Source organism: Stegastes partitus, unplaced genomic scaffold (assembly GCF_000690725.1).
Source record: "Stegastes partitus isolate 25-593 unplaced genomic scaffold, Stegastes_partitus-1.0.2 Scaffold108, whole genome shotgun sequence".
NCBI classification, from domain to species: domain Eukaryota; kingdom Metazoa; phylum Chordata; class Actinopteri; family Pomacentridae; genus Stegastes; species Stegastes partitus.
The window spans coordinates 151776-284749 of record NW_007577839.1 but is presented as its reverse complement, the minus strand read 5'-3'; the positions used below and the strand labels follow the sequence as shown (position 1 = coordinate 284749).

General features: G+C 41.2%; 4 protein-coding genes across 6 annotated transcripts in view; 1 reads left to right on the top strand and 3 right to left on the bottom strand.

Moving 5' to 3' along the window:
- The first annotated feature begins 11957 nt into the window (after positions 1 to 11957).
- On the top strand, positions 11958 to 55105 carry LOC103354447 (poly(rC)-binding protein 4-like). Of its 2 annotated transcripts, none has more exons than XM_008277819.1 (14): positions 11958 to 12326; positions 32012 to 32197; positions 32385 to 32408; positions 33760 to 33792; positions 36744 to 36860; positions 40291 to 40422; positions 41877 to 42005; positions 43244 to 43318; positions 46222 to 46293; positions 48642 to 48683; positions 48780 to 48855; positions 49345 to 49394; positions 52236 to 52405; positions 54093 to 55105. In XM_008277819.1, exons 2-14 carry the CDS (start codon positions 32090 to 32092, stop codon positions 54436 to 54438), a joined length of 1374 nt encoding a protein of 457 aa, XP_008276041.1. In that variant the 5' UTR covers positions 11958 to 12326; positions 32012 to 32089; the 3' UTR covers positions 54439 to 55105. The 2 variants fall into 2 exon arrangements, with proteins under 2 accessions (XP_008276041.1, XP_008276040.1); XM_008277818.1 differs by having other exon boundaries at positions 32007 to 32197.
- Positions 55106 to 59004: 3899 nt separating this feature from the next.
- On the bottom strand, positions 59005 to 109100 carry LOC103354465 (dedicator of cytokinesis protein 3-like). The gene is made up of 54 exons (XM_008277845.1): positions 109064 to 109100; positions 101746 to 101829; positions 101024 to 101064; positions 98952 to 99007; positions 95472 to 95568; positions 93790 to 93938; positions 91861 to 91945; positions 90469 to 90510; positions 89061 to 89215; positions 88806 to 88887; positions 88654 to 88714; positions 88414 to 88561; positions 87254 to 87342; positions 85926 to 86051; positions 84126 to 84250; positions 83865 to 84027; positions 83618 to 83724; positions 81590 to 81761; positions 81408 to 81505; positions 80821 to 80904; positions 80638 to 80738; positions 80450 to 80531; positions 79855 to 80025; positions 78924 to 79116; positions 78642 to 78769; positions 78324 to 78470; positions 78104 to 78202; positions 77914 to 78008; positions 77645 to 77720; positions 77394 to 77494; positions 77238 to 77296; positions 75959 to 76107; positions 75758 to 75843; positions 75625 to 75651; positions 75436 to 75531; positions 75288 to 75348; positions 75082 to 75175; positions 69429 to 69577; positions 67126 to 67212; positions 66755 to 66859; positions 65275 to 65416; positions 64726 to 64892; positions 63097 to 63183; positions 62771 to 62950; positions 62576 to 62659; positions 62359 to 62475; positions 61817 to 61959; positions 61232 to 61367; positions 60957 to 61038; positions 60674 to 60789; positions 60414 to 60498; positions 60209 to 60331; positions 60000 to 60082; positions 59005 to 59613 (listed from the first exon to the last, which is right to left on the bottom strand). Exons 1-54 carry the CDS (start codon positions 109098 to 109100, stop codon positions 59005 to 59007), a joined length of 6261 nt encoding a protein of 2086 aa, XP_008276067.1.
- Positions 109101 to 114051: 4951 nt separating this feature from the next.
- Positions 114052 to 128922, bottom strand: dcaf1 (ddb1 and cul4 associated factor 1). Its single transcript, XM_008277817.1, has 25 exons — positions 128764 to 128922; positions 127895 to 128015; positions 127731 to 127807; positions 127560 to 127633; positions 127330 to 127443; positions 126102 to 126239; positions 125334 to 125930; positions 124628 to 124729; positions 124378 to 124536; positions 123902 to 124081; positions 123513 to 123722; positions 123210 to 123379; positions 122945 to 123069; positions 122291 to 122526; positions 120128 to 121203; positions 119843 to 120041; positions 119243 to 119325; positions 118670 to 118754; positions 118335 to 118568; positions 117712 to 117805; positions 117161 to 117265; positions 116878 to 116951; positions 116694 to 116789; positions 116307 to 116595; positions 114052 to 115443 (listed from the first exon to the last, which is right to left on the bottom strand). The coding sequence occupies exons 2-25, from the start codon at positions 128005 to 128007 to the stop codon at positions 115388 to 115390; spliced, it is 4686 nt and encodes a 1561-aa protein (XP_008276039.1). The 5' UTR covers positions 128008 to 128015; positions 128764 to 128922; the 3' UTR covers positions 114052 to 115387.
- An 87-nt stretch (positions 128923 to 129009) lies between these two features.
- The window catches only part of ssuh2rs1 (ssu-2 homolog, related sequence 1), a 5853-nt gene continuing 1888 nt past the window's right edge, over positions 129010 to 132974 (bottom strand). For both annotated transcript variants that reach the window (XM_008277815.1, XM_008277816.1), the window contains 9 exons: positions 132569 to 132698; positions 132312 to 132372; positions 131292 to 131413; positions 131131 to 131193; positions 130964 to 131046; positions 130759 to 130851; positions 130475 to 130580; positions 129904 to 130011; positions 129010 to 129787 (listed from right to left, as the gene is read on the bottom strand). In XM_008277815.1, the coding sequence (XP_008276037.1) occupies positions 129647 to 129787; positions 129904 to 130011; positions 130475 to 130580; positions 130759 to 130851; positions 130964 to 131046; positions 131131 to 131193; positions 131292 to 131413; positions 132312 to 132372; positions 132569 to 132698 (907 nt within the window). In that variant the 3' untranslated portion in view covers positions 129010 to 129646. The remainder of the gene's footprint in view (positions 129788 to 129903; positions 130012 to 130474; positions 130581 to 130758; positions 130852 to 130963; positions 131047 to 131130; positions 131194 to 131291; positions 131414 to 132311; positions 132373 to 132568; positions 132699 to 132974) is intronic.

Genomic DNA, 132974 nt, shown 5'->3' with positions numbered 1-132974 from the left:
CCAACAAAAATGACTGTTTTAGGCCAAAAAATACAAGTTGACTTTTTTGCAGTGTATTGTAGTGATCTGGACACAGGTACGGTTTGCTTCTGATTATCATTCTAAGGATCCTATTCATCCAAGCCTTGCAGTCTACTGGAATAGTGCACCACTACTCCTTCATCAGTAAAACTTTAATGCAGGTGTTTTGCGGTCATATGGGGGTTTAAGTTTGCCTTTCTGCTCAGCAGATGTGCAGTTTTATTTGGATGTTTTCTGGTCTTGTCTCAACATGGCATTTTGGACAGTGGAAATTACAAGCTGCAAGCACCTTGATATCTGTTTTAGAACCTTCCTATACTTTGCAAGCATTCATTTTCAGACCCTTAGTCTGTTGCACCGAGGAGCCCGTGGTTGTTGACTGTTACCACAAACTTTAGATAGTCAGATTATTTTGAAGAGTTTATTAGTCTTTTCAGCTGCCATCAGCTCACAATTTGTAATCACAGTTTTTCTTTATGAGTCCTACTGAGTCAATTAAGGAGAAATGAGTTAAAGAGATCTGTGACTTTACAACCAGAAGGGTGCGTTTTCAATGTTCGGTGAATAATAAGTAGCAAGGAATGAACTTTTTTTTTTAAAGGCTCATCTTTATGTCTGCTTTTACTGTCTGCTGCAATGTTTATATTTCTACTTCTTTTCATTTAAGGAGCAACAAAAAATGCAATTTGCCCAGGGGTGGCCAAAATTTTGTGTGCAACTGTATCTGTGATAAGAGACAACTCGGAGAAAAAAACACAGCAGTGTTCAAGAAGAAGGAATGGCAGCATCTGAAGCTGCCTATTATGTGTCTCCCCATATCCACCCACTACGTGGTCCAAGGCTGTCTGTGCTGCTTAGCTCTTGCACAGGGACTCTCTGTGATACAGCAGAGCTCTCAGTGCAGGGAGCATGGTGCTGATGCCAAAGTCCTGTTATCCAAATCCGTCGGCACTGTCTCATTTAACAGATAAGAGGCTAATCTACAGGGTGGGCAGGAGATAGACCTGGAAATACAAGGCCCCTCTTGTCACTTGCTCACCATTCTCCACATTCCTGGAATGTGTGTAGGCATGTGCAGACAAACAAAACCTTGAGGATCTTTTTTCTTTTATCCCCCCTCGGTTCAGACGTTCTGTTATTGAAAGTAAATCACAATGTATTTGTTGTTATTCATCTGTCAGAATTGTTTTTTATTCTTTCAGATGCAAATAACAGCCGTCATTGCTCCTCTTTTTCTTTTAATACATTGCAAAGAATTGTAGTTTCAGGCACTACAGCAAAGATTACACTTAATATGACCTAAATATCTGTGAAGACTTCTGAACTCGCACAGTTGATAATTTATGCAGTGACTCAGTGGATTTTTGAATAGGCAGCTATCAGTCTCTCTTCAACACAATCAGTTTGCAGTTAAGATTTTTGAATCCTAACCAGGACTGCTTTTTTTTTTTTTCAAGAAAGATTTTTTTGCGACGACATATTTATTTTCACGATCAACAATATAACAATAGTTTTAAGCACCTCACTTTGAGAAAATCCTTTTACAAAGCTGAATAAAAGATGTTGGTAATATAGGAAAAATATGAGAAAATGTGCAAGAATGTTTCCTAAATAAAATTGATAAAAGAATCTGATAAAAGAATAAGTAACAGTAGTAAAATTCATTATTTGTTTATTTAGTACATTTCTTTAAAAAGCTACCAAGTAATTAACAAGATTTTTAAAAAAAAAGAAAAAGAAAAGAAAGAAGGAATAGAACATCATAAGACAAAGGGCAATAAATTGAAGTTCTACAGAAATATATGCTGCCAAACAGGAAATAACTCACATTGCATTTCCTGTCAAATATTTAACAAAAGCTTTCCAATAAGGATGCTTTAAGAAGATAATTAAAAGACACAAAAAATGGTTAGTCTCAAAAGACATTTTCACAGTCTGGAGGCTCTAACAATAAAATCCGAGGCACCTTTTGCTGCTGGCAGAGACCTGGAAACAGCCAGAAGAGCACCATCCTTAAGTGAAGTCCAGGCACTTAAGGAGTTAATAAGTTCTTGATGTCATCAACTCGACAAGTTTTTGATACTCAGCGCTAAGAAATTTCCTCTGTTTCCAAATAGTTTAAGGTTTAACACCAAGCCCGAATATCTGGCTAAGCCTTTCGGTTCCCGACTGCACAACACTGTTGCTACGCTAGTTAGCCTCTCCACTGTAAATGCATGCAAGTGGCCCAGCAAAACAGTGAATGGGCCAGCGAAGGGTTAAAACTCATGAATAAACAATGGTTTCAATAATTAAAGCCCAGGGGCACAGAAACAGGCACAAACTGGCACGCTAACCAGCTCTCTAACTGAGTGTTTCTTGCAGATTGTTTTTGTCCTTTTGTTGGCTGCATAGTTAAAAACATTTGGGCCTTTATCCTTTATGTCAGGCCTTTGTCACAGCAGATCATCTGCACTGCTGAAGGCCTGGCATGGGACAAAACTTGTGTTAATACATATGATACAAACAAGTAGGTGCTCGTTGTTCATGATCGTATGTTATTTGAAGTTACAAATATATTCACATTTATTAAATATTGTTATGCTTACTCAGGCTCTCTTATGGTCCAACGACTAACTTTCAGTACTTGCCAAAGTTACAAAACCAAAGAACTTTACAATAGTCGGTGTTGCCACACTGTTGTGGTATTGGATCCTTGTAAAGTATTGTGCTTCAGCACAGATTTCATTACCTATTTCCCCACCTCAGTGCACTTCCAAGATCAAAGGCTTTTTGAAGGTGATCTTCATACCTGACACTGAAAACTCAGCAGATAGCTCTCTCTCTCTCTCTCTCTCTCTCTCTCTCTCAGAGGTTATACTCAAGAGACTCAGTGGGGTCCAGGGAAAGGAAATAATCAGTACATTGTGGTAAAAGTTTAACAAAATGCAAAGTAAAAAAAATCAGATTTACTAGACACAATCTGCTCCATATTTGTTTTTAGTAATTAGATAATTTAGGGACTTTAAAAATGCAGAATTGATCAGTTTGTGATTCGTCTTCTACTTTTACAGTTTGAACTTTACACTCTCTCTTTTACACCTTTTTGAAATGAATACCAGAACTTCCCACACTTTTCACCATACTTATCAGATTGAGTTCCTGCCTACAGGCTGTTTCCAACCACAACACTAGAAACCATATCGTCATAATGTTGCCTAGATTGCACATTTGTGCACCTGCGGATGACACATTATCCTTTGGCCTGTTCGAGACATTGCCTGGAGGAACACTTCCTCTCACATCTGCCATGATGTCATTCTCAGTTGTTTTTTTGGTTTTTTTTAACAGACTGAATTAAGAGACCTGTGACCCAGGGCCTTGGCTGTGGTCTTGTTACTGAAACACTGAAAATGGAGGAGAGGACCTGCAGGAGATCTCCCTTTTTCAAGTGGTTTTATTAGAATTGGAACACGGTTCTGGACAAAGCTTCATTTATCTCAGTGCAGGAGGAGACTCATTATTATTAAATGAAAGAGAAATGTGGTAATGATCTGTCGCTTCTATAAAACTATGGAGGCTGTTACAGATAGTCTTGCCTCCACAAAGCACTAAAATAGTGCTTTAAAAGTCATGTCTTTGGATTTAAATGAAAGATGTCTTCGCACTAAGTGGTGTCATAGTGTTATGTTCATTTTTTAAATCTAAGGGCAGAGGATGTCTTTGCTGTTTCAGATACAGCCATACCATCTCAGATCTGTAAACTGTAATTAATCAGTCAGCAACTGTAGTTTCACTTGTATCTGATGGAGATGTATCGCGTTTAAAATGTCACATTTTCAAATGTGGAGGTGAACATCTAACTTTCCTTGGAAATGTGGCATTTGAAATGTTTATTTGGTTTGTCAGGTCACATCTCTCTGGTTGCCGGTTGCCTTATAATTTAATTGAATAATATGCTTGCTGTGGTTTCAAAGTGCCGAGTGTTGTAGATACACCTTTAAGCCGAGTTCATGCAGTGTTGAGGAGGCAGGCTTTGTTCAAGGACACATGGATGATGAGCTGAGAGGAGAGCGCATTCATAATTCACTCTCCAAACCCATATTTTACAGACGTTTCCTGAGATCTGACCTTTGACCTTGCGGCCTCTGCGCTATCAATGCTGCTTAGAAATCAGATAATGTAAGGACTTAAGTAGATTAAATTGAAACAGTGATATATTTAATCTTTCAATTTTGTCCATGTCCAGAACTGTTAAATGACTTTATTCTTTTTGACTCTCAGTGGTCTGTGGGCAGAGGAACACAAGAAGAAATATGGAGAGGAGGTCAATTATATTCAGGTGACAAAGCTATGATCATTCAGACAACATCGGTTCAATACTGCATCAGTCAAAAGATCTATGCACTGGTATTGGTAGCACTAGTGAAAATCATGTTTACTGGGCCTAAGTGGAGAAGCTAAACCTGCAATTACAACTTTTTTGCCAGCTGAGACAAGTTTTGTATACAAACAAGACAGAATGCCAAGAGCTGAATGATAAACATCATGTTGTGTACATATTTAAACCGTATCAAAAAAACAACAAATATGCCAAAATATGAAAACAGGTAAGGTTTAAACACCAATAAAATACATAATTGCATGATTGGATGCAAACGGAATGAACCACCCAGAAAGCCGTCGTTCCTTTGCAGGACTCAACATCCAGTACGAGCAACTGAAAAAACAAAGATATCAAGAAAAGTCTGTAATGATGAATCAACAAAGACGCATTTCAAACTGAAACCCCCCCTCTGGTCATTAATTTAACCCTTAAAAACTCATGTCTGTGTGTCAAAGTCAGATATAAACAGTGAGTTTAAGCTGTTCTCTGGATAGACACGTTGGCTTGTACGCTGTTTTATCATTTAAACTTAGCACATGCATTAAAAGGGGGGAAATGTATAGAAAAATGGATGGAAAAACAGATATACAGAAACATCACTGTGAGGCAAAATACGACTGCAAAACTACTGAAAGGACAAAACTCAATACATCAGTAAACAAATTAAAAGTTGTATAACCTTCTCAACCAATGCCATTACATAACTTTAATACTAATATACTGTAATCGCAGTAGATCATTAGAATGGATTGTGAACAACTTGTAGTTTTTCGTTTACACCTTTCGGGCTCTCAGTTTGTAACATATGAATCCAATATGCTTCCTGCTGCAATAGAAATCTATCTTTATCACCAGCCCTGTTAAGAAAAAATGTCGTTTCTACGCCTTGAAATATAGGGGAACATACATCATGCCTCGCTGTGATGAAATATGTAGTTACCAAGGATTAAAAAAAATATATATATCTTTATTCCTCATGTTACTTTTATATTAGGATGTTTGGATTTTTAACTTGTGTTTAGTTTTATCTATATATGTCATCCATCATTTAATCTTAGCACCACACTGGCCAAACATGGTAAACTCCCATCTAGTGGGTTAGATAGAAAATGCTGAGGAGGTCTATAGTATTCAGGCCTAACTAACGTATCCCTTTCTTGGCTCACTTGTTGGCAAAATTATCAAACCTTTAAAAGAATAGCCTACTAAAGGGTCACTGGACGAAAACTGCCAGGGTTTATGAACACAGCTTTTGAGAAGACCAATTAAAAGAAAAGTTTAGGGGCACACAAACTGTCCACCTTATTTTGTCACTCTGTCAAAACTGTTCCTATACAGTCAGGTGACAAATTAAAGGAAATAACTTCTGGTGGCTGTGGTATATTGTGGGAAACATTTTGCTGGATGGTTTGGATCTACTTACTCACTGCAAATCAATACAAAGTTGTCCCGAGTGATCACCTTTATCCTGTCATGAAACATCTCTATCCTGATGGGAGTGATTTGCTTCAGGATTACAGTGTCTCCACCCACTGGGCACACCAAGACAATGCTCTCCACCACCACCATCATTAAAACAGCAAATTAGAAAGTATTTTTAGGAGGAACGGCATTTCTTCCCTCCAGGAGACTTTGAGCATCGACGTCAAGGTACGTTTAAGCTGTTGTAGCAGCACATAATGGCCCAGCACCGAACAAAGACTTTTTTTTTTTTTCCTTTAATTTGTCACCCGACTGTATCTGATCATTAAAGCCTCCGTCGAGTGATAATTCTCTGTAGGTTCATTATTACCGGCAACCCCTTTCTTGTTATCACATCATCATTTGATAGAAACATTAATTACAGCCATAACTGGCCAAGCAGAGAATTCTATCACACAAATGACAGACTGAAAACACTGCGAAGCGCTGTGAGGAATATTATTAGATGTTTTTCTTCAATCTTAGCTTTGATACCAATATCAAAGTTACTTGTTAAAGTGCCTTTAATCAGCTCTCCTGTGGATCTGAGAGAAGCTCATCCAGTGGATTTCTTGAAAAGCTGTTTAAAAAATGTTCCTGCTTTGACCTTGTATTATTGTGGAGTTGCCATTTAACTTTCCTTGTTTCATTTTGTCTCGTTTTTTTAATCTCTCTTGGTCGTTGCAGGACATTAGTTACTTTTTGTGCATCTTTATGCTTTTTGCTTTTTGTATTTGTGTGAACTGCATAATTAAAGCTAATTGACTGATGAAATGGAATCAGTATATCAAACAGATTGTGCTACACCACATGGCAGTCATACAGAATAAATGGATACATGGGAACATATGGTGGCTTATCAGCCTCTGTCTCTTTGGTGCTTTTTCTTTTTCTTTTTTTTTTGTTACCCGTGAACGATACATACAAAACAGAAACCACAGAAATGGTAAACATAATTCTGTAAGTAATTTAATACTAAGTCTCCGATTAGTATTCCAGCTTCAGTCTGTTCTGTTTCTCCTTGTTCAAAGCAAAGTCATACATCTTCAAAGGAACATATATGGAAATGTGATTTCTCATATACATCATTATGCATTTGGATGCAAATCACTGGCACAGTCGTAAACACATACGAGATTTCACTGTGCATGCGTCTGCATTTTATTTGTGGCCCTTCATTCTTTAAAAGAGACAGTCGTGGTGGACTCGGAAGCACCTGTAGCCTCTCCTATCATGTGAATTACAAAGCAAGTTGTTTTTTAAAGTTTGTACAAGGAATCTCTTTCATGTTTCATAAGTAAACATCAAAAACGAAATGTCAAACCATTGCTTCTTGCTTGAGAGAGAATCAAAGATGATTTCGGCTTTCAAGAAGATCAAGCTACGAGCAGAAGTTACTCTAATGAAAGACGAGCCCACTGTGAGCTGTGGCATGTGGATGCAGACAAAAGCAGAATGTGTTCAGCCCTGCCTCTTCGCTCGCCATTAGTCAAGACAAAGTCAAGAAATGCCCTGAAAATTGAATGCAGAAAATATTAAATCATATTTGTTTGTGCCTGAGAGGAGTAGAAAGCAGAAGAGAGATGTTCAACAACTGAGTAATTGTAGCTGTTGCCCTGGTGTCATCTCTTGTTGTTTCAGTGGCATTTAGTCGGAGAGGTATTTGTCAAGCTTGAATGCTCCCAGACAAGCAGGGATGATATACATTGTGTTTACCAAAGCAAATGGGGGTCTGTATACCACGGCTGATTACAGCGCAAGCAGTGCTTTTGTGAATTTTGATCACCACCTAATTTCCAGCTCCATTTGATTATTGAAATTATGATGTAACAAAGAAAACACAAGCAAACAGGTCAGGCTTGAACGTATTAAATTAGAAATGATCCATATACATTCATGCATATCCCTAATGTGTAGGGCTGAAAAAATAATTCATAAAATTAAACAAGAATTAACCTCTAATTTCCTCTCTTTTTCCTTCCCTGTTGTTCACTCTGGCAGAAATACATCTACACACACAACGCATTTCAAAGCAACCCCACACCTATTGTGACTGCTCATTATTGTATGTGACACGTGTATTAATGAAATCACAGCTCCTTCGCCCAGTGGATGGCTGTGTCGTATCCAACAGTACGCCTCAGCTCCATCACCGTGACTGAAGGCTGGCGGTGCTCTGACCCACACACCCCTAGTGGCGGTTTGCATGTTTTAGAACAAAGCACCCTGTCGCTGCAAGATGGATTTAAAATCACACAGCACCTCCTACTGTTTGAGAAACAACATCTGGCTCTGTCACCGGTCCAGATGGTTATTCGGTAAAGCTTTTAAACGGTTAAGTGCTTGATTCATACGATGCCACAGTGTAGAAACTTCTATAGAGTTGCCTGATGGATCCGACAATAGGAGGCATGCAATAGTAATGCTCACTTCAAAGTAATGCGTCCCGGTGCACAGTTCTAAGAAATAGAGCAAAGTGTGTCTCTCTAAGGTTATACTCTAATATTATTCACTCAGTTGCACAGCACTGTGTTGGCTTTGTCTTAATCGTACCACTGTCATAATTCCTGTCCCAGCCCTTTTTATTGTTATCATCCTTTTCTCTCGAGCTGGTCGTGACCTCCCTGGGGCCCAAAAGGAAAACTCTACAAAGAGGCCCTCCTACCTGACCCCTGACCTCCCACAGTTCCACTACAAGCCTTCCTCCTTTAAAAATGTTTGCCCCATCTGTTGCTCTGACAGTATTTATTGACTGACTGCTTGATATTGAGTTTTATTTTGCACACATGCCCATATGAACACATGGATATCTTTTCCATGCTGCAGCTTATTAAGGTTTGCTGTTGAAAATCCCTCTCCAGTTATTATGTCAACCTGTGAAAACTCATCTCTGCATATCAAAATGACATATTTAGATTTATTTATTGTTTTATTAAAGCAATCTCTTCGTGCCTCGACATTTCTTAGGTGTAATTCTACACCATTGTTTTCTCTAGTTTGTGCAGATCTATAAAGTCTCTGCCTTCTTCTTATTCTGTGTCTGTCATTGGTATACTGCAGTTTCAAAATAGAAAAGCTCAGCTGTAGCCATGACAGCTTGTTACGAACACAATGTGCCTTCGTCACTGGAGGGGGTCTTTAAAAGCATTAAAGAATAGCTATATTCCACTCTCACTTTTTTTTTTTTTTTAAGGAAAAGTAGAAAGTAGAAGCAGAAACTTGTAAATACACTTGTGATCACTTACAAGTTAGAAATCTTGTGATCACTGAAACAAAATTGGGAAAACCTGTGATTTGCAATTAGCCTGACTGCATGGATATAAAATGAATGAAATAAAATGAAATACATGAATATAAAATGGTCCATGAACACTAGAGCTTTCTCAGTTTTGTAGACTCTGTGTATATCTGCACGTAACTGCCAGACCTAAAAAAAATAAAATAAATCTGATTGTGAGAATTTGCAAAGATGGCAAAGGGTACAGGAAGATCTGTGACCAACTAAAAATCAGTTGAAAGGTTGTTGCAACAGTAATCTGGAGGTTTAGAATGAGCCATAGGACCACAAATAAAAGCTACAGGGGCTGTCCTCCTAAAATGATGCTGCAGACATGTCACTACTTGTACTATCTAGTTCTGTAACACAGACGGGTAAGTGCTTCAGAATAGGCACAGGAGTTATCAAGATGTAATTTAAGTCTCTGTGTGAACTCAGACAGTCTTAAGGACAGTGCATAATGTCACCCTCTATGGACAGCCTTTGAGAAAAACAGCCTATCATGATATTTAGTACAAAACTGCATGATTAAACTTGAACAGACATGAAAAAAGACTGGTTAAAATTGTGAGCATGCTCTTTGTTAAAAGGAGAACAAGATCATTTCTTTCTGCTTAGTTGGAATCGGCCATGTTTGGCGTGAACATGTCTAAGGTTTATAAAGTGAAGGCATAGGCCTGACAGTGAAGCACAGAGGTGTAAGTGTGACGATATGGGGATGCATGCGTGCAAAAAGTGTCAAGGAAATTATGTTGACAGATGACACCATATATGCCTGTGGATATGCCAAAATAGTGGCTGACAAGATGACTCTTAATCGTCATAAATTTGGCACAAGAGGAGTATTCCAGCATGATCATGATTCAAGGCACACTGTCAAAATCACACAAGAGTGAAAACTAAGATCTCACCAAGTACGCTGCCTGACATGAAACTAACAGGATACCTTTGGGATATTTTAAAGAAAACGGTTGAACAACACAACCTCTACCAGTGAAAAACAGCTGAAAAAATGGTCTCTAAACAAATGTGGAAACATAAACTATTGAAAAATATATTTTAAAAAAAACTTAATCCCAGTATTGGAAGGTGTATTCATGTTTGCTGCATGAAGTTCCTACTGTGGTGCTTGTACTTTCAATAAAGCAACTGTTAGTTTTTTAATTTAACATCAGAACAAATGCCCTGCTGTTCAACTTGGAAGTGATGCAATTATTTTAGGGTGTTACAATTTTGAATCATTTTCAGTTTAAGTGACATTGCACAGGAGTGTTCCCACTTCTGTTGTACGCTGGTGAGGGTTTAAAATGTGCTGCAACTCAGCATCTCCCGAAATCACAATTGTCACAATACATTTGATAAATAATGAATAACCTTAACAATCTGCTGTAAATATTGATATCCTTTTCCACTCTCATCTTATTAAGCGACTTTTTTTATAGCCTCTCTATTCCTTTTTGACACCCAGCCAGGACAAAATGTCTTCATCAAACAAAGCTTTACAAAGACTCCACTAAAAAATGTCCTGCTGTGATAAAGAAAGGTTTGTTATTTAGAAGAATAAACATGCGTCCCCATCATCCTCCTCTCATTCTGTTGTGTGAATGAGCGGCACCTGAGATAATTTGTGAAATAGATGGAGATGTCATGCTCAAATTACCCAGACGGTTCCTCCTTCGCACAGGAGGAGTGGGAGCTGTTTAGATGTCTTGCTTCAGTGTCTTTAAATTAATGAGCTGTTTTATTAAGTCAAAATTCATTGTAGGTGCATTTTGCTTTGATTCATGTCATTTTGTCACTTTAATGTTGTTTGTTTCACGTGTATCAAAGGGGGGAAAGAATATGGACCACTAAAAATGTTTTATAATATTACTGACAAGTAGGTATCACTATAGAGACCTATTACAGTCGCGTCCCTGCACAGGATTTTAGGCTACAGAAACCCGATGAAGTGAGAATAAATAACAAGACATGACATAAATACAGGAGTACCCGCCTCTTTTCAGAAACGACAGGCACAATTTTAGGAGCTTCAGGTTCTTGAAGATGTCTCACCTCTCATCCAAGAAGCTTGTACAGAACTGAGAAGGTGTAAGATTACCTGGTTGACTGAGAATCTCCACAGATAAACTTAGTAGGCCTGTCATGGTGGAACAACTGCAACACCATCATAAATACACTAGATGGCGCCATGTGAGAGAAAGTTGTCAGAAACACCAAAAAAAAACTTCAAAAGAAAACGTCTAGAGCTTACATTTTGCATTTGCACGACCAATTTTTTTATTTATTTATTTGATTGAGCCAACGTGTTTTGGTTATCATTTTAAATTTGGATGAAGATTTACGCCACACCCACTTTTAATGTAGACAATAGCTTTACTACTGTTATGATTTCTCAAAGGTGTGGGGGGAAATTACAATTGCATTTTATGTGAGTTTATGTGCGTACATGAAAATCAGCTTTAATAAATAAAATAAAATAAAATAAAAGAATGTAAGTTGACGCACTGTTCGGGCATAGTTGGCCAAAACTTCTCCTGAACACTTTGCATTCATTTCACCTTTTAAAAAAACTGAGGCAATTTTAAAAGACATATTTTTTTAAAAAAATAAATAAAAATCTGAGCAGCGAGATTCTGCTAATGTAAATTTCCACGCTCATGTTACGATTTTAACACCGCGCACAGGCTCCTGAATGTGTCGATGCGCGCTGCGACGCACGGGGGAGAGAAGACGCGCTGCGCTCCCGGTAGAGGTCCTGTGGGGACAGGAAGGATCACACCGCGCCACACCGGGCCGAGGCGGGGATGCAACAAACACATTGGAGGCTTAAAGGCAAGCTGAGCCAGAGAGGATTTTTTTTTTCTCTCTCTTCACCCTGAGAGCGCTCGGCTCTCTCCCACGGGCTGCCACGGTTAATGGTGATTAGGGTGAGCGGGGTGGTCGCCGTCTGCATCTCTCTGTGTGTGTCTCTTCTCCCCTCCTCAGCGCACAGGCGCCCTGCAGTCCAGTCTGCTGACACACCGGGAGGACAGTCCGCACTGAAACCTCCGTGTCATTGGACTCTTATGTGGATACAAAGCCCCGCCAGCAGCGCAGATCCATGGGGATAGTTTAGTTGGAACTGCAGCCTGCGACCTTCTTCTTCTTTTTTTTTTTTCTTTTTTTTTTCCTCTTCTCTCCTTCCCCACATGAGAACAGGTAAGTGGCTTATTTGGAAAAGGCACATTTTTGGACAGCATGTTCCCAATTCTACAACTTGAAAGAGCCTCTTATTCTAAAGGGCGACATTCTTGATTGCTTTCCACTGATCAGATTTAAAGTACTCGATTCATTACTCGAGCCTTCAAACTCGTGTTAACGCGCAATCGCCGAATTTAAATCAGATTCCGACCTTCTTCTTCTTTTTTTTTTTTTTTAAACTGTGTTGCTGCTGTAAACGAGTCCACTCCCTGATGTTTTTACTTGGACGCACTCATTTGAGAACACAGCAGGGTGGAATCATCTGTTTGTGGAGCTGAATTAATGGAGCCGTAAACTGACTGGGGCTGTTAAATCCAGCATATGGCACAAAGTCGCCAGATGAGCAGGGGACAGCGGTGGGACCGAGGAGACAATCGGTCTCTTGTGTGTTTTATGATAATAAAAGTGGACCCCGTTGGCCAGGGCCAGCCCCGAACACAAAGATCATTCTCAACAAGTCCCGTACTGTGGGCGCCTGCTTGGTGCTGAGGCAGCGAGTGTGTGTGACAGCACCATTATTCACCAAGATGCCTAATTGCACTACACTGGATTGGGGGGGAGAATAACTGTATTGATAAGCTGAGCCAAATGCAAACCAAAATTCAGTTCAGATGCCAATTTGGGTTGCTTTGTTTTGCTGTTCAGTTCCTGAATCTCTGGTCACATTTGGTCCACCGGGAGAGCGGTTCAGTTGTTGAACTGTACTACAATAGAGCCTTTATTTCTGCTCCTGATCACACAGTTTGTTTGTTCTCTAGACACAGTTTACAGTCAATAGACACAAGTCATTATTAGAATGACTTTTATTCAGCACAAGCCATCTACTTCCCTATCTCCAGTTCCAGCTTTATTTACATTTTGCATGCTCTGACCTAAATCGGCTCATTTGGTCAGGCCTGCATGAAACAGAAGCGCCAGATCATCTTTCGACTCTTCAGTACAATCGAATCAATAAAAAAAACATCTGAGCGTGGACCTGCTGATTGATTCAGGAAATCATGGTTCTTGCTGCCTGGAGATGCTCATGAATCTTGCATGTGCACCTCCAGTGTGCATCTGTTCAAACAAACGTGGAGAGAAATAGGACACAATTACAGAATTGCTCATCACTTAGCATGCTGCTGTTTATGGGAGAATTCATTAGGATGTAATGCACTGTGTGCACGTTTTTACCGAAGAAGTAAGAGGACATGATTCAGATCTGTCTTCCCAAGCACATAACGGAGATCAATGAGGAATAGAATTTTCCTTTGTGTGTGTGTGTGGTGACGGGGGTGCCTGCGTGAGTGCAAATTCACTATTTATTCCTGGAAAGGGAGCAAGACTCACAATTTGGCTGATGCGAGATGCACACATATCTTTTTAGAAGGACTCCAGGGGGCACAGAGTCAGGCCATCATGTATTGCTGATTCTCTGTCCAGATGCAATTCCTTAATGCACTCTGAGAGTCGGAGATCTAATAAGAAGTGGAAGAACATCTTCAATAATGAAACCCCACCTGCATCTCTGCTGCAGAGTGAGGGCTGGGGCCGAGAGGCTTCATAAATAACAGAAGCCAGACCTGACACGTGCTGCTCCAACGTCTGGGAACTGCCAATAATCCCTCTCATCTAGAAAGATGCTGCTCTTGCAGAGTGAAAGGAGGGGGGGGGAAACAGACACAATGCTTGGTTTTAGTTCGCAGTCATCAAGTAAATGCAGCCCTGTGCAGCAGCTTTACTCTATTAAACTGTTCTGCAGAGAGAGATCATGGCCATTCAATCACCTTTCAGTGATGAGGCGGATACAGGAAGAGCTTTCCTGTATAATTTCTCCATTAGCAACGCAGGGGGCCACTGTTGTTTCCACTGCCGAAACACCTTGAATTAGATTATTTTTTTTATTCCTTTGATTTACTGTGTCTATATAAAATTAGCCAAATATTGCTTCTGTGCTTCACCCCAATCCTCTAGGAACTCATAGTGCTTTTGGTCTCTACATTTTACGAGACAAATCAGCATCTTGACTTTGGCTTTAATTTAGATGTTAGTGTTGTCACAGGAGCATTGTTGTGATAGAATTTCATTACCTCTCCAACATATGAGATAAACAATTAACCTGCATTTGAGTGATTAACTCCCAGCCTTCTCCAGCTTTGTTGGTTGATTTTATTTTATTTTTTTTACAATGTTGAACGAGGAAGGCATGAAACGAAATCATGTGAATACTTGTTGACTGCTACTACTGCAGCTTTCTTGTCGATAAACAGTGCAGATTCCTTTGTTTTGGACTTTTCTCATTTTGTTATGAAGAGGCCATTTCTTCTAAAGCACAATGTGACCCTCGCCGCCGTTCTTAAGACGGGGGCCCGGTGGCTGATAGAGCTTCGGGCTGTCCCTGCTATGAAAAGATAGCATTGTGTCGAGCTCTGAAGATTGACCAAGCAGGCCTCGTGACTCTCCGGGTTGTGTCTCGCAAAAGAGTCTCATGAGCATGATTTATTTAGTTCAGAAGTTCCCTCCTCAAAGAGCAGCTTTCATGCTGTCTGTTCTGCACAGAGAGGGACTCAAGAAACAACGCTAGGTGTATGTTAAGTATGCCACTTCAGTGAGTAAGTCCTGTATATCAAGCGAATGAGCTAAAAGACTGCCTTCGTGACAGTAATCCGCTTTGCTCTACAGTACATTAAATGGAGGTTTTTCTTTCAATTGGCCATCTGCATGTTGTGTGTGTGTGTGTGTGTGTTTTTGTATTGCGACCGAGAAGGAGAGAAGCTTTTTATCCCCCTTCAGCTGCCGAGTGCCTGAAATATTTAACAGGGACTGCACTATTTTTGGGTTTGTGCTCAGTTTGTTGTGGAGCTTATGTAATATGTAGTCTCAGCTCAGCGTGCACGGCGATGCTTTATGCCAAATAGCACACCGTCGTCTCGGCTAACTTAAGCGATGTTACAAACGGCACAATCTCTGCAGCCAAAACTGTAGAACCGCTTTAAAGGACGTCGTACAGTCGAGACTCGTGACGAAACTGGAGCAAGGACGCCATCTGTGCACTGATGAATCTAATTGCCATGTTTTAATGCAAGCGTCTCGTGCTTTAGGAAGCAGGGCCCCCGTCCACGTCGTCTCGGGTTTCTCCGAGATATTGATCAACTCATCTCTCTTGCCTCCATCTCTCCCCTTCTTTCCCTCTCAATTTGCCTCCCATCTCTCCCCACTGTTCTCCTCCCTTTCCTTCCCTCTCCTCTCTCCTCTGAGGTGTCAGATTCTCTGACTCATGCCCTGGTGTGGAGGATGGGAGGAAAAGCAGGGATGAAAGAGAAGAGAGAGAAAAGTCATTTTGCAGATAGAGAGAGTGACCTTCATCCAGTAAGAGGGATGGGATAAAAGCTGGAGTTAATACCCTGCCAAAGTGTATTCTCCACCATGCCAAAAAAACCATTCAGAATGATGTATGGTCCTAATAGAGGCTCTCTGATAATAAGAGGCATTCCACTGTAAGGCAAGGCAACGCAAATGATCAGAAAATTCCAGAGTTGTATCCAGAGGGATAAACACTCTGGAGAAGTCAAGAAATGCATAATCAAATGAAAACAGCACTGCAGCGTGGGACATTGAAAATCAATTGAAAGATTTTCATGTGAAACAGTTTTTCTATGCGCAGATTAGTTTGTAACTGAAAGCTAAATGGCATTTGTGCGGCGTATAGGCCTGGGCCACACTGTCCCCACGCTAACCAAAGCCAGCATAAATACAGGCTCAGACGGTGTCACTGTGTGTCTGGAACCAGCAGCCGCTTGGGAGATAACAATTGACAGGCCAGAAACGCCACTCTGTAAGGTTCATTATCTGTATGTTTGTGTTGTTTTATCCTTGCTGGCAATAATGAGACGAAAGAAGGGACTTGGGTTTACCTAATGAGGAGACAGGATCCTTTGTGAAAACAACCGCATCAAGACTCGATCAATGTGCGTTTCTTGCAGAGTGGCCATGTTCTGTCAAGGGTATCTTCTTGTATATAACCACTGAGCCACGACTAACTAAACACTCCCTCCCGTCCCGACAGTCACAGTTACTGATGTCTTAGTATAGACTTCCATAATGCCGTGTCAATTGCACCGCTATCAATTAGCCTGCCGAAATCGCTCATAAATATGCAGATTCCGCCACGCAAAGTGATCTGTGTCTAAGCTGTATAGACAAATCGACGTGATTGTAAGTTGCCGTGACAAGACGGAGCCTTGACAGTATTGATTAACGCCACTTTGAGATATGACAGACGTTTGCAAATGTAGCCGTTTGTAATGTCAATAATTCATCCAAACAGACGCTCCTGAGCTGCCTGAGTGAAATGAAGGGTGCTGTGATGGTGAAAAAAAAAAAAAAAAAATGCTTGTAGATAAAAGACGCTCAGTCCTGATAGAGTCAAAAATATGTTTGGGGGAATGAATCGGGGGAATTTTATACATCAGATGCTCATTTAACAACCAGTCTGACTGCTTCAGATTTGCCATGCCAGCCAGAAAACCCACATGCTTTTCTAAGGACTTTGAATTAGAAGCTTTTGCTGTGATGACAACTTTCCAGCTGATTTGTTTGTAGAAATCCGCAGGAAATCTTGTAGCTTTTTAAAACAACACATATCGTGTGTGCTGTAGGGTAATCTCATCAAGTTGGCCCACATTGTAGGCGCAGTGGCTGCAGCGAGCCCGACCGCCGGGCTCCTCTCTGCTGCAGGGAAGCCGAGCTGGCTCCAGGAGCAGCAGGCGGCTCGGGGGTCTGATAACCCTCTCTGGGGCCTTGCGGTTGACAGGCGACTCGCACTGCAGGCGGCAACGGTTATGCTTTAACACCAGATGAAGACTGGGGGCTGATAGGAGAAGACCGTCCCCTCTGTGCCGAGGGCTGACCCCTCCCATTATATGTGACAGAGCCGAGGCAGACGAGCTGAGAGATGAAACACTGCTCTTTAATTTCAAGCCTCTCCTGTTTCACAGCTGAAGCCCCCTTTTTTTTTTCCTGTCTCTTCTTTCTTCATGTCCCAGCGGGGAGATTGTGGAAGGGCAGCTATATTATAGAAACCTTTCTCATACTCAAATCAAGTGTTTGTAAGTCGTAAAGTTGTGATGCCTGTCAAAATGTCATATCTTTGAATCTGAGCCATGTATCGACGAAACATATTTTCCCAGTCAGGTTCTTATTTTTGGCAAAGAGCTCCTTCATGAATGTTCTAGCAAAGTTAGAAAAGTTTCGGTTATTTCCCGTGTGTGAGATTTGTACTTTTTTTTTTCTTTGCTCCTCTTGGTCGATGAAAGTGAGCGACGTCACACATTTCCTAACACGTTTCTTCACACCAAACAGGATTTAGCAACATTTGAATGGAAATCAGAGGAAAGTTGAAGGGGTTTTGCTTGAGGTGCCAGCTCTGTAAATCAAATCTGATCAAACCGCACCAACACCGTTCTGATGAAGAAGAGTTTTAAACACAGGAGATGTTTTCGCTGTGAGCTACAGCCAGTATATCAGAAGATATAGTCTTTTCCTTCTGAGTGGTTTAAAATATGCTCTTTTTTTTCTGGTAAAAACTTCTTTCCGCTGTGTTAATATCACTCTGCTGCTCAAGCTCATAAAGCGATATTAGTGACGAATCCCAGTATGACCCGTGGCTGTGATGTGGTGAAAGCTAATCCAGACGTACAGTGCCTTTGTGGAACATTTCATTCCCTCAGAAATGAGTTCATTTAATCAAGAAGTTTCTGCATGAAGTAGTAATTTTGCCAAAATGTAACGAGTCATGTTAACGTGTAGTGTGCGCTGGTTCACCACCTTTCACTCTTCAGAGCTTGTGCACACGCTCTCCTCTACGGTGTGTAGTCGGATTCAGACAGAAACTCTGAATGGCAGCACATTTTGTTTACACACGAGTTCCCTTGTGTGGATGTGTGCGCACATATTTATTCCCTGAGCATCTCATTTAAGTTTGGAAGAGACGGTGACTAACCGCGAGCGTAGAGGAGCCCGGAGGACTGTTTCTTTCCCTTCTTGTATTTTTTCATCACTGCACGAGGCGATGACGCTCTCATTGTGTCATCCCGTGTACTCCATCATGGCGGCGGTTCGAGTGCGTTCATGACAGATGGATGCGCAAAGTCGTGCTGTGGAACTTTTCAGCAGATCAAAGCCTGTCCGCTCATGTGTTTCAACTGAACACTTATTTCTGTGTGCGTGTGTGAATTGTTGGCTCCTTTCATCCCGGCAGCTGTATGTGGGTTTGTTTTAGTTTTGTTTTGGTGCACACAGACTTATGAATGTCACTGTGTGTGTGTGTGTGTGTGTGTGTGTGTGATGGTAGTGGGGCGCTTGTGTGTGAATGGTTCGTCACCTCTTGCCCTCACCGAGCACGTGTACGCACATTGACACCCTCTCACTTACTGCTCTATATGTGCCCACCCGGGGGACACCCTATCCTCTCCGCCTCTGTGTGTTTATCAAGCAGACACACAATACCTCCGATCCCCTGTATGTACTGTATGCACCCTGTTTCTGTCATTCACCATGGAGATCCAGGCGTGTCCTCATTCCATCTTCATTTCCTATAAGCCGGCCCAGAGCCCTCTGTGTGTCACTTGTGTGAGGGACACGGTTGTCTCAGAACAGGTGTCCAGTCCTCTAGACAAGTGGATACAACATCCTTTTCATCTTGACAGAGTCTCTGGAGAGGACGCTTCTGAAAATATGGCGAGAAAAAAGCTATTGCTGGTGGCTGTCAAGGGATGTATGCTGGTTGCTTTTATCCCAGACATCTTTGATGTATGCTTTATGGAAGTTAGATGGAAAAATAAAATAAAAAAACACCTCTTGATTCTTGCTATCTTTAACTTAAAAGATCATTTTGGAATATTATATCTTTTAGTAATACGTTTGGTGTTATTCTTGTAATGGTAGGTAAAATTATTTAATGTTTCCACTTTGTAATAATAAGGTTGTACAAGCATATTTTTCGATCAGGTAAATTGATGCAATCACGTGTAACATTCGTATCTCTGATATCAGGGATCTTCATACAGTCTTTGTATGTAAATCATAAATAGTGCACTGCTGGTGGACTGTGCTAAATCATTGGCATCATTAACATGCTCTTTAGAGGGCTTCAACAAACAAACAAAAAAACATTTTAAAACCAGTCTGCCCATTATTTTTTAAATTCATTGTTTATTCTATGTATGACAGAGAAAAAAAAAGAGAAAAAAAAAATCCAGTTTCATATCAATATTTCATTTACTGTCATATATAACAAAACAAGAAAACCAGAAAGAGCCAAGGTGTGGCATTTTTCTAAACAGGACAACTTCAGCCTAATTTTCTTTTGATTGATTGATTGATTGATTGATTGATTGATTGATTGATTGATTGATTGATTGCCTCAACTTTGATCTTTTCTCTGAGCGTTAGAATACAGTCAGGCTTTCTAACAGTGTCATTACACTTGCATTTTTTCAGTAGCTTTAATTGTTAGCACGGTTTAGTTTTTATTGTTTGAACATGTTTAAGTTTCATATTTAATATTTTCAGTGTTTGTTTTTAGTTTTCTTTAATCATAATTCGGGAGGATTTGTCAGGATGGATAATAGGTATTACACACACTTTGTGAAGGCAGCTGACTTTTTATTCATGAAAGCATTCCTCTAAATAAACACTCGCGCCGCCTCATCCTGTTTTTTTGCCAACTTTGACCAAATTGAAAAAGACATTTCCTGCATATTTTTTTAAACTGTATTTTAGTTAATGTAGTAAATATGCAATATCATTTCAGTGACTTATTGTTTTCTTCTATTTTGTTTTTAAATTTTTTTGTTTCGTTGATAAAAATGTTAAAACACCTTTTAGTTTCTAATTTAGTTTGACTTAACTATATTTACATTGCTGTATAGCTGTAAAGCATAGTTTTATTATTTACAATGGGGGATAGTGCTATAAGTATGCAGATGAAAGTTAAAGGGAGAAAACATTGTACTGTTTAGGATGATAGAGGTCTGAACATTTGGTTTACAACAAGTCTGACTATGTTAGCATGTGACTTCTTGTAATGTTGTATATCATTTGGTGGACACATCAGGCTGATGATGGAGCTTTTGCTTGGATTCACCTGCTCTGATGGAGTAATATTTACATTTATCAAATAAGCCTACATTTAACATTGTTTCTTGCCTCCTGGATGGACCATGGTTTAGTTCATTAGAAAGTTTGATTCAATTAAACACTAACATAAAGATAACTAGGTGGTCTTGGATTTAAATAAAGCTAAAGAGTCACTACAACCAACACACCTAAGTTCTGTGATCTGGGAAGAGGTTCAAGAAATATGTAGAAAACAGCACAACTTATTTAGAGGACAACAAAACCAAAAGTGGTGCCTTGAGCATCAAGCTTACATCAGCATATTAAATGCTATGTTAATATGCAGCCAGGAAGCAGATATAATGCCTACTGTGTTCACCAACTTAGTTCAGCGTGATAGCCTGGCAGCGTACGGAAAATACCACTAAAGTAATGTGAGATTGTGATTAGTTTTGCAGATATTTGGTGAGTAAACACAGTACATGAAACCATGAAGCCAGTAATGACTGCAAAACATTTCTCAGCATTGCAAAATTGACTCAAAAGTCAGGGGATCGTTGAAGCGAGTGGGATGCATCCTCTGGGGACAGCGGTTATTGTTGAAAACCTGAACATTGAAACTATCTAATGATTTCTGACATATTTTTGTAAAAGCTGTAAATGTTATCCTGAGGATGAAGTTGAAGCAAAAGTTGAAATCACCAGGGTTCATCCTCTGGGGATCACTTTGGACAGAACTCCATGTACATGTGATTGGATATACTATATGTTCACGCTGACAATCAATTTCAAATCACAATTTCAAATAATGCAATTAGCAAATCGCACAATTTTAGGATATTTGAGGTGTGGCTGTTAAATATGAGACTGATGCTCTATTTTATTTAAGTTGAGCAGATTAAAACTTTCTAGAGCTGTCCATGCTTGCTCATTGACTAATGTAAACTATGCAGTTTATTACCAGTTGTGGTTTGACTAACATAAGCCTAGTCTTGTTATTTAAAAGCCACACCTTATTTGTTGCACAGCTGACCCAGGGTGTAAACTGTTGTGTCAATGGTTTTACAAAGTCATGCTGTTCTCCTTGTGTGACACTCACATTTTCGATGGTGTCTCGTGTGCTAAGGCTTGTTCACATGTTTTAAATCTATCACACAGTAAATACTGAACTACGGATTGACAGAGAAAAATTCTATTGCAAATCAAATTGCAAAATCCGTCAAAAAAAAAAAAATCGCAGTTACAAATTGTAAAGTTGTTTCTCAAACTTAAAAGTAAAAACAAACTTTGTAGTTCAAGTTTAAACTCTCCTACTAGCACGATCATTGTTTGTCGGCAACATCTTATATGCAGTTGCTTGTGGTGTCATCCCCAATAGAAGTGCTTTGGATAGAACTATGTTCAAATAGTGTCCAAAATACAAATTTCAGCTTCAAGAAATCAGTATTCTTCTTTGATACTGTTAAAATCTTACTACATTATCATTTATTCATTTAATTTTAAGAGCAAACTGAAGGCTGCTCTCCCATGGCCATTTGTTTTTATGTCAGTCATTTTTTTCACCAAGTCATGCTTAATTCAGTGTTTATAAAGATGAATACAAGCAGTGACTCAGAACTGAAGCTCTCGCATGCTGTATTCAGTCAGGCAGAGAGGACCAAGGTTACAAAGTCAGTGACAGAGGAGGACATCGGCTCTCTCTCCTGGTCTGACTGCATTTTGGCAGCCTGGTGGTGCAGTCTGCACTTCGCTAATTCCCTGTTCTGAGTTACCAGGTCTAATTTAGAACAGAGGGGCTCTGTTCATCCTGGAACGCTGCTGCTTGGGATTCTGGAAATGAGGAGTTCAGAAGCTCACCGCCCTCACACAGACACAGAGCACATGCCTTGTTATCAACCCACAGAGATGCACATAATGATTCCTCCAACCATTAACTGCTAATGCAATAAAGAGCCAACATTTTAGCCATGCCCTTCAGTGCCTCAACATAATGAAGTTAGCCCACGGGTTGCACAAATGTGCTCTGTGATAACACATGTGTTCAGTATGGCTTGATTAAGCTTAAAGTCATGATTACTTTGCCTTAAATCTATAGCTAACGGCGAGTGAAATGTTTTTGTTTGTCTTCAGTTGGTTTCCAGGGGTTTGTTTGATATTTATGGAAATTGTATGCAAATGAGCTTCAAACTGATAGTTTTGGAAGTCAATCCAATGAGCATCACTTCCAAAAAAAAAAGAAGAAAAAAAACAGGCAGAGGAAGGTTGATTTGATGCAATCTTATCCAGCAAAATGACACTCTGCTCCACTTACTACCACGTTTTGACGGGCTGGCATGTCAAACTGAGCCATGACCATGGTGGGAATATATAACCCATAGAGACATTCAAGCACTGTGACATCTTAAGAAAGATGTGTGCGAGCATTTGAACGTGTCTTTGCAAGCATCCAGTGCATAAATAAATCAGCCAAGCAGCGATGGCCTTGCACACTAAGTAAAAGCAATAAACCTGCCTATAACAAGTCTCTTAGGAATTGGATCTCATCTAAAATAACACCCATTTATTAAACATGATCTCCTCTCATAGCTCACCAAATCTACAGGCAGCATGCAGATTTATAAAAAACACACATATGTCATGCGGTGTCTGTAGGATTGCAGCAGTAGGCTGGTATACAGCTGCACTGTGGGCTGCTTGGAATGCGTTTGGCAGACAAACAAGTGGCCTTGATGAGTCAAACTGGAGACGGTAATTTGTTACTGTGTTGTTACTGAATACAAATAGTTAGCATGATCCATGAGGATTCCACTGCCAGGTGTGTGTGGACTTTCTCTATCTGAGAAGCATCAATAAAATTAGATGCATTATATAATATTATTGCAAAACGAGGCGGCATTACAACTCTATTAATCAAATAGTCACTGAACTGAAAAAGTCATTTTCAGCTACGCTAGCGGCATAGCTGTAATGTCAGACACTCAGCCAGTCCAGACTAAAATATCTGCACGACTGTTGGAGGGATTGCCGTGAAATTTTGTTCGTTCTCCTCAGGATGGAGAACACTGACTTCAGTGATCCATTTTTTCCTGTGGTGTTGCCACTGGGTTAACATTTTTGCCTTTAATAAGCTATTTCAACAACAATTTGATAAGGCCATGGTGTGAAATTGGGTACATACTGTAGTCCCCAGAGGTTGAATCCTAATGACTTTGGTAATCATGTGACAGCAGCAGGTCAGAGTTGAAGTATCTAAATGACTTAAATGATCACCAAATACTATACTTAACATTACTAATACAAAGTTAAAACATTTCCATCAGTCTCAGCTGTAATTCACAATTAATGCTAATTAGCACTTGTTAGTATGCATTAGATTTCAGTGGTAAACATCATTAACATTACACTTGCTAATGTTTTGAATTTTGATTGTGGGCATGTTAGCACGGTGACATTTAACATTTGTAGTAGAGCTGATGATTCCACTTGCCATCACTTGTCATAACACTCAATTATTTGTCTTATTTATAGTGAATTAATTTCACACGGGGGACTGGATGTACCGTTGGTGCCCTCTGCAGGGACCCTGCAGACTTGAGGTGTTGTCAGTGCATCTCTATCCTGCCTTCGTGGTAGGCTGATCGATAATAAGCTCTGTGTAAAATGTTAAATACGTTTATTTTTAGTGGCAAACTTTTGGCTTTTGCAGGTGGGGTGCTTGGTAAAATCTAGGCCAAATGCTTCTGTGACAATACTGGCTTGACTTTGCTGGCTTGATTGTAACTACCAGTAATCCCTGTGATGTCAATGCTAACTAACAGTTAGTGGAATAGGTTCTTCTTCATTTTAGTCAATCCTGGAACTTATTATTGTGATGGTGGCTGTAAGACCTAACATCAATGTCTTTTACCAGAAACAAGTTTGAAAATTTTCTGTTAATATGCAAAGTTACATGGTCAGTCTGCTCAAGTATGAATAAACTGCTGGCTGGAGTCAAGGAGCGAGCAGTCTGGCTTTGGTTTATCACACAAAGCAGAAGACAGTACACAACTGCTACAATGGTGCCATGATCCGTTCTTCACTGGGGACTTATATCGTTTCGCCGGGAGTGTTGTGGCCTTCTGCGGGTTGAGGCCAGCTGCTCAATTGCAGTTCACAAGGAGATATGTTGAATGTTTTTTTATGTACGGTGGACTGGAAGAATTGACAGGACATTTTGAATGTAGAATGTGAAGGTAAAGGACACTGTAAAGTGAGTTTACAAGGTGGCAAATAGTACATGAAGCTGTTCATTCAGTACAGTCTATAGTTTATTAGGAATCATATTTCATCTTTGGGTCTTTTTGTTGCTATATATTGGTGTTACTGTATTTGTGGGTTGGACATTAGTCTATTTTTAAGTGTGATATATACAGGGGAAGATTTATTTTTCATGTGTGTGTGTATTGGGGGTGCTCCATTATTTCCCTTCATATATTTTTAAGGTTGTTAGTTTAATGCTTTTAAGTAACAATGGATGAATCTAGCTTATTTAGTATTGGCAGGGGTCAAAAAATGTGGTTAAGCCCATCATTACAGACAGTTGGCAGACTCGGTGAGGGAAAGCCAAGGACATCTACCCCCCATCATGCAAAGGTGAGCCAAACAATAAATGAGACTGCGTATAACATGACTGATGTTAGATTTGACAATCCAGGTTAACTTGTGAACCTGTCCCTGTGAACGTTCTCAGTGATCTGGTCATCAAGCGAAGGCTTGTACTGCCACCCCAATTCCTGATTCACCAGCTGTTTGATTCGGCGCTTCTACTCAGCAGGAAAACTAGGTGGCCCACACAAGGAGGAGACCAGTGAAGGGCCAGATAGCTCGTCCTCATATGATGATGTTGACCTTGAATCTGTTTATCCGCAATTTTGTGCTTCAGAGGGAAGGGATTCTATAGTAATATTACAGAACACACAGAGGTTGTCTGCGACTGATAACCTTTTCTACACTGATATATTAGTCCAGGATGCTGTGGAGCTGCATGCAATGTTAAACAGTGGTTCAATGGTCTGTTCTCTGAGTTCTCGCATGCTCCCTCTACTGGAAAAGCCCAATTTTATTTCTGCTCTATCTCTCCTACATCAGTCATTCTGATTGGTTGTGGGGGACTAAGAACGAGCCCTGTTGCTGTCTGTGAGATTCAGATGAAAGCGCTTTGCTGTCACATTTCAGTGCCTACATTCATCGTAGATGGCCAAAGTGATGACTTAATTCTTGGAAGCAATGTTATCAAACACCTTGTTCACGTGCTGAAGACTTCTGGGAATTTCTGGGAAGAGGTCTCCGTGTTAGATCAGCCATCCAGTGAAGAACGCACCCTGCTGCAGTTGATAGACGGTGTGGAAAAATGGAGGGGCAGTGAGATCCCTGACAAAATGGGAACGGTGAAACTAAAACATACTGTGACCTTGGAGCCAATGAAAGAAAACCTGGTGTGGGGTCATCTACCGGACCATAAGTGTCTCTCTGCTGGCAGAACTGTCATTATCAAGCCAAGTAAGTCTTGAACAGTACCGAGGACAGTTATGGTGTGATGGACAATGAAACCACTGTGGGGTGATGGCTGGGTCCCAGTAGGAGTTATTAACCCTTCCCATGAACCAGTGACTCTAAGACGCAATTGCAAAATTGCTGATGTGTCTCCCTGTGTGGCACTAGAGGACTTTGACATTGACTATCTCTTTGAGAATGACACAACTGACAATGTGAAATGCAGTGTGACTAGGACTGTTGACCAGACTGACACTGGCAGTGAGAAGAGTTTGACTGTTGACTCTGAGTACCATCTACATAGACCTCCCAGTTTAGCTCTCCATGACTTAGGACTGCAGGACATTGACATTGACTTGAGCCAGCTGTCTCCATTATGGAAGGCAAAGTTGTTTGAGTATGAGTCCATCTTCTCCCGCCACAGTCTGGATTGTGGAAGGGCCAAAGACTTTGTTCATAGCATCCGGCTGAGTGACAGCAGACCATTCAGACTGCCCTATTGACGACTGTCCCCTTTTCACTACGAGAAGCTGCGGTTGACTTTGAATGAGATGGAGGCGTGGGACATCATAAGGAAGTCTTCTAGTGAGTACGTGTCACTGTGGCACTGGTTTGGAAGAAAAATGGAGATCTGCAGTTTTGCACTGATTTTCATTGGCTGAATGCACGCACGATCAAGGATGCACATCCCCTGCCTCACTAGGCTGATGCTTTGGCTGCTCCTCGGAGGAAATGCATTCTTTTCATTCATGGACTTAACCTCCAGATACAACAATGGTGAGGTTCATGAAGAGGACAAGAAGTTCACTGCGTTCACCTCTCCTTTTGGGCTGTATGAATACAACAGGCTTCGACAGGGTCTCTGCAACAGCCCAGCAACATTCATGAGAATGATGATGACCATCTTTGGAGATTAGAACTTCCTGAGCATCCTTTGTTACCTTGATGACATCCTTGTCCTTGCTCCCAATGAACAAGTGGCTATGTAAAGCCTGGAGATGGTGTTTGATAGGCTAAAGGCGCACAACCTAAGGCTTGCTCCCAAAAAGTGTCACTTCATGCAGTCATCTGTGAAGTTCTTGGGGAACATTGTGACTAAGGATGGCATCTCCACTGAACCAGAGAAAGTCAAGGCCATTGTTGAGCTCAGTGAAAATGATTTGATGGCTTAGACCACTAGTGTCCCCTCTCCTTCCAAGGTAAGATCATTTTTTTTGGTATGGTTGGGTTTTACCAGCAGTTCTTCAAGGGGTACTCCACATCACTAAGCCGTCTTCACCCTGACATCTGGCATAAAGAAGCCTTGACATGCTAAAGGGAAAAGGTTCTCACCTGTGACCAGAAAGCTCATTCCTGCCGACTGGATACCAGAATGCAGTGAAGCTTTTATGAAGTAAAAACAGGCTTTGTTGGACGATGCTACTCCAGTTCATCCTGACTTCGGTAGGCCCTTCTTGCTATCTGCTGATTCCTTCTTCTGTGGCCTTGGTGCTGTGTTGTCTCAGCTAGCAGAGAGTGACGATGTTGCTCGACCGATAGCATTCGCCAGCAAATTTCTTAATTATGCCCAGTCTCTCTAGCCAGCCCACAGACTAGAGTTTTTAGCACTTAAAGGGGCTGTTTGTGATAAATTCAGTCACTGGTTGAGAATTCATTCTTTCACTGCATGGACTGATAACAATCCCTTGATCTACATTCTTAGTAGGCTACAACTCGATGCCTGTGAACAGAGATGGGTTGCGAAACTCGCACCTTTTGACTTCGACATCAAATACATTCCAGGCCCTAAGAATGTAGTCGCTGATGCTCTGATGCTCTTATGGTGCTTATTCAACACATGCACCCGAAAGTTCTTGCTGGTATGTGATGTTCTTGTGAAGACTTTGTGAAGTGTGTTTAATACATTCTGTGTATCAACTCTGTACTATAGGGATTTGTTCTATTGATGATATGAACACCTGTCTGTGAATTCTGATGTAGTAGAGTCCAAGTGGTTTGTGATTGTATTGTGTTTGTAATGAGATATCTGGCAACTTGACATGCATAGGTGCATGTTTTTCCTATGAGTGTTGAGAGGATTCACGACCCTTTCTCATTCCAATTCTTCAGGAATGGTCATTGACTGGAATGCGAGCAGTACTTGTCTTTTTTTTATGCGTTTTTGTGTGTAGTTGTTGATACCTGGTATGTTTCTGTTCCATGATGCACTCACAGCACTTATTTTATTTTGTTTTTAAGGACTTTTAGTTTGATTGGGATGGACATGTGGAGATCAGTGGGGGGGGAGTGTAGCGGAGTTGATGATTCCACTTGCCATTACTTGTCAAAATACACAATTATTTACCTGATTACCTCCACCAAGGAGGTTATGTTTTAGCTGCCGTTTATCTGTTTGTTTGTTTGTTAGCAAGATAACTCAAAAAGTTATGCACGGATTTCCATGAAATTTTCAGGAAATGTTGATAATGGCACAATGAACAGATGATTACATTTTGGTGATGTTCTGGCTTATCATCGGGTTATTTTCTCATAAAACAGTAAATGCTGCTAAGTGTCACGATCGCACAGAATGCTACCATTGCGCCATTTGTCCATTAGATGAAGCTCTGACTCCATTCAATCCTCAGTCCTCACCGCTGTCTTCTCAGTAGTACAGGAGTAAGCTACAGCCAGGCAGCATCACAGGAGTGGGCTGAGCAGAGGTATTGAGAGATAAGTTCATAACGACGTTGTGACATTAGCAATGACTCAACATGTCTCCTGTTTCACTTTAACTCCGTTGCCATGTGTCATGACGAGTGACGTGTGCTTTGTTGCGTCGGTCATGCTTTTCATTTACGTTGCATTGCTAAAGTTGTGCTAACCTAGCTTAAGCTACTCCCTGTCTGTTTATGTGTAACATTGCTGTAGTTATGTCAACCTAGCATGCCGTTAGCTAACAGCTTAAAAGTCAGTAACTGCAGAAATATCGTAAGTGTACAAAATATTTGAGAGAATGACCACTCATCACTCTGTCAGCTTATTGATAACATAAATGCTAATTCAAATGCTAAAGCTATGTTTTGATTATCCATGAATCTAACATTGTAGATAAAGTGAATGCAGGACTTTATCATTGAGTGGAAATCACAATATGGTGGAAATGAGGTGCTTGGCGGATGTCTGCGCTCTCCGACTGCTTTTCTAGTTAATAATGACTTATTAGTTTCACACTGGGGACTGAATGTACCGTTGGTGCCCTCTGCTGGGACCCTGCAGACTTGAGGTGTGTGCTCCCCGTTACGTTGTTAATCCTGCTCTATCCTGCTTCTGTGGTACGTCCATCGATAACAAGCTCCATGTGAAGTGCTGAATAAGTTTATTTTTAGTGACAAACTTATGGCTTTTGCAGGTGGCGTGCTTGGTAAAATATAGCCCAAATGCTTCTGTGACAATATTGGCTTGTTTATAGAAGAAAGTACACAACGTTACCGGCTACTTTGCTAGCTTGATTGTAACTACCAGTAATCCCTGTGATGTCAATGCTAACTAGCAGTTAGCGGAATAGCTTCTTCTTCGTTTCAGTCATTCCTGAAGCTTATTATTGTGATGGTGGCTGTAAGACCTAGCATCACTGTCTTTTACCAAGTACACGTTATGTTATTATGCAACGTTACATGGTCAGTCTGCTGTATCATGTCTCCATGTGAATAAACGACTGGAATTAAAGTAACGGCTTTGATGGAGCCAAAGTGCGAGCACTCCAACAGGGTGGAAGTGGCAGGAACGCACAGGCAGTATTTGGCTGCTAATGCCAGTTTAGGTTAGTGGGGGGGGTTGCGTGTGAATATATATCCGGATGTTCTGGTCCAGCGATCTGGGTTTGGTTCATCACACAACACAGAAGACAGTACACAACCACTACAAAGGCACCACTGTGCTGAGGAACAGCTATACTCTTTTCATCTGACTTCTGCACTTGCTGTTTTTGTTTGTTTTAAACTGAATCTTTCTGGGTTTGTACTGAGGAAAGTCTGCAATGTGCACGACCACTGTACAATGACAATATGACTCGTGATAAATTATCAAATATGAAGGTGTATTTACTATATAGCTCTTCCATGTCTTTCTGCTTGAAAGACTAGAATAGGCACCAAACATTAAATAGAGCACTGATTTAAAAAAAAAAAATCTTAAACATGCTTCTATTAAACAAATTGCACATGATTGCCTAACCAATTAAATGGGACATTAATTTAATACCTATAAGGAATTAGAATGTAGTCCCCCCTGCTCCCTTTAAAATATTTCTCATAATCTCAACACTATCTATTTTTCCTCACTCTTCTCTCCTTCAACCATCATACTCCTTACGCTCGCAGCCACCACCGAACTGACACAGTTAATCTGAGGGTAGCTGGCAGCTTGCTGAGGCTTCATCTGATTGGCCAAATGGTGTGAAAGCATGTAGCCACTGCTCAATCTGATCGGTTAAATCAGATGGACTGATCTGAGTTTGACTGCATGGTGCATGTAAATAAAAAGGTTTTTTTCTATTCATTGCAATGTCTTTTAGCAATGTGTCTGTTGCACACGGTCATATTGCAATGACAGTTGTATTACAATTTATCACTAGTTTGTACTGTTGTTTGGACAAAACAAGAAATTGGGAAACTGGGATTATGTGACGAGCATTTTGAACTATTTTATAACATTTTTATATTTATAGAACAAATGATCAATTGTTTAACTGGTAAAATAATCAGCAGGTGAATCCAGAATGACCTTAGTCGTTATGTGCAGCTTTAATTAGCAGCATAACAAGCATTTGCTGTTTAATTTTAGAAAGAGTTTGGAAACAGTCCTTGCCTTTAGGTACTGCTAATCATGCTGCTTTCTGCCAGCCGTCCACCACTCATTTATCCTGCTCCATGTACTTCCCTCTGTCCATGCTGACAAATGTAAGCAAATATAAATCAAGAGGAAGCATGAAGGATTCCATGAACTAATTATACACATCATGCTGAGCCTGCGAGCACCCAGGTGACTCACACATTAATCATCGTGCTGTTTGTCACATACCTGACATGCACGAAGCTGCTGCCACACTGTCTTTCTGGGATCAGTGCAGATGCTTCCCATTTGCCGTCTGCGTATAAATTGTGCTCAGTCTCCCCATTACGGTGTCTTTTTTAAAAAAATAAATAAATCCTCCCATTGACTGTGATGGAGAAGATAAAAACCAGATCCCCAGAGAACCTCCAAACATTTTCAATTTTATGAAAACTGTTACGAATTGAATTTGATTAACTTTGCATGAATCTCATGCCACACTCGTCTGAGAGGAAAAATCTTTTTTTTTTTCTTTGCAACCAATTTCAAAAATCACTCAGAGCTCTCAGTGAGAGAAACTGCTCGTCAGGTAATGAAGCCACAGAGAGCGCGTTAGTCATCGATGGCCACCCACAGTCTGTTAGGATCCCAAAGCTCTGATGAAATGCAACAACGCTGACACTGCTGGGGCTTCTGGTCAATATCCTGCACACACAATAGTCTTCATTATGACTTTGTTATTAATATCACCATCAAAATTACATTGACTTAAACTAATGAAGAAGTTCCTCCCAGAGATACAATTACGGCGCGCTGCCTGAAAGCCCCTCGATGTTATAAATGTGTTTGATTTCAGCTTTGATTTGTCCTCTGTTCATCTGAATGTCTTTGATCTCCCAGAATTATCATTCAGTCAACAATGCAGTTAGATACAGTACAAGCATGCAATTTCCGAGAAATGATCTAGAACACAGCCATTAGTTTTAATAGTGCCACATAATGTTCAGTGAGTGATGACACTGAATTAATGTTACTTGTCAAAAATTTATAATCTGTGTGTGTGTGTGTGTGTGTGTGCATCCGCGGGTGCAAACGTCGGTGCATGTGTGAGTGTATGAAACAAATTTGTGATAAGAAGTCTGGCATGTAAATGAATTATTTACCAATTTGACTATTTTGACTTGTGTTCTCTCTCAGAGCAGCACTGAAGGCCCTTCGGAGAGCCAGAGAACGAGTGCTGGCCTTCGCTTGACTGTGTGACCAGCGAATGAGCCTTGTTCATGCGTCTCCCTGAGTGCCACTCCCACATCACCATGAACTGTGAGCAGGACTTTGGCGACGGGGGCTTGGGAGTGACCCTCACACTACGACTGCTCATGCATGGAAAGGTTGTTTATGAGTGAATGCGTGCTGCGGCGCTCAGGGCGTTTCTAAGCACAAGATTTGTCACAGCCTCATAAATTCTATATCGGATTCACAGATCTGATGAATAATGAAAGGTTACTGTGAGGATTATCTGTTTTTGCTTTGTTCCTGCTTTTATTAATGTAATTATCTTCATCTCTTTGTATCCAGGAGGTTGGCAGCATCATAGGAAAGGTGAGAATTCTTTTTTTTTGTTTTTTTCTACTTTGGAAAATGCTGCATATATGGAGGCATTATCCAAACAAAAAAGAATGATATTCTTTTATCAGATTATGTTTTTAAAATGCTACGCCTGCCTCTAATGTAAATCTATCGCCCATTGTTCTAAGCCAAATACCTTTTTGATGACTTTTATGTGGATTCATAATAAGCCTTTGCAGAAGCACTTTCCCCTCCGTCTTGATTCCATTTTGAAATCATCAGAACACAAAGCTCTCTAACAAGCAGTTGTTGTTCTGAATATCCTCCATCCTAAATATAATTGCCTTAAACCAACCCTCTTAAGACCTCACAGCCACCCCCACCTCCCATAAAGCACCACAGTAATCCATCAAACAAAAACATTAGTGCACTGACTGCAAGCCTCCTGTTGAAACTGAGCTCCAAAGACATATTACTGTTGGGCCCCTTGTGGGCACTTTGGTTGTCTGCTAGGACGGACCTGTTGGGACTGTGCTGCTTCAGTACCCCCTGCTATTAAGCCCAGTGTACCTACTAATACCAAAAAAAAAAAAAGGAGAAAAATAAATGAAAGTAAGAAACGAAGATGTCACGATGGATGTGCAATGTGTTGTCAAAGTCTGTGTATCTCACAAAAATTGTGATTGTAAACACCATGCTGCTTGACAGACAGAGACACTTGATCTACAGTACTAATAACCTACCACTCCACCTTTTCCTCTTCCTACCTCTTTGGCAAACCTCTCATCACTTCCCAGAGACCAACGCGAGAAACACAATAGGCCTCAAATAATACGTTTGCCTAAAACGTAAATGACAGTATAGTCCAGGTGCGAGTCGATACCACTTTTGATGCACTTGTAAGGAAGTGGTCGGTGCATGGAGGTGCGAACAGAGGTATGACAGCTCGGATGGAATTTCTCTAAAATAAAATGGGGCAGAAAAGACAAAGCAATCAAAAAACAAAAAAAACAAAAACAAAACAAAACAGAAAGCGGAGGATGTGCTGCAGTGTAAAACAAGTCTGACAAAAGTGTTCTTGTCCCTGGCAGGAGTTTGTCACACACACTGCATATACAACCATTACAGCAGGTGCATGTCCCCTTCAGATGCTCCGATATATCCGATATGTTTTTGTTTTGTAGGGGTGTTAGTGCAGAGGACGCCACGGTGATACATTGCAGACTGAAACTCGAGCTGAAATTTTTCTGCTACTTTTCAAAATAGACGTGGTTTGAAATGACAGATTTCCCCCGAAAAGTCGAGGACGCCCTGATTGAACTATATTTTGAACTGAAGCACATTTGGTTCTGTTTAAACATGTCCTTCATCTTGTCTTTTTCAGAAAGGAGAGACTGTGAAACGAATACGAGAACAGGTACGGTGTCCGTGATTTGGAGCTTCAAAACGCTGCTTCTCATAATTTACTAGCGTGTGTTTACATCCTGCTTAGTAAATAATAGTATTTGACGTTTTTGTGTTGTGCAAGATTGCACTGTGTGTTTACGAGTGAGTAGATGCTACCGTGGGTCGGCGTCCCATAACAAAATATATCAAAACGTGAAGCGACTACATCTGAGTAGGTTCATCTCAGGAGAAAACATAATTTAATCTCAGGAGGTCCTCTAATACTGGGCCAGGCTCTCTGGCAGTTGTATGCATTAATAATAAAGCTCTGTTCTCTCTGCCTATTTGGGAGCTTTGAGTCTGAATAGCATACAGAGCAGGTACATTGTCCGAGTTGCCTTTTGGGCAATAACGGCACCTTTTCAGTTTAAATCCTCTCTCTCTCTTTCTCTCTCTACCACTCACTGCATCTCCTCGAGCAGCTCTCTCACCAAATCCCTTTTCTCTTCTTTTTCCTGCTTAAAACAACTTCCTTTTTTCTCCGTCTGCCTCCCCCCCCCCTTTTTTTTTTTTTTTTAATAAATATCTAGGGTGCAGCCGAACTAATGCCACTTGGTCCGCTCGTTGTATTAAAAAGTAATTAGACTGACACCATGGCGGCACATTTGATTTTGATTTGGCGGCTCCTATGGTTTTACGTTGTACTTTGTGAGGCAGAAGGATAAACAGAGGGAATAGTGAGGTCATGGGACAATGCAGCTTTTTGCAGAGCTGCTGGATAAACCACTCGCCCATGATAGTCATCCAGCCATCCATTCATCCATCCATCCAGCCGGGCAGTTATGGCCTTTGTTACTTCCCAACTGTAAGAGCCTCATCCTGTCAGTGTCTCATGAAGCCTTGCAGCCACAGTGGGAGAATGACTCACTGGACTGACTGGAGAAAATGCCCCCGAGGTCAGAGCGCTGTCCTGTTTACACTCATGTGACTGTAGCAAGAAATACAAGGACACAAACTGGAAGGGCAGGAGATTTGTTGTCTGAGGGCAATGCCTGGGGAGAAACTAGATTATGAGTCTTAGATACAGACGTGTGCTGTGTAGCCTTCAGTCTCACCTTCTTTACTTCGTGTCACTTGACTTTCTCACTCATGGATGTGTTGCACTATACAGCGCGTCTCTGGCCACTTTAAACCACCGATGCACGATATTGGATGTATTGTATTTTCCACCTCAATTTGCCTGATTGCTGACACATATTTCTTCCACTTAATTGCATCAAGTTTCTCCTGTAGGGGAGAAGCATACATAAAATACTTTTCAAATGTGCCCATTATCCGAGCCAAAATAAAAACACCACTTCAACTTATGTGTAATACATGCCACGCTTATTTTTCTATCACATTTCCAGATAAAACTGTAAACGTCCTCCTACACAGCGTCAAGTATTCCTCAGCATCATCTTATCTGCCTGTTGGTTTTAATTTTGGGCCAGTGCCAATATTTTATTTTCAAGCTTTTATCAGCTGATACCAGTGATGTGCTGACTTTATTGTGCATTTCCGCTCGAACACACAACAGCTTGTCATTTTGAGAATTTGCTTTCTTGCTAAGCGTGAGATAAGGGGATGGATACCTATTTCACACCTGTATGCTAGTTAAAAATGTACAGTCAGAAGATTATTAGCCTAGCTTAGCATAAACACACAAAACGGGGAAGTGGCTAATCTGGCTCTGCTGAAGGGATAAAGTTTACAGACCAGTCGATCCAGGAAGTCGCTGCTCCCAACCACGAGGAAGTACAGGACATGGCCTCCAGAAAACCACAAGTCGTCATTTTTATGGTTCTGTTTTTTTCTGGAATAACAATGAGATGCAATGTGCTAGAAGTTTTAGCCGGCCTAGCTTTTCCTTCATTGTTCCCAGTGAAGTAGGGTAAAGATGACGAAACTGTTTTCACAGTAATTTACTGTTATGTTCATTTGTTTAGTCATGTTATTATTATTCAAAAATTGGAAATGACATTGGACGCAGCAGACACTGTAAATAGAGTTTTTATAGTTTTGAAGTACACTAAATTTATTTTATTTTATTTTTTTACAAAAACTGATGTCTAATATAAAATAACATTTAAACCATATAACTTTTAAAAACAACTACTTAAAAAGATTGAGTGGATGAAACTGTTAAATTCAAGTTGAATACTGTAAGTATATATATATTTTTAGATAGATACAATTAGTGACAATTAACAGAAAGGGAAATGTTCGATTTATTTGTTAAATGAGGGCTACCTTCTATAATTACACAAGGTTTTACAACAAAATGTTGGATGAATGTGTTTTCAACAGCATTTACTACTCATTGGTATTCAGTCTAAATACAATTTTTATCTTTATATCATTTATGTATAATATATCATCTGTCCATCTCGGTACATATAAACTATTACACATTATTGGTCATTTCATTGTTTTTAAACATTAGCATTAAAAAGGCAGAACATATACACATGGCCTCATATCAAATTAACAATAGCAAATGTATTTTAATTTTGGAAAATCCCTCTATTAGATTAGATTACCGTCATTAAATGATTATTTTCCCATTAATTTACAATATTTTCAGCATCCCAGCTGACAGAATATTGCCATTTTTTAACCGTTCTTTCGGAGTTGTCTTGTAAAGCTTCTTTTCGGCTCAGTCACAACGTCTTGTTTGTTTCAGCTGTTCAACAAACAGGTTTGTGGTTATACAGGGGGTGCCGGAAGGTGAATTTTATTACGTCTCGACAGAGCAAGGCCAGCTTTTCCCGTCTGTCTCCAGACTTTTGTCTACGCTAAGCTAACCAGCCACTGGCTTGTGCTTCATATGTAACCCTTTGCATCACTTATGTAACTCTCAGCAAGAAAGCAAACATTGTGTTTCCCAATTTCCCTTTATTGTTGGCATTCAAATTACCTTATGACCTCTGTTCACCACAGAGCACTGCACGGGTCAACATCTCAGAGGGCTCCTGTCCAGAGAGGATCATCACCATCACTGGCTCCACAGACAGCGTCTTCAGAGCTTTCACCATGATCACGTACAAACTAGAGGAGGTAACAGTAAAGCATGTCGCTCACTGCCAAAGCATACATGTTAAATCAGCCCATTTTGTCATTTCACAGTAAGCCAAAATTGAGTACCAACCATAATTGTATGTCTGTGAAGAGCTTCTTGCAGAGGAAACCAACTGGGATGCAATCAAAAAATTTTATGTGGCGAGCTTTGGGAAGTTGCCTTAGTGGAGCCAAAACAATTTGTTTGTGAAATCTGGAAAAAGTGCAAGAAGCCATTTCACCACATCATTTCCTGAGATCCATCTCAGCCTCACCGCTAATGTGCTTTTATCGTTATCGATTATATTCTAAACTGGAGCAATGGAAGGAAACATCTCAGCTGTATTCCATAGCATGTGATGTGCCTTCATAGTAGACCACTCTGCAGATCAACATTTGGGATAATTAAATGTAGCTGCTCTTGCAAAATCATTTTGACTTTTGTAAGAATGAGATGATTTGTGCTGTGCATCGAACGTTTTTTGATTCTCTTTTTGCATTTCTGGGGCAACATGCGCAGTCCAGATAATAGAAGTGCAAAAGTTATTAATTTGTACCCGTTAATGAGAAGGATTTGTTCAGTTCTCATCATCTGCTAATGAGCTATAGATGACAGGTTCCTCATGATATTAATCCTCACGGTGACTGTCCACCAAGACACTAATTAATATGGTGGAATGACTCTGATTCACTCTGATTTAGCATCACAGCAGATACTGGCAAGGAAACAGGTGCTCCCCGCTCAGGTCGACAGCCTTCAGTAAACATACGCTGGCTGGGAGCACAGTGCAGTATTCATTAAAGATCTTTCACACTCACCTCTTTTCAACCCTGAAACTCCTGAGTTTCCATGGCAACGTGTTGGCTGACCCACTGTGCACGGCTTCCACCATAGTTGCGTTATTGTATGTCTGACACCTTTAATTAAAAACAAAGAGCAATAATCAGATTTTTGACTACTGAGTATTAGACTTAGCATTTCTGTCTGTCTGAGGAGCTTATGATTACACAGTGGCACCGGCTCACTTATTTCTGTCATTTGGCAGCTGATTAATTGTGCAAGTCGTGTGTTTTTAGCGTTATGTGGATGACGTTTTCACCAACTGCTGCCACATTTATGCAAATGTCTGATAATCTGAAACGACATTCCAGTAATTCATTGCACGCACTTCACTGTCATACATGCATTTTGCTCTCAGATGTCGAAGCACGCATGCACGAAACCCACAGTAATCTTTCTGTATTGGAGTCCGTAGCTCACCAGCAACACAATATGCTTTGGGGATTTAAGCTCAGGAACTCTTTGTGTGAACAGCGCTTGTGTAACCCGCTGTCTTATTTTCACCAATTCGCTTTGAGGGCCTCTTTTTTGCCACGGAACAGGAAAATATCAGAACGTTCAGGGTTGTTGAAATGTGGCTCATATTTTTAGATCAAATCAAGAAAATGACGCCCGGAGTCTTGTGATTGTACAGATGATCTGTGTGCTCCTCTTCTAATGAGACGAGACGTCAGAGAGCCTCACTAAATATAGACACGGAGCAGAGAGGCACAAGAGGCACATCAGAATATGCTTTTGAAATTTAAAGTTCACAGTTATTGGAAACATTATGCAGCTGCCTTCATAAGTTTAAAAAAAAATAAAAATAAATCCCCCGAGGCGACACATCCATGCTGTCCTCTCTTAAGTAGAACTCTACTAAATTTATTGCGAACTGGCCCCCCAACACAACCCATTCAAGAACAGGCAGCGTGCTCTGCATTCTGTCACAAATTTGTTGTGGATTGAACTCTAATGTGAAGAGAGACAGCGCGGCGTATTTACATTTCAAAGGTTCACAGAGAGACACTGTTCATTAATTAAAAACTCAGTCTCCACCCACAACAGAGCCGACGGATGTTTGCTACCTGCACTGTACAAACATGCCTCAAATGTGAAAGGTCCTGCTCCAAATACTTACAGTTACAAACACAACACATGCTGAGGCACATGCAGCCATTCTGCTTTTCGTGGGTTGTCATTATGCTCTAAAATTTTTAGTTGTGTATGTTGATGCACATTTTCACTTTTGGTAAGTCTTTCTTAAGGCTGTATGTTTTCAAAATAATTGAAACGCAGTGATCACTCACTTGAAGGATTTAAATTTTTCAAAGGATTTAAGAGTTTGCCTGAGTATGTCAAGAGGTTTTTGACAGTTTAAAGGAAAAGTTTGGTATTTTGCAAAATGTGTTTCTTCACTTCCATGTCAAAATGTAGATGGCAATAATGAAACCACTCTTGTATCTGTCCTTTTAATACATGTAAATATAACGCTGGTGCTCGTTGACAGTTAGTTTAGCTGAGCAAAAAGAATGAAAGCAAGTGGAAACAGCTTGTCGACATACAGCATGCTGATTAGTGAGATTTAAAGGTGCTGGGAGGTGGATTTCCCTCCTTCCCAGTCTTTAAGCTAAGCTAAGTTAACCAGCCTCTGGCAGTTCTTGGTATTGATGTTTTTGTCTGACTCTCAGCAAGAAAGGACGTTGAACTATTCTTTCAATTTCAATGTTCAATTACAATAAAATGACTTTACAAATAAAAGACATGCATATGTCTCCACATATTTATATAAAATCCACTCATTCAGCTCTTGTCAAAGGATCTCTAGAGACAAACTATGAGAACAGGTTCAAGGTGGTGAATGTAGGAAGGACACGTGAACATTGTGCTCTTACTCAGCTTAATGCTGCTGACTTAAAAGCTGAAAACACAGTTTTCTCACCCTTGCTGCTGCAATTAACATTTCCCCTTTTATAAAGAAGCCAGCAGTCTATATAAATAATTAAACAACCTTTATGACAACACACAGGCATAGAGAACATACCTTACCCACCAGCGTGCTGGAGATTCCTCTCTCCCAGCTCATACAGGAACATACTGAGCTCCACATGGCATCTCCCCCCCCTCAGGCTTTTTCTATTGTTGAATTTATGTTTATGAAGTGGAAATGTAGCTATGCTGCATGGTAACAGATTCAGCCTAAATCATGAGAGGAGAGCCTGCTTTGGTCTTTCAAGTTTGGGATTTTGGATTTGGTAATGCTAATAAGCAGTGAAATGTTGACTTGGATCATCATGATGTGGTATAACTGGGGGGATTATAATTTCACAGATATTCTTCTGTTGCAGACAAGTTACTTAGTGAGAAGGGACTTGATCAAATTGAAGTTAAAATTGTGTTTATATTCATGTAAATTCTAATCTGACCAGTAAAATGAGCTGTATTCAAACTGAGTGCCTGTTCAGTCCTAATTGTTTGAGTTAATACCCTCAAGTGACTTATTCCTTCCTCCTCTTCCACCTTGACCCCTTGCTGTCAGACCTTCGGGACTCCTCGCTCTCTCTCTCTTTCTCTCTCACCACGTTTTTCTTTTTCCGTGTCTCCCTCCAGGACTTGACTGCACTGGTGGCCAACGGCACCATCAGCTCCAAGCCACCGGTCACCCTGCGGCTGGTCATCCCTGCCAGCCAGTGTGGCTCGCTCATCGGGAAGGGAGGGGCCAAGATAAAGGAGATCAGAGAGGTGAGCAGTCTGAACACAAATCTTCTTCATCCTCTCTGCACAGGCAGGTCCAAAGCTGAAATATGAAAAGAGCAAATCTACTCCCTGGAAATGTGAATAGAAGCTGCAGCTGGGAGGGAGTGATATTCATTTTCTACAGTTCTGCTGGTTTTTGATGTGCTGCGTAATTGCACTAATACATTTGAGGTGCGAGACGCTCTAATCCAGAATCGCTGCAATTACAGTTCAAGTATATTACTGTAATAAGACTAGAAAAGTGGTGATTATATTTATCTACAGCAATGAAATGGTATAAAATGAATGCATGAATAATTTGTCATAGAATACAACAACTATGGGCTAGTAGCATATGAAGAAAAAGGAAAAAGTTGTTCTACCATTATAGTAGGTCTAGTAAAATAACTATCGGCTCTTGGATGCTGCACAAAGTATAGCAGTGCACTGAGGTAAGTCTTAACATCATCATGCTAATGTGTTCATAATGACAATGTTATCATGCTGAAGCAGGTTTAAGGCTTATTATGTTCACTATCTTATTTTACAGTGTTACCATGCTAACATCTGGCTGGCGCGAAGTCTAATTACACAAGCATTAACTAAAATATTATAAACACTAAATGAAATTGAACCTGTGCTAGAAAACATCAGAATCGCCAAAGTAAAGTTCATCCTCAGGGGACACTGAAAATATGCAAAAATAATAGATGTTATTTATTTGCAGTTCTCAAGGACTATTGAGGCAGGAAATAAAGAAGACAGTTTAACTCAGATCTGTCACTTAACACAACATACAGTACACAGTGACTCAGCAGTGTAAGGGAAAAACTCCTGACTACATTTAGGCCCAGTTGAAACATTAGGATTAAACCTATCAGATCTGTTGCCAGAGACATCTGACTGTGTAACTTTAGCTCTGCGCCAATCTACAAATAGAATCTCTCTCATTTTAGCCTTTACCTTCCCGAGTAATGGCATCCAGTTGATTTTCTGCGGTTAGACTGATTTTCCTGTCTCGTCCACATCCCCAAAGTCGTTCCAGTCATAGATTTGTTTTGTTTGTTCGGTTGCCACAGGACACATGTTCGGTTTGCAGACGCATTTGTGTGATTCAACCGTGGCTTCCAGAAAAAAAATGCCGATATCAGCGAGTGTAGATAAAGCTTGAAAAGTTTGAACTCAGCCGGCACTCTTTGCCTGCAGACACGCTATAATAGGGATACGTCCGCTGCAGAGAACGGCAACTTCTGACTGTAGATGATGTGTCATTTATTTCTAATCTGACTTGACGTTAAGCGCACTACAGAGGAGCTGGTCTCCTTCAGTATGGGTGGAAAAAATAAAAGGTCAGCAATGCCAGCAGTGAGGCGCAGAAAGAAGCCGCAGTAGTGTATTCACAACTTGCCTTATCTCCACAATCAAGCTAATCTTTTATTTTAAACCCCTATCATTTTCAGAGCACCGGAGCTCAGATACAGGTGGCAGGGGATTTGCTGCCCAACTCTACAGAGCGAGGGGTGACGATATCTGGGAATCAGGACTCTGTAATCCAGTGTGTCAAGCTCATCTGCGCAGTAATCCTGGAGGTAGGAAGCATACCGTTCCTCTCTTTTACGCCATGCACCCCCCACCTTGCTGACATTTTGCCAGAGCTCTGCTGCAGCAGCTTTGTGAAGGAAATAATTGCGGTTGACATGCATATTTTTATTTCACCGCCATACAGTTATTGTCGATTCTACTGCAGCAAAAGTTAATGCTTTCTTAGTAGGGCGCTTTAGTCTACCTTGTTATGTAATGATACTTACGACTGTGTTGCAAAGAAGTTGAATCTGTGAATCTAGTCACCGGGAATCGGAAAATACTCAGAGAGCACCCAGCCTCTTTATTGCTTGGACCTTCAGCGCTGTAATCTTCCACACAAGACATTGGATAGAGTGGAAAGGTGCCGCTCTCGGGTCAGAGCTCAGTATTCTTAGAGAGGACACTAAGCTGCTAACAGAAAACAAACTGGCCTGCAGCAAAATCTTTCCACCTTTAGACAACAGCTCTCTTGAGAAAATTGAGGAGATGAGAAAAAAATAAATAAAAAAACAACCCCAAGCACAGTTTCTCCCTGTGTGTTCATGGAAGTGCACAAGTCCTTTTTGTTTTAGCATTGCAGCTGGACCTGACTGACTAATTGCTAGTTTGATCCAGTTTTTCAGGGCTTTCTTCAAAGGCTTGCAAGTTTCATTAGGATTCTGTTCCAGCGGCGTCTTGCTTTTGGCTCCAAGATTTAAATTATGCAAAGTTATACAAAGAATTTGCTGTGACTGCTCTACATTTTCAACCCAAAAACAGTATCACCAACGCTGCAGTAACTTGATAAGATATACAGTGTCATGTTCACTGTATAATCTCCCCCTTTTTTTATTGGTGTTTGAAGAATTTTATCTTCCAATGTCTCCTTGTCAGTGGATGCTTGATTTATCCAGAGGGCGAACCTCTGCAGCGCCTTGAGGCCTGATACATGCTGAAGCTCAAAGCATTTATCCACAAAGAGCGCTCGCTACACTGCTTCAATTATTCAATGAATGACTAATATTATCAAAAGAAAAACAAGGCGGGAAATAATGTCAGTGTCATTAGCAGTTTAGTTCATCATTAATTGTTACTGTGTCTTAATATACCCATGCATTTAACTCCATTTGCAGGCTTTGACAGCATTGCGCTGACCTCATTTACAAAGTAGCTGTGTAGAGATTATTCATTTCTAAAAGATTCATTTATGGCTTAAGGCTTATCTCACAACCTCTGACCCTTTGGCCTGTTTTTGACTCCTTAGTCTCCACCAAAGGGTGCCACCATCCCCTATCGACCGAGTCCCTCACCGGCTGCTCTCCTCATCGCAGGGAACCAGGTGAGGAAGAAGAGATTTTACCACACATTACCTATGATAGATGGGTCTTCAATAAGCAAGAGTTAAATTAATCTGTTTCATGTGGGAACAGCAGAAGCACTTTCAAGCTTGCAGGGCTATCACAGTTCAGGGTGGTAAGATTTATTGTAGCGGCACTAAATGCAGAGTCTTGGATGAACAGATTAATAACGGGGTAGAATAGAAAAATAGGCGACGATCAGTAAGAAAAAATATGATAATCTTGCTTGGGTGTTCATTGCCGATATTGCAGGGGAATTATGTCTTTGTGGCAGTTTGAGCAAAGATAAGCTGACATATTTCATTTGCATAGCAGAAGCTCATATAGGGGTGAAAAGATACACGCGCTCCGTGTTCTTAATGTTTTCCCCAAAGAAGGACATGCAACTTTTGTTGCAAATTTCACCAACACAATTGAAGCTGCATTACGCAGACATATGAAAGAATATGTAAATATGAGTGTGCAAAGATATTAGAGCCAAACATTATTATTCATTTTTGCTTCCACATGGGACCCCTGTTTGCAGAGCAAGAGGCCTCGGTTTAGTCCATTCAGCCCCCACATCCAACTCCTAGTGGAGTCTTTGTTGCTCTTTATAGTACGTCATCTAATCTGTAATAGAGTAGACTGTCCAGTAATTTCAAGGTTGATTCCTGGCCCCTCCACATCCCAAAGTGTCCTTGGGCACTGAAACCCAAGTTGCTCCCGATGGCAGGCGAGAACTTTGCATGGCAGCTTGGCTTCCATTCATGTGTGTGTGAATAAGAAACACACTTTGTAGAGCCCAGTTAAGGTTTAAAAGGTGCTCTGTAAGTGCACACCGTTTTACCATTTACCATCTGTTTCTAAAAGACCTGTGATTGGCTAAAGTGTCAGGTAAGGACCCAAGTGCAGCCACACATGGCAGACAGGTTGTAACAAAAAGACAAACTTTAATCAAAAAAAAGAAAAAAAAAACTTACTGAAAGATTATTGGCGAAAAAACAAAAGACGGCTGGTGATCCAAAGGGAAATAAGCCCATATAAAAAGGAAATCCAAAGAAACAAAATCCAAAAATACGCAGGGGCTGAACTGATGCAGAAAGCATATTGGCTGGCAGGAAGGTGAACAGAGTAGTTAAATCGAATTTTGAAAAAGAAAAAAAAAAACTAAAATGCACGAACATGAATCCGAAGAGGAAAAACAGGCAAGTAACAAAGTAGGCAGGACGAACTGACAAAAGACAAGGGATGATGCAGGACTATATATACACAGAACTAATTAGGGAGACAAGACACGGGTGACTCACAAGACAGAGGTGGAACTAATGAGGTCCATCAAAAGAGGAGGGAAAGACAGACAAAGGGAGGAAGTAAAGCAACACACAAGAGAAGGCGATTTCAGAATAAAACAGAACGCACAAACCCGAAGGAGACACAGAGAATCACAGAACACACAAGGGAATCTAAGAAAACCTAAAGACAATGACACAAAGAGCTTTTACAGGCTAAAAACTAAGTGAAGAGGAGGTACAGTAGTCGAATTTCCTTTTGCACCACTTGAATTACAATATGCTGAAAAATTGTTGGAATTTTTTTTTTTTGCATAATGAAAAAAAATACTGCCTACTTCAGCTTTAATGATTAACCACATTGCACAGTAACAATAACATGCTGGTGTTTAGAAGGTATAATCATGCTAATCACCTCTCCTTTGTGTGGTAGTGTGCTAACATTTGCTCTTTAGCACAAGGCACGAGCCACACCTGAAGTAAAGGTGGAGGTTTTTGATTCGAATCCAAAGAATACAAGTAAAATGAAATGATACAAAAATGTTAAGGTTATTATAAATCAGTTACCTTCTGCTGCATTTCATGGCAATCCAGCCGATTGTTTTGTTAATTTGCGAGAAAATACAAAATGTCAACATCGTGGTGAACCTGGAAAGAAAGTCAGATAATCATCAAAGTCAGTAGGATTTATCCCCTGTGGAGGTGAACATCTGGTTGATCCTCCATGTTTCTGGAGCGATGTGGCAGGCTGGCAGACAGAAATTTTAAAAGTGTCAGAAGCACCGGGTTAGAATTCGGGGCTGACTTACATAAAAGTACAAATGGTTATTGGAGAATGTTTGGAGGAGGCGCTGCCAACGTTGGTGCCCTTCATTTGAGTCTCTTCTAACCTCTGCGTTGAAACGGGACTCATGCAGAAGGTCCTCAGTGGAGGATCGAGTGGTTTCTGTGTGTGCGCGAGGGTGGGGTTGAGTGGTGTAGATGCTGTTTGAGAAGGGACAGATATCCACCCTCCCATGGAGCGAGTCACAAGATTAGCAAGTGCGACTGGAGACCGGCCGTCTCCTCTGGCTACAGCAGCAGCCAGATATTCTGCATAGCTGTCAGCAGTTCTGACACTGTTTATGCTGCCTCAGACTCTGGTCAATTTATGGAATGGCTTTGTGTTTTTGATATTCCTCATAATAGGCTATCAAATTAAACCCGGGGCGTGATCCCGGTCACTGGGAGATGGCTTTAATGAAGGCTGCGCAGTGATAAGGAATGTTTGTGCAATTTGTCAGAGGAGGAAATGAAGTGGAATGGGAAAGGGTCTGTGGATGAGTCATAGCCTATAAGCCTGTTAGGTGTGTTAAGGTGTCAGAAATGCAGCCTGAAGAGCTCATCTCAGACCAATTTTTTTTTTTCTGTCGCAAAAGCCCAGGAAAAAAAATAATAAAATTGGAAGTTTTTAATTCAGTATTTTCACATCAATTGAAGGTTTTCAGCGGGTGAGCACATAGTTACTCCCACTAATCAGCACTTCCAATGCAAAAAAACAGGGAGATATTTCAGTAATGAGCTGCATATTTTTCATTTTGTGCTTCTCTCATGTGTTGCTGTGTGTTTTATAGGTGTTCGAGGCATCAGAATTTGCACCCCACCCTCTGTACTCAGTCACCCAGGGTGGCCTGGACCTCCAGCAGGTAAATGGACAATCATTCATGTGAAATGTCTGTTCTTGTGAATATAAAAATCTCTCTAGGAATCAGGGTTTTTTTTTTTCACACCCTGGCCTTAAATGCAGCACAGGAATGAGTTCCAGGGCTTGTGAGTGGTGAGTGATAGCAAATAGGGGGAGGGCGTTGTGTGGTGTGTCCAAAGTTACACAGTCCCATCATATGGCATGAGGCATTAAAAACAACAGCTGAGTGTAAGCTGCAGCTATTGTTCTGGCCTGTCATAAGAGCTATAACCCCTCCTGAAACACGATGCCATCACACACCACCAACACCACCACCCCGTCTCTTTTTTAGTCCTGCTCAGCTCTGCATCAGAAACATTTCGGCTTTAGGAATATTCCTCCCACGACAGCAATAGCAGGTACTGTCATAATGTCGGAATGAAAACAACAGCCTCCTACCAAACAGCCTCACACAGGGAAAAAAAAAAAATCTAATTGTGGGTAATGAAATATAAAGAGTTCACAATTGAGATCAGTCATGCTGTAAATGGTGGGATTATTACGATGAATTTGTAGTGCTGTGTGCTTCCCTATATAAACACAGCTGTAATGTATTCATTGTAAGGATGAGCTCGCCACTGTGCTTTATGACCATATAGGTTGGACTGGTATTAGTAGCCAGACTGCTGGCGTCAGGCAGAATTAAGGTAAGCTAAGTGCTGTCTGGTCAGGTCATAACTGTAACAAGGGAGCGCTGCACAGACACCACCCTGACTGAGTACAGTAGACAGAAGGATAGATAGACAGATAGACAGATGGACAGATAGATAGATAGATGTAAGGTTATTAGAAAACGACTGAGAGAGCTGAAGCAAGAAGTAAAATATCAAAGGCTCTATGTTATTATTTAGGACAGATAAATCCTACGCCATGTTCATTTGAAAAGAGAACTGCTTTCTAAGATCTGCATCTTCTACACTGACTCTTACATCATGTGGTGAGATTTTACAAAAACTCTGTTTACAAATAACACAAGATTTGAACAAGCCATTTAAAAGGTTACTTCATCCAAATTACAGAAAAAAAGACAATGTCTTTCCACTTACCTCTACCTGCTGCTTGTTTTGGCTTCATTTGCCCTGGATTTTGAGATGTTTGATCTTATAGGTATGTAACACCACCCCACTACAGATGAAGGGAGAGACTGTTTTCTTCATGGAGCTCACAGCATTAAAAAATGGCTTTTTAGTAACAGCTCAAGAACAGCCTTAACACTGTGTTTTCAGCTTGCTAATTCAATATCTTTCTTAATTTTATGAGAACTATCCATCCGACATGTTTCAGTAGTGCTGCTACAAAAAAACAATGATACGTTTCTCCTGTATGAGATCTCAGGCAGCCCTGCTATAAATGAATTTTGTTTTTCTCTGTATCTGTATTGGTGTTGACAGCGCCGTGTACAAATCGATCCCCCCCAAAATATCTACTTGAATTTCTTTTATATATTTATATATAATAGTTTATTCATGAGAATTCTCTGGAATCTGTCACCTTCTCGGATAACGTACTGTGTTTTTCTTTGTCTCTGAATATATTTTTGGCATGCAAAACATAAAATATTTCCCTATTTTGTGAAAAAAATATATACTTAATGCTAATTTCTGTATTTTTTCGCCTTCACAAAATATGCAAGTCTAGTTTGTGAGATTTTCCACTCCATATTTTTAATTCATTTTGGATTTGAATACAGCCACAAGGAAAGGAAAAAATGAGAAGCTGGTTCATTTTATTTATTTATTTTTTTTACACATAGAGCAGTGGAAACTGTGGAAACCAAAACAATAAAGATGTAGAGCCAAATCACAACAAAACACGAGGTTATGAAATCCAAGAGTCGGCTGCATTTCACAAGTCAGTGCCGATTTCTCTGAATTGTACTGCTGAAATAGTCCTTATAAAAACTCTCCACATGGAGTATCAGGGACACTGTGTCAGGACAGAGATCTTGCTGTTGAATATTTTATAAGTCATTTTTAATGCTGTGAGCACCACGAGCAAAATTCCATTGACCTTTTTTGTATTAGGGTGCAGATAGAAATGAGGGGAATGGATATTTCTAAACCTGAACAAACAAAGGCCAATATATTGGTTCAACCACGAGGAATAAGAGGGAGAAAATGCGTTTTATTCCTATTTGGGTGAAGATATAATGACTTGGGTCTCTTACTTTCATTTAATCTCATTTCTCTGATCAGAAAAGCCGGCATGTTATTGACAGTGAAGCACTTCCATTAAGAGGCTGCGGATTTATTGCCTTTGTGTGATGTTTTTATTGCTGTAATTTACCTAATGCAGGATACTCTCTTCCAGGCCTACACTTTGCAAAACCAATATGGCATTCCACACTCAGAGGTACGACCATCTGTGGAAGTATTATGATTTGATATAACATGAGTGGTTTATGGTTTCGGTGTACGCTGAATCAAGTTCTTCCTGTTTGCTTCACAGCTGGCCAAGCTGCATCAGCTGTCAATGCAGCAAGGCCTGAGTCCCATCGCCCAGCCTGCTTCGACTATCATACCTGGTATGTAAAGCAGCAGTACCGGTTGGTGTTTTCTTGATTGCACTGAACTCCCCCTGTCTATCAACCGTTGCGTTTTTCCTCCGTCTATAACTTGCCGTAGATGTTAAATCTGCCTCGAAGAAGTGAGAAGTAAATGCTCGCTTTCTCTAGCTGTACTGATTATGAGCTTGTGTCAGTGAGGAGGGAGGAGAAGAGGCTTTATAGCTCTCTTATATCTCCTAGTCTGAGCGAGAAACTATTATGTGAAATGATATGTTCTGCAGAGTCAGAGAACTGGGAGAAAGAAAAGAATGAGCACTGTGTTAAACATCAGCCCATTAAAATGGAAATTAACTGCTTTACTATATCTGGCAGTTTTCTGCTGAAAGGCTTTTTCGAGCATGTCAATGCTGGTTTGTACGGCTTCGCTAACTAAAGGAGCTGAATGAACGTTTAAAATGTCGGATATGTCAATTTTATTCAGTTGACGCTTGTATTTTTTCTCATCAGGGATGGACTCAAACTCTCAGACATCTCAGGAGCTGCTTATTCCCAATGATGTAAGGAAGAGCAACTTCTGGTTTCTTCTTCTTCTTTATGTTTTTTTTCCATCGAACAACAAGAAAACAAAACAAACAAAAAAAAACAGGAAATCAGCGTTCATCTCACATGCACACAGCCCAGGAGCAGGTGACGAGCGGCAACTGCAAAGACGTCTGGCATGACTTCAAAAGAGACGAGAGACATGTTGGCAACTCATTAATTATCCTCATTATTCTAACCTCAGACTAACCCAAGGTTAAAGGGATTTTGAGCTGATATGGATCCTTTCGCATTATTGTCTGGGCTGCAGTTGCAATGTCTTAGAGTGACTCCCATGAGTGTTCAGTAAATCCTCTCATGTTCCCTGACCTACTTAGAAGCTGTCTGCTGTCAAAACAGCCAATAAGAAAACAGACAAAGATCCTTTCCCTCTTCACTTATCCTCCACCAGGGCTTGATGAAATGTCTCTCCAATCTGAGAGCAGAAATCAGAACGCATACTGTAGATTCACTTCAAAATAAAGTCAGACGACATTTCCCCTCAGAGGATCGGCCCATTCTTGGGATTGGCTGGTTCGGTTGAAGAATGAAGTCGGCTCTGGCTGTTCATTGTAGTAATTCACTTCTTTTTGAGCGTCATTTGGAAAAATAAGCGAGGAAGTAAAAATTGTAATGAGGCCATTTATAATTTATTGTTTCGTTTTCAACTCGTGTATCCAGAACCACAATCGTTCAAAAGAATGAACTGCTGCTCAGGACGCTGAAGGATACGACCGGTGTTTAAATTCTTTCTGCAGCTGGGCATTGTAGTGTTTAAAATACTTCACTCAAACGGGATCAAGTAGTACGAGGACTATTTTTGATAACGGAGCAGGTGGGACGCAACACGCCGTCAGCGACAAATTACAGCAATGAAATAACAGCAATGAAAATCGTTTTAAATTTGCTGTCTTTGTTGCACAGTAGAGCTAAAAAGGAAACAAACAAACAAAAAAAGAGCTGGATTGATTACTCAAGGTTTCACTGTACTGTGCAGTATATAGCCAAGTCCCTTAAACAACATTTCTAAAATGCCTGAAGGCTTTTTCTTCCCCCCCTCCCCCTAAGTAAACCCCCACATGGCGAACAGCACAATGCATCAGAGGAATGAGGCAGCCCAGTGCTATACGTGACAGGGACAGCTGTAAGCTCCAGCCATTGTTCCAGAAGAGAGGACTTACAGCCATGACTGAGCCCTCCTCAGCCCGCCCGCCCCCTCAGGCCGGCCACACTCCGACCACACAGTCCTGCTCTGTGCTCACACACACTGGAACGCAGTGAAGGAGACTTACGCACACACACACACAGATGCATTCAGAAACTGCTTACACCCAGTCAGCAGTGTACTGTACTTGCACGGAAGAGGGAAGATTTAGCCGGAAGAAAAATGGCTGCACCTACACCGTCCCATCCCTCTTCCTGTGTCCTTTCAAATGACTACCTCAGCAGGAACCCAACAATATATAGGCCACTTACAGTTGAGGATCAGGAGCACGGTGCAGCATTACTGGAATACTAAAAAAAACATAATCACTGAAACAGAGCACGTGTGAAATGTCCATATTGTTGTTTATTTATCTGCAGATTGCTTAGTTGCAGTTTTTTTTTGTTTTATCTGAGGTTGTGCATATAAAAATGCTGCTGTCTGAGGTCATGCATACCAAAGTGGGTGAGCTGTTGACAGCTGGCATCTATTGACAGCTGATTTAAAAGGCCAGCGGAGAGTTTTGGTCTCAGCGGGGGGAGAGACGTTATCTGTGATTTGAGGTCTGTAGTGACCATTGTCTCTGGAGTTGCTCTTTAGGCTGGCTGCTCTCTGTGTGTCCCCCCCCCCAGCCCAACTCCAAATAAACTGCTGAGCCAATAATAGACAGGCAGACCAACCAGGTCGCTGTGTGACAGATCAGACATTGTGGAACAGGCTGCTTACTTCTCAGGAAAGGAATGTGAAATGTGGGGAGGACAAGTGCGGCATGAGCGCTGCATTAGTGTGTGTGTGTGTGTGTGTGTTGTGTATTTCAACGTATACGTCAGCCGCTCACATACTACAAGCACTTCATCACTGTCTGGCCCACTCACTATATATTTGGCTGCATAACCCTGTCGCCTGAGTCCTGACACCCCTGTGCTCGAGCTGATACGCGGCCCTGAGGTCTGTTTCTGCTAAATATCTATTGCCACTAATAGGCAGGGGTCCAGGTTAGATAATGAAAGCAGAACAAAAGTGATAATGTATTTTGGAATGCAATAAAACTCATGTCATTGTCTAATCTGCTCTCAGCAGAGAGAACACTCAAGCCGATGGGACTGTATATTACATATTTGAGTTATTTTCCCATTATGTTTTCCATTAGTGCGGAGATGCATCTAGCTGGCATGTGTTTGGGAAGTGATTTGTTTGGGAAGTCATCACCACTCTGAGGAATCAATAACCTTTTAGCCACTCAGATTAATGAGAAGCAAATGTTCTTCTCTCGTCTCTTTTACCGGTGCGCACATAGTAGCAATTAAGGGAGACTCGGGGAGGAAAAAAAGTGCATTTGACATGCATGATGGATGGCCAATCCACTGAAGACAAACAATGTAATTGCAATATTTGAAGTGGTCTGCATTAAGTCAGCTCAACAGCAGTGCACAGTTCTTGTTTCTAGTGCCTCTTCGGCCTTTGCCCTTTTCGTCAGAATCCCTTTTGTCAGCACAACAGATCCAACAAAGAGAAAAAGTGTTCCGTCAAAAGATTTATTGAACTTGTCTTCTACACGGTTATTCATTTTTTCCAATCAAACCAACCCATCTGTCTCACCTCTGCTCTTCTGCAGCTGATTGGCTCGATCATCGGCCGTCAGGGCACTAAGATCAACGAGATCAGGCAGGTGTCAGGAGCTCAGATCAAGATCGGCAGCCAGCTGGACGGAACAAGCGACCGCCATGTCACTATCACAGGAACACCAGTCAGCATCAACTTGGCCCAGTACCTCATTACCTCCTGGTAAGACCCAGTGACACGTACAGCCATCAGATGAATCGCTGCAAGGAATTGGTGTAAAAGGGTTAAAGGTTATACTTCAGGTGATAATGCAGTATGTCCTTGTGCTGCTGGTAATTGTGCTCGAGGGAATGAATAAAAGCAGGATTGCATTGCACGCTGTCCTTGTACAGCAGTGCCTTGTGCAATTCACTTATTGTTGTGCCGCTCCTGCATGTTTTTTCTTTTTGAAATGCAAGGTTGTTTTTTCTTTCTTTTGCAATAAATAAGGAAAGAATGCAACACAAACACACACACACAAAAAAAAATCTTACAGTAAAACATTTTTTTTTAAACAGGCAGCTGAACCAGATGTATAGAAGTGATTAATACAAATAAAACTTAATTCCAGTAGGACAAAGTAAAAAAAAAAAAAAAGAAAAAAAGAAAAAGGCACAGCAAACAAAACATACCACAAAAACATGAAAACTATTTCCTTCTTTCCCAGTCCTTGCTATTCAAGATTAAAAAAAAGGCACTGGCTTTTAAATTTCTAGCAAAAACAAAGGCTTATCTAATGTCAGTAACTCTTGTTTGGGTATACGTCAGCTGGGACTATTGTAGCTACAATTTATGCAACTACTCGCTAGTAATTTGTATTTGTTCCTGAAAAGAAAAAAACAAAAGACTATTCCCACAGTAACCCTTGTTACATGTTGGATTTGGCTTTACCTTATCATTGTTAGGCATCCTTTAGCTCTCACATGTGAGAGGAATAAATATAGCAGTACTAAATTTAAATAATGTGTTACCTAAAATACATTTTTGTTTTTCTCCTGATTTTATTAAAACCCGATATGCAGAAAAGCACCCAAGTGGGGACATTTTTTTCTCGCTTGATAAAATAACGACGTGTTCCTGAAGCACCAACTATGCCAATATTTCATGTATTTTTTTCATGCCAACTATTGATTCCCAGACTACACAACTACAAGACCTTTTGTAGGATAGCAGCTGTTGTAAAACTCCAATAAGAGAAATCCAGATAGACTTCTTCGTTGTGTGGGATGAGCAGTGGTGCCTAAAACAAAGAGAGAAAAATCCACTACATTTAACAATGTTTTACTGCGCACATAGAAGCAATGCATCATTTTTTTGCTGCAAACTTCTGAAACATGTCATCAATTCAAAATTATGTTTCTAAGCAATACCCATAAAATTAGATAAAGTCGTGAAGTATCATGTATATGAGCTTTTAAAGAGGGCCCTGGGTCTCCCAAACAAAACATTAGGGTTAAATGAGAAACGTGCCTCCCTCAAGCAGAAATGAGAAGTGCACTGCAGAGGTCGTATAAACTGCTCAATTCACACCCTGAGATTTTTTTTATTTATATTTTATTTTTTTCATTTTCAGATTTGTAGCTCCAACAGACACTCAGACTCAAGTGACATCACTTCAAGCAGTTTATAGGGCCTCCCAAAGCTTCCTCTGGAGCCACAAAAGGCTGTTTTCATACGTGCACTAAAGCTCCCCGAGACCTGTTAACAGACTTTGATATGTTACATTGTTAGAGTTCCCCTTTAATAATTTTCCAGCAACTTCCCCTCAGTGTTTCAGCAACAGAATAATCCTCTAATCTTCATTCCCTGTTCTGTCTCCATGTCTCCCTGTCCTCCCCCCCACCACCCCTCCTATCATTGCCCCTCATAGTTTAGAGACAGCCAAATCCACGGCCCAGGCAGCCACCATGGCAACTCCAGTCGACCTCAACATGGCCTTCACCCAGCCGGCCTCCCCAGCTGCCTCCCCCGCACCCACCCTGGCCGCCGTGGGCACCCTGACCCCGGCTCATATGCTGGGCACCCCGTACGGAGCCATGCCCCTCTCCGGGCTGCTGGGGGTGAAGTCCGTCCCCTTCCTGACTCTGTCCAGCCCCGCCCCCGCCGTGGCCGTCACCGCCGCGCCCTCCCACACCAGTCTGGCCGCCTACACCGCCAAAATCTCCTCGGCCAACTGCATCAAAAAGCCAGAGAGACAGAAGTTCGCTCCCTACTGAGGCAGCCTCCGAGCTCCGAGCGCGGAGAGTCAGATGAAGGACAGCTGCAGTGCTCGTTCACAAACGCCCTGATGTAGCCATATCCGCTGGCAGAGATGCTCTTGACTTTATATTCTACGACGCACCAACAGAGACGAGACCAATGGAGATGTGGACAAAGCTATTAAAAAGTTACATATGATTCTAGATAATTTGTGAGTTTCCCATGAATTGATGGACCGCTTTCATCGTCACCTCATCACTGTTATTGATCACTAAGAAAAAAAAGAAAAAGAAAAAAAAAAAAGGGCTGGGACCTCACCTGAGAGATACATGTCCAACTGTTGTTACATGTGTACCTCAAGTTAGACATCAGCTACGTATTTATCCTTCAATAAATTTGTAAATTATACTCAGATGACAAATGCTCTACTGTATGATGCTTTTATACAATGTCTATGTTTGCCTCTTGAAGTTTTTAAGAAAATTTGTAAATGTCTGGGGGGTGTTTTTTTTTGTTGTTTTTTTTTTTGTTTTTTTTTTTAATAATCTGTGCTATGGTACTGTACTTTACTTGGTTCAGTGTTATGTCTGTTTTGTTGGATTTTATTTTGAATGTGCAACTTGGTTAATCTTTATTTATTAGTATTGTTTCATTTATTAAAAGTCTTTGGTTCCTGATATGGCAGATGTTACTGTCTCCTCAGTTTTTTTTGTTTGTTTTTTTCCCAATTCCTTCACTGACATTTAAAGAGTAGATCCAACAGTTGAAACCAAGTCAGTGTCAAATTAATGCAGCAGCACAGGAGCACATTTTCAGGAGGTATAAGCGTGCTCGAGGAGACGCGATGCCAGACTTGGGTTATTTTTGTTTTCTCCCAAACACCGACTGGATGGCAGCTTGTCTTTCTAGCTGCTAAACTTTATGAGAGATGCTTTTCACATCAATGTGCTCTTGTGCCCCAAACAATAACAGCAGAATGAGACGGAGCAACCCCCGAAGAGAAAAGAGCTCTGTCTTCGTGCCGAGCTAACGCACTGACATGCGTGTCAGTGTGCATGCACAGAAACGGATACAGAATCCCTCAGCTGTTGTGTGTGTGGAGAGTACAGTCTCTGCAAGTCCCTTAGGACAAAGTACAGTGAGACTGTAAGGCAGGGGAGTTTGTGTGAAAGAGAAAGAAAAGCAGGGAGCTGAGACAGAGAACGGCAAAGGAGAGGATTCACAGTGATGCTGTAAAAATGAAATTCAGTCTGCATCAGCATGCACTGCAGCATCATCATCCTCAGGAGAGGCAGCGAGGATCCTTTCATCCTATCTGTTCTGTTTTTTTTGGTGGGGGGGTTTGTTCCTGTGACTGCATCATGGATATGTGAGACACTAAGAGAGCACAGTTCTCATTGTTACCAAAGACATTCACTTTTAGAGGCAAACATCCACTATCTATCTATCTATCTATCTATCTATCTATCTATCTATCTATCTATCTATCTATCTATCTATCTATCTATCTATCTATCTATCTATCTAGTTAAATTGTAAGGTCATGCACGGATTGGCATAAATCCAACAATTTAAAATATGACTTTTCAATATATGCTATATTCTTATATGCTGGTATGTCTAATTACCCTCGAGGGACTCAAACACTACACTCAGGGTCTCAATTAATCACTTGTTCCATCTGTAAGCCACACATCACCTCTCACTTAGACAGCGCGAACCGACTTTGAGGCAGATCCGTGTTCATTATATTTAAAGATTTGTTAACAGCTTGAATTTATTTATAACTTACCAAGGTGAGCGATGTTTTTTTTTGTTTTTTTTAAACGTACAAATAAAACCTCACTTGCTGCATTTCCACACATCAAAAAACAAAAAAACAATACGCTGAATATCAAAGTAGGACGGTGGTGACAGAATGAAGTTTGAGCCGCTGAGAGCAGGGACTTTAGCTGTCACTTTTTTTTCTCTTATCTTTTTTCATCTGTGGCGGACCCAAGGGTTGTGTGACATGCTGTTATCGATGCACACACACACATATATACACACACACTTCAAGCACACACAGACACTCATAAAACAATGACAGTAGCTCTGCATTCTCACTAGGATTGAGCCTTGTGTTGTCATTCTGTAACACACAGTGCCCTCTACTGTTGTTTCTCTATACTGCCCTACCAATCACAGCACAGAAGAGGTAATGAGGAAGAGTTAGAGCTGATAAAAGATTGTCTTTAATGTTTGGCATTGTTAATGAATTCCATACCACAGCAGTTATGGGAGTAGGAAAACCACTTTTACAACCAAACACTGTTTGATCATGCTAACACCATATGTACAGGAAAGCACATTGAAAAGTGTATAAAGTATTTATATGAGAAGACTCAAAGTCAAGAATGGTGGAGACAGCCACAGTCTAATGGATTTGTCCTTTTCCAAACACTGATTACAGATATTTATCAATTACATTGATCTCTGGAGTACATGTATATACACAAAACAACAATAAACCTTTTTGGGGCTTCTGCAATAATTCTCAAAAATATTTCACAATACTGCTGTATGTACAATAACAGAATTTACATTGAAAAATTCTATTGTACCTATATTTTGAGTATCACTTCAGTCGCCAGTTATCTTCAATGCCATCATGCTCACAGGAGATACTCACATACTGTTCATGTCCCCGTAACCTCAGGTTCGTCTCCATACAAAGTACAGCAGCCTATGCGGCACCTGGGCCTTCTGTCTCGGTACGGTTTCTGAAATATGTTCACACAACTGATGATCTCACATACAAAAATAGATGTTGTCTAGTCAGCTGACAACTTGATGTACAGTAACACAAAGCATCCACCTGCAAAAAACAACCAGGAAAACAATTATTTTTGTTAAAATATTAGCTATATCCTTCCAAACCCACAACATGACAATTAAACAGCGCTTTTCTGCTGCTCCACGAAAAAAAGTAAACCTCTCTGTCAGTCCGGGCTTCGGCGGTTCGGTCTTCTGCAACACATCATCAGTTTTCAAACAACAGAAGGTGATCGGGAAAGAGTCGCAGGCAGAATAAGAAATATTAGCGCTACAAACCAAACAACAATCTGAAACCAAAGCGGGACGAAACCATACAAAATCATCACTAGGTAAGATATCTTTTTTTCTTTTTTGTTTTTTTTCTTTTTTTCCTTTCAGGGAGCGTATAGTGAACAGAATGAAAAGGAGAATGGCTGTCACTAAATGAGCTTCTCACAGTCCGGATGAGAGGTCAAACTGCATTTGAGTGCACTTAAGGCAGGTAGGCGATTCCAACGCTGTCTGTGTGGGCTCCTCGACCAGCCACTCAGCGGGCGGGGGGCTTGACAGTGTCGCCGGACGGAACACAATGCCAATGCAGCTGTCCAGGTTCAGCCCTCACTGCTTAACATGGTCTGACAACCATACAGAGAAGGAAAAAGATGGAGGGGAAAAAAAGAGAGAGCGATAGAGTGGTGTTGGTGTTAGAGTGTCCAGCAAGTAGTTGAGGTGTGAAGTGGAGAGTTCTTCACCGTGAACATGAAAGCTGACAGGTGCGGGACCCTGTCCGTCATTGTCCTCAGTTTCCCCTCAGTCTGCCTGCCGAACGCTCTCGTTCCTCTCCAGATATCTTTTGTCACACAAAAGAGACAAATAGAGACTTCTTCAACATAGACGGAACTTAAAGCACTTAAACGAAAAACCAGGTTTGCAGCTTTGTGCAATACAAGTAGAACATCTCATCTGAATACATTCACGTAGGTTTCCATACGCAGGGTACGGATGCGGAAAATCGTCAGTGACCGAAGTTCATGTCCCTTGAGATGCCGGTCCAAGAGAAGAGCTGCAAGTTCAACCTTAGAGACCTGCGATTTATGACAGCCCGGCAGCGACACGTGATAGAGTGCGCCATTTGATATGATTCACTATTAAGGAGCACTTAACAGTGTTTTGAAAAACATAATGGACATAAGCTTTTGAAAACACTATAATGTAGCAAATTTATCAAAATAAGAATTCATATATATGAAGCATTTAAAGCAGAGAAGTCACTTCACTGTGAATAATAACCCTCTATAGTTTCCTCGTGTTGTGAAAATGACATGAAAAGCAAAATTAGGGGAAGTTCAGAGCTAAAACTGCACCTGGGATCATGTTGGTTATGATCGTGTTTGTCATATTTCACAAAACTGTTGTCATATTATTCTCAAATGAAAAAACATGCTCACAGACGAGTTGTACAATTTGTGTACAATCAATATCAATTTTTGAACAAAGTTAATCCGTCTCATTGTTCAACAGATATTTTTCTTTTAATTATATCTAAGAGGCCACATGGAGCAGCGACGGCAGTTGTGCCTCAAACTGTAGCTTCATCGAGGTTCACTCCTTCTTTTCTTTCCCTCACGCGCACCGAAATTAAACCACAGAGCATAAAGGGTCAGCTGAAAACACTCCACCGGTTCACATTTGACTCTCTCTGTTACTGCTCCTTTAACCCAATGCAAATGAGGGGAAGAAGACAAGGAGAAGAAAGCTCTGACTGAAATTTAGCTGGAGCCTCAACATCACTGTGCCTCCTCATGCTCCTCGCTGATGCACTGCTCCCAGGCGTGTTTCCCCTGGTCCTCCCTGTGGCCATGAGGGGAGTGGAAGATCCTGCGAGGCAGCGGGATGGGCTGAGGTGGCAGCTCCTCCTCAGGGATGCAGCCCTCTCTCAGGTAGGGTTTGGGGGGCACAGCTGGAGGCTGAGGCCTGCGGTAGGGAATGTGATGAGGGCCGTGAGTGGGAGCATGGTGGTGAGGCGGTGGCCCGTGGGGGTGGCTGTCCAGCCCGGGGTGGGCATGAGCGTGCGGGTGCGGGTGGGTGTGTGGGTGCGAGGCAGGGCTACGGTAGTGAAAAGGGCGGACTGGGTCCATGGAGTCGATTTCTGGTCCTCCGTAGTGGATGTGTAGGTAGGGAGAGGCCAGGTACTCGTCAGGGGGGGACCACAGGTGACTGGGAAGAGGCTCCAAGGCGTCGTTCCTGATGGGACCAGGATCAGGATACTGACCTCCGAAGTTACTCTCACTCAATGAGGAAACGCCGCTGCTGGCGCTGCCCGACAGAGTGGAGTTACTGCCCCCCAAAGCTGACTGAGGGCTGGTGGGGGAGCCAGGGATTGGGTGGAGAGGAGACTGCAGAGAGAGGGAAAGAAAGGGGGTGTTTCCCTTTACAGTAAACTTTCATTTCAAATGTGTTTTCCAAAACTAAGCTAATTTTTCAGTATTATATCAACTTGAGGTCTTAATGGTGTTTTAAATAAAGAGGAGCAAAGATAAAGAAAAGAGGAACGGGAGACTCAATAAAGTATAAAATTCAGTCAAACAATCGAATAGAAAACAATCATATGTCACTTCTACAAAGTCTGACCAAAAAACAGTGGACAAAGCTTGTACCAAGACTTACATTTCTAACCGTGTCCTGCACAAAGCTGGCAAATATGCATGCTATACCAAAACTAAAGGCTGTTGCAAAGCTGTTTGTAAAAGTCTTGGTATCTGACTACAACAAATGATGATACCTTTCTGAGAGAACGGACAGGCAGGGCAGGAGGAGGGTCACTGTTCTGGTGGTGAAACGCATCACAGTGCATCAGGAAATGTCCTGCAAGGAGAAGTTAAAGTCATACAAATGAGAAGAGCCTCATCTGCATTGCAAAGCAAATAAATAAAGTACATCTCAACACCAGCCTAAACTTTGTTAAATGAATGAAGGTAAATGAAGAAGTACCTGGTGGGAAGGACCTGGGTGGGACAGGCGGCATGATTACCCCTCCAGTAGAACCTGGCATGTAGGACACCTGCTCCCTGTTCTCTCCGTCCAGACCCCAGCTGGTGGGCACATTGGGAAAGACTGGAGCGAGACAGAAAAGCATTTTAGAACCCTGCAAACATCTCAGGTGCACAAAAAATATTTCACCTCGTTTGCGAGTTACCTTTCTCTGGTAGATTCATGTGAGGATCAGCACAAGGCTTACAGGGGCTAACTTGCTGAAGTAAGGCACGCTGCATGTGGTTGTTCTGGGAAAAGAAAGACAGAAGCACAAGTCTTTTTACAAATGACAAACTCCACGGAAACTGCAGCTCAAAATCGTAATGGTTCTTTAAAAATCAACATTACCTAATATTTTGAATTATTACAAACATTTTGCATCTGTAGTGTTTTGCATATTATGATACAGTCGGTCTGTCCTACCTGTCCGTTCTCTGCCATGTTGTAGTACATGGAGTTGTTGGCCCTCTCGCGATGAGACGGCAACAGTATCATCACTTCTCGGTTGTGTTTGGCCTTATCGGGCAATGACGGAGAGCCTGGACAGGGAAAAGACATGGAAGTATACTATTTTCACTCGCAGCAACCCCTTTATATCTAACAGAAATATTTTGTTGTCCTAGAAATGCAGATATTTTAGCTGGACACAATCACAAGATATACATATATTTACTCTGGTGTGACTTTCTGCTGCTGCATTATTTACCTCTGGCACTTGATGGAGCAGAGTTGATAATCTGGGAGGAGTTGGAGCGGATTGAGCTCAGGCTGGAGGACGAGGGGCTCGGCTGCAAAACAGAGAATATTCAAGATTAAGCAGGGGAAAGATTAACGCTAAAATTGTACATGCATTTATACTGCAACAAGAGCAGTAGTTTTCATGTCAGTTGCACTTTAAAATGCAGAATTGTAATTATTCTAATCTAGACTACATGTGTGCCAGTGTGTGTTTGTTTGTGTTTTCTTTTTTTTTAGTCCTACCTGCATGTGTAATGCCTCCTCAGGGTGCTCCCCCATCAGGCCGTCGGTCATTATGACGAGGTTTCCTGCCTCGCTCGACGTGTGAGAGGACAGGGAGGAGGATGAGTGACGGATTGAACCCTGCAGGTTCAGAGGGCTGCAGGACAGAGATAAGGTGGGAGACCATAAGAACGTTTATCGCTCTGTTTATTCACGTGTCCCTATGCATTTTTATTTCACGTGCCAGTTTGAAACATTTTTGAGCAGGAGAGACATTTTGAATAGTGCTGTTTTGTTACGGCAGGATTAAACATTAAGGATGGAGTTAAATAGTTTACCTTAAACTGTATTTTATACTGAATTAATTAAGTATATAATGGCTAAGGTGATAAAATTGCTCCTCGGCTTTGTTGTGTATGTGTAATACCCCCATCTGGTGAGTGGGAACTGGAAGTGGGATTTGGAAATTCTCTGATAAGCAATTTAAAAAATGGATGCATGGAATTTTAAGTGTGAACATTCCTTAAATCCCAACAGCACTTTCCACTGTCAATCCTGTGTTAAGATTAGATATGCAGGATACTTTAGCCCGTGTGTGTGACTGACCTGTGTCTGTGCATGAGGCGGACACTCTCAGGGCTCATGTGGCTGTGGGAGGAGAGGATGCCTCGAGGAGAATTGACCCCTTGGCAGCCTGCTGGGCCAAATCGATCCACGCCAGGCACACCCTGCTGGGATCCAACCATATACTGCTCTGAATATTTACACTGCTCATGAAAATGCATTAAAACACTCACACTGGACACATCACAACTGTGACTTTATCAGCAGGAATCAGGGACTATATATGAAGACCAAGAAGGCTGCCATGTTGTGCTGGTGAAGTAATTGGGACCAGAATCTGCTCAGCAGCACCAGGAGCAGGACATCAATAACACCTCTCCAATACCCGATCTCTACTGTAGAGACTCTGGTTGCAAATGACATCACCAGAACGACATGGCAGCTCCCATTTCCGAGATATTTTGACCCTGTTTTTACACAATGGGAGGAGGTGATGACATGTTATCTATCCTTGCTTACAGCTGATGGGAAGAACCCAGTTCAGACAGAAACATAAAACATGGGTCATATGTGACTTTACTCACATGGTGTAAACCTGTCCTCATCATATGGAACTGGTCTACGAGCTTCTTGTGCAGAGGACGCATCTCCGGATGCACCAGCTTCTCATGAACAGCCAGACCCACTCCAAGAATGTGCACCTGTTGAATGAAATCAGAAGAAAAAGCCACGATGTTAGCACAGTTCAGCGTGTTCACCAAACAGCTCCCCATGAGCTGAACTTTTGAAGCCGAGTCCAACCTGCTCCTGCATGAGATCCTTCAGGTGCGTGATCCTCTCTGTGTCCTCAGGGTGACTGCTGATGTAGTCCTTGTCAAAGAAGGCCTGTTGGAAAGGATGAGTCAAAAGATGAGGATCTCTCACAACAACAATTCATCATTCATCATTTCCGCAGTCGTCCCTCCCTCTCTCCCTCCCTCTGGCCTAGAACTGTACCTCCTGATATCTTGCGATGCCTCCGTTCACAGCAGCATCTATGACGCCGTTGAGGCACATGCTGAGCGGGTTGATGTTGCCGTGATGCTGTCTGTGTTGGTACTGGCTTATCAAAGTCCGCAGCTCCTGGGTCTTATTCTCCACCACATAAATGGCATTTTCCAGGGGGCTCACCTCCACCTTGAAATAAATACAAGTGAGCTTTGCTGGAAAGGTTGAGGAAGCATGTATGTATGAGCAACAATACATCTAAACTCGCTAACATCCCTCTTCAGGTAACAAAGTGTGCAACGTAAGATGAATGAGTGAACGTTTGAGCTCCTCACCACTTCTCTCCTCTCCACCTCCGCCCAGCGGGAGATCCCAGGGAGAGGACGGGAGAGGATCAAGGTTGTTCTCTCAATCCATAAACTCTGTTAAATACACAGACACAAAAAAAAATACTGAGCTTGTGTTATCGCCTATCAGCCACTCCTCGTAATATAAAGAAAACCTAGTGGACTGTTTGTAACAGACGAACAACCAGGCTGGCAAATGCTTTGATGGCACAGTGCAGTAGTAGAGAAACATGTAGGTCATTTCAGAGAAACGAGCAGTCCTGTGTAGTCTGATTCCAAATCTGGGTTACTGTGTCAGAGGAAACTACAGTATCACGCCTGGTCAAAGTCTCTAAAGGCCTGCGGGTTGTAGATTTTTTTTTGGCGCTGTTAGCTGCTCGAGATATGGAGGGTGAGTACAGTAACAACAACAACAAGACCTACGACTGAAATATTGTGATAAACTGTTTAATTTATAACTTAAGGAAAATAGCGTATGGAGAGTAGCGTGAGAGTATTTTCAGCAGTTCTGACTGGATTTGTGCAGGACTCTGGTTAGCTGTGCACATCTTATTTTGGTTCCACAATCTGGCATTCTGGTTTTCAGAAACCTTTCTATGAGTGTTCTGATAGAAACCAGAATATTGTGGTATGTAAGTGCTTTACAAATGTTTCAGAACATTCTTGTTGGTGCAGACAACAGCGGAAATCAAGACCAACTGTGTGCAAATGATAAGAAAACTGGATGCTGTTATAATCCTGTGTGCAGGTCATATGAATAAACACATTTTTCATTTTCTGTCCATGACTGAGATTTTTATTCAATAAGTATTTTAGGTTTGTCGCACTAAAGTCAAGTATATATTTGTGTGAGAAGCTACGTGTGTCCATTATTCCATTATGGAAGTGCAGCTCTGGCGTGAGATATCTGAAACTTTTCCTCTTGACACATTACATCATTTTGCAGTTATTATGACTAATGCACCCACGTCTCAGTCAGGGAATCCTACAAGTACAGTTGCAAATGCTGCTACACAAAGAAGACATATGTGGAAGAATACTTGATCAGAATTTACTATCCAAAGAAAAGCAAATAAACCAGGAAAAATGTCTCAGAAGTCATGGCAGCATATGTACATTATTTTGATGTTTAGCTGACAAGATGTGACACTAACATTATGAAAACCTTCATCAAAATCTGATTCATGCATTAATTTGTTTTCTTTTGTTTCCAGGCAGCTGTCAATCAAATCTAATCAAACCAAACCCACGCAGCTCTGACGAAGCAGTTTTCGACTGTTAAACTAACGGTGTTTCTTGACAGCGTCTATCTTCAGTTCTTGGTTATGTAGCAGAGAAATATTCAAGGTTTATTAAGTCAGAGCTTTTAGAGACTTTTAAAGGAATTACTGCCCAAAAGCTGCAGGCCTTCTCCAGTGGCCACCAGGGGGTGTTGCACCTGCTTACATCACCTGAGTTTGTTAAAGCTAAAAAAAAAAAAAATCAACTGCAGTTTCCATAGAGCTGGATCCATTTCATGTTTTTAAATAGTGCTACATCTGAGCTCTGTATTTTTGTGAAGAGCGCTAAACTGTGAGGCAGAAATGGGCTCAGAGTGGCACTGCTGGGTCACCGTACCCTGAACTCATTCTCGCGGTCCTTGGGCCCCTTGTGGAAAGGCCTGTCATAGTGGAAGCGGCTGACATTGTTTATGCGGTAGAAACTCTTGATCCTCTCAGGCACACGTTCCAGCTGAGGCACATCAGAGATGTCTGACACTGGAGTCACCGCATAGATCTGCAAGTCTAGAAGCCAAGTGTCAAGGAAGTGACAGACAAGACAGACGTACATGCATATTCACAGAGGAGGAAGAGCAGGAGGGATATTCAAAGGAAATGCTTACAGAGAGCGTTTGTTTTCACTGTCTGACTCGCAACTTCAATCCCAAATTCAGTATTTCTAGTTGATCTGTATTAACTTCTAATAAGAATAGTCAAATAATGAGTTGCATATTTCACCAAAACAAAAATGATAAATCAGATATTCAAGTTATCTAATCTATTAAACAGAAAAAAATCAAAACATTTCTGGTTCCAGCTTCTCAAATGTATTCAATATGAGTTTCTCTGGCAGTCTAACAGTGTCTCACAAAAAACAGTGTAATAAATAGCAAAAATATCAGGATACACTGAGCGTCGCTCTGCAGGATGGTGTCGTCTGGTTGGTTGGGATGCTGCATGGCGATGGCTTGTGGAAATTCCCCCAGCATCCTTTGCTGGAAATCCTCAAGCCGCTCGTAGTCATAACCACGACAGACAAACTCTTTGTTCTGCAGAGAGACGAAGGCAACAGCTGGAGTGCTTCAAGACTGACAGTGGCATGCAAAACTGGCAGCTCACATTTTTGAGGCGATCATGCTGATGAGAATCTGTTGCACATGACTGTCCGGCCCCAAGTGAACTAATAATAAATTTCATTATATATATTCAGACTTTCATTTCATATATTCAGAGTTTCATTATATATATTCAGAGTTTTACATATATATATATAATTTCCTAAACGGCATGCAATATGTGTGTGTGTGTATATATATATATATGTAACTGCTTTAGTACTAGTAGTATTCACTGCAGTGTTAGTGTAACTAGTTTTGTTATTTTAGTAAGAGTAGATTAAACAAAAAGCAAAAGAAAAAATGGCTTTATGGTTGGATTCCCAGTCCTGCTGAATAACCAGCAAGAGTTGACTTTTTTGAGAACCGAGTTATGAATAAAGCATTTCAATACATGTCCAGCAGTTTTATAAAGAAATACAGTTTGTCTTATTAAGTCATGTGTGTAGCCATCTAATTTAAGATGAATATTTACTCTCTTTTTAGTACTGCTTTCAATCTCCAACTCTTCATTTAGTGTTGAGCAGCGAGCATGCAGCAGGTTTTAGGGGTTTTGCAACAGCTGCCTGCAGCATCCAAAATCTAGCGCTATCTGTCGTCACAGGCTGTCCACTGCTGCAGCTCTCTGCTGACTATATGAGAGCAGTGAGAACGAACCAAAACAGCCAAAGTTGTGAGCCAAGCAGCAAAACGATAAACTGAAACTCGCTGAAAAGCTCTACAAAAGCAAGAGGAGCAGCAGATTTAGGTGATAATTCTCTGTCGGGAGGTCACTGCTGTACTGACATACTATTATTATACAAGTGTTGAAATGATGTGATGTATATATTAGGCATCATCAGTTACTAATTTACACATAGGCACATTTTTGTTTTGTACACAAGACAGAAATTGGTTAAATAGGCTGTGGCAATAAAATAGTTTTGGGGACACATTTTCTTACATTTTAGGATGATATACCAAGTATTTATTTATTTATTTTTTAAGAGTTTCATGACTAAATCTGCCAGTATGGCCCTGTGGATTTTTCTCTGCTGGCACAAACCAAATATTCTGCTTACAAACTAGAAGCCCCAGTGTGTGACACTCGTTTTAAGTTACCCAACTGCACATGGCACTCGTATAATTAGGAACTGCCTTATGCTGGTAGTTACACATTTAGTTAAAGTTTCAGTTTCCCATCTCGGGCTTCTGCTAGCAAACACTGTGATCGGACCACATCAGCACAATCCTAACTGTGTCAGGAAAGATGAGAGAGTTGGAAAGTCTTACCCTGAGGAAGAAAGGAAACTTCCTGCCATAGAAGCCCATTCGAAAGAACTCCGGTTCAATCCTCTGCTGTTCAATGATGTTGTCATAGTACGCTGCCTCCATTTTCTGTGACACAATGATAAACATTCAGAGGAGTCATGATGAATAATGATTTAATCACACACACTGCTGAATCCTCTGCATTTCCTGATGAGTGTAGGCGTGCATTAGGTAGATAATTAGGACATTGTGTTTGACGCTACACGCACTTCACACCGCATAACAGACAATGACGACGACAGAGGGAGGTGAAAATCTCACCTTCCAGCATCACAGAGGATGCTTGTTTGATAATAATGGCAGAAGCAGAGAGCATGCGAGGCTTTACTTACCCGTATCCAGCTGAGGCTCTGATAATCATATAAAGTCTCATACTGGAAAGCCAGCTCCCGGCAGAGAGAGATCCCATATTCCCAGCACTGCAAAGTCACACATAAACCAGATAAAGGATGAATGGAAGAAATCGTTCATCCTTTATAATCAGCAGAGATCAGAAACTGGCTACTAGATCCTCACACATTTACAGAAGGATGAACAACAGGAGACAAAATGATATACCAGCATTCAAACAATGAAAAGGAAATATTTGAGCCAAAGAGCCATTATCATTTGAAGGTAAGCAAAAAAAAAAAAAACTTCATCAGACTCTATAAGAGTCTTGTTCTCAGACTGAGTTATATTTATATTCCAAAGGGCAAAGCTAAAAGCAGGAATATCACATTTAGAATTGAACACAGCTTCAAAATGTGTGTGAACGCTGCAAACAGGCCAATATAAGTTCTTTATTGTTGTCTGTTTTGTTTCCCCTGTTTACTTTAAAAGATGAATGTACGTCTTGCTGAATTAATATTTCATGGATACAATCACTTGGAAGTTTAAAGCAGCATTTATAGGTTTATTACACATACTGTGCGGTTGAAAGCGGCAGTGAGTTTTATTGGTTGTTATTTTGTTTTTCTGTCTTTCTCCACTCGTTTTACTTTGCACTTCATTGTTCTTCATGATAGCAAATTATTGTGTTTGTTCCAGTTGCATAAAAATGCAATCCTGTCACACAGCTGCTTCATTACCATCAGCAACACTTTCCGGTTCTGAGATTCAGCTTGATGAAAACGTGAACTGTGTGCGGTCAGGATTTCCCAATTAGTCAACATCGCAATAAAATGTCAGGTTATGAAGAGACAGCTGCCCAGTTCTGTGCTGGTTTTCCTCACACAGCTCTATAGTGTACTTGAAAAAGGTAGTTAATAAATAATGTTTATTGTTAATAATAAAACCAGCAATGGCATTTATGTTTATGATGTGGCCAACAACTTCACCTTTCTACTCTTTATTACATTCAACAGAAACACTGGTTACTGTATATGTACTGTAAGGTGCCTAAGGTGTCTTATTATTGATTTATTTTTAATGTATTTCTTAAGTGTACGCTATTCCACACCGTCAATTCACTGAGGTCACCAACCTGCAACTTGCTCTTTAAACACATATAGATTTCTGTTTGTCCTGGATGAACTTTAACGGATGTACAGTAGCAACGAGGGACTCCGCAGGTACAGAACAGCTACTTTTTATATATATATATATATATATATATAGAAGAGCAGCAATAAAAACAAGAAATGACAACGAGTTAATGAGGGAGGCCACTTTTATTTCCTTCTCAGCTGCTCCCACAGTCCAGAGGGCATTGTCCTCTCCGAAGCACAGAGACCAGTCAACTAATTTAATTTTGTGGATGAATACCAGCCAGGGAGGAGTGATTCGGGGAAGCAAATCACATTTCAGCAGACATCTGACCCTCACTTATTATGGTGTGTGCAATGTATGACACTCAGCATTTGCTTTAGTACAGAAAGCTCTCGACTAAATTTAGCTGGCTGTAGTAATTCTGATTTTATTTACAAAAGAGATATATAATCAGCTTGTAAAAGTGGATGCACTGATAAAGATTTAAGTACTAAACAGCTTATAAACTAGTACTGCAAGCACATTGATGTAAAGTCTATATGGATAATAATGGAACAGTTTTAACATTGCTAAGTCATTAAATAATATTTAAAACATATTATGCTGTGGTATCTTCACACTGTAGTACAAATGCTTGACCTTTAGTAAAGGATCTCAGTACTATTAGTACCACATAGGCAAGCAAAAATAATTTTTGAAAAATATATTCGTCGCAGGATAAAAAAAAGAGCGAAGGGCTGCAAAATACTGCGGCTGGCGAAAGATGTAAAACAAGCAGAAAACTTTGAGAAAGATTAAAGACAAAGATGACAAGATTCTGCCTCACTCCCAAAGTTAATGAGGGCAAAATTTAATTATGCTGGGGAACAGCTGCACTGCAGATGAGAACAAACAGCCTCTTGAACACTGTAAAAAAGCGATAAAAATTTAATGTCACTTTCGTTTATCTAAGTTGGTTTAGTTCCTGGTGTGCTCTGTCCAGCTCAACCTACTGATATTGTTCATTTCCTCATTTTTACTCGCTGTGCGAGGCTCAGCTGCACTGCAGTCGAAAGGCTGGCACAGGTCAGAAATGATGAGCCTTTAACATTCCCGCGAAATAGTGGCTCGAAGTCAGTGAAAAAAAACAGGCGTAAAGAGACAAAGCTATAAAAAATTCACTTGCCTTGCCCTTGTTGAAGTAGTGGAGGATTTTACGACTCAGGTTCTCCTTGCGCTGCCACTCGCTCTGACAGGGGTAGTGGAGAAAATCCCTCAGGGGCCGGTCCTCCCACTGCAGCAGCTCCCAGTACAGCAGCAAGGTGAACGCTGCCTCTGTTGTCGGGAGAATACAGGGAGAAAAAAAAAAAAAAGCCAGTATGATTACCTCCTATATAACAAAGCTACAGATGCTGAACAGTTTGCACAGTCTGGCCTCGGTGATGAACTAATAGCTTCCAGACATTTTGGGTCCAGTTTTTGTGAACAGATGGCGTACGACACTAAACACAGTCAGTGGCACGAAGCACAAGTTGCCCAGAGCATGGTGACTGTGTTTTGGTGTAATCGTGGCCAGAAGTGCAAAGAGCACCTGCACGGTTGAAATCATATCAGCCCCTATCACTCCCCATTCCTTAAATTAAAATATACTCCACAAACACTGTGTGGAATTGTGGGGTTTTTTTGGTTTTTTTTTTAAATGTGCCACAGTTTGGAGACGGACAACAAGCTGCTCACACAGAAATAAAAGTTGCATCACTGTGCATGTAGTCGTACAGCTATGCGGCACTGAACAACGAATTCAATGATACAGATTAGCGATGAACAAACAAGAGTCAGACCAGCGGTGTTGTAAACGAGTCTACCAAGAAAACTGGATTCACAAAAATACAGACTAGCTGTCAAATTAGTTCCACTGTTCTTCACATCAGGAAGAAACAAAGCAAAAGTTCTGATTGAGAGCTGATTTCCTACATGTGGCTCCCTGTTTGTGTGTTTTGTGCACAAGCATGAAGACACCACGTGTACATGTCTGCCAAGAAATGCTGGTAAAAGTGCCAAGTACGAGCTAGTAAACATGGGTATAAACAATGCTGCAGTTAAAATGCTTTAAATAATTGGCTTTGCAACTGTTTTATGTGGAAGCAAGTGCATTTGAGACACTTGTTGACCTCAAGGATACACACATTGTAATTTAGCGAACATAGCCATGAATTTAAGCATAACTCTTGTTTGTTTGTCAGACAGCTCCACAGGGCCCTTTCAGGTTTTCAAAGAAAGTGACAAGATTAATCTAATAAACAGACACATAAAATCCACAAAAGCAAATAAAAAGAAAAGACAAAACACAAGAGTAGCTTAATTTAACAGCTAAGTTAGTGCTTCTGTATTTGTGTTGTTGCTGTACCAACACATTAAAAGACAGGCAGCTGTTAGGTTGGTTAGCAGTAAATTACAAATCAACAATCGTAAAAGAGTCTGAATGTGTCGTGTCCCTGAGAGCTCAACATTCTGCACTGAAGAAAACACCCGCTAAAGACAAAGCAAACTAAGAAAACATCTTCACAAATCTGACATGTCGCCTTTCGGAAGAAAACAAATACTGCAAATGTTTCCGAGGGACGATGAAAAATCATGAACGCAGCTGGGATGTGCCTGTTGTTGCCATGGTGACTCGCGAAGTCACCGGAGTTGACAACCTGACAGCGGTGTAGAAAAACGAGATTAAAAGTAAGTTGTTTGTTTGATCTGATCTAATCGCACAGTTCAGATATGCTGCAAATGTGCTGTAAAATTTGAGTTTGATGTTTTCTTAGTTTGCTTGTGTCCTGTGCATTCTCATGAGCTCTCAGGGCCGTCGCAGTTTTAAAAATTAATTAATTAATTAATAAAGGAGGACCTGCAGATGACGGCTGCAGATGTTTGTCAACGTTTGCTTGGTTACAGACCTGACAAAATGGTGGGCATAATAATGTCAGTTAAGCTGCTATGGAACCGTCAGCAGTGGTTGCTAGTAGCAACAGAAAGTTTAAAGCGGCTGCTGGTGGCAGAAAATGTGTTTATAAGCTCAGTCAGAAGTACGGGTGGACACAGAGACAGAGGAAGAGGAGGAGGAGAAGGAGGAGGGAGGCCAATGACGATGGACTGGACAATCCTCTCAACCCCAAGAATTTTCTGGGATTTTTTTGCTTCCGTCACATTTTCATTCATTGTGGGTTCATTTTTCACTGCAATATAAAGTCCTGCACCTCTATGACAACAACACAACCATAGATGAGAAAGGCCTCAAACATATCTTCTGTGCAACGTAACAAAGCTATAATGCCATTCAATCCTAAAAATAGAAAAAGAAAATGTCTTTCATTATTTATTTTACAAATTAGCTATTTAGCTGCTTACATTTTCCATGCTTGTCTCTTATCTGCTTTGTGTAAACACAGTCTGCAGCTCAGCCAAAAAGTCCCAGAATTTTTTGTCTTGAGAATGTAGGTCACAGCTGGCTTCTCCGTGGTGCCAAGGAGCATGGAATTTCTGTTTTTGTTTACAGATTGTGGCTATTGCAAAGGTTTCATTTTGAAAAACAGAATTGAGACTCATGGAATAAAGTGATTTTGATGAAATGTCATGATTTAAAGCTTAGATTTGGGTCATTGTGACCTTAGAAAAATTCCCAATAATTGTTTCTATTGATACAGTTTCAGGCTTTGATAATGCTATCATTTTGATGATTTTAGATAACTGGCCTTTCAAACTCACTGGCGGTTTGTGGGGGTTCAGGGGGTTAATTCACCAGAATTAAGACATATTTTACAACCTTTATCTATAATTTCTACATTTTTTTATTTACTTCCTGTCTCTGGGGTTTGTGTTACATCTATTTTTTAAACTGACTGTAGAGTTTATTTTGTTGAGTTACTGTATCAAAGTCTCAATGAGAAATTCATCCATCTATACACTGCCTAATCCTCACTAGGGTCGCGGGGGGCTGGAGTCTATCCAAGCTGACTTCGGGTGAAGGCAGGGGACACCCTGGACAGGTCACCAGTCTATCACAGGGCTACACTTAGAGACAGACAACTAAGCACACTCACATTCACACCTACGGACAATTTAGAATCACCAGTTAACTTCAACATGTTTTTGGACTGTGTTGGAGGAAGCCGGAGAACCTGGAGAGAACAGTCAAACTTCATGCAGAAAGATCCCGGTGTCCTTAACGGGACATGAACCGGTGACCTTCTAGCTGCGAAGCGACGGTGTTAACCCCCGAGCCACCTTGCAGCCTCAATGAGAAATTAAATATTAAAATATAATTTAACGTTTCTCTCTGGTCATTGATTGTAGCCATCAAAACTCATCTCTGTGTATCAAAATGGCATGTTTAGAAAGATTTTTTTCATGAAAATTATTTCCTCAGGGGATGGCTCACAATGTGCAGATCTATCAAGCCCCATCACTCTCTCCACCCACCTCCACTGTTTACAGGAGCTTGAGCACACCAGCTCTCCTGTGACTCTGACTGTTAAACTACTCTGCACTACACAAGGGCAAATTAAATTGTTGGAGTAAACTGTAATTTAGGAGTAAACCATACATGTTTGAGCAAGAAAGAAGATTAATGACATTGAAAGCCCCACCTGGCAAGTTGACAATTGGTTTCTTGGGTTTGTCATGTTTTAAACCTCACTAAATACTGATTCTTAATTACAACGGAATAGCTGTGGAAACTGATTTAGTTGAAGCGTATAGTCATATTAAATGTATAAACTAGAGCTGGAATTATGAGGTGAGGTTAGAAAAAGTCTGTCAGTTTTTAGAATTTGCTGCCTTTTTCCCAGATGTATTTTTAAAATCTTTTAGGAGACTGTGATGGTAACTGTTGACTGTTTCATCCCATTGTATAGAACATGATTAATCCCAAGAAGCTGCAGATAAAATAAAAATGAAAATCACTAGATGCCAGTCCCACATAAACAGTTTATGATTCATAAAACTGATTCGTGTCTTATGAGTCAGTCGCAGCCACTGATTGCCTTGTTAAGTTGAATCACATCTATGAAATAAGTTTTTTAGGTGGGAAATTGTTCACACCACAACCACACGTGCAATCACACTCAACACTGCAGGACACTAAAGTGTGTTTTAATTATCTTCCCAGCTGCCTGTTGTTTGTTTTACGTAAGTGATGAATGAGGTCGGATTCAATTAGTCATATTTGGCTACGTTTACGTGCACATAATAAAGCTGCTACTGCCAATAATGTGAGTAAAGCAAGAACACTTTAGCCATTTACACTGTTAGATAAGCTGACAACTTCTCCGGATTTCATGTTTACATAACGGAAAGTTGCTGGACCACAAAATGTGCTGTAACCGCCCTCTGTGAACAAATGTGTCACAAATTCCACAAGTGCAACACACATGAAAAGAGTTGGTGGCAGTGAGGGATTGTCAAGCAAAAGCCTTATGTCTTAATGTTAAACTGGCAGCACATAATTATCTCCACCTGACATTTAGACTGTCTGTTCTGCCAAGAGTGTCTCCACACTCCACTGTGATCTTAAGCTTGCAAGTCTCTGTTTCCAACACGCCATTTTCTTATCTATTTTCTTCCTTATCTGTGGACGAACAAAGAAGCCAGTCTACTTTGGTCAAGTTTTTATGAGATGATGCCCCTGATTCCCTCTGGACTGCTTACGGCCGACCTACTGTAATCGCTTGCTGAAAATGAGGCAGTTGAGCCAGAAACTAACAACTTTCTCCCTCTGAACCCCAAAACCTGTCTGCGGATTTGAAAGGCTGGCAATTTTTTTTTAAATCACTAGAATGACCCCATTTATCAGAGCCAGAAACTGAAAAAAACAGAAGGAATTGTTGACTTTTCAACTTTCTGACGAGCCTTTAGTTACTCATGTGTACGTGGCATGCTGTCGAAAACGTAACTAAAACTGAGTTTAAAATTATGATATTTCATCAAAATCACTTTATTCTCTCTCTTTTTTTTTTAAATGTCTCCAAAATAAACCATTTACTCAAACTTTTCAGCTGAACTAGGCTGAGTTTACACAGAGCAAAAAGAAAACAAACTGAAGTAAGTAGTAAAACAACTAGAGTATCCATCCATCCATTATCTATACACCACTTAATCCTCACTAGGGTTGTGGTGGGGCTGGAGTCTATCCCAGTTGACTCAGGGTGAAGGCAGCGGACACCCTGGACAGGTCACCAGTCTATCACAGGGCTACATTTAGAGACAGACAACCAAGCACACTCACATTCACACCTATGGACAATTCACAATCACCAGTTAACCTCAACATGTTTTTGGACTGTGGAAAGAAGCCGGAGAACCCGGAGAGAACCCACGCTAGACAGGGAGAACATGCAAACTCCAAGCAGAAAATTCCCGGGTGTCCTCCCCGGGACGCGAACTGGCGAACTTCTAGCTGCGAGGCAATGTTGCTAACCATTGAGCCACTTTGCAGCATCTATAGTATGTATAGTCTATATTTTTTGTTTCTCCAGTATTGGTGACACCTGTGGATACTTGAAAAAACGTACGTGTTGATTTCAGTTTTTTAATATCAGTAATCAAAGAAATTTTACTTTCTTTTTCGTTTTTAATAATTTGTTGCATTATAACTGTGTCTATGAATTCTGGAAAGAGCAAAAAGTAAATTTACGATGCTAAGAAGCCTTACGTGACTCTTCTCTCTGTTGCATCCATTTTTTTCTTATGTGCTTTTGTTAGTAGAACCCAATTAAAGGGCAGGTCCACCAATGAAAAACAACACTTCATGCTCCATAACAACAACAAAAATGAACAAGTATCTCAGTTACCTGTGAAGTCCTCAGCTTGGAGATGGAGGTCACACAGCTTGTGGATGTAACGGATATACATGTCCTCCTTGTTGACCTCCGATTTGTAGAAGTTCTGGTGTTGAATTTTTAAAAAAGGAAACAATTCATTAAAACCTAATTCGATGAGTGCAAATATTCATTTACGTGTCCAGATTAAGATTGTATGCATTCCATGAAGGTCTCACCATAAGGTTGACGGAACCACCAATTTTCTTGTTCTCCATTTCATCTCCTTTCATGCAGTCCCTATACATAAAAGGTGATATTTTTCCTCATTGCTCTGCAGTTTATCGACATGAACCAACAGCATGTATATATGCATATTAACCTTACCTGTAATCCAGTAATCGCTCAACAAGTCTTGTGACTGATGTGACAAACGAGATTCCCGTTTCTCTCCAGGTCTCCTGCTCAATCTTCTCCAGCAAGCTGCACAGAAAACACAGTAAGACATTCTTACTAAAGATGATCAGCACAGGAAGGCAATAGATATGAATGTGAATGAATGAATGTACACCTCACCTTGGGTAAGGACCAAACAGCTGGGTCCTGCAACATGAGAGCCAAACAACAGCATTTTAGAAGGAAACACTGAAACACCAGCATCGTTCTGAGTATCATTCACAGGCTCACTAAACACCGGTTTGATGCTTACAACAGACTGAAGAGCTCTCTGTGATTATCATCGCCTTTCCCATCCGACACCATGCTGTCCAGCTTATCCATCAGCTCTGCTTCCACCTACACATACGAAAGCACATTCAGCCAAAAGATGTGGGTATGTTATGTGACAAAGAGCCGCCCGTCGCTTTCAGCACACAATCTGTGTTTCAGCGCATAATAACGTCATAATGACCTGTTTGAAGTTGCCGTTTTTCCTCTGCTCCCAATCCATCATGTCATGAAAAATTGGGATCATGATATTCCGGACCTCGGTCTGAGGCACTAGCGTGACACCGAGGAAGGGACCCATCATTCCTGGGATGAAGTGGGGCTTGTTGTCACCTGGATTACAGAGATTAATTCAGATAGACGCCTTTGTTTGCACTGACGTTATGGAAACATACATTGATTTATAACAGGTCATCTGGAAAAGTGAAAAGAATCTGCTGGGTCAAAAATATACATACAGCAACTTAAATGATCAGTTCTGGTGATGTAGAAAGCTGTGCTAATCTAACTTTTCTTAGTGTCGGGGCCTTTCAACCTCTTGTTAATTGACTACAGTTGCTGACTTCTCCAAGCAAGTTTAAATAGGGCGCATCTGATACACTCATTAGACTCAGCCACAAGTTAAGAAAGTCACTTGGAGCCATTTCAAAGCAGCGACAGATCATCTGGACAAACAACTGTTTGTAAGTTTAAAGTGCATCATACAGTTGTATTACTGCCATGATCAGGAAGAAAACACACCTACCTACCACCAAGCATGGTGGTGGTAGTATTATGCTCTGAGTCTGTTTTGCTGCTAGTGGAGCTGCTGCTTCACACAAAATGAATGGAATGATGAAGAAGGTGGATTACCTCAACATTCTTCATAAAAACCTAAAATCATCAGCCAGAAGGTTGGGTCTTGGATGCAGTTGAGTTCCAACAAGACAATGACCCCAAATACACATCAAAAGTGGTAAGAAATGGTCTAAATAAGGCTAAAATCAAGGTTTAAGACTGGTCTCCCCAAAGTCCTGAATTAAAGCCCATCAAATGATCTGTAGACAAGTCAGTGTCAGAAAGCTAACAAATGTAACTGTACGAATTCTGTCAAGACGAGTCGTCAAAGATACAACTAAAAGCTTGTAGACAGCTCCCAAAAGTGCCTAGTTAGAGTGAAAATATCAAAAAGACATTTAACCAGATATTAGCATTGCTGTACGCATGCTTTTGACTCAGCAGATTTTGCAATATTTCCAGAAAACCTATATTAAATCCATGAAAGAACCAAAATTCATGACTGTTTTTTGCAGCAAAAAGGTTTCAATGACTCCATTATAGAAAAATTATAGGAGTCACTGGAAAGTTAAGACTGTCATAATATACATGGTCTTTACAAGTAAGTGTATGTAAACTTTTGTTTATGACTGTAAATTCTGGTGCTTCACTGTGATACGTATCTCAGAATGGTGGGAAAGACAAACCTAATTTTTGCCACATGCTGAAGAGCTCATATGCCATCATAACTCTCATATCTCCATGCCTACAAAGAAAAAAGTGGAAAAAAGTAGAATTTTGGTTAAAAAAATTACATAGTGTCAGAATGGAATGCATACAAAGAACATATAGTGGCTCCTTACTTGTCGAGGACTTTCTTTCTCTTAGCAGGACCAAGCGCCTCCAGCTGCAGACTGGGCTGGTTGATGTATAGTACAGTGAGGCTGAAAAAGGAGTTCCATACCTAAGGCACAAAAAAAAAAAAAGTAATTAAACGCTCCACTAATTGACATTGACATGATGCTTCCTTCACAAGTGTCACAACAAAAAAACAACAACAAAAAAAAGCATTTCCGTGGCGTCGTGTAATGCTAGCCGCTGTCCAGACACACACCTTGAAATCAAAATCTGCCTCTGAGAAGTTCTTGTGCAGCGCCGGAGACAGAAACTGTGTTGTCACCACGATGATACTGCAGAAAGCAAACATTACACTGTCAGCTTACAAAATGAGCTAGGTGCCAAAAATAGATGAAAAAAATTTGCAACACAAGCGTCACCTTCAGAGCAGGATTATCTGAAGAGAGCCTGATCTAATGGTTGGCTGTATTCCCTTACCATCTCCGGGACAAAGACTGCATGACAGAAATGGAAAAGCAGACTCACTGACTAGTTAGAAGCCGCATGACACTCCAGTCTCGGGGGAAGATAGTCAGTTTCATCAGATTGCGAAACACGCAGAAGATCTTCAACAGGAACTCCTGCAGAGGAATATATTAAAAGAGGGTATGTAGAAAGCAGGCCACAGCTAAATGCTCTAATCATGCTCAGCTCTGAGTCTCAGAGAGTTTCTCACCTTCAGCTCCTCCTTGCTATGGAAGTTATTGAGTAGATGGTGAAAGTGGATCTCTGTCATTTGTCGGAGCAGAGAAAGAAGACAGGAAACGTACTCCCCCTGGAAGAAAACGACAGAGATAGACACACATATCCAGAAAGGTTAATCAACTCAAATTTTTACAGAAATTTCCCCCCTTTTTTTATTGTCCATCAAAGAGGTACTTCAAGTAGAAGCTTACCGTTATCTCAGCCGTGCACTGGGGACAGCGCTGTCCTCTGGACGTCTCCACAGAGTGAGATTTGCTCATGATGGATAGCAGAGTCTGCAGCAGCACATCCAGTAAGCTCTCCACCATCATCTCCACCTCATCCTGAACAGAAGACTCCTGAAAGGAAAGAGCAGGTTAAGGGGAGCAGAACAACTGCTGCTTAATGGAAGTGCTACAGTGCTGGGAAGCAACAGCTGCATTAAAATGAGAAGTTGTACATTGCATTTCACTATTCAATTGAACCATGTATACGCTGTGACTTTTTTGTGTAAGAGTAGTGCATTGTACCATGGAGCTTGTCTTGATTATGGAAAAGATGCTGCCCAGGATCCCAGAACAAATGAGCAGCTCCCTCTGCTGGCGTAGATGCAGGTGGATGTGATGCAGAACCACCGGCAGCAAAATACTACGGGACTCTGAGACAAGAGAAAGAGAAAAAAACACTGAAAATGAAACAAAAAAAGCACTGTCTGGTCCTTGGGTTCGCATATATGGACTGAAATGGTACTATGGCATGTTTGAATGTGCCGTTTCAGTATCTTTAGAGAAAGACCTTCACATGTCTCTCACCAGGAAAGAAGAAGAGGCGACTCTCAACTGTGCGAGCAATGGACTGCAGTTTGACTACATCCATAGACTGGCCAATGTCCACTGTGCTGGGCATGCTCCCCAGGGTTCCCCTGACATATTCAGCCACCTCCTGAACTGTGAACATCTGCAGCAGCTCATCAAAGATATCGGGGAAACTGTTCAACAGCGCTGCCTTAAGGGGGAAACAAAGAACAGAGAAGAGCGATTTGTAGCGTACATATGGAATAATTATTCTGTCTCAAAAAAGCCACTCATACATGTATTAAAACATTGCAAACAGCATCAGTTACAAATTTATAAAATTGTTCTGTTCTCAGTGACACATACACAAAACAGAAAATCCAAATTAAGCTGGGTATTAAGAGTGTAAAAGGAGCACAACCAAAATCTTAATGTAGGAATACAGTTTAGATCTTCATACAGCCATAATCTTAGTTTTTGCATATTTAGTCTCAAATAAGCAGTAAAATCTGCAGCACTCACTGCATATGAGTTACTTAATAGTACATAATCCTGTTCAAGCAGGCTGATGGTTGCACAGCATCTGCTGCATTGTGAAACCAACACAGGGGGGCGCTGTGACTTACGGAGAAGGATGAGAGCCCAGGAACATGACAACAGAAAGGCATGCAGCTGATCACACCCCTAAACTGTCCAAGATCAAGCCAAGAATGGGTCAATGGTGAGACAAAAGATGGAAGTATCAGTTGCAGAATGCACAGAATGAAGAAATGAAACAAGAAATATAAACAAAATCAATCAACGAAACATGAACGCAAACTAAGAGGATGAACAAAAGAGAAATAAAAACATTTAGAACAAAAGATAACCAGGACTGCAGAGCAGGTGACATACTGAGAGTCATCAGAGCAGCAGAAAGTGTTTTGTCATCAGGTGTGAGCTGTCTGACCTGTGTGAACACCAGGTTCTCTGAGCTGCGACTGTCCAGACTCAGGACAAATCGAATGGACTGGAAGAGCTCCTGGATGCTCGCCCTGAACTGCTCCTCCTCCATCCCACAGGTGGCTCTCGAGTACAGGATACGAGACTGGACGATGAACTTGAACAGATACTCCAGTGCCTGAGGTGGTCATTGGAAAAAGATGCAGATAGAGACATGCAGTCAGCCAACGTTCACATCATGATGTACCATCAAAGAACACGAACTGAGCAACCAAATCGGTTTAAGGTTAAAAATCAATACATGAAAGAAACATTTCCAATCAGGCCTTGTAACAGGATAGCTCCTCACATGATCCAATCACAAAGGAAGTTCAAACACCACATAGAAAAGCTGCACTCTGTACGTCAATATCTGCACAGGTTTTTGATAACTTCCTTTTATTAGCTTTTCTCTCAGCAGGGAATTCACTTCCCTAGGCCTCATATGGTGTCACATTACTCCTTATCAGCACTTTTGTTTGACCATTTCCTCGTGCCATGTCAATTAATCCCTGCTGAAGGAGCCAGGACAGAAGCAGGAGGAAGTGAAAGGGATACTTTACTCTCATGGCTTCCTGTATGTGGTCCTGCCGGACGACCTCAGCTGAGCGGTCCATGTACCACTTCAGGCATCGAATCAGCTCTCTGCAAGCAAATTAGAGTTAGGACCTTTTGCAGCCATCTAAAAATAACAATTTTATGTTTGTTTCCAACAAAATAACTCAGAAATATTGGGTAAATATTGTTATACTTGTATGCCAAGGCTCCAGCAAAGTGGTTTTGGATGTAGGAGTCCATGACAGGTCTGAAGTGGTAGAAACGGCTGTCCCTGAGCAGGTTAATGATGAACACCTGAGCACACAAACATATAGGTGTTATATCTATTTCCACAATATATTACAGTATGTTCCTTTAATTCCTTTAACGGTCGTACCAGAGACTGGAATACCAGTGGTCCGTATTTATCAGTATTGTCATCTAAAAGACAGAAGAGCGTATCCAGGACATCTCGCAAGAACTGTGAGAGAGATTAAAAAAAAGAACAAATCTCAATACGACTATCACATTAAAGGCTTTTCTGCTGACTAAAATAGAAACGAAGGAAATAAAAAAAAAAAAAGGATAGCCCCTTTATCCAAAAACATGACGATAAAACCTTTATTACTATTATTATTATTCTGAGATGGGAATGTGGCTGGCTCAATAGTCCTAAAGACAATTCTACTAAATACCACAAAATGACAACATGTATCATGAATGTCAAAATTAGAGCAGTTTTCTAGCAACACAAGCTTATTATTTAATTAGAGTATCCATAATTATAAAGGTAAAATGGCAAAAAAATAATCATAATATGATAATCAAACCAAACAGATTCTCACTTGTTTCAAAAAACTGAAACGTCTTTTCTTTTTCAGCCTAAATACTATAAAAGAAGCTTGATATGGCATACATTAACACAGAGGGTTACTATTCCTTACATCCCTCTCATCATTACATAAACAATGTGATGACAATGACCTTGACAATCTCCTCTCCACTGATCTGACGTAGTCGACCGAGGATGTCCAACACTCTGTCTGGATGGGCCTTCCAGTTCAGAAGAGCCAGAAGGTCCACTGAAAGCAGAACAAAATCAGACTGAGTTGAATTCAGTCAAAGTCTTCTAATAAATAAGAGCAGTACGTGAGGTGCTGGATTACCGTTTTGCGTGAGTTTGGTGGAGCAGAGTATTGTGGAGACCCAGAAGGTTTCTTTGGGGCTTCTCTGGAAGGGCAGGTTGGCCGGTAGGTTGGGGCAGCTGTTGAAGTCCTCCTTACAGCAGGGCAGGCTCAGGTACAGACCCTGGTTACTGAAGGTGGCGTTTTCATCACACTGGAGGATGGACGCGGGGAGATCCGAGAAGGTTTGGAAACACATGAGATTTGAATGAAATGCTGCTGCACCAACACGGTGAAACAAAACGTTAGAAGTTCTGGTCAATAACTGATCTGATTAAACACCACTGAGGTGTTGTCATTTCGGTATCTAGCCGGAAAGAACAAAAAACATTTTATTGGATCTTCTGCCTCTCTGTAAAAGAATGAGCCAATTCCAGCAAATAGAGTGTTACTGGGCTGCCACTGAACAACTGGATGTTCACACCATTATCATTCACTATAAAAATTACTCTGAGGACCTAAAACACCATTAAACATAATGATAATTTTCAACATTATGTTGATTAGAATACATATTGCTAGCATACTAAAAAAGGCTGGCATGCGAGACAAATACTATAAATATGCATATAATATTGCACAGAACCAGGAATTTCTCCACTCTGGGTTCGGTACCAAAGAGTGTGAAGTTGCTTCTGTTGCAGATTTGGTCACAGAAGGCTTCTCATAGTGAGCAAGGGCATTGGTACCATTAGGTTCTAGGAGGATCCCAGTTATGTGCTGCCCTCATAAACAGCACAACCTGATTTAAGAAACCAGGATATGATGTTGAGACTTCATATCAGTTTTGAGAAACACCTTCTCCATGCTTCAGAGTGCTCTTAGTAGAGAACATAGCGGTTGGGACAGCGAGAGATTGAAACACACACAAAAGAACAGACAATATCCCGAGGACAAAAACACCTTGTGTGGTGCTGTTGGATCAGTCATCCAGAGCTGCTCAGCTATGACACAGTGGCTACAAATGTTGGCAATGGAGAGCAGGAAAGAAATGATGGTGCATTTCATTAAATGTTATCGTGTCCACTGCTGAGAAAATGCAATAAAGACATCCAGAGAGCTGCCAGCAGTGATGCGATGCCCCTCCAACACATAAACACCCCAGCACTGATTGTTTAAGCAAATAACTTTAAACTTAAAAGCTTAACCCTTAAGAGCTTAACCCTTTGAAACCTTCTGGAGTTTCCTTTTTTGTTGTAGTTCCTGCCTCATTTTAACTCTCAGTGTGCTCACTTTTTACTTCAATCTAAATTCCTGCACCTTTGTAGAGCGAAAAGTCAAAATGTCTTTTGAGCAGTATGACAAAATTCTTAACAAATAAATACCATAAATCATGAAAAAAACACAAGTTATAAATATAAAATTATAAAAAAAATTGGGGGAAAAATGGAATCAACCTGTGCACACAGGTGTTATCAGTACTGGAAAATATGACGGTTTTACACATTACAGATATTTTATTACTTACATTTTAAATTTGTTTCAGTACTTGTCTACTGCTTTACTTAAACACAACCTGCAGTTCAGTCGCTGAATTTGCTAAGTCACTAGCGGCTTTTATGGTTGCGTCAAGGATCACAAATGTTTATGTTTTTTACTTAATCAGGTTGATATAAACCATTTGTTTTTGTAAATCGTTAAATGGGGCGTGTCCAACATGCACATGGAATATCATGATTGTAGGTTAAGCTTAGTGACGTTTTTGGATGAAACAGCAGATGAATAATTCAAGGAAAGATGGACATTTTATGATTTTTTCTGTTTTGAAGTGTTTGGCTTTCGTAAATGGTGTATTTTTGGTGGTTTGTTTGGAAAATAACACGTCTTTTGGGGTTTTGGGGTTCAGAGGGTTAAAAGCAAAAGACATCACAATATGGGTCTTAATATTTACTGCCATTACAACTATATAGATTTTAATTTCATGAAACTACTTAGCAGTTTAAAATGACAACTCTGCATCTCGTTCCACCATACATCCATTGTGTGTGCGTGTGTTATATCTGATCCTACCTTGTACACATACAGCTCGTGGCTCTCATCTGACAGTGTGGTCCCATCTTCTCTCATCAGGGGAGTGAAGGCAAAACCAAAGAGCTTTTTCTCCCCTTTGTCTTTAGCTGAAAGGAAGGACATCATAATATCACCCATCATCCACTCATCTACACAAATCACACAAACTAGTCTCACTCTGAGCATGATTCAATCTGTCTTATTAAACTTGTGCGCTGAGGGTTTGACCGCCACTGCGTTGACTCACTGGAGCAGTGTCTGAACTCGAAGCGTAGGTGGGACCCTCTGAAGCGATCGATGGGAATGGGCAGCTTGACCATCTCGCTCCAGCGAGGGCTGTTGTTGTGATACAGGACGAACGAGCGATATTCACAGGTGTTGGGCTCTCCGCTGCCCAAACTGATGCAGTCCTGCAAAGACAAAGATGCACGGGGAGGAAGGTTACGCTCATCGCTGTTCATGTACTGATGATATGCTGCCTTATAACTCATGTGCACATGTGTCATACTTTGAGTGTGTCCCCGTCGGCGTACAGCACATAGAGGGTGACTTCAATGTTCTTCTGGACGCTCTTGCCACCCCTCTCAAACTCCCCCCGCTCCAGAGTCAGATACAGGTCATTGCGTGTGTCACCTAGCACAATTAAAAAACAGGAGAAACTTTACTTAAAGGGGAGCGCCACTGATTTTTCTTTACTGCTTACATGAAAAAGCAACATTATAATAATAAGCCTTTTGTAGCACCGGAGGGAGCTGCACGAAATTTAATTGCCTCAAGTGATATCACTTCAATGTCAGCTGGGTATTAAAACTCTGAGATTGAAAATGGAAAAAAAAAGAAAAGAAAAAATACCCAGAAGTGTGGAGATGGAGAAGAGTTGAACTCCATTAGAAAGACAAAGACATCTCAGAAAGTCCCCGACTATGCCCTGGTGATGTTCATACGTTATAATGTCCATGTCAGCCTCTGCTCCACAGATGAACTGTGAGCGGTCAACATTAATTAAGCATCTGTGCGGACTAAGATGCGGACTAGATGTCACTGTTCCTTTCGATAAAAATGACCCCGCTGAGTTCTAATACAATGTAGCTCATGACTGCCTCAGCACCTTTTGTGAGGTCAATGTTTAATGGGATAAATATCAGTGGCAACAGTGGAGGAAGATATTGCGGTTATTTATAAAATCAGATTATAGTTATTTATATCCAAGTCATCTCCTTGGGGACAGATGACTCACAAGGAGCAATATTGGGAGGTATTTCAGGCTAACTGGAAAGGAGCTGGAGATGGAGGTGAGAGAGGAGAGGAGAGGAGAGGAGAGGAGAGGAAGATTATACATTCTCAGTAGACACAAAAGCACTGCAATGTCAGCTGATGAAATATTCCGAAATAAACACACACCTCTCTCTTTCTTTCTCTGTCTTTGAGTTATCTTTGAAGACCTCTGCTCTTCACAATTTGCTCAGCACCTGACCTACATGCCGATCTCATGCAAACGGGGAGTAAAGAACTGAGAGTCTACAAAACACCAGTAGCGGAAGAAGTACTAAGTCCTTCACTGAAGTACGGGTAAAAATACAACTTAGTCATACTCCAAGTGAAAGTATATGCAAAAATTACTCAAGTAAACCAAGAAAGGTATGATAAGCTCAGTCTATTTGGTGCAAAAAGTTAATCTAGTAAAAATAAGCACCTGTGTGTGTGATGTTTGTGTATATTTGGCACTGTTAGAATATTGATGCATCAGTTTCCTCAAAATGAAACCGTCTGACAAGTGTAAAAGTGTAATGTTTCTTTGTTGGAGCTTAAACAACATATATTGTAACAAGAGGCCATGAATTGTTCAAATGTTCTCCTATGTTTTGTATGTTTATCCAGTGGTTTTAATGTAAAACTCTAATCTGAAAAGCTTTCAGATGAGTGAAGTGTGGTGAAAGGTACAATGATGAGTAGACAGATTAAGTATCAAGTGGAAATTGTCAAGTACATTAAATGTTTGTGTTGTACAGTAACAGAGTGCTTAGGTTCCATCAGGTGCTGTGAATCCAGCTCACATACAGCTTACCTTAGCACACTCTGCTCTCTTTTACATCCCTCTATTGCTATTTCCTGCTGTTTTCTCGAATTGAATCCTTTCTTTTCTTACATCTGTCTTGCCCTGTCCCTCTCCTCCTTCATCTGCTTCCTCTTTACCCTGATCTGTGACCTTCCCCTCTTTTCATTCCTCCAAGCCATCTGGCCTCTGGTCTCCACCTCCTCCCTGAACCTCTCTGTCCCCATTACCGCCTACTGCTCTCTGCCTCCTTACCTGGCAGGATGACATCTGGGAAACCCAGTTTGCGTGTGAGTGCCAAGGCCCTGTTGAACACAGCCTGGTTCTCCCGTCTGATCTGCTCCAGCTCACCTCGCAGCAGCTGCAGGGAAATGATGAGGCCTGGAGAGGGGCGGAGGGCGATGGGGGGGAATATGCGAGAGTGTGTAAATGGGGGGAAAGGGCAAATGAAGAGGTGTGGAGTTGTGGGAGGGAAGAGGAATTGAAGGAAAGAAAAGCGCAGGGACAAAGACGAAGGGAGATGGGAGAAGGGAGGGACAGAGGGGTATTTAAAGGACATTAGTCAGAATGTGGGGGAGGTGAAGACAGACAGGAGAGTGGATGGAGAGACGTGATCGGAGCCAGAACAGAGGGAGGGAGGACAAAAATGGTGTTGTGGAATTACACAAAGATACGAGGAAAAATATGGGTTCTGTACAAATCTAGTAACATGGACATGAGTCATATTTTAACACCAGAGACACAAAGTGATCTTTTCAGAGGAGCTCACACATCGGCTGAGCTGATTTAGCTTCGCGTTCGGCTACAATATGTTTTCTGCTCCACGTCTTTATTATCAAAGTGACAGTTCGAGGTGGGCGATGTACAATTTCCTGTGATGTAAAGGAATTTTAACTGGCTTTGATGCATTTCATAATATAGAGTTCTTTCTCAGATGACAATTGGAAAATTATAATAGAAATACAATGTTGGTTTTTGGATAATCCAATGAATTACAGTAAAAGTGCCCAATTTTTGATAAATACACTCATTTTACTTTAAGACCAGAAATTGTTTGTGGATTTATCAGTAAGACAACAGAAAGAAAGAAATCCACAGCCTTTTTAGAAATCAATTAATTGTTTACATTTTTTTTTTTTGCTTTTTTTGGCTTCTTTAATATGTAGCTAATTTTATTATCTATGACAGCACTAAATATCTTCGGGTTATTGGTTTATTTTAACTGAGTAGCTCCACTAAAAATAGCCCCTATAAAAACAGTTGACAGCATGTTCAGCATGTCACCATGTTGCTGTTAATTTTTCTGTGTGGTTTTTCAAACCTTTGATCAATGAAAACACAACTCTGTTCATCTCCATAATACTGATGTAGAGGAAGAATTCAGAAAATGTGGGCAAAATAAAACTAGAAGTAACTGTATCTGCCAAACATAAGAAAATGATGATCACATGTTCTGATACTGAGCAGACAAACAACAACATTCATGTGTTTACTCTCTGTGGGTTGTGATAAAACTTCCGCAAAGGGGTGAAAAAAGGGTGAAAATGCAAAAGGTTACAGATCTGCAGGGACAACATATTTACCATAGTTGGTGCTGGGGGCTGAGTACTTGGTGTTGGACTTGCGGATGATGTTCTCGTGTACCTGGTACCACTCGTTCTCATTGTTACATCTGCAGAGAAAGACAAGTTGGGTTGGGCTGTTAACAACGCACCCATTAGTGGGTCCAGATGGAGGGTTCAGGACTATGCGCATGGGGACTACATGAACAGCATGTGTCCCAGAGCCGATTTCCTCTTGGAGAAAAGGTAGCAGCAGGGGGAGGTGCTATCAAGCAGCACATTAGCCCAAATGCACAGCACACTAAGCAAACCTGACAGCCAGCTCTCTACCAGCCTTTTTCATTACTGTGGGCCCGAAGGCCCCTGGGAAAGGCATGGGGAAATGCACAGACTGGAGCGTTATAGGAGCCGACAGTTTGGAGGCAGCTCAGCACTGAATCACTGCTTGCTTTTTAAAGGGAAGGGCCTTTCATGTCAGCTGAGAAATCCAGTAAAAACGACAGCTTTTTATTCTAGAAATCTTCGTTTCACACCGAGCCGTACAGTTAACCTTAAAAGCACGGCACAAGAGAAAATATCACGTAATGGGACGGCAAAGTGCACAGGTGACCTCTGACCCAGAGTGGATGCTGAGAAGGACAGAGGAGATACAAGGAGACATTCTCGCTGCAGACTGACAAGAAAATATGCTGAGCTCCGTGTTATTTTTCCTCTGTCCTCTAACTTTGCTCAATTATCTATGTGTCATCTCTCTCAGCCTCTTCCCCTCTCCTTCTCTGTGCCTCCTTCCTTCGCTGGGTTGGCTGGTGTACAGGAGTGTCTCTCTGTGGCAAAGCCTAACAGAAGCAGCCAGATTCACAACACGCCAAGTTCCCTATCACAGGCTCGGGGTGAGCAGCTATTGATTTTCCAGAGGACACTTCATTATCATTCTGGTCAAAACACACCGAGCATCAACAGCGAAGCACTAGGTTGTCATGCACAACATTTTCGGAACATTCACACTTTGCCGTATCGCTGCGGAGACGCTTTAACTCCGAGATTACAAGAAGCCGTGCAACTACAAAGCAATTAGGTAAGCCGAGGAAACAGGAGCAATTTCAAAGTGTAAGAGAAACATTTTTATCAGATGAATTAAAAAAAAAGAAGAAGAACAATAATAGCTACAATGGTATACTCACGTATAAACTTTAAGCACAAAGTCTTTCTCCTCTTTGAGGTCTGTGATGGTGTGGAAAACATCACTCATGGCAAGTACAGCACAGCCATAAGGTCGTCTGTACTGCACATGAGGTGGGCCTTTCTTTGAGTCATTGAGCAGCATACGGCCTGGAAACAAAAAGAGAAGAGTTGTGTGAAAAAGAAATGCAGACAAGTCATAATTGTGAAGAACATGTTTTTGCACATTGTGCTGTATTTACCAGTTCTTATGACATGTGCAACAATGTAGAGGTCCCTCTTCAAGTCTTTACTGCTAAGGTCCTACAGAGGAATTGAAAATATTGGTGGATTGGAATAAAAGTCAAAATAAGAAACATTTACGTCAAAAAAGAAAAACAAATAAAAATCTCACCGTGAAGAGAGCACACAGACGATCAACCTTCTCTGGATTCTTTGGTCCTCCGTTTTTGTTCAGTTTCACCATGAACTTCTCACTGCAAAAGAAGCCAGTTCACAGTTTCAGAGTGCGTGTCAATCACAGAATGCCTCTATCAATCTGCTGAACAGAGACAGTGCGCAGTCATGTATGTGAGTGTCTGTCCTCGCACGCATACGACATGCACCACAGGACCATTCGTGGCCGTTTCAGTCAGATTCCTCGGCGTACCTGATCTGTTTGGCCTCGCGAGTGTCGTACAGAGAAAAGAAGACGTCCGCATCCTCGCTGATGCTGTTGTAAGTAAAGCTCTTCAGATTGATGAAGAGGTGGTGCGACACGGGGACACGGCAACCGTCACCATGGCGCTGTCTCATGCTATCACCCTGGGAACCAAGAAGAAGAGAGTGACCGCTAACAAGGCGAGTGTGCGACTGTGAGTGAGGCCAAATACCTGCCGTTCTCTATGTAGACACATTTATTTAACAGATCAATGGCGGTGCTGTAACAAGTGAATAATTCATTGCTATAGACTTTACAGTGTGTCATGCTGTTGCAAGTATATGCTATTTACAGTAGACCCAGTGGACACATAATGCAATACAGAGATGATGCGATAGAAGATAGGTGGTTTTGTTCTTAAGAGCTGCAGGGATGGTGCATTCCTGGGAGGAAAACTCCTGAAATTATGTAATATATAGAACTATATCGATAAAAATCTGTTTTAGTGATCACTTCCATCTCATAGGAAATATCTGACATATTCACATTATATCTGTACATATCCACATGTAAATTCATTATGTCTTGTCCAATGTCTTTATCTTTACTATATCTTTATTTTTTTAGCCTTATTGTACTTTTGTAACTCTTGTCCTGCTTCTTTCATGCATTTCTGTATCCAGCTGCTGGAACACGTAAATTTCCCCAGTGAGGGATCAATAAAGTTTATCTTATTTTGTTTGCTTGCTTGCTTGTTTGCTTGTTTGTTTGTTTACGTTGCACAAAAGCTAAAGTGTGCAAACAAGATATTGCGACTCAAAAGGGCTTCCGTACTTGTAGGCGATTTTTTAGGCCAAGCCAAGCTATGTGTTTGAGATTCAGATTCAGATTCAGAATACTTTATTGTCATCCACACAAATTACATCAAGGATGCAAGGATTTGCCTCTGTTTTCAGCTAATGCTAAGCTAAGCTAACTGCTTTATAGTTCAAGCTTTATATTTCCCATGCAAACATGACAGAAGCGTTGAGGTTAAGCATTTTTCTCAAAGTGTCTCACTGCTCTCTCGCTACATATGGACTCTTTCAACTGGTATCCCTCTCAAAATGACATTCAGCGGACAAACTAACGAAAGTGGCCTACAAGTGCCATTTGTGCATGCATTGGGACATATGTGATCCCAGTGGGAATCAGTCCCCACACCCTGGCAGCGGTGGTGTGAGGTTCTCATGGAGCATGGAAGTGACACCAAGACCACCAGGATTAAAGGCAACCAGTAGTAAGGAGTGTGAGAGCGATAGCTTCAGGACAGTCATTTGGTGCAGATTGTTTGTAAAGGAGATGAAAAATGAGAGTTGAAGAGAAAGTATGAAAGGTGTGATTATTTTATAAACAAACAGCTTCGAAATGACTCTACCTGGTTTGTGCTTTGTTGACCACAGTGTCTGCTGGATACGTGCTAAAAAAGAATAAAAAAGAAGTTCAAAAGGAAAAGATGTCAGATCAGTCAGTCCATTCTTTACTCTTCCCACACAGCATTGAACTTATTTACCTTATAGCTGCTTCAGACGCACGCTACCTGAGAGGTGCCTGGGTCGATGCTTCAAATCTGACAAAAACTTCACCTACGTACGCTGCCGAGTGGCTACACTACTGTTCCCGCAGCACTAAAAGAAGCCCACATGAGGCAAAACGTGAGCGTGTGGGAGGGAAGAGGACAAAGCCAGTATCGCCCACATGCACCACTCTCTGCTCAGCAGCCTAAAAGAACTCTTCTGCTCCCGTACCTGAAGAGGTGCCAAGGCCTTGTGCCCTGCCAAAGACGAGCTCACTTTCATCGACAGAGTCAGGAGGCTTTTTGGCAAGGAAGGGCTACGCTGTTGTTTCTGGACAGAGCAGTTAGTGCACAAACATTCTGCGTGCAAAGCTGAGAAACATGGCAATGGGATAATGGGAGGCTGCAGGGCAGTTGGAGAGTGTTTTCATCAGCATATGGAGCTTCAACTACTGACCAGAAAGGATCTCCCTCCCAGATAACAGTCTCCAGCAGCATTACATTAGATTTCATAACATCTGTGCTGTAATTGCATAGTTCTAAAATTGGATCTGCTTCAGCAAGTCTCCCCTCTCTCTCTCTCTCTCTCTCTCTCTCTCTCTGTATAGGTTCGGAAAGTCCCCACATCACTACAACTAAAATACATTTGAGACATTATTTATTTATGGAAACGTGTTTCTAGTCTGGTTTGCAGTTTAAAGCAAGCAGGACTAAAATATGTAATTTATTTAAAACAGAGAATAGCAATAAAAATTTAATTTGTATGTACTTTCCCATAGCTTCACCTGGGCCTGTCACTTTGCATTACGTCTGCGTTGCTAGCTAGCGATCACACTTGCGAGAGTCACGTGCACGCGGGAAAAGGGACACACTCAATATGGCGGCAGGATATGCATAAAGGATAGGTCACATGAGGCAGCTCCAACAGCTGAATTCTCTTGTGAGTCACCTTCTTATGGATGATTTGATAATCGGTACATTCACACATCCGTACACATCCAACAACACGTTCCTATAAGCAAAACCAGGCTGTGCAGCGACAAAAAGGCACACTGTAGGTAAAAAAGCTCACAGTGTGCAAGTCAGCGTGAGTCACGGCTACAGATATGGTTTATGCATGCTGCAGGGACATGTTTAATTGCATTTTTATCATCCAAAGAATACACATTCACTTGATTAATTTATTCTACTTAATAATTCAAGGGATGCATTTGTACAGCATGAATTGGTTGAGAACAATCCCAGCCAACGTACCAGTTTGTATAGCTCTGATACGCTGATCTGATCTGGATCCACCATTTCAAACTCCTTTCTGGGAACAAGGTCTAAGCCAAGGTGCCTGGTGAAACAGGGATTAGGGGTGTAAAAAGAGGAAGAGGGGGGGGAAAAAAGACATTACAACTTTTAGTGAAAGTGAATCAAATGATGTGCACCACACATGAAACCGTTCTCAAGTTAGTTTTTAAAGCCCAGATAAAAAAAAGGATTCTGCAAATCTGTGTCTTTGCAATATCTCCAGAATAAATCTTTAAATATGCCTTAGTACATTTGTTCAAGTAGGATTTTGAGGTACGTGTACTTAATGAATGTTGCTTTGTACTTTGTAGTGCTGCATTTTAGGAAAATATTTATCTTCTTACTTCACTACATTTATCTGATTACCTTGACTATATTAAAGGAAGAATTAATCGATTATTTGCTTTTTGGTTGGGAAGTAGATGAGAAATCTGATCTCTCTTTTCTGAATGTAACAGCCAGCCAGCCAGCAGCCAATTAGATTATGTTAAATACTAAAAACAGAGGCAGCCTGTCTCTGTCCACCAGTATCAAAATCTATGTACAGTTGCGTCTAAACCCAAACAAAAATCAGTGTAATAACAATAACAATGCAGGTTATGTGCCGCAGTAACTTCTTGGAGTCTCCACTGGTTGCCTGGCAACCATTCAGGGTCATGTAATAGTGGTTGCTGTAAGATTTTACATGAAAAGGATCCCTTTGTCAAAAATTACAGATTCCTAAAGACTTAGTTGCTTGTTTTTCTTACATGAATCTTCCTCAGATAATTAACTCCCACATAAGTGTAATGAGGTACAAGATTTGCAATATAAGTATAACAAATCCCTAAGGAATGTGGTGGAGTCAAATTTTAATGCATCAAAAATTGAAATACACAAAAAAAATGCTCTGCACTCAACTTGTTTGACACTCTGTATGAACTATATTAGTTCACACCAAAAAACCACAGAATTCAATATTTAAACAGAAGGTCAGTTTTTCATGGCTTCATCAACATATCCACACAAATTTAGATTAGCACTTTGGATAATTTTATTCTAACAACTGTGTAAGACATTTCCAGTGTGTGTGGAAACCCTGGGATCTTGTAGTGGAAATGGGGACTTGTGGGTTTGAATGGTACTTAACCACTCAGCATGAGTTTGTATTATAGAGAACCATTAAAGTCTATGGGAATGAGGAGGTTAAGCACAGTACTGAGTGAATGTCCTCAATTGCCATGTACCATCGGCGCTCGTATATCAAACTGCAACGCTTCACTTTAGCTAAACTGTGCAGCCCCCAGATCACAGAGTGGTATCTCTGCTGCTATGATCTTTTGACCATGAAATTAAATCACTACAGCTCTCAGGTCAGCATGCACTACAAGCACTGACCTCAACATGCATGGTGAAAGTACTACGCTGCGTTTGGGGCTTCACTACCGAGTGTTTTTATAGTTCGTTCAAGCGTGATACTCACTAATGTTGAACAACTGAGTGATGAAGCTCCAAGTGAATGTGTGTGCACTTTTCTGTGCAATTGTGCATGGAATCTTATATTAAACTGACAGATGGTCCTTGCACATAAAGCTCTTCCTCAGCTGAACCAGAGCCCTCACATCTTTATCTCTGATATGGATGCCTGTCACAGCTCAGTTGGATGGAGTTTGAAACTGGCAACAGTAAGAATATGGCTTTGCAGCTCCTCCAGGGGGATTTGCATTTACTTTAAGCTGCTTCAGATTCACTCATCTGCTAAATGACCATAAAATTACATCATAGCAATGCTGTTACACACCCACCACTTCCAGAGAAATATTATATTCCAAGGTGGCCAGGGTTAGAAACAAAGGTTTGTTTTAGAGCGTGCCTTCAGTTCGTGCGCTCAGTATAAGAGTTACTCACTCATTGCCCCAGTCAAGCCGTACGGTGATGTGTCGCTTGATCTCACGAGTCTGGTCCTGGGCGAGGTGGCCCTGGATCAGCTGCCGACGCAGGTCGATGAGCTCATTCATCACATGGCGCAGCTTATGGAACAGATCCACCTTGTGTTTCTGTGCAAGCAGCAAAGACAGACTCAGCATTTATGCATGATACTAATGAAAGTCATCCCTCATGTTATCTGTGACATTAATCATCTGTAACTGCATTTACCAAGCTTGACACTGAGCCTATATCTAGATGAGTCAATCTCTGATATATTGTGATATACTTTACATTCAGCTCAAGTATATGAACAACTTAAAATCATGTCTCTTATTGAACCCCCCGTGAGCCTGTGCACGTAGCAGAACAATACATGTTGCAACTGAGAGTTAAGCCCACTGGTTTCATTAATGAAACGAAAAAATACATTTTCCTTATAAATCTGCTTTGACCTCATCACATTAATGAATTTCATCACCATTTCTCACAGACCAAGGACAGCACTTTTAATTCAGGCATATCCTCTGTTCTCACTAATGGTATGACAGGCCCACATTGCCACCCAGGTTTGTTTACATAAATGCAAAGATTAAGTGCCGCCACAATGCGCATGTAAATTTAATGAGGATAAACACTGCATGTTCTCAAAGCCTGGTGGCTGCTGAAAACAAAGATTTTTGTCAGGGTTGATGAGCCCTTTTGGACCTCTATTCTGCAGGGCTAATTACATACATTATAACAGACACACAGTTATGCTTAGGCCATTGCTCCCTGAAGTAATGCCATGAATTCTAATTGGCAACAATAAGGTGAAATGTATCAACATCAAGCCAATGCTACATCCTATTATTATAGATGCAACTGTGGCAACATGGCCCATATCACAGAGGGGGTGAGCACCAAAACCAGCGCTGTTAAATCAGCGCTTCATATTAGTCGAGCTTCAGAGGAAGTTACATCACCACACCAATGCCTCGGGCTGCTTAGTTGCTCAGAGCATGAGCAGTCCTCAGTGAGAGGTTATGTAAAAACTCGCTGCCAGCTCTGCAACATAGCCACTCAGCTCCAAACTCAAAACCCTACCAACCACTTCTGCCTGCCCCCTCGACACTTAGCAGGATTAAGGATGCTTTGGGTTTCCAGTAATCACTTTTGCCCGGCAAGTAAAAGCTGACTGAAGGTGGTGGATCTTAAGATGATGCAGAAACTACTAGAGTCAGGCCAAGATCAATCAATGGCTGAATGACACAGCATGAAATCGTATATGACAGGTCTGTAGGCCATTATCTGTGTCCAACCACCATTTCTGTTCCTACACAGATAGTATATGAAAATACAGGCTGACAGTCAGAACGACAAGCTATGGGGGAAATATCTAAACGAGCTGTCACTGTATGTTTGGACTATATTTCAGGCGAATCACTAGTCTTCCTGGAAAAACCTGGTTATGCTCAGCGCTGAATTATGTTCAGGGATGAAAAACAAAACGGGAAAAGCGTATTCCTCGGAGGAAGGCAAATTAAACAACAATGGATGCAACATCTTTGCAGAAGCTGTTGATCTTTCAACTCCCCTGGAAATCTCGATAATTTTAGGTGCGTTCTCACATTTAGTACTTAGTATCATATGAGTGCAATGGACTGTAATGTATCGCTACTGACCACATAGAGCTGCTTCCACAAGACGCCCCATTCCTGCAATGTGGAGGTGGTCTCCGTGATAATGGGGTCCTCCAGGGGCACCACTGTCTCGCACAGCCTACGGCAAAAAAAAGCACGAATGTGAGATCAATCCCTTAAGAATCAATGCTACTGATAGATGCCAAAAACAATGGATACATATTACATTCAGTCTGTCACATCCTGGTAACATGAAGACGCTTCAGCCTCTTTCGTTAAAAGAAGTCAAACAATGAACATTTGTATTGTGCATTTTACATTGATTTAACTGCCTTGTGTTTCAAACATGCATGTGATGAAATAATTAACAGAGAATAACAAAAAGAGATGCCTCATTAACAGCAAATAATTTGTCTCACAGCAAATTATTTTGCGTTAATTAAAACATATTTGGAAGTCGGCTCCAATAGCACATTCAAATCATTGTACATTGACATAATTATCTTGTTTATGTGAAAGTACTTTGATCACTTTTAATAATAATAACAAAAAAGAAGCAAAATCAGTATTGATGTTGAAGATCGAGGCCCTGGTATTATTTGGTATCATTATTTGGTACGCTCTGGTTTGGTTCACAGTTTAAGAGTCACACTATTACTGGGGTTTATGCTATGCTAAGCTAAGCTAGCAGTTGATAATAATAATAATTGATCAGATTTATATAGCGCTTTTCTGGACACTCAAAGATGCTTTACACTGTCAATTATTCATTCACACATATTCATTCTGGTGGTGGTAACTACGATTGTAGCCACAGCTGCCCTGGGGCAGATTGACAGAGGCGTGGCTGCCATTCTGCACCTACAGCCCCTCCGACCACCACCTCAAACAATCCATTCATTCATCCATTCACACCAGGCAAGGTGGGTGAAGTGTCTTTCCTAAGGACACAACGACCATGAAACAGGTTACAGGGCGGAATCGAACCGCCGACCTTCCGATCATTGACCGATTCGCTCTACCATCTGAGCCACAGCCGCCCCCTGATGGTCAGTAAATACCTCCCATTCATTAGCTGCCTGCCTGTTAAGATACAAAGTCTTATTTTTTATTTTTAGACATGTCTACTTTTAGGAACAGGGTGGAGCTCTCCAGGAGAAAACCACAACACATGTTCTTCTCACGTCCATAAGGAAACGTTAACACAAAACTTCAATCTCACGTTTGCATTTTGCTCGCAAAAGGATCAACTTTGATACTGTATAATGTTTTTGGAACAATCCGAGCATCTCCATCCATTACAAAAAGAGTCGGGGTGATTGTCTGTGGCGGGGATGCTTTGGGAAAACTACACAGATGCAGTAGGTGTGTCACCTCATTAACTCCATGAGACAGCAAAGCAGATTTCCCAAAGTGCAACTCCTGGAGCGAGAAACTGTAATAATGTCAATTTCCGAGTCTGCACTTTTAATTGTTTGAGTGCAAATGAGAGTCCTCCTGTTATGTGGTAACTCAACTGGAGGATGTGATATAACAGCAAACTCCCAGTCCACAGTGAGCCGCGGATCCCAGCCTGCAGACAGAGCATTACATCAGGCTGATAAAGAGCCCTGCCGCCTGTTTTTGTCTTCGTCTTTATTCTGGCCTGTGCAGCCATGGCCGACTATTGTGATGAGATGGATGTAGATGACCGCTGTGTGCACAAGCATGTCTGTGTGTGTGCGTGTGTGTGTGTGCATGCATGTCGGCAGCTGTCAGGTGGTAATTCTCCTGAAGATTGGATTGTCACTAATCAGTGGTGAGGCGAAATTAGATGGCAAAGGAGGGAGGGACACACATCCTTTGACATTGATCAGTTGATGAATCTGTATCACAAAGCCTGTGTAATGAGAGAAGGAGAGCTCCATCAACTCCGTCAAAGCCAGTAGGTCTGACCAGTAAAGAACAAACATATCATCCTCACATCATCCTCCAGTATGTCTCAATAAAGGTCTGATAGTGATGGATCTGCTGAGAGAAACTGCTGCTGATGTTATATAAGGCAGGTCGTCAGTATTTTGAGCTGCACTCCACCACGACCACATAAATACTCTGTACTGCAGTGACTCCCAATACCTTTTTAACTGTCTGACTATTAATAAACAAATTTAAAGTTAGTGGCACAGATAATGTTTATATGTAAGGTGTTTTTGTTTTTCACTTTAGTGAAGCTGTTGGGTTTTCCTGTCAGTGGTTAAAGAGCTGGGCGAGATTAATCCATCTATCTTTATAACATTATGAGTACTTTTATATTGCAGTATTAAAGTATATAGAAATGTTGTACATTGGGTAGTAAAAATCTTTTCCAATTCTAATCCAATTATCACACAAGAAGTCTAACGGACTGCCTCGAGGCCTCTAATACAAGCAGTTAAAAGAGATCACTATAAAATCATATTGAACAAACTAAGCTGCTTAAATTGTGTCAAATGGACATGTTTGGTTCCATATGACATGCATAGCGGCAAAAAAAAAAAAAACCAAAGCGTAAAACTTCCGCGTTTGAGCACCTCTCACCTGAGCTGAATGTAAAATGTACACGTTCACATAATGAACCCACAGGAGAACTTGGTGCAAATTCTGACACTGAATCAGTATCTGTGGTGATACTGGCATAAACAGTCCATGCTCAAGCAAAATCTTAGGTATTTAGTTCCAACATTAAATATTAATGACTGAAAAAGCTGCATTACAGTTGAGGTTTGGGGGGAATAAACATTCTTGGCTGTTTTTTTTATTAAGAGTTTAACTTCTTAACATTCCCCCCTCCTATACTTAAAAGACTAAAAGTGTGGATGCATTTTGTTCATTGGACGCTTTAGGTGAAAATAATGTCTAGCACATAGGGAACTTTGTGTACCTATAGAAGAAACAATGTGTTTGTTGTGTACACACTCTTTTGCTGCCACTGCTGCTGCTGCTAGTGTAACTGTGGTATCAGTATCCTAAAATGGTTTACACAATTTGAATCAGGAGGCTTTGTGCTTTCAAACGATGTATAATTTAGCTTCGCTAATGTGCTTCATGAGGACTGTGTGAGAGCGGTTTGATCAGATTTGTTTAACAGGACAGGCAACAGATGCGAAACACCCCACAACTGCCGACACACTTTGAGTCAATTGTTGCTCAACCAAAGTATAAATGCGGAAATCTCTTAAGTGAAATAACCCGATTGCTTCTGACTTTGGCAGAAAATAGTCAGTTCAAGCAGGAGCCCATCACCTAAAGTAAGAATGTGATCAAGAAAATAGGTTTTCACTGCCTTTAAATACACTCAGTTTCAGTTGCACAGCAAAGCTTGTCCTGCTGCAGACAGTGAGGTGTACAGATATTACAATTCAGAACAAAGAATGGTATCAGATAGGGAAAATATCCTGAGCTGAACTTTCAGAATCAGTATCAAGACAGAAAAAGTTGGTTCTGTGAATCCCTACTTATAATGCTGCACATGTTCAAGTAAAAACACTGCACCATAGAACTTACCCTCTGTTTGTCACTGTAGATTTCTTCAAGTGGACATAGCTGACTGGGAAAATACCCTGTGGACGGAGGAAGGAGGAGAGATGTTACTGGGTGTGACAGGATTACATTTTCTAATTCTCCTGCACCACATGACCAAAATGTAGACTATTGTATTATGTTTGTGTTATTAGGCAGTTTAACCTAAACCATGCGGAGTGCTGCAAAGGTAAAAAAGGAGATTTTATAGTTCTGCTGGCGACACATTATAAGCGGAAGGAAATGCAAGATCACACATCCTTTATATATGTTTGGATGTTTTCTGCTGTGTGCAAACATTTCCTGTGCGAATGCGAAGCCCCGTACTGTTTCCACACACTGCAGAGACGGGAGGCAGAGCAGTGTGCAGGATCCCCATTGTGGCTCGGCTTAGCAAGGGAAGGGCATGAGAGACTGAGTGGTGCCAGCTGCCCCCCTTGCAGTTCATCTTTCTTATTCTAATCTGCCAGATGTGAAGAATTGGCCACAGTGAGCACAACTAATTCTCTCAGTGCAGAGAGAGTATGGGGGCGAATGAATGTGGGCAGCAGAGTACATAACAAAATGGAGGGGTGTTAGTAGGAACTGTAAATAGCTGATGAGAGTAGAGAAGGACAGCATGTAGCCACTAACACCTACATTTACCAGGACTGGACAGCTTTTGTGCTTTTCTTTGAAACATTTCAGCAGCATCGCATAACACTTCAGCTCCTGACATTTCAGTTTAAGGCAGAGTGGACGCGCGAAATAGCAAAAACTACCTGCCGCTTTCATATTTTAATGATGCATCTGCCGTTCATGACTCTGATGAAACAGCTCTTTGTGTTATGGATGTACAAACTTTACTTCTTTTTTTTTTCTCCAACTTTGCGCAGTGACTTTCCAAACTGCTCTGCTGCACTTTATCTGTGATAAACATGATTTACTGTACAAACAGTTTTATGGGAGGTAAATATATAATAGCCATTTAAAGCAGAGTATTGATCTCTGTCAGCTGTGATAGTGTTGTGCTTTTTATGTACCTATAGTCTCTTCTTACTAAGCATTGTGCATCGGATTAATCATAATGATGCTCCCTGGAGAGCCCCTAAACTGAAATGGTTTACATTCAAACCCTCCATCCTGCCTCATATCTGAGCTTCCTTTCTGCCTGATCAAAGTCAAAACAAGTGCCATGGAATCTGTCCTGCAGCATTCACAGAAGAAAACAAATTCTGAAGTGTTATATATAACAATTAAATTGTCATTTTATGTTTTTAAAAACAGCTTGTTTTGGTATAATGACAAGTTTTCACATTAATAATTGCACCATCTGCTGGCTGAAAGAATTCTGCTCAGGAAGGAAAACAGCACAGCAGCAGTGCAGCAAGTGCAGCATGTTTGAAAGCACACAGCGCTGCTATGTGATGCACACACACAAAATATCACTATTCTTTCCTTGTCATTGTATATACCGTGTTTTTAATCACCATTTGTAAATAACATCTTGAAGATGGCGCTGCTTCTCATGCTTCTGAGCGCCGAAGTCAGAACAACTTGGTTAAACTGGTGCCTTTTTGAAAGCACCTCGAGAAATACAGGTCAGGAAATTTCTATTTTTGCCAAATCAAAGCTCTATTCAATACATTAATCAGCCATTAAGGTCTTTGTTGTCTAGACAAAGTTATTTCTGGGCTGCACATCTCTCACATCACATTATCATTCACAAAAATGCACTGGTCTTTGATTGAAAAAAACAAAACAAAATAAAAAAAACCCTTCATGTAGAGATCACATTTTAATGGCAGGGCTGCCACTTTTACAGATGTGCTGGTGACACTTCATTTGTCTGATGAAATCTGAGTTAACCTTACTGGCTGGCTGACAATTTAATATATTAACAGTCTTTGACAAATGCTGCCTTGGTAAAGTACACAAGAGTCACATCAGTGGTTACTCATAACTGTCCTTTGTGTGTTTTAAACATTGGCATTGTTGTTCACTCATTGGAAGACAGAACACTGTATAGAGTCCACACAATGTCAAGTCAGTTTACTTGTGTATTCTGTTATAATTACCTTGATAGAAGGCTTCTTGGTAGAAAAGCCTCTATACCAACCTAAAGAAAGAACAAAGTACACATGAGAAAACCTCATCCTCACAGCGAAACAAAATATTGTACTGCACCTTTACTTGTGGATTATAAGAGTAGGTTACGTTGCTTTTACATGTGAACTCTCAGGAGACTTTGTGTAGCCAAGCTGTGTTGCAGCCAGTCTGTCTGGGGTACATCTGTGTGATTCCCACAAAACTGGATAAACTGAATATTTTTAAATATGTTTGCCTGCTCTGTAGACCATTAAATGCAAACTATGTTATTTTAAGAGAAAGTTAAAGGTAAGATATTGCTTTAAATTTTTTCTATATAATTAGGGCCAACATACATATGTCCTATTGGTACTCTTTCTAGGAATTTATTTGTAAATTTTGCACCCATACAATTAGGTGTTTTATTTCACCATATAAAGGCATAAATGCTGTTTACAACTCTCTCTTTATGCTGTTAGGAATAAGATTGGTGAAATACAGAATTATTTATTTTAATGGCCAAAAAGAAGTCAAATGCAAATACTGAGTCTTAAAAACTGTAGAATACAACTCAACCCAAGTGGCTAAAATTCCCACAATTCCCAGACAACATGCTTAGCAAGACACAGATGATCCATGTTTAAAAAAAAACAACAACAACTCCATTTCACAGTCTGCATTGCCAGAGAATAAAAGATCTCACTGCTTTTACCTTCACTCTTCTCCAGAATCTGCACCGTTTCCCCAATCTCCAGGACCAGGGCCTGACATATTGATGATCGGAAGTTGCAGATCACTGCGTGGAAAAAAGGAAACAAAAGACTAAAGTTATGAAAACATATTTGACTACACAGTAGTGCTATGTGAGTGTGAACTTGCAACAGAAATTCCTGCTGATTAAGATCAGTGCTTGGCTTCGTCTCTGTGCCCTCTGATTAAGCAAGGTGCGTCCCCCGTCACCGTCGTGTCTCCACACACCAAGTGTTTCAGGGTCGTAGCAGGGCAGCTACAGCGGTTTTTAATAAGCTGTTTAATGCAAACATCTAAACACAATGTCACACAGGAGCCACTGCTTAGCGAACTGTAAACAAGCTCCCACCCTGAAGTGGGTAGTCATTTTAATAGGCAATTAATTCTTAAGCGACCTGATTTTGTACAATGTTAAGTTAATTGAACCATCTCCCAGAATAGAGCCCACATAAACTGCTAAGTAATATGACTAAACGCTGATCTATCATAAGTCGGTATTAGTGTAAATCTTTTATGCCACCTGCTCTTGTGCTACATTCAGTCTTTGACCACACACACAGTAACATCCTGTGACTCAAACGCTGATGACATGATTATTCTTTAGGGGATGGACACCACAGTAAAGGCCTTAACAGTTTCATCGCCTCCGGAGCCTGTTTTTATCTGTGCAGCGCTGCAGCTCGACAACATGAGCCAAACAGTACACAGGCCTCAGTAAAGACAAACTTGTTTAATAACGACGACGCTCCGCTGACGATTTTAAAAAACCTACAAATGGTGGCCCTTCAAGGAGAGTTTTGGTGTGAATCATTATGCTAATGAACTAGCCAGGGGACCCAGTGAGGGGGAGGAAGAGAAGGAGGGGCTTCGGCTCGGCTCCGCTGCCTGTTTGAGGGTAACGAGTGCTCAGTTCCTGTGCTCGGGTAACTATGGCAACAGATCATCCACAAACTGGAGGGCTTTCTTCACTGTAACTGCTGCAGGGATCTGGGCATTTTAAAATGGTAAGCTTATGGATGCGGCATAGCACAGGAGTTGGAATCAAGCGCATCGGGCATATATTAAAAGAAGTGAGATGGATGGACTTAAAGAGTGTCCTTGTCACCTTTTTCAGTCTGCCTCAGGCCCTTTTCCAGCCAGGGCTAAGTATTTCCTATTTGACAGTCCTATTCTTTAATGGCCTCTATTTCATTTGAATTGCAAAACCTGCACTCACACCATTTGAAAACTCTTCAGTGGAGGCCACGTCAGAACAAGATGAGACTGTCATGTTTGAGAGAGCTGGGCACACCGCACAGGCTTATATTTTCATAGTCCTCCCTCACAAAAACCTCCAAGCTGTGTAAACACGCAGTCACACACTCGTTTCATTGTGCCTAAAAGCTGCGCCGCATTAGCATATCCTCAAAACATAACCAACAGAAAGAAAAAAAAAATAAAAATCATCTTTAGACTTCAACATGTTGAACGTAGGATGTTGGAAGGACTGACGGGACAGGGAGTGGAAAATGTTGGCAAAAGCAAACATTTCTACTCAGCAACAATATATCAGTCCAGACTGTCCCTCTATTCAGTTGAATTCATGATCCACATGGCATCTGAAGGTTGCTATTGTGTAACCACTAACTCACTGGGAGGAATTATGGGGATTGAGCACAGGAGGAGACTTCTGCTGTCCTCCACTTTCCTCTTACCTCCGTTCTTCCATGTACGACACACACGTACACCGATCAGCTACGACATTAAAACCACTGTTAGGTGGAGTGTACGTCAGTGCGTTACGATTCAATGTGCTGCTGGGAAACCTTGGGTCCTGGCATGCGTGTGGATGTTACTTTGACACACACCACCCACCTAAACATTGTTCCAAAACCAAGCACACCACATGGCAACGGTATTCCCCAACAGCAGAGGCTTTCCCCAGCAGGACAGCATACCTCGCCACACTGCAAAAACTATTCAGGAACAGCTTGAATTTGACAAAAAGCCTGAGATGTGACCCTGCCTCCAAACTCAATAGGTCCCCGATCTGATGGCACATCTGTGAAATCCACCAGAGCAAGTCCGACCCATCGAGGTTTCCCCCCACAACCCACAGGACCCAAAGGCCAAGGTCCCAGTGCCAGACACCACAGGAGACCCGTGGGGATTCTGTGTCCATGGCATGACGGGTCAGAATCTTTTTGGCAGCACAAAGTGGACGTTCACAATATTAGGAAGGTGGTTTTAATGCTGTGGTTGATTATTAGTACTCTACTTTCCTACACATCTAATGGGGCAAGTTTCATTTGCAAAGGGAAAAAATGACATGTTTTAATCTTCTGGCTTTTCTCACATAGTAAAACTGGTCAAGTATAGTATTTTAAGAGCTGTTTGGGGGGTTTCAATCCAGCCCTTATTTCAAAACATTTCGCATGAAACTCAAGTAAAAACTGAATATGAAGATCACAAAATACACTTTTTTTTTTTTCCAAAATACACTTAAGTCCAGACTAATTTGGAGGCCCACTCAGTTTAGGTGGTTATGGATTGTCAGAACTTATATTCTTCCACTATGACACCACAGAGTGATATGAAGAGTTGGTGTTACAGCAATATGATGGCAAAGAAAATAAACTGGGCTGTGACTTTCAGTTGCAGGGAAACAAAGTGAAGACGTAATGCCTTTTTGTAAATAATTATCAGCATGCATATGGCTGCATCATTCTTCCAAAAACTGTAATAAATTGAGTTTTAGATAAATGACAAAGCAGTACTACTAGATAAAGCAGATATTTATGGTCTATTATCAACAGGCAAAGTATAAACGCAAAGCGCACAGCATCCTCTATTTTCTGCATCAATTTGTTCTTCGAATCTACTAAAAGTTTTTACAGCATGACAACAATTGTTTAAGCATCCAGTTTTCTGTGTTGGCGTGAAGTGAGAACACAAGCTGGAGTTGATTTTCTATAACAGCGCCGAGTAACCACTACCAGCAGCTCTTGCGTGGAAAAAAGTAGCATTGTTCTTGAGTTATTTTATGCAAAAAGTTCTCGTATTTAAGCGACTAAGTTGAGTCCGTCTAAGGCATCGCACTGGCCACCTATTACAGAGAATATCAGTAACCCATCACAGTTCAGAACAGGCATTGGACTCAGATAAAGTGGTGCTCAAATGTAAAATAAGACTTAAAATCATTTAGTCAGCCTGCGTGAGAATCAATAACGCTCTTCCTCTGTTGTGCCTTTATTTTCTAACTCACTGCTCCTCACCAGCAGTGCTGCCACCCATGGTGTGTAGGAAAAAAAGCCTAATATAGCCTAACCAAAGCGGTCATGTCATGTGGGAACAGACTCAGTGCAGTTTTTGAAATAGGGAGCCTATGAGTGAACACTAAAATCCTTGTTGATTGAATCCTGCAGTGATGCAGTTTAAAAGAGGCTTTTATGCGATGATTGCAGATAAATGTGGCAATTCAGAGCCCTCCACCGTGTTAAAGGAGAGAATGGTGGCGCCGCAAACATCGTGTCTGTGTCAAGATGTTGGTCGTGTATCGCAAGTACACACTTGCATCACATTAGCAAACAGCGATGTTAATGAGAGTTCTAAAAGTGTTGAAGTCACGTTTACTGTGCAATACTATCAACAAAACTACTTAAACTAAAATCGTAAGCAGTGACAGCATGTGTATTCAAGGAAAAAAAAAAAATCACTGTTCTCTATAGAACGTCAGTCTATGGTAGTTTTGTTTGAGTCTGACTTTTAACCTTTTTCCCTTATCTGCGCTTCACTTTTCTGTTTACTGTCACTCTGTAAACCCGCTCAGGTGAAATGAGAATTGTCAAGACAGACGTGTCTATGTTCTATCGCTGTAATAAAATCTTTTTTTCTTTTGTACAACAGAGGAGGAGAAGCTTGTCTTGCCTCCCAGTGTAAATCCTCACTATTGCATACTGTCATGTCTCGAAAAATGCTTTATGTTTTATAGTGAAGTTGAAAAGAGAGCATGCATGGCCTGATGACCTTGCTTGAGAATTAGTGATAGACACATACAGCACCTAACAGTACAACGGCCCACAGGGGAGCAATATTCAGCGGAAAAGGGAGGGGGGATGTCATCAAAAACCTGCCAGCACAACAGTAAACACTATTATGGCTTATAAATTGCCTGCTGTATTTTTAAAACAACTGTGTGCTAATGGCACCACTGTACCGAGAAAGCTTTTTTTCTTTTTTTTAAATCAAAGAGAACACTGTGCTCTTCTAAACTGCAGCTCTAAGATGAGCTTATTTTCTTGGGTTTCCTTTTAGTTTCACTCTCAATTATAAGTCCTACAACTGGAGTTGAATTGCTTAGTGAGTGCGTCCTTAAACCATTTCCAGTAATGCAATGTGAGTATGCCGACCACGAAGGTCCTGTGTAGTCCCGTCCCAGATCGAGCTGAGTTGAAACTTACACAATGGTCTTTGGACTTCGCCCACTGAGTCATGTAGTTCAGCACGACTCACTTACTGAGACACATTACTGCACCGGAGGCTTGCTAACCAGGGGATTTCTTCCACAGAGGCAGAGGAGCATGTTTGATTCCAAATCAGCGTCCCAGAAATCAAAGCTACCACCCAACTGCAGGGGGTGTTTGTAACTACCAGATGATGACCTTATCGTAAAAGTCTTTTGAATATCTGAGCACGCAACTGCCACACGTGCGACGCTACCTATTTTTGTTGTGCTGATGTACAAGTTAGGTCAGAAACTACAATACTAATGAAGATTGAACGTTAAACTCTCCGGTGCGGAAGGGTTAAAATCATGGCTATAACTGCAGAGAAACGCTGCTTTGGGGCAAATCTCTCTAATCCCACTATCAGTTGAACATATCATTTGTTCCGTCGTGAACACATTTGATCCTCGAGTTGTCTATTTCAGATAATGGTGCCCCAGTCTGCTCGATTATTTCATCTGCTGCTGCTGTAGTTTGTGTCTGAGCCGCGTCCATGTGGCCACAGATGAAGCCTTGTGATTCATTTCACTCCCTGTCTCATGTGGGCAGGTACTGACTTACAGTCAGCACTCTTTCCAATGAAAGTGTAAAAAATGTTGCTGCTTATATGAGAAAAATCCATCAGTGACTCATTAGTAAATAAGTCAATGGAAGAAAAACTTGTAGAACAAAAATCATTTCAACAGCACATTACTGAGGATTGAAGAGTGAATTAACGGTTAGCATTTTGATCATCTGTAATCTAATATTTAAATCTTACAGCCTCAAAGTTAGCTTATATTTTGTTGTTGCTGACATTTCACAGAATTATAAACTGAGAAGCCAGGCAAGGGATTACTAGATTAATTGGTGATTAAGATATTCATCATTAGTACTTGTAGAGTGGAGCTGGCCGGCACTGCTGCTGTGGATCAAATCCAGGCCTTTTGTTGCGACTCCACAAGTGATTTGCAAACTAATATTCCCTGCATAAACAAAACCAAGAAGGAAAATAATGAACAGGTAGCGGTTCTAAGAAATCCATTATGAGACGGCCTTCAACTGTTAGAGCCTGTTCAGATAACACAGGAGTGGGGAAAAAGAAAGGCCTGGCTGCCTGCTGACACACCACAGCTCTGTTGGTGCACGACAGCAAGGATGATAAACGGATGATAAATTAAGGAAAGACGATGGGGGGGGGGGACAAACATACAAAATGGAGACATTAATAGCACGGATGAGGCGGGAGAGGAGCCGATAACAGGCTGTGGAGGTCTTGTATTTGCCGGTTAACGCAACAAGCGCAGCAGCAGCAGCAGCGTGGGCTCCATCCACAACGAAACACCAACATGTCAACATGTTATCCAAGGCGAATGAGGAGTAATATTTTTCTACAAGGTACAGTATGTACTGTGTATGGCGGCTTTTCCCCGCAAAAAAAGAAAAAAAAAGGGAAAAGATTCAGCACCGCGGAGAGCGTCATCTCCACATTTCAGCACCGCGGACAGCGCCAGGTCACTCCGACTGATTCGGAGGCTGAACTGTTGCTTCCCCGCACACACACCAAAAAAACAACTACCTCCTCCTGCCTCCTACCTCCCCCCCTCTCTCACCATGGATCTGGGCTTTATGGGGAAAAAAAAAAAAAAAAAGAACTGCAGTGATTCTACGATGAGATGAGCACAGAGGCGATGGGGGGGATTACTACACATGAAGTGGTGATATTAAGGTGGACTGCCATCGGGGTGGGCTCTCTGCAGGCTGCAGCTTTTATGAAACCATCATGACGAATGTAATACCTCCAAACAAAGTGTATATGTGTGGGCGTGTGCATGTAGTCAGGAGAGGAGGGGAGGATGAGGAGGAGGAGGAGGAGGAGGATGATGATGATGATGATGATGGGGGGGGGGAGTATCATGTGCGAGCCAGCATGAGTAGCCCTGCAAGTATAACAAGCTGTAGAGCATCTGGACATGACTCATTCCCCCTAATGAACACCCACTATAATGTAATCATACGCTATAGACACTTTTGCCGTGACTGTAGGACTCTGCGGTGGATTTAGAAATCACCTTATGCTGGTTTTTCTATTCTGCCTCTTGAGGTTATTCAACAGATCGCTCGTAAAAAAGCTGATCTTGCACCCTCTTCCTCTCTCTCTCTCTCTGTCTGGGGGTCAAAGTGCTCACATGCATGGATTGTGGTTGGATCAGTGCAGCTCCTGTTCGTTGCAGCAGAGCTTCTTTTTTTTGTCTACAGGTAGACTCCAGCTTCACTCCAGCCTACACCTGTTGGAGGGACGCAGTCACGATGCCCCCTCGTGGATTCAACACGAATCGCCTCCCCCCCTCTCTTTCTCTCCCCTCTTCTCCCCCTTCATAGGCTCTAAAGAAAGAAAATGCTTCTTTTTTTAAAAATCAAAATCCAACACTGACTCATTCTTTATTTCTTTTTTTTAAATTATTATTTTTTGGTCTTACAAAACCACTCAAACTAAGCGCAGATTTCCACGCTCCGCCTGCGGTTGTGTATAAACTGCGATGGCATCTTTAAGGTGGTGGGGTTTGTAGGCTGTAGCATCCCACGCAATTTCCCTTTCTATGCAGTCACTGGCCGTGTATATCAGCCATTAGAAGAGTATGTGTTTTTAACTGGGGGGGGGGAGGTGTTACGGATTTAGTAATAACCAAAAGAGGCAATGCGGAATGACTAAAACTGGGTGTTTCTCGTGCGATCACAATAATATAAAAAAAGAAAAAGTCAAATCAGAAAACGTCGTTAATTAGCAATAAAAAACAACAGCTGCGTTTGACTCACCAACTCCGATTTTCTCCTCTTCTGTAGGTATCCACATATTTGGTTATTTTCCCTCCGTGAGAGCGAGCCACATTATGTCGATATCGTGAGATGATGCTGCTGCTGCTGCCGCTGCTGGGGGAAAAAAATGGGAGCTGAAGGCTACAAATTTCTCCTGGCTGCTCCTACATTGGGACTACATGTCTCGACCGGAATCAGTATCCTGACGTTTGTGTTGTGTGTAGAAAAAAAAGAAAGAAGAAGGAGGAGGGGGATGAGGAAGGAGCATCAAAAGCCTCGATATCTCTGCTCTATTATGTCCCGGCGTGTGTCTCCAGTCTGATGCAGTCTCCGTGTCCAACCTAATGTAACGCACACGCAGGGACGCACGCACGGCTGCACGCACGGGTTTTTTTTCTCTCTCTCGCTCTCTCTCTCTCTATATCTGCTCTCCACAAAAGGTGTTATTATTATAACAGCCGCATTTCAAGAGGAACTGGAAGATATCTTTCTTTTCTTTTTCCTCGAAGCTTATTTATTTCTTTGTTGTTCCTCGCGTTTTCCTTTTTAGCCAATTGCGCGCAAGTCATCGACCAAAAAAAAAAAAAAAAAAAGGCAGGGCGCGCTCGGTTAATTAGCGGGTCGCGATACTGTTTACCGGTCCCAAGTGTCGAGCTGGAGCAAGAAGGAATAAATAAATGCTGGAGGGGGGGAAACTGCAATATACCATAAGCTGCGCCATCTTCGTGGTCGTCACATGACTTGTTTTGTCAACACTGATGTGTCAAGCAAATATATGCGCCCTCTCTCTCTCTCTCTCTCTCTCTCTCTGCATGGCACTTTCATCCATCACAAACACAAACTGCATCTTCTCCTGCTAGGATGCCTGCCCCCCCCTCCTCTCTTTTTCTTTTTTTTTCTTCCCATGATTGAATGTGTTACTTTGTTGGAGCCATAAAGTAGCTCAACATCAGGCCATGTGGGGAAGCACCTTTCCAGGTTTGAGTCATTTCAAAGAAACGGACCCTCCACCAGCAGTGCTTTGTCATAGTGCAGTCATGCTCCTACACACACACACACACACACACACACACACACAGATGAGATGCAACACATTTCTAACGGTCAATCCCCCCCTTCCCTCCTTTTTTCCAGTTTGATGGATAGGTTTGGCAAACTGGATTTCCCATTAGACCTACATCACACCACCGCAGCTTGATTAATAAATGCCATTCACATAAAACAAATGGTGGAATCTCATCTTTTTTTTAAGTTGTAGTTATTTATTCACTTGTGACTTGTTCTTTACAGCAGCTTCAGGTTGTAGATAAAGGAGATGAACACTTTGGATTTGACGATAGGTTTTCTCTTTGCAGTTGATACCAACTGAATATTCACAATTTTCTTGTCTGTGTGTAGTGTTGAGCTACATTTTCAGTAAATGTTCTATCTAGACATTAAGGTCTGTTTCAAATCCTCCACTCTGCTGGGAACAAAACTATTAACCCTTTAATGTTCTCATGACATAAAACCCCCCAATTTAGACAATCAAACACAAATAAAGTGATAGAAAACACCTACATATAGTTGTTTCTAATATATAGAAGGTAAATTGCTCTAAAACAGAACTTGTGAGAAGACATAATCTCAGCGTTCCCGGTGGAAGCTGCAGTGCACACTCTCAGACTGCAGATTTTGACCAACGTAAAGAGGAAACAGTTTGACTGTAAGCTGATCGATCTGGCCTGTGATGACGTATTTGTGATGCAATGAGCTGTAGCTGAGACTTGTGCACTAAATATCACCGTGGTGACTGATAACATGGTGTCATAAAGTGAGTCACTGCTAATAAAAAAGTGTGGGGTAATGACTAACACTATAAACATCAGCTTTCGTCAGTGGGGGAGAGAAGACTTTAGATGGTTCATTTAAGTTAAAAAACCCAATACAGTATGTAGAAGTACATCTAATGAATATATTAAAATATAAGTACTGGTTTGATCCCTCTGCCTGATATAATATTATAAATGACATCATTAGATTATTAATGTTAACGCGTCAGTAGCTTGTTACTGCTGTAGGTGGAGCTAGTTTTTTGGATAGTTTTATATTCAGGCATCTGATAAATTTGAGGGGTTTTCACATGATCAATGGGGGAGAAAAGAAGAAAAATAATAAAGTTCTAATCCAGAAATGTTTAGTTTTCTATTTCTTCTAGTCTTTGTGAGATATTAGATCATATGAATAACTATTTTGGAATGTGGAGGGGGAAAAAAATGCTTTTTATATTTCTAAAATGTGACCCCAACTATACACACACTGTTTTTTGTAAGACACCAGGAGCCTAAAAGGTTGGAAAACTCTGGTTTATTCTTTAACAATGTGCTGTATTGTAAAAGCTTGTCATTATAAAATCTTCATACTACTAGTAAATAAAGCTGTAGTGAAATAGAAGGTACAGTGTTTCCCTTTGACATGTCAAAAAGTAGCATAGAATGGAAATGCCTGAGTAAATGCACTTTCCACCACTAGCTTTCTGTGAAACTTGAAGCTTGTGGAGTCAGAATCTGATGACAGACCTGTTAAATATTTCAGAACAGATGAAGGTAAGAAGAGTTTAAATCACATCATGACACAGAACATAATCCATAAACACGACCTGTAAATAAATACTTGAGGAACACTATGAATGTTTTGTTTTAAAAATAGTTCCTTCGCCAGGCACAAGCGTGTGTGTGTGTGTGTGTGTGTGTGTGTGTGTGGGAGGACAAAACATTTTAAAGAGCTTTAAACCAGATGAGTGAACAGCACAAAAATCTGTCACACGGTATCTCACTCATTGCTCAATGCAAGCCTGGACATCTCTCATGCATTGAGCTGTCTTGTCCTATAGACAAGGCAGTCATGACAAGAGAAATAGAGTGATTTGGTGAATATTGAGCGTCCAGCGAGTTTGATGTAGTGTGGGAGGGAGGGCAGTATTGAGCAGGGTAATTTCTCTCCATCATAGCGACGCTGTGACTGACTCCCATCTGTCTATTACTTCAAGTGGAACACTGTGGGCGGTGTTCCAATCACATACATAAAGCTGGGGGAGTGTGGGGCGTTTTATCAGCTAAATATGCATCCCAGCTAATAAACATTTAAGAAAGAATTAAACATGACAAATTACAAGCTTCCACCATAGCTGCAGAAAATGTTCTCGAGCGAAACCAGCGTGCACAAACGGTATAAATTGTGCCACAAAGCAAAAATGACTTGAGAAAAGCTCCAGATACTTATCATTCCTCTAACGACATCTTTACTTTTTAAGTGCTGTGGCTACATTTAGCTCATTCTCTGATGCGGCACCACTGTGAGGATGAGACACAGCGGCTGCCTGATACAGTGAGAGCTGCTATCCGTTTCAATGCTCCCAAAGCCAGTGGACAATAAGAGGCAGCACAGGAGGTAATAAGAAGCATGTCCCACCATCTCATCCATCATCTGCTTTCGCACAAACACACACATTTCTTTACACTTTTCAGGATCTCACATTTCACACCACTACATGCTCTCTGTGCGAATAATCCGTTCTTGCACACATGGACACACACGTGCATCTGCAAGACACAGTTTGGGAGACTTATTTGTTCTGTCTTAATGTGCTTCTGCTGACTATTTTAATGTGTTCTATTATTAACTGCGGGGGAGGCCACAGGGAAATTTAGTGGCAAATTCCTGCATGCATAAGAGTGCTGAGGAATGTGGCTTTACGAGGAATCACTTCCGAGGGATGACACCGTCGTAAAGACGCCATTATTCACATGCAACTAACGCGCAACATAACTAATATCACAAATAAACTCAGCTACTTTTCGCGCCTATTGCAAATAAATAGGACTTTCCTGCATTGTTATTCCCCCATGAAAGCAGTATTGAAAGCTGTTATCTCTTCTTGCTGGAAATCAAATTACCAAAACTCACTGCTGAGGCAGACTGTTGCTAGAATTAACACATCATTATAACCTTGATTCCATCATCTCACTGAGATTAAGATCTCTTCCACTAAATAAACCTGAGAGCGGCAGACGGAATATAAATAAAACAAGGGAGAAGACGTGCAGCAAAACACGGTCAGTCACACACGGATCAATAGCGTCAGAAACAATTACAGACACGGTTAAATGCTTTAATTAATCCTATGGCGTGAGACTTTCAAGTTAAAAGTCCTAATTTATTCCGTTTACGTGGTGCCAAGTACTGGGAGGCAGTTCCAGTTCGGTATGTACTTATGTGGTATCAGGGGCTGGCCAGGACTGTTTGGTATCTGCTCAGATGCGGCACAGTTTTTAATTTGAGAAGAGATTGAGGCAGATTTAGGAGAAGACATTTATCAACAAGAGCAGTAGTGTGTCGTGTGCCAGTGAGGTGGAACGAGCAGCACGAGGGTACAGAATATCCTCGTAGTCAAGTAGACATGATGCTCAGTTGTCGCACGGTTTTCTTGTCTTAAAGGGAAAAAATATTCTAATAAAAGAACCCCATTTTTTTAAGTTTTAGATTGTGAGACAGCTGCCCCACATGAGTTATGGTTAGTTAAATAGGACTGGCATTGTTAAAAAAAAGACTGAATCATTTGATGTATTCTGTTCTGCAGATCTAGAAACATTTAAGCAATGTTAACATGACCTCATTTTGTTTTATTCCTCTATGCCGGAATACTTATATGGTGTTTATAGATTGTAAATAATAATAAACTGAGCACAGAACCCTGTGGTAACCACTTTGATGCAAGATCATCACCTATGTTCTCACAAACCAAAGGCAAGTTTCTAAAAGTTTGGACTCAAAGGTTCCTTTCAGTGTTGTTGACAATCACAGCTTTTGTGTTGGTTAGGCCTTGACACTGGTTTCCCATTAGACACTCAATCCTTTTTAAGAGTCACCTCTTTTGTTTTTCCTTGTTTGAGACACCTCTCCGACTGGCCACTAGTATCATTCCCACTTCATTAATTAGGCACACAAAACTAATTTGTCTGCTTTATTTATAGTAAAAATACTTTAGATACATACAAGCTGTACATAAACCGTCTCAAGAAAACTCAACAGAAAAGTAAAATGAATAGATACAAGGCAAAAAACATGAGGAAAAATCATGAAATGTTTGCACTGCGCTCAAAGTGTGCATGTGCGAGGCATTTGTTTCCACACTGTTGACAGTTTGAAGCTTCCGGCCGACGTTTCAGAGGAAACACACGTTTGAAAGAGTTTGCTGAATTTTGCCACAATTGTATAATTGTATTATTTGAAGGAATTAGCTAGATTACTTCAATTCCAAAGGATGAATTGTACTTTGTCGCCACAGCATCCCTTTAATGAACCAAATTCACTTGGATAAACGCTACGTTTTGTGACATAAATTAATACTAAATTTCCATTATACGATGGCATCTGTGCTGTTGTGAACAGCCCTGAGCCCTACAAAATGTTGAGAAGCATCCACTGAACTCAAATCCTTGTGTGGCCCTAGTAAAGGTTTGTAATGCTAGAGAGCTGTAGAGGCCTCTTTCTGTCTGTCGTGCTGACAGCGAGCAGGTGTGTCAGCGGTTTTGCTGCGGTGTCCACACTAGTTAGAGCACCCAGCTGATTTAATTTCTCTATTTACATAACGAAATCAAGAGGCGGCATTCACAAATGGCACTGCTGTGAGTGGTGTTTTGGTCATCAATTTAAGTTGAAAGTCTAACCTGAAGGTGGGTTTTGTTGCTTGATGAACCATTGGCAACATGTTTGTGCATTAAATTAGCTGCCAGATTCAATACTTCGGTACTTTTTGGTGATTACTCCAGGCAGTCTGACAGAGTGCAAGCTTGAGAGAGTGTCAGACACACGGCCCCGTAATGTAAGCCGTTTCTCCTACAAAAGACTAATCTGTGACCAAACAGAGGCTTACAAAGTGAGTGAATCAATATCAAATGAAGAGGCTCATTTAAAGAGCCATTAATGTGATAAAATAGAAAACTTTTCTTTCACTGCATCTACACACTGGCCGTTTCACTCTTCATCAAGCCCACTTCTGTTTTTATAAAACTATATCATATACAATCATTTTTGCCAAACAGCAAGTCAATTTGTGTGCATTTGTTTTCCCCCCTTGATCTCTGCGAGCTTGTTCTTCCTTTGTCTTGTCACTCTAAGTGTGCAGACACCTACTGTTTCAACCTGGCAGTGCTCCAAGTTATCTCGCACATTATCCGCTGATATTATCCTCTTTTCGTGGCTGCTGTTCTGTAGCTCAAATGTCTATGAGGCAGAAGTCTTGACGTGTTGACTGGTTCCTCAACCCTAGACGCCGATGGTTCCTCACTCATTCAGGGACAAGATGATGTCATCCTCAAGGTCGGAGTTGTCGGAGCTGTCTGTTTGCGCGATAGACAAATACAGATTTAGAAATGTGGGAATACAGAGAGTTTATGCTGAACAGGTCAGTGGATAAGGACTAAAACTGCTAAAATGGCAAAAACTAAGCAGCTGTGGCACAGTCGAAGGAGCTCCATATCCACTCTTTTTTTTTTTTCTCACAAATTTCTTCTGTCAACATCTGAAATACACTAAGACAGCAGTTTTAAAATTCCACTGGGAAAGAAGGCATGAAAACAGAAACTGGACCAAACGTGAATGTTGCTGCATTATTTACTTGAGATCAAGACCCCGTTCTTCAAATGTAGCTCAACTACACCAGCTAACCTGCTGTTATACGGCTAAACTGTTAAAATAATTCCTCTCTAGCTAAGTGAGCTGTTTCAAAGTTTTCTTCAATGGCAATTGTCAGCCCCTGTTTTAAACTAAAAGTAATAGTTGAAACAATAATCTGGAGCGTGTGAATCATCTGGTTGCACTTGCATGAAGCTGCTGTGTTGCTACCCACCATGCATTTGGAGAGCATATTCATGGACCCAAGTTGCATTTTATGTGAGTTTTTGCATTTTTATTTTTATATTGGGATATTTATATGATAAATGCAAGTTTATGACCAGTTTGCTGGTTATAAGCAAGCTAACTGCTAATAAGCCTGCACTGATGCATATTTGGGCTGAACATCTTTTCGCTAAATTTTAAGCCAACAGCTGAAGATATTAAACAACCAGACTTCATGTTCAACTAAACGAGACAAAAACAATTAAAAATGAAGAAAATGAACAGTAGATGATAACTGAATAATAAAATTCAGCAATATTTGTAAGAACCAAATTGAACGCCATGCAATCAAAGTGCTCCTTACCGTTGTCACCATCCAGATCAACGTCGTCATTATCCGAGTCGTCCTCGTCATTGTCGTCATCATCCTCCTCATCATCGTCGTCGTCGTCCCCAACGTCGACGTCTTCTTCGAGAAGTCGTGCTACCTCATCGTCAGAGGGGGAGAATTCGTCGTTCCCGTCGTCCTCCTCTTCATCATCTTCATCCTCTCCACCGTTCTCGTTCTCCAGCTCTGCGATGAGGGGATCTGTATCGACGTCGTCATCGGAGTCCTCATCATCATCATCGTCTTCTTCCTGATCGTCATCCTCCTTCAGTACAATAACACACAAAGTCAGTGATGAGGATTTTTTAGAGTTGCCTAGAGAAACCAAAGAGTTGTTTCTTTATTCAAATCAAAAGTTAGAACCTGATCCTCCTCATCTTCCTCCTCTTCCTCTGCAAGTCTCTGCCGCCCAACTTCATACAGCCGGCACACCGTGTCAGTGTTGACGGAGTCTTGGTTCTATGGCACAGATAAGGCACTCTCATGTCATTTAAGGTCAATTTTCCAAGCTTTAGAAAACTCACAAACATGAAAAGCAAAAATGTACCTCAATCACAGCTAGGTAGCAGTCTTTTGTATCTGTGCAAAGGTCAAATATATTTCTTTTGACATCAATAGTGGCTGAAAAGTGAGGAAAGAACAGCAGACAATTAGCAAATCTGATGTAAAAAAATAGCAAGGAAACAATATTACACCATTTAGAAATGATTGTCTACTATTAGAGTAGTATAGCACAAACAAAATTGTCTCCCAACAAAGTACGTGCATTACCAAGAAAAACTTTGGGGGGAAAACATCATTTCAAGTGAGCTGAAGACAAAACGCTTTACCTATTGGTTTATAGTCTGTGGCATTGAAGGTCCTGAACGATGAACCAAACGGACTTTTCATTTGCATTTCCATCATGTCGTCTTCGTCATCGGCTTGCAACATTGCTGCAAAAACAAACAGTCACAGAGGGACAGAGAGAGTAAATAAAAACTGAGCACAGCGAGCTGGTTAACTGTGGTTCTGGCTCCAGAGCGGTGGAAACGGTTGTTGTACGGGCCGAGCCATTACGGCACGCCTATGGCTCTTCCTGTGAGGTGGCGTGAACCAGCTGGATCTCTCTGTTGCCAATTCAACATCGAGCCTTCTGCTCACATGGCACTGACTGACTCTGTGGTATAAAGTGTGCGCACGTACACACACACACACACCTACTTCTACAGGCTCTATTCACACCTCTCTCCAAATACACACATGCTCACTTTGCTTCATAATTACCAGCCTCACCATTCAAGCACACCTTTCACACACTTTGCACTGACTGTGAAGTGAGTTGTAGGCTTGATGCCAAATACGCTGCATTCCCCATCATGCAGGGGGCTTCTATATTTACCTCCATAGATGACGGTGCCGTTGTTGTTGAAAACTATTCTGCATTGGTCCAGAGCAGGAACCGTGTGGAGGAGGTGGAAGGTCCGCAGGTCCCACTGACTCCAGCTAAGGACCATGACGATCTTTTTCATTTGCATCAACCAAATCTGCTACAAGTTTAATTGCATGAAATGACGATTAAAACCATCCCCAGGGCAATAAAATCAATTTTTAGTGTAATAAATATTTAATGTTTAGCGGTGCAATGAAGCCCCCAACAGTCATCCCATCACCGGAGCCACTTTGAATTCAGTAAATGATAAAATCGTTTTTTTGCCCAGTGACAAACAGGCGTTTCTTGAGCATCAATAATGCAATCGCTTTCACCTGTCAATTTTAGCAGTTAATATGAAAGACTTTTTCAAGGCATTTTTTTGCAAGTAGTAACACACACAGATCTATTAAAATAATATGAACAACCAGTTTCATTGTTAAAAAAAAATTTAGCAGCCACAAACTGAAAACCTAAATGTTTTCATTTCATAGCACACAAATTTTGGTGAATATTTATACAAATCTACACACAGAAATTTGCTCCAAACTTACAGAACTGTCCTACAAACCATGCCAACCATTAAAGGATACAATTTCTGTGTTTATGATCACTTCAAGGCCATTAGGATGAAACACGCCACTGATGTTCATGTTGAACTTGTCAAACTTGTGGATGGCCTGAGCCGTGCGCACATCCCACAGCACGCCGTCGTTCAGCACCAGGTCATCTGTTGGGTTGAAGGTCGCACAGTTCCTCTTGTAGTTGTTAGCCAGGTCTGGATTGTTCAGAGTCAGAGTTACTTGACCCGTCTGGATGTCATAAATCTGAGAAACGGAAACAATGAGAGTGAGCATTCACCACTTTATTCGTTTTGCTGCATGTATTATGACAGATAGTTAAGTCAAGAAAACGCTGGTGTACGTACACGTGCTATATGTTCCTTAGTCCCTATGACGCGATCTTGTGAAAGCTTACTGAACTCCACGTAATGGTCACCCAGGAAGGAATGCCTGAAGACAACGAGAGCAACATTTCAACATTCAGTTGAAAACATGGGGCCAGTGTTTTACAGCAGAGAGTTTTAAACCATGTAACTGTAGGAAGATGTAGAAAAGCTCTGAATCAATTGGCAGCATCCAAGTATTGCCTTGGTTAAACTGTGCAGTGATTCAAGTCAAGTACTTGTGTTCCATGTACTGAGAACTGCAGCCCGGAGGCTGTTAGTCTGTATAATTAAACAACATGTCATTTCCTTTTGGCATTTCCTTCATCCAACAGAATAAAGCTGCTCTACTATTGGGGCAAGAAGATCGGATGCAGTGGAATCACAGACAGGTAAAGTGAGTGAACTTTGCTGATTGACACTGTATGGTAAGATACTCATACAATAGTGGTCTCTTATTATTTGAGACTCCAAATATTTCAATATTTAGGATTTTTACTTACAGAAATACAAATCATATCAATAATTGAGATTTCTTGTGAAAACGTCGCTTACTTCATGATGAACACTGATTTCATGCCCCACAGTGCAGACAGAGGGTAACTCCAAGAGGCTGACGTTAAGAGAAGAGAACCGTCCTAAAAATGCAAAATATGAAAATAGGAATGTTAAAAATCCCTTTTCAGATGAGTTTAAGACACAGAATTACTCAGCTTGGAATAACAATTTGAGTCTGATGTTTTTTTTTTCTTCTTCCACATCCACTTCTTCTCCAAAAATCCAGAATCTATGAATATGCAAATGTGTTTCATTTCAAAAGATTAACTACTTGATGTACGATGACTTCTGAAAAATCCTTTTTCAGGGTTTGTGTGCTGGAGGCTCAAAGTTTCTTCATAACACTCGTTTAAGATGCACATTGAACCAACCGTACTAATTGTGATGCAACAAAATGATGATATTCAGTAAATGTGTTAAACTCAGATTAAGGGCGAGCACAGACAAACTTTCCTCGTTCGGCAGATGGATGTGAAAACAACCTTCTAGTGTCAAACTCATGCTGCAGAGTGACAGGAAAAAACGTGCAAAAAGAAACAAAAAAAAAAAAAGCAAAACATAATCGCTGTTGATATACTTGCGGCTTTCTCTACTGACCCGTGACGGCTCCAGGTGTGTGATGGCTGAACTGTGACAGCTGTAACTGGCTTCCTCCTGGCCTGTAAACACGTTGTAGAGTTTAAGCTGCCCCGTGCACGTCCCGAGCATCAGGAATCGCTCACGAGCTGAGAAGGCACAACACATGAATCCACTCTCATCCTCGTCCGCCTCCCTGAACACGGAGATAGGACGGAACCTGGACAGAAAGAAAATAAATAATGTAGACTAATGGCTGTGGATGCTGATAAGGAAGGCAACATGAATGTAGTGAAAGCTACCCACCTGCTGAAGATGAGATGTCTGTCAAAGCATCCTCCATCTACACCTCCGTATTTCGGATATATGACCCTCCTTGTGTGTCGGGATGTAAAGTTGATTGGTGCTTGGCGTCTCTGTTTGGGCTCGGGACATTGATGAGGGGTGAAGAGAGAGAAAGGAGGGCAAGTCGCAACAGGGTTTTTACACCGTGCGTGCTGCTCCCTCAGGTACTCCGTGATAATGCTGTCTAATGCAGGGGGGGAGGGCAGGTGCCTGTCAAGCTGCTTTTTCATGGCTGGACTCTGGCTAAAGGCCCCGTGGTCAGATTTCTGCCGCAGCACCCGAGGTTTCTTGCAGCTCACTGTGCTACAACCCGTTTGCCGTTCACGAGAGAAAATGATTCGGCCTATCAGCGGAGAGCCGTTGTTACAGTGAGGAACAGACGTTGACGGGAAACACGTGGAAGAAGACCCAGCGGGTTGCGATGTAGAGGGACGTGTCTGTGTGTGGCTGGATCCTGGGGTGGATGAATGAGAGGGATGGTTTCCGAGTCTTGATCCGACCCCGTTGGCCAGCCGTGGGGTGCGGGGCAGAGTGGCAACAGGAGAGGCAGGTGGCGGAGGCGCGACAGGAGGGAAAGCAGAAGCCGAATGTGAAGAGTGAGACAGACATGCCATCGGGAGATCTGCCTCCTTGGTGAGCGCCGTGGCCGTGTCATGAAGACCTTTGGCCACAAGGTGGTTCCTAATAAGCAGCAGCAACTCTTTCTCAGGGAAGGTGATCCTGGACTGAGCGACCACACTGGCCCTCTGCAGCCACGCCAGAGACACGTCGGTGCCGATCAGCAACGGTTTCCCAGAGATCCTTTCTATCAGCTCAGCTGCAAACTTACAGAACTTGACATGTTCGCTGCGTTTGTCCTGGAGCACAGGCTCCTTCATGAGCTGTTGGATGTGTCCGCTGCTGAACAAAGGCAGTTTGCTGATGATCTGTCTGACAGAGCTGGAGCGAGACAGACCCACCAGAGCTTTACATGCCAGAGCTCGGATCTGATCTGCATCTGTAATAGGCATCTTCACCATCAGCAGGGATAGCAACACCTAGAGGACGGACACAGAATATAAGTTATAAACAGCGGTTGTCAGAACAGCGGGCAACTGTGTGAAAAGTGTTTTTGAGTAGAAATGGTCCCCTGACTGAACTGAACCAGTCGTGTCCAAACAACAGGCTAATTCTGTGAAAGCTAAAATAGATGCTTCAGTCTTTCTTTTACCAAAAGGAACACAAGATCAACTTTTAAAAGGAGCAAAAAAATTAATTTTGTCCCGCAATTCCTTGCTCTTTCCTTTGGAACACGTAACCCTGCTTGTGTTTCTCAACTTCTAGATTATATCTGTCAAATCAAATGTTGGTAATTTGATTCTAATAAAAAGATATGGTTGTTCAAAACTGATTTTAAGAATTAACAAAACAGTTCTTTACAGTTTGATTTTGCTGGTCTCATTTGGAAGATTTAGATTGCCTGTTTAATATTAATACTATTTAGCGATTGGTAAGTTAAAGTAAGTTTAGGCCATGGCAACTTATGTTTCTTGCTCCCTCAGAGTTGGCTTTTCATAATATCTGTAAGGTCACAACTGCAATGGCGCGACACGATACGCCCAACCTTCTGAAGTGCAGTTCAGTGGCTGTGGAGCAACTCTGCCACATTCAGTACATAAATGTGTGTGTTTGTTGGTCAATGTGAGGATTTAAGAGGTGTTTAAAATGAGTGCACTGTTCTCCATGAAAACAGCATTATATAAACCCAGCCTATTTACCACTGCAGCACAAGGCAGCATCTGTCATTATGAACAAATATACCTGAAAATATGCAACCTGATGCACCAGATGGTTTGTTACACAGAGCCATCTGAGAAGTTGTCCTTGGAAACGGTTTCGAAAAAAGCAGGCACTTTAAAAAAAAAAAAAAAAAAAGAACTTCTCATAACCACTGGAATCCAGCTGCCTCGTGTGGTCGCAAAATATGAGAATAATGCACAGCTTTAGAAACCTCTATGTAGCACAATGATCAGAAACACAACGGTCCACTTTTTGTCACGAAGTTAAAAATGTCAAAAACCACCTTAAAACATTTATTTGTTTTAAATCATTCAGACTTTGGTGGATGGCATATGTTAACTCTACCTTGATGCCGTTGTTGGACTGCACCACATTCCACATCTTAGTGAGAACACTCTCGCTGGCTTTGGTCTGCTGTGGCAGGCGACGGCGGGGGGTGCCTGCAATAAACTTGCCAATGCTGGACATGCGCTTGTCTGGAGCACAGACGCAGTTGATGACGACCTGCAGAGCCGACTTCTGAATCTCTGCATCATTCACAAACACCTCTCCTTCTGCCACTGCCAGGACAATACTCATCCCTACGAGAGGAATCCAACAATTCAATGAAAAACCTCGCAGAAAAATAATACTTGGGATTTATGCCATCTCTCAGCAGAACTGGACACAGATTTCATGAAATAAACAAAAAAATAAAATACGGAGCTCCTGTATGTTATCATGTTCTCTGGAAAGTGATAATAGTATTGATTTTATTGGGCTACGTTCTTAAAAAAAACAGTAGAATGCTCAATTAAATGCTAACACAGTGCAAGTAATTCTCTAAAAGCACAGTGACACACAGTAAAACCTGAACAAATGTACCTATTTAGTGACTACTGGCAAAACATAACTAGAATGTGACTTATTTTTAAGACTAATACAATCCAGTTTGTAGCAAAAAGTACAATTTTGATAGATGAACACTAACTGAAATATTGTCACACTGGTAACACCTACCAACAGTGGACACAGTGGATCCTCCCTCATCAAGCACGGCAACAGCCTCAGACAGCAACAGCTGGGTCTTTGGAACAACTGTGAGGATACTCAGGATGTCAAGGGCATAGCGCACAGTATCACTCCTACAGGGAAGGCAAAATAATATCACAATATTACCGAATAGTCAATAGCTATAGCTGAAAACAGGTCAAATGTGTATGTATATGCATGGAAAAGGCAGTTAGCAATTACGAGGATAACTGTTGTCTTGTGTTGTTAATACCTGCCATAGTAGGTCCTCCAGTCACAGGCAATGGAAATGAGCTGCAGGAGGAGCTGGACACATGACAGCTTGTGAAAGACCTCCGCTGGCTCCCAGTACAGTCGGAGTGGACCGTACTCTATCAGAAACTCCATCATTTCCACCACTTGCTCACGGCTATAGCTGACCGCCTGCAGAATGAGACAAGAACATAAAAGATCACGACAGGAACATCCAAAAACCAAACAGAGCAACTAAAGAAATTTGCATTGTACATATTGAAATGTTTATTTATATAAATAAGATGTCCAATAATTGCATCACCTTGTAGTGCGGCTGCGAGTGAATGGGGGCACCCCCCTCTGTGCGCTGCAGCGATTGCTTCACCTGCTCCACCTTGATTGCCAGATGGGCCTCGAAGTACCTGCGCAGGGCCATGCAGGTGTGCTTGGCTGTCTGCCTGCTGGAGAAAATCTCATCATCACTCAGGAGCGCTCCCTGGTCCTCAGGGTTCAGGATCTCCAGCGTGCTAATCTGAAAGCAGTCAGTTCATATTATACATCACTACAGAGCCAGCATCTGCTATTATAATTTCATACTGTGCTGACTGTTCAGTTGACCAGTTTTCCAAAAAAAAAAAAAAAGTATTTCCTTTGAGTGATACAGATGGTTAAGTTTACATGGTTACAGGGAGGATTGCTGGTTTGTCTTACCAGATTGACAAGGCGTCGGAGCCCGTCCTGCCTGTCAAAAAGCTCCAGGACAGCACGGAAAGAAAAGGAGATGGAGAAGAACATGGTAGCGTGGCAGCAGCCGGATGCATGTGAGCATTCCAGCAGCCACAGCGTGTAACCAACCACATCTGACAGGATGGAGTGGGGCAACATGCACACCTTGGGAGGAAAAGACACGGCCATGAATGCAAATGTGAACTGCCACTAGGGTTGGGTAATACTTTTTAAATGAGGTAATTATATGTCTTAATTTTAATAACAAGATGAATGGGTGAAAAAATATACATCATCATATTATTTAGCTTTCAACAACACCTATATACTGTACATAAAGTAGAATATAAATGTCTTAATTCATCACCCAGCTTTACATACTATATGCTGTTGATACATTTCTCTAGCAAGAAGCAAAATTATGGCAATTCTATATGTGTGTTTTGGTGCTCATTGTGTACCCTTTCCATGGCATCCTGGTTATAGGCAAGGTAGTAGAGACACAGTGACACTCCAGTCGCAGCCATTGAAGGCCTGGGGATTTCCAGCAACTTCTGAACTCCTCCATGAGCAACAAACTCTGCAGCAAACTTCTTGTGTAATAAAAGTGAAGCCAGATACTGCAAAGGGAGAAAAAGAAAAAAAAAAGTCTGAGGAGCTTGTTGTTGTGTTTCAGCATCATGAAAGGTCTACACATGTGAGAGTGTTTACCTTGAGAGCCTCGAAGGTGAGCTGCACATCATTGGTCTGCTTCAGATCCATATAATGCATGAGTAGCTCACGAGCTCCCATCTGCATGAACACTGCCAGCAGCTGTAGACAGGAGGAGGACACCGAGAACACATAAATCACATGGGTTTTATTTACTATGAAAATATCTAAATAGCTAGTTGCTTGAATTTACAGTTCAACAACAAAAACAAAGCCTGCTAATCTTTAGCATTTTATGTGTAAATGAAAAATGCATGAGGTCACACCCAAAATCTACTTTTTATAGTCAGGAAATAATTTCTTTAATCACAATTATGGAAGACTGACATCTGCTGGCACATTTGTGGCAAGACAAGGGACACACATTTACTGCCTGAAGCAATAAAACAGCTACACATGCTGCTCAGCCACATGCTGTATAAAGCCATCTAACTAGGGCTGCAACAAAAGGCTATTTTTATTACAGTTATCATTGGTTTGAAAATGGCCAAGTATAATTTCCAACAGCCCAAGAAGACCATCAGTTCAAGAGTCAGTTAAACATAATAAAAGTTTTATAAAAAGCATCAAATCTTCTCATTTGAGAAAATGAAACAATCCTTTAGCTCAAACAAACTGAACATCAAAATAGCTGCCCATTCATTTTCTATAATTGTCCAATTGTTGCACCTCTGCATACTGTATAGGCTGATGAAACTGGACCAACCTCCTGATACTCCCCCAGAGGTGTGAGATACTGCAGGATGAGCCTCTGCTCGATCTCTGGGGTCAAAGGGTACAGATGATAATTGTTGCCAATCACCCAGGGGCTCATCTCAGACCAGCTGCTGTTGGAAAGCTCACTGAAGTTTCTCTCTGGCTCTGGCAAAGAGAAATTCAGCTTCTGTTTTGAGGTCCTGCCACTCTCTCTCTCTGCTTTCCTTTTAAGGTAACTGCTGCCATCAGACATGCCTGGGTGCATCAGCAAACCTGGGGCAGACATGGGCTTCATCTTGGTTTTAACAGCTGAGTTAGCACGGCTGCTGGTCTTGTGAGGGGAGCTGAAACGGAACGAAACCTCGTTTTCAGGCTCAATGGTTGAGAAGGGAATTTCGCCATCTTCCGGTGGCCCCATCCCCTCCTTTTCAGCCCCATTTCTACCCGGTGTGAAGGGTTTCTCTTCAAAGCCTCCATCAACAGTCTCCTCATCCAAAGGTAACAAAGGCTCACTCAGAGTCTTCCTGGGGCTGGGCCGTTTGATTTCCCTTTTGTTCTCAGCATCCTTATCCTGAAGCTCACGCAACCGATGCAGCATCAAAGGCACCTGTCAAAGTAAAGCATGAAAAACAGGTTGATAGACAGTTGCTACTTCACACCACCTACTTTAAGATCAAATTGTAGGATAAAATTATCATCAATTGTTGTAACACGCTGTCTATCATTATATGCTTTCAGATTATAATTGATGTGTGAGACAGCAGAAACCCCGACTGACCAAAACAGAGTTCTCCTCTCTGTAGTTGGCAGCAATGTCCTGGTTCTCCATGGCACCTGCCAACAGGCCTGTGGCATAGATTCTGAGGGGCTGCTCAGCCTCCTGAGCCCACTTAAAAAGCCTTTCAACTATACCCTCCTGAAAAGAGGAAAAACACAGAGGAGTGAAGAATATGAACAGATTCTTTTAAAAAACTTGAAAATGTGGAATACATTTGATATAGTGCAGTTAAAAAGGAATGAATTATGGCTTGTAATGCATTTTTACCAAAAAATAAAAAAAGTTCATTTTTATTTTTTGAGTATGGCTCCCATTTTTAAGTAAATCTTTAAATTAAAAAACAAAATGTACTGCCTTTAAAAATACTGGCTGACTATCTATCTGTGTCACAAGAAAAATGTTTACAGAGTAGCTAAAGTGTAACTAACTTGCAGGCTGGACTGTGACCCCACAAACAAAAACTGGTTCTGTCCCAGTTATCTAAACTGAATGTGTTGCTTGTCAGTGTTAATGGCGAAGTGATAACAAATCTTACTGTGACTGTATTATGTCTGGCAACAAACTATCAAGACCACTTTGTCCCTTTTTTCTTGAACCAGGGTTTCATAGAGAAGTTTTCGGTACACCCCTCCCAATAAATGTCTTAGCCAGCTCCTACCAGTATGTCACACAGTGCTATACCAGTGCTAGAGAATGGTCTGGCTATGCAAGACAGGGCAGCACCAAAAGAAAATCACCAGCATCAGAATTAATAGAAAACAAAATATATATAGTTTTGTCGATTGGCGTTTATTTACTCAACCATAACAGGTATTTTTGTATATCATACGTATAGATTTCTGTCAAATAAGGTAACATAGACTAACCATTCTTACTCTAGGGCAGAGTCACCCCAAAAAGGCCTATTATGAGCCAGGAAAAACCCTGTGGACCATCTCCAATTTCAACTGCTTTAATACCAAGGACAGCAGAGATTTTTTTATCAAGCAAAGCTAGGACCTCGTCTCTTTTTTTATGCAGCTTTTTCTCGTGTATGAAGGCTAGCTATGTCATTTAAGTCAGTCTAAACAGAAATCCAGCAGTGAGTGTGTAGACATGCATTACTTTGTAAACATGTAAATACTGACTACAGCATGTTGGATACAGTTGAAATACAGGACAGACCCTTTTCCAACAGGAAACACAGGAACTACACTGTAATCTCATAACGAAGTAAGGAATAATTTACCTTTTCTTGAAAGACCACGGCTGTCTCCAACCCAGGCATGATGTTCTGAAGCAGGCGACAAGCTGCTGCATTCAGGGAAAATTCTCTGCTGGTCATCACATAGCTGTTCACCAACTACAATAGGGAGGAAACACATTTTAACCATCTTCTAACATTACTGCCAAAAAAACTGCTTTCTAAAAAAAAAAAAAAAAAAGGAAACACTCTCAAATATGTCCATCCATTCTTACCGTGTTCATGAAGTCATCATTCTTGAACAGGATCTTGAGGAGGTGCCCCAACACACACTCTGGATCAGCTCTCCCTAGTGGCCAAGAGAGAAATGTCAAAAACATACACAATATGACAATCAGAAGTTAACTTGCAATTATGTGATTTGAGTTTTCATCTTTCATGCATACCAGGATGGCGATCATCAAAAGGATCGGGGTCAGCCTTGTGGTACTCCTCTGTCTCTTTCTCAACAAGCTCTGAGATTCTAAAAGATACAGCACATCAGCACATTTACCTCTTGAAGTCGCCCTCAGCTCGTCTGGACCACATCAACTTTCTATGGGCTACTTACTTGGTGAGGAGGGTAACCAGCTCCTGTGTGCTGCCTTGCTGCTCCTTCTCCCACTGTTCCAGTAGAGCAGTCAGCTCTGCCTTCGAGTCCACACTGGCAGATGCCGACGCCATAGCGCAGCCTGTCACAATGACATGCACATAATATATATTTAATTCACTATTCATGCATACTGCTTTACAAGTCAGTCCACACTTATCTGCTATTTGAGAGGGCTACAACAACGCCTGCAGGTGCCGTGACTCCCTCTCGTAAACAGTAACAAAAAACAACACCGAGATATTATCACAGAGCTGCATGAATGTCGGGTGAAACTGTCATAAGTTGTGTTTCGATGAGGTCGGAAGAATAAAGAGCCAACAAGCGGTTTGGCTTCACCGCTTCACAGACGACTGAGCGTGCAGGTGCAGCTGTCCTCCAGGGACTGCAACTGTCAAAGTTGTGCCGGTTAAAATATTATTTTAGCATGCTTTTCTGATTTGCTTAAGGCAAACAATCTCAGCTCAAACATGTTGTGTGTTTTCATACATTTACTTAATGTTACACCTTGTCCTTAACTGCACCAGGTAGTAGCAAACTCACACACTGCCTGTTGCGATGTTTGGCTAGTCAGACTGTGGCTAAACCGGAGCTAAACAAGGAAGCTAATCGGCATAGCTTGCTAGCAACACTCTTAAAGTCGTCGGTTTTGAATTCCAATGATATAGTTTACATTATGCACGAGCTGTCCAGACATGCACAGCTTATTGGGTCACATTCAAAGCGTACTCGAACTACGCGAACCTGTCTGCACATGTAACATACCACCAAGGTACTAGCACGAAGCATCACAGGTAAACCTGGCTAGTTAGCTAGCATGCTAACTTTACCTCGTTGCTCCTCTCAGTTCTTGCTCGGTTTTGTCAAATTTACAAAGGATTGTATCCACCGATATCAGTCCAGACTTGATAACCGTTGCGTGGGTATCAACGCATCGATTACAGTTTCACAGCCAAAGCTTCATTTGCTTTATTGTAGCTTTGTGTTCACGGTTTATTATCATTATGGCGAACACGTTCTTCACGTCATTTCGCCAGCGACCGTCGACTATTAATGACGACACAACTCAACAGCAAAACATTGCGAAATAACATTTAATCAAATGGACGAATTATTGTAAAGCACGTAATACAAATATTTGTCTTACAAAATCATACACATTAGAAAAATAGATCGACATTGGAGTAAAAATCAATTTGTGTTGCCACAAAAGCAAACGGATTAGGTGCAAATACATATTGCAAACATTTAAATGGCACTGCTGCAAAAATATAATATTCAGTATCAAATAGTTGGTTTTAATAATGACAGAAAAATATATTATACTGCCAAATGAGAGCAAAAACACTGTTGATTCAGTAAACATAATATGATTATGATGTATATTGTGTTCGTAAGCATAGTTGCATTTTGGAGTATGCATTCAAATAGCATGTAGAAATTGTCTGACATTGTCTTTAATCAAATAACAGACTTTCTGTTTAGCCTTGAAGAGCACTTATTCAAGTGATTTCATCAGTTCTCCTAACTTGAGAGGTTTCCATTAGTCGAAAGCCTCTATTTAACACTTATGAACATAAAACTTTAACAAAGTCATATTTGTCCACATGTCAGGTAGCATCTCATCAATCAGAAGAACTGATTTGTTAGTATGTAAATCCAACTTATTGTTATGTTCACTGGCTTGGAAAGGAAATAACTCAACCATTTTGATTACAATATCGAACAGCAACAGGTTGCCGGATAGTTGTCAGCATGAACTTTGAACTCATTCCCATAAACAAAATAAAGGTGGGAGTTCCCTTTCCATGAGTAGGTGACCTTGGTGACTGGGATCAGCTCTATTGTTTGACGCTGCAGACAAAACAAAACACATGTTACATAAGAAACAAAATTAGGCTCGGATGAATCAAGTATTGTTCAGTTCAAACTAACCATTGTTTATGAATTTATTCAAGTAATATAAATACCTGTTGTAGAATGCGTGAGGTCTGGGAGAACTTGGCCTGGTGTTCTTGGACAAGGCGCTGAGCAGCATTAACCACTAAATGATCTGGGAAGCCCATCACTGGGTATACCTGCGAAAGGTAAACACAAAAAATGCTGAGTGTTGAAATATAATCAGTGTTTATATTGCTTTCATTTAAAAGCTGATGTCTCATCCAGGATAACAAAAATTGTAGTGTGTAATTTGTTGTGAGAGTTGCAAAGACATACAGTTATAATCTCTGACAGGAAAGTGCACTGTTTATAGTGAAAGTAGTACATCAGCAACTTCAGGAAGTGTTCAGCTACAGTGCTTCTTTGAGGTCAGCAATGTTTTCACAGCTCAATGCACGAAGAGTGCATGTGCACGCGAAGTATGATTTGTGTGGAACACTTTATTTTTTCAGATCATGGTTTCAAACAGATTCTGTGTAAACAGCATGGAAGCTCAATTCATTCAGTAAGTCAGGCAACAAATTTCTCACCAATTTCTAAGCAACATGTTCTTAAACATGATTTCTCCACCACCTTTATTTTGAAGAAGCAGTCTTTTACCATGTATTGAGAGTCTCTGAAAAGCTCCTTGCCAGACACCTTGCTCAGGTTGTCCACCTGAAGTCCACTCGACTGCTCCACAACGTAGTCATCAGAGTGGTTAGTCCTGCAAACATACAAATAAAAAGAGAAAATCCAGTTCAGATTCACAACCTTTGAGCAGAAACTAGCAATGAAATGTAATCATAAATGTTGACAACTTTCAGATCATTACACAAGATTATTCATTTGATGATTTAGTTAGAAAACTCTTGACAGATGAACAATTTTCAAGGAAACCGCACCATTTCACAGTGAGGTTGATGTAAACCAGAAGCTGCTGTTTTCCACGGCAGACATCACATTGCTTTGATCCTTGCCCATGACACTGGTTGCAACTGTAACAGAATAATTTATTATAAATATCAGCGTGTTTTAGAAAAAGCACAAACTGTACTGTTCATAGATTGCTTTATCTGACACTTTCACTTTAGAAATCGAATCTCTTACTTTTCCCGTCCTCTGCCACTGCAGTGGCCACAGCGATCATCTCCATGACGGTAACCAGATCCATTGCACACCCAACAAACTTTCTGTCAGGGGCAAGAAAAGAAACTATGTGATCAGATTCTCTTTCTAAAAGTCTTTGAATGACTTTCTCTGTGGAAAATACCTACATTACCAGCACCGGCACAGTCTTTGCAAGGTTGTCTCCCCATTCCCACACAGTTGTGGCAGCTCTGTGCATGAAATATTTCTCATCAGAAAAAAAAATCTTTTAAAGCATTTATCTAAGACTTTTCTTGGATATTTTTCAAACATGTTATATGTAATTTACCTTCACAGATGATGTATATGGAACCTTGATAGTCTGTTTCCCATTCAGAAAAAAATTGGGGGCTTGAGCAGGAATATCCCATGGCCCTGGAGGTGGTTGGGTATAGGCATCCACTGGCTGGCCTAATGCAAATAAAAGAACATACTAGAATCACAGGGGGTTAACCTGAAATAGCTCACTGAAAGCAGAAGTAAGATTAGAAACAGTCAAGCAGTCAATCAACAGAACATGACCCTGTAAACTCCAGGTTGATTCTGGACCTTTTTAGCCCCCGTCACTTACTTGGCTCATTTTTCATTGCAATATAAAGTCCTACATATCTATGGAAACAGCACAACCATGGCTAAAAGCAAAACAACAACAACAACAACAAAAACTCAAAAATGTATTTTGTGCACTGTAACAAATTTTGTCATAAATTATTTTTTAACAATAAATTGAAGTTGAATTTCTTTTATTTACTTTTTTTGTAAAAATGTAAAAAAATAAAATTAAAAAAAATACCTAGATGAACGTGTACAACATTTTCCCAGTAGACTGACAAGTGTTATCAATACTGAAAAAAAACCCAAGGGTGACTCTACATACTATAGACATAGATCTACAGACTATAGATTTACTGCTGACATATTTAAGTTGTTTCCATATGTGTCTCCTATTTGCCAGATCAGTGAAGCCAGTAAATGTTTAGCATGTTACTGCTGGTCATAGTTGAGTCACTCATTTATCTCAGTAATGTTGAGGAGAGCAGAATTTGGAGGGGTTTACGGGGAATTCTTACTGGAAACCCCTTTTCCTACACAAAAATTTAAAGGAGACCAGTAGAATAAAGTAATGATGACTATATCACAATTTTAAGCTTATGTTTGGCAAATTTGGGGTTCACAGAGTTAATAACAAATATGCTAATAAGCAAAATGTTTGACTTTGTGTTTCAGACTGTTGGTGGGACAAAAAATGCTTTTTAAAGTTTTAGTTACAGATCCCAAGCATAAGATTCAAAACATGACATTAATGTACCGTTGTATGGCTCCTGACTCCAGTTTGTAGATCTTGTTTCAGTAAAAGTTTCCAGGCGGTACTAAGATAAAGCAGAGGTGAAAAAAAGTAAACAAGAGTAATGCGCCTGCTGTGTACAGTTAGCATAAATTATCTACATAGCTATTCATGCACTGAACAACAAAAATGGCTCTTCTGTTGATTGTCACTCAATTCTAGCAGGTTTTTCAAACACACACACACACACACACACACACACATAGGCTACTTTCTCTCACCCTGTACGTATTGAATGCTGCCATATCAGTGATCACTCCATCCTTCGCTGGTGAAGAATTGTAGCAGCATTTGCTGGATGCAAACAAGATAAAGGCCTCCCGGGCAGTGTCTTCGGATATAGATGGAATACTGCCAGCAGTGACCAAGTTTTGTTAAATTACAGACAACTTGTTAAATCACGAAGTAGTCATTTACATGTTAATTGTAAAAAAAGACAACGCTTGACTGCAACATCAAACCAATTAGTACAAGTACAGAAATAAGCACTCCTCCAAAGAAAAATATTCTAAAAATATAATTCATTAGTTACATTTTCAGAAGCATTTTGAAATTCCAGAACTCTGTTCTACTTGGATCAGACTAGACTTTACCCTTAGATAAACTTTATTGATCTACAAGGGAAAG

Coding starts and splice junctions, on each gene's coding strand:
- LOC103354447 (XM_008277819.1), top strand. CDS start 32,090: ATGCGTCTCCCTGAGTGCCACTCCCACATCACCATGAACTGTGAGCAG. Junction 43,319..46,221: donor TCCTCATCGCAGGGAACCAG/GTGAGGAAGAAG, acceptor TGTGTTTTATAG/GTGTTCGAGGCATCAGAATT. Junction 48,684..48,779: donor ATGGCATTCCACACTCAGAG/GTACGACCATCT, acceptor TTTGCTTCACAG/CTGGCCAAGCTGCATCAGCT.
- LOC103354465 (XM_008277845.1), bottom strand. CDS start 109,100: ATGTGGATACCTACAGAAGAGGAGAAAATCGGAGTTG. Junction 78,009..78,103: donor ATAGCAAGGAGGAGCTGAAG/GTGAGAAACTCT, acceptor ATTCCTCTGCAG/GAGTTCCTGTTGAAGATCTT. Junction 75,349..75,435: donor GAGCGATTACTGGATTACAG/GTAAGGTTAATA, acceptor TTTTATGTATAG/GGACTGCATGAAAGGAGATG.
- dcaf1 (XM_008277817.1), bottom strand. CDS start 128,007: ATGGCGTCGGCATCTGCCAGTGTGGACTCGAAGGCAGAGCTGACTGCT. Junction 118,569..118,669: donor CTAAGGAACATATAGCACGT/GTACGTACACCA, acceptor TCCGTTTCTCAG/ATTTATGACATCCAGACGGG. Junction 116,952..117,160: donor CACAGACTATAAACCAATAG/GTAAAGCGTTTT, acceptor CTCACTTTTCAG/CCACTATTGATGTCAAAAGA.